Raw genomic sequence first — 139,966 nt, forward strand, 5'->3', positions numbered from 1 at the left:
AAGGCGCCTCGCAGCTCGGAATGGCTCCCGGGTGCTCCCGCTGGTTGCCCTTTGCGGAGGCCTCTTGGAGCAGCGTCGCTCTGCTGCTGGGGCGAGGCTGCGGACGTCAGTGTGCTTTAGCTGCGGCTACTCACAGCCTTTTAAACAGCGGCGGGACGGGAGGAACGCAGAGATAAATGGGCGAAATGCACCCCCGGGCCTTCTGACATTTGGTGTTTTAGGCATGCTCTGTCTTACTGAGCTAAATTAGCGTTTTCCTCTGAACTCTAGACAGCGATAGAGCGGCTCCGGCTGTGTCCCGGGGCTCCAGGGCCTCCTGTGGGCAGGGCTGGGCTGGATAACCCCGGCACAGCCTCTTCGTGTGCCTTCTATTGGTCTTAATTCTCCCTCATTCTTTCTGTAGTCCCGTAGGGCTCTTTCTGCTGTACTGCTGTGAAAAAGGCGTATTTTATGATTGGTTTTTCGCAAATATTAAAATGAATATTAAATGTGAAAAATGCGTATTTTATGATTGGCTTTTCGCAGATAGTAAGATGAATATTATATGTGTATGTGTTATGTTAGAAAGTTCTGTTGTATTATTTTTTTTAGTAGTGTGTTAAATATAGTTTTAGGTTATAACAAAATGTTAAAATAGAAACTATGCTATGTAGGGATACTTTTTTCCTAAAGAAAGGACTCGCACTGAGATAGCAGCCACAGGACACCTGAATCTTTCAGAGAAAGAGAATTTATTGCTCCATTATCAGAAGAAACTAACTTCTTCCCGCCTTGCTCAGCCAGGATGACCCCATTAGGCTTATGAGGAAGAAGCTGACGATGATCAGACAGAATCCTGTGTTTGAATGGAATTTATGCATCATGTATCAGATGTATGAATATGCAACAGGCTGTTGCTTTTAAGGGTTAATCCTCTGTTAACGTGTGTCCTTTTTCGGGCTTATGTTGCCCAGAAAAGGGTACCTGGACCCCCGTAACTCTTTGTTTCTATAGTCTCATATTGTCCTAATTCAAATTGTCCAAATTATTATTACTCTAATTGTATTATTATTTTTATAACCATTTTATTGCTATTAAAATTTTAAAATTTTAAAAATAAGTTATTGGCGTTTTTCACATTGTATGTGTTATGTTAGAAAGTTATGTTGTATTAATCTTTTTAATAGTGTGTTAAAAATAATTTTAGGTTATAACATAATGTTAAAATAGAAACTATGTATGTGGGATATTTTTGTAAAGAAAGGAATGAGGTACTTGCACCAGATAGCAGCCACAGGACACCTAAATCTTTCAGACAAAGAGAATTTATTGCTGTCTTAACAGAAGAAACAAACTTCTTCCCACCTTGCTAAGCCATGACGATGCAGTCAGGATTAAGAAGAAGCTGACACTGACCAGACAGAATCCTTTGTCTGAATGGAATTTATGCATCATGTATGAGGTGTATGAATATGCAACAGGCTCTTGCTTTTAAGGGTTAATCCTCTGTTAACATGTGTCCTTTTTTGGGCTTATTTTGCCCAGAAAGAGGTACCCAGACTGTCCATAACTCTTTGTTCTTATTGTCTCATATTGTCCTAATCCAAATTGTCCAAATTTTGATTACTCTAATTATATTGCTCATTTTATTATCATTTTATTACTATTAAACTTTTAAAATTTTAAAAACAAGTGATTAGCATTTTTCACACTGCCATCATTTTTCCTGGACTTTGGTTTAGCAAGTTACAAATACAGTGTCTACACGATTGTCCTAAGACTCGAATCTTCATTAACATTGATAAGCTAATGTGCTGGAATATAGAAGGATCTGTACTTGTGCCTTTCTAAACCACAGCATCACATTCAGACCCTTTGATATCTTAGTAGGAAAATACTATTAGAGGGGTTGGTGGTTTTTTCCAGTTTACCTGCACATTTATGGTTTTACAGGACTATAGATTAATGATGGTCTGTTGTTGGATGATGGAAATTTATTTTTGGCTTCTTCTATGTGCTAAAAATATAACCCATTACTGACAGCAGTGTTGAGTTTGTGGTTTGATCATGAAGTACAAGCTTGAGTGATTGTATGAAATCTTTTTGAGGCTGTTGGGGCCTTAAGGATCTCCACTGATATAAAATTGTAAGAATTAAAACAGGGAAAATTGTCAGCAGTTAGACTTTGCATAACTTCCTTATTAGATGCTGCAACAACACAGTATTCCAGTTATAAAAGTTTGTATTACCGGCTAATTAATCCTGAACACACAGATTAAACATAATAGTTTTCATTCAAATACAAATTCTGATTTTGAATTTTGTAAATTTTGCCATTCAAAACTAGCAAAGGCAAACACTGCTAAAATTTTTAAGAAATTTCATTCTCTAGGGAAATAGGAGAAAAGGGCCTACAATCCAGTGATCACATTAATCAATAGTGAGAGAGATCAGGGAGAATCTCCCTCACTCAGGAGAGAAAAGCTGCTGAGTACATGCTTTGAACAAGTTTTAACTCAAATTCTTGATCTCTGTCAGGTATTCCAAAGTTCATAGACTCATAGAATATCCTGACTTGGAAGGGACCCACAAGGACCGTCAAGTCCAGCTCCTGGCCCTGCACAGTGATCCAAAGGCACCTACTCCACAGCAGGTACTGTAAACCACAGCACACTTTTACTGGAGCCAGGAGATCATGCAGGGGTTAGCACTCCATGTGCACATCTGACTGGGGTTCATTTTGCACAGGCTTTTATACTTCACAGTTTTGGCATCCGCCCTTGCTTGTTTGCTTATCTAAAACCTGCAGCTTTAAGGTTTGGGGTCTTACATAACGTGTGGTTTCTTTATCCTAGGGCTACAAACACAGTACGTAGCTCCTATCTAACACATTCATTCATCACATTCACCTAACAGCTGTTATGCTTTTCTATAACTGTGCTTTATTGATTACATTCTTCTATCTATGAAAACAAACCCTATGACTTTGCATTTTTCTGACTTATTGTGACAGCCAACATGCCTCTCCTTTCTTACCCCCTGAGCCTGCTAGGGCTGGGCCTCTGCTTGCAGAAGTGGTTAGAGTCAGATGCAGCAGTTACACTTAAATATTTTGCTAATTCCTACCTATGCTAAAGTGTCACTTACGTCAGTTGAGGCCTGTGTTTCAACAGGACCACCCCAGGAGTCACACCATGGGCCTGAGCACACTGTCCAAATGGTCCTGGAACTCTGCCAGGCTGTTGCTGTGACCACTCCCTGGGGAGTCGTTCCAGTGCCCAAACACCCTCTGGGTGAGGAACCATTTCCTAATGTCCAACCTGAACCTCCCCTGGCACAGCTTCAGGCCATTCCCTCAGGTCCTGTCACTGGGCATGAAAGTGAAGAGATCAGTGCCTGCTCCTCCTCTTCCCCTCACAAGTGTGATAGATGAGTAATGACTGACTCTCAATTAATGGACAAATATCATGCATATAGGTTATAAAAAGTTTTATAGATTTATAGTTATGTTTTACCCCCTCATGTGGTTATCAAGGGACAGCTGGAGTTGGGACATCTGGGAGGGCCAGCTTGTCACTATGGTGACATCTGATCTCCAGTCAGGATTTGAGGAAGAGACCTCCACCTCTGGACAGTGAAGAAGGGGTTGATGGACAGAACTTTGGGAGGGGTTAAAGGGTTAAAAAGGGGAAACCTCCATTGTGAGGGGGCTCAGCACATGGTAGGAAAATCTATTGTTCATGTGACCTTTTTTCTCTATTCAGTCTTCTGTTGTATTTTTGATAAGGTTTAATAAACTTTCCTAACTATGAAAAGTGAGTAGCTATTTCTCATACAAGGAGGCTGCAGACTGCAATGGGGTCTCCCCTCAGTCTCCTCCTCTCCAGGCTGAACAGACCAAGTGACCTCAGCTGCTCCTCATAAGGCTTCCCCTCAAGGCTCTTCACCATCCCTGTGGCCCTCCTTGGATGCTCTCTAATAGTTTATTGTCTTTCCTGTATGGTGGCACCCAGAACTGCACATGGGACTCAGGGTGAGGTCACACCAGCTCAAAGCAGAGCAGCACAATCCCCTGCCCTCAGCCAGAGAACACTATGAGAGATGGTTTTGAAAGCTTTACTGAAATCCAGAAAAATTGTATCAGCTTGCTTCCCTTGATCAACTAGGTGGATTACCTTGTCATAAAAAGAAAATAAGTTTGCCAAGCAGAACTTTCTCCTCATAAGCCCCAGCTGGCTGTGATTGATGACTTCCTCGTCCCATTTTGTGGGGGTGGGTGTGTGTGTGAGCAGAGAGTGCTTTTAGGCCAAAACCAATGCTAATGCAGAAACACCAACAAAAAACAAGAACCACAATATTTAGGTATATATTGACCTCATGTGCCCTTCGATCTGTTACCTACCTGACCTAAATGCACCTACTACCATTATCTAAAACCATTATAGAGTTACCAGTTCCATCAGGTGTATAGTGTATACAGACATGGGTAAAATTGCATCTCATAGTGTTGATTTTCCAGGTTTTACTAAAAAACCCAAATTCAAATGGATTATGATGCTCTGTCTCCTTGACTAACTACTTATTTTTTAACTAATAATTTATGTTATTCCACAGTAGCCATCTGATTTCTTTTTTCCTGTGCTGCAGAAGAAATGCATACATTGAAAATCAAATAGGCCAGAGGGTAAGAAAATAAACGTATTCCTTAAATGTAGTGTAGGTAACATGCTCTCAGTCTTAGCCTAAAATTATCTCAGGATAATGTGTTTGGTTGGACTTTTTTTTTTTCTGAAACCTTATCCTAATCATCTCCTCTCAACTTGGTCCTTGATAAATGAATCAAACCATAATCTTATATCAGATTGTCAAGTGCTGATGTCAGTGCCATTTAACATTTCCTCTGCATTGTCACTGTCTCTTGATTTATTCTTTCTCTGCACTAAAGCAGAATCTTTCTGCAGGGTTGGTGCAAAGGTTTTATTGACCTTTTAAAGGCTTTGGCACAATTTGACCAATAATTTTAAAGCCAGAATGACCTACTGGGTAATTAATTTATTTGGGTTCAGTCTAAAGAAAATTTTCTAATAAATGTTTCCCCATTTGTACATACACAGGGCAGAAAAATGTGAATTAGGAAATGAACATAAGTACTTCAACTAGCATTTGCTTTCCCTTTTTTCCTTTTTTTTTTCAGTCCTTAGTGTAGGTTTCTTTATAGAAGGATAGAAGCTTAATCAGAATTTGCAGTCTATGTGGAGCTCTCATTAAGATAGAGAAAAGGCATTTTTGTTCCAAAGGGCCTCTCCAAGAGAGAGGGAAATTTAACGTCAGATGTTTTTGCAAAGCACAAGAACTGCTTTCCTCCCACATTACCTTTGAACAAGAAGTTTCTGATTTCTTCTGCCTCCTCCTGCAAGTGGAGGATGAATTTAGAGGGGCCAAGTATTCTAGAGTGTCAGCTCTGTCCAGTTATCTCACAAATAAAATTACTTGGCCTTGGATCAGGGTGGAAAATTTGCATCATCAAGTAGCCTTTTCAGAAATATAAATAGAGTAAAAGTCTTTCCCAGTGACACTGATACAAACCCTCTGGATGAGATATGGACATGGTGCACTGGGATCCAAACATTCCTTGGTTAAAAAATTTATGATTTGGCTGTTTTGTTTTACAAGCATGTATTCCCTTCACACTAGTTACTGTAGCACTAGCAGGGTGTCTGCATTAGCTTGGCTTGGAGCAGTAATGCAGTTTTCAGCCAAACCAAGAGCTGCCTAAGGTTGATTAAGTTCTCAGGGTAGTTTTGAAGCATACTCCCTGAATGCCTTTCAAAGAAAATTAAACTGTGCCCTGTGCTTCAAATAAGCTTAATGGGGGCATTGTTTTTGGCTTTGTTCTGTCTGAACCCACCCAGTCATGAGACCAGCTAGCTTGCACTTAAGACTTATTTACCACTGATGGGCTCTGAAACCCTAGAATGCCCCATGACATGCTGAGGAGCTCATATGCTATATAAAGAGGTCAGTGCTCTGTGCAGTGTGCTCATTTACACAGTGTTTATCATTCTTTTAAAATCAGCTTTTAAAATAACCTTACACTCATTAGTGACCAGGAAAACAAATAGACATTGATGATATATTTTAATCACTTAAGCCAAATACTGACATTTTGTTGTCATAAATTCTACTCCTGTTTAAATGAAACTTTCCCAGTCTCCCATATCTTAGCATAGTTTGTCACAAATGACATGCAGCCGATTTTCACTTAAGTTGTTTTACAGATGATTTAGATTGACACTGCTGAGAAGAGCAGCACTCCTACTTCCATCTCTCCCCTGCCTCAGCCTCACTTCCACAGCCAGAAGTGAATTCTATCAGAAAATTAATACTGTGCTCTTGGGTCTGGGGGTTTTGTTGTAGTTGAGACATGTGTTGTGTGTTTTCTGCATTAGGTTTAGTCTGAATCAGTTTTCCAAAGTTTTTTTTTTAGATGTTGTGCTGTGGGGTTTTTGTTTTGGGGTTTGTTTTTTTTTAATATTTTCAGATTATAAATCAGTTAGTGGAAACATGAAATGCAATTTACATTCTTGAAAAAGAGTTATTTTATAATGGTTCTGTGTGAAAGGAGAACTGAAGGCGAGGTTGTTGCAGTCCAGTTTAAGGTAATTCCACATTACTAACAGCATGTATTAGCAGCAAGAGATTAAGAAAAGAGTTTGCACTTAGTTCAAGACATGATTTTACTGAAAATGTAGGTCATGCTAAATTTTCCACATAATTAAACAAAATTAATAAAACTGATTAAGATATATTCCAAGTAGCTTTGAATACCATGCTGTTTTGGAACTCCCTGGAATTGCAAGAATATGAGAGACTACTTGGTGGATATTGGGAAACGAAGTTTTCTTGGCCAAAAAAAAAAAAATCTTTTTTAACAGAACAGCAATGGCAATCTTTGCACACTGTGTGTTCTTTATTAAACTAAAATTCTTACCTATTCAGGAGAAGAGCAAGTTGAAAGCATCCATAAATGAAAATGGTAGAGTAGTTAATTTTTGTGCTGAATAACAAAGTAAGTGCCATACTTATTTCTGAGATTTCAGAAGGAAAATACCAAGTGGTGCAAGTGTTGTAGAGTTTTGCCTTCACGCAGAAAAACAAGAACTGTAGAGATTGTATCTTGATTCAATATTTAAATTAAAATATTCCATTTACATTTTTTATGCATGTGATGCTGTACTAGGGCAGATGACTTTTCTATTTCATAGCAATTGACACAATTCTTAGGATCCCTTTCATGAGATAAATCAAGTAAGAAGATCATGTAAGAGGATAGTCACAAAAGGTAGAGCATGCAGCAGGTTGCAACCATCCTTCAGCCAGCCATTCTCTTGTAATGGAAAAAATAGTTGTAATTATAGTCCTTGCTGCATTATCAGGTGACATGTAATTAATGCACAGCTACTGCTGAAGGCCTTTGGATATTACAGCTGTTATTAAGAGTAACGGCCTATTCACCCTTTTGTTAAGCCAATGACTCATTTAATCTCCCTTTCCCACATACCTCAATTCTTTTACTTTGCTGTCTAAATTTTGAAGAGGATAATCTTCATTCATGTAATTTGAGTTCCAATGACCTAACAAACAACTATGACTTAAGAACAAGAAGAAAATCACTGCTTAAGGCAAGAATTTTGTTAAAACTGAAGGCCAAATTATGTTAAATTTGAAGAGCTTTGCCAGTAGAATGTTCCCCAATTCTGGAATGACTTTGCTTAAATCCTATTACATGAAACTCACTATTGCTGCTCTTCCTCAATTTCTATATGGCAGAAGAGTATTCTTTTCACTTTTAGATGTGGAAATAATGCCTATTTATATGGGTTCTGGTGAGGAAGGAGTACATTAGCAATTACAATATACGTTTATTGTATAAATGTACTAAGAAACCATAGTGACTACATTGCATGAATCAGCAAAGGCATGAGAGAATGCTGTTTGAGGAAAATGCTTTTTACTACATGCAATTGTTTTGATATTAAGATTCCTGACATATTTCAGGTGGGTGAAATTTGATAAGTATTTAGTAAATAATGTTCAATCATTGATAGCTTTTACAAGAACCGAACCACAGAGACATAAAAGATTCTGTATCTCAGTGCATCTATCTGTAAGAATACAATAAAACAGCTTTCACTAACTCTTCCCACTTACGATTAATTTACAAGAGAAATAACATTTAAATTGAAGGAAAAAAAATCTCAGTAAAAAAAAAATCACACAATAATCAAGAAGTGGGATGCTCATCAGTTAGATTAACCATTCATTTTGTCCCAAAGGCATTTGAGAGACAGAGACTAGTTCTTGGATCAATATTGAACTGCAGTAAGACATTGCTGTGCAGCCTCTTATGTCAACATTTTACTAGCTGTTGCCTGTAGTTCATGTAAATCAAAGAGCATTTTGCCTTTTTCCTCTTGCCTTGAGAGGACAAAATAATAGAACATTCATTACTATCATTTCATCTGTAGGTTGCACTTTATAAATAAGACTTCTACTGTGTGTTTTAGAATCATGTGGTGCACTTAAACATTTAGTAAGACATATATTATCTTCTTTATGTTATTTCATCAATACATTAAAGCTGGCAATGTGAATCAACACAATGTTGTTCTCTTTCAATGTGATTTATATTCCATTTTATTTCAGGGAGGTTTTTTACTGTCTCTTAACTCTGCTTGAGGTACTTTGCACATAGCCCAGGATGAGGGCAGAATAATATCCAACTGTTAAATACTATTTTCCTATTCTAGCTGCAATAATATATTTCATGGATATTGCACTAACAAGAGTTAAAGTTTTATTTCAGTGTGGACTTAAATGATCCATTTTCAGTATTTGTTGCTTTGTGCTCTTTCTGAAATTTTGCAATAGCTTCCAATTTAGGAGTCTCTTCTTTTAAAGGTGAGCAAAGCAGAAAGTATTTTACTCCAAGTTAAAAATGCACCTGGATGAGGTACATGGTGATGAGGCACTATAAAAATGCTGATGGAGATCTATCAAGTTAGATGTCACCAAACTGTACTAGAGTACATAGTTTCCAAAAAGTTGTTATCTAGAAAAGAGGACCTGTGGCAGATAACTTTTCCATATTGCTTGTAAACCCTATGCTACACAGCAGTTCTGAACATACTTACTAGATAAATTGACAGGATACTTTGCATAACTGGCAAATTCACAGGCTGTAAGTTTAAAACAAATTAATTTATTGGAATATTGTTATTTGAGTAACACTCATGGGGGGAATTTGATGCTTTCATCAGGGAGACCAGTTGCTCTCTAAATGGTGACACTGTACTCATTGTGAGGGCATCTTCAGCTGGATCAAAGGAGAGCCAGGGAACTGTTATAATCATCCTCCAGCTGACCCTAACAAATACTCCAACATGTACATAATAAATTTCTCTTTATTATCTTCACCTATGTGCAAAAATATATCTGAGGTTTGTAACTACACGCATAGACTGATCTGTGTACCCTTTCCTTCCCTGCACAGGCCAGAACAGTTTCCAGAGATTATTTAAAATTACCAATCCATGTACAGCTTGCACTTCTCCTTCACCTACAGCATAAACTGCTCAGAGGAGTTCCTTGGACTGCCTGGATTGTCAGAGCAATAAATCAGCCAGCATATCTAGATAACACCTAGCTGAAGCACAGCTGGTCTGCCTAGGGCAGTTTCCAAGGAAGTCCCCCCAAGCTCCTGTGTCAGTTCCTTCATTTTTAAGCTGGGTAGGAGTTCAGTCAGTCAGATCAGTTACTGTGCTGCAAGCCAGTCCATTGCCTCATCTTTGCAGAAACTAGTGGGGAAGTGCTCAGCCTGCTGGGGAGGACTGGCAGCGGCTCTGGGCGGGCAGGACCCAGACAGGAAAGTCAGAGCAGGTGGTCAGAGCTGGTGGCAGTAGCCACGGTCAGTCTCTTTGGCCTCCTCATGGTGTCTCATCTGCAGGTCCAGATCAAACCAGGAACCTGAGGCCCTGAGGATCTGGGGCAGGACCAGGGAGGTGCAAGGCTGATGCACACATATTGGCCACAGATTTCAGCTGAGAGACCATGGGTAAGAGCCCAAGCTCAAAGGCACGTGAGCAGAGGAGAGGCAGGAATTTTCAGTCTTCTCACAGCTGTGCTGACAAGGCTGGCACTCAGCCCAAGCCACCAGGCCCTCTGGAGAGGTGACAGTCAGAATTCTAATAGCTACATCATTCTTGTAAGTACAGAGCAAAGAGAAATTTCCCTCTTTTAATGCCATTACAATATAAACTCCACATATCCTGCCAGAGGATTTATTTTTGGCAAAGGATATCCAGAAGCCTTGCCTTGCTGACAATCAAATAAAACCATTCCAGCCTACAATTGGAATGGAAGTGGTGCAAGAGAGCAATGACACAGAGTCATTGTCATCTTACATTTACATTGTCATTTACAGTATGCAAGTAAGAATTTGTTTTTCTGTTTGTATATTGACTTGCCCCTTGAGTTTCATAAATGTTTATCAGAACCCTTTTTTGAGTACTTGTTTGAAGCCAACATAATAAAAAGTAATTTGTCATTTGTTTGCGGATGTTACCAAATTAGTGGTTACCGTGTGACATCTGTGTAACATCTGCTTAACAGATTTCCTACAGGCATAATTACCAACAGCAGTTGCAATCCTGCCACAGAATGTTTCAAGAGAAGCAAAGGAAGTACTTCTACATAAATCATCAAATGGTCTTTAAATAATTCAAATATGAGGTTCTAAAGAAAGACCTTGTAAAGCTAAAGAGTGATCCTGAACTCATGATCCCTTAGAGAGACAGCGTACAGCTCAGCAGTGCGCAACACAGAAATGGAATGATAACTTTGTGTTCTGAACCTCATAAATAAATGTGGACCATTGATACAGGATTCGTTTCAATCATTCTTCCCAAGTGTATATTTCAAAAATAGCTTTTAAATCTTTCATAGCCCTTTATTTAGCCCATGCATTACCAAATGCAAATCTTTTGAATCCTGTAAAACCCGGTCTTCAGGACAGATTGGGAAATGCATTCCCTCTGGAAAGTGTTTATTTTATGGCAAGGATAATAGGCTTTGTAGCCCAGGTAGAGTATGCTATTTATTATCCTTTTCCATAACTCAGCCCTGAAAAGATAATCTATTTATTAAGCTATTTTTTAGTAAAAATGCTATTTAGTATTCAGTTAAATAAAATTTTTTTTTAAAGGGGAGGATGCAATTCAATCTCTAAATTAAGACAAGTCCTGAAACTGAGTAGAAATAGTTTTTATTCTTAGAGATGTATAGTCAAAAAAATACATAAAATTCTTTGGTCAGTGAAAGACTTGGCTCTGTTTTTAAGTCTGTCTTCTGACTGTGTGTAATCAATTGACTGTTGTCAAGAAGATTTCTGCAGTAGCATACACATTCTGTCCTCTTTAAAAGACCTCCTTGACTGAACTGTAAACCATGAGGATCATAACCTGTAAACCTAGGATCATAAAAGGTTTCTGGAAATGTATTTGTGGTTTGGTTTTGGCTTTGGTTAGACAACCTAAGTTAGCTGTTACAAGTAAAATATCAATCACTCCAGAATAGTGTTGCTATTGTTACTCCAGAAAAGCTGCTATTCTAACCTGAAAAAAGGCTAATAAAAGTTAGCCAGGCAGGCTAACTTGGTTTTTAGTACATATTCCCTAGGAACACATTCTGTCAAGTCATAAGTCTTTTCCAATCCTGCAACATAATTCCACAATCTCCTCCCCTTTCAACTACATTTTGCCCCAATCAGTCTCATCGTGCTGGAGCTGTGGCTTCACCAAATCTGTCACGTGTGTCTCTGCACAAGGATCTCTATTCAAGGAGTTTCAGTGCCAAAGCAGTCTCATAAAAGCACATAATGATTTTTGTACCATTATAGACTTACTGCAGTAGTGACTTCTTTTGCAGGCCATAGCTTGACACCTTGAGCTCTGACAGTGCATCAAATGACCTTTAGAAGGTCATGTTTTCCTCTTCTTCTGAAGAGATTTGATCAATGATTTAGAGATTAAAATTCTACAGCTCCTTATATATTTTTGGAGATGTCTATTTTTCAAGCACTGATGAATATTGTACCTTCATTTCTAAAGTATAAATGGAAGTTCTAATTGTGGCGTGCTGATTGACATTTTGTAGTAGAAAGCAGCATTACACTGAAAGTGTTGATGTTTTAATCACAACTTAATATTGCCAAAAAATACTCATTTCAGGTAGTGATGTTACAGCCTTACACCAATTAAAACCATAAATCAATTGAAGCTAAATATATCTCTCCTTTGGAGGATAAAGCTGCTGTTTATGGATTTGATGCTTTTATCAATGGAAAACTCATCACTGGAGAGATAAAATATTGTACTTTGCCTTTGATGTAGTTCCTTCAATCTCAAGATCTGAAACCACTTAATTAGTAATGAAGATGTACAATGCTAATCTTAGTTTCACATCTTCTGTTGTTGCCATTTAGCAGTATTTCAATGTAGGCATGTCATTTAAGAGAATATTGGCTAAGTTTTCTGTCTATAGAGATTAAATTATTTATTTTGAAAAAATCTTTCATAGGTTAAAGAAAAGAGTGGTGAATCAAAAGAATAGGTAATATCAAAAAGCTATTAGGGTGATAGAGCTTAGCAAATGGACCAAAATGCACCAGTATGTTCAATATCATGGCTTAGCGCCGACCAGAAAATTTACAATTGTCCATTTACAGATTCCTTGTTGAGTCGTGTCTTTATTGAGAAGAGGACTTAATTAGACTATATATTTGATACCATTCATCAGGTTTTGCCAGAAATTAAGGAATTATGAAAAGTTTGACATTTCATATTATTATTATCAATTCAACACTTCATCAAAAACAAATAGTAGTTTCTGGTTTAGCTTTTAGTTTCAGTGTCTCTAAACACTAATCAGATCATTGTTTTGGAAAACATGGGCTTTAATGAGATCATTAAATCTTGTTTCTGGTTTTTGGGTTGGGGTTTTCTTAGGATATTTTTGTAATAAGTGTTGGAAGTTAATCTTCATGTTCTACAGTTTTGATCTAATCACCTATGTCACTACACTGAGTTTTCAGAATCGCTGCTTTCATGTGCCAGCTTCTGTGTCACTATGGCAACAGGACAAAGCATTGAATGAAAACACGCAGGTTTGTTAAAACACAGTCTTAAAATAACCTCTTGTTAAGGAGCAAAAGTTCCATGCCTGGAGGAATGTAGTTACACAAGAGACTTAAATAAGCTTATGATTGTTTTCCTTTCAATTTCTCCTCTTTTGTCTGAGGATAATTGTTTGTAATCATTCTTGTCATAAAGCAACTAAACCATGAACTTAGGCTTGCTGTGATTGGTAGAAGGCTTTGTAACTATCTCTGGGGTTGTATTTGCTCCTGTAGGACTTGGAAAGTTCACTTGTGTTGGCACAACTCTGCTGTGTCTGTGCTGCTGTTTCTCCTTTGGCCTGCACCTCTGTCTGCAAAATGGGAGGTGGTTTGACAACATCATGTGGTGTCTTGTGTCTTTTTGTATCTTAAGTGTATTATTTAACCTAGCAAATTGCTTTTTTAATGCTATTGTGGAAGTAAACTAAGAAGCAAGGTCATAGCAAATTAAAGCTAAAAAAGAAAAAAAAAAGACATGCAGATTTACCAGTGAGGTTTGGAACAGTTAGCCAGGGAATATTATGAACTCACCTTCTTTGAAATCCGGTCCGGCTGGCTGTTAAAAAGCTTTGCTTTAGAAAATAAATGTAATGTGTTAAAGAGGAGATCATGCCAAATCACCTCTTGATCCATTCTAACCTTTTAAGCTATGAATACCCATAATGAATTAATATGGTTATTCTTTGGGTAGCCTAGGAACAAAAATTTGTCTAACAAATTTGGTATTCCCTGCTTTTGTTTAAAAAGTTTAAAAGGACAGAAAACATAGCTCCTTCTCATAGATTTGTCATGGCATGCAGATTAAACATCAAATTCCCTGGAATGTCATCCATGTTCTTTTTTTTTTTTTTTCTCTTATTTAGTGGATTTTCCATACCGATAGATATGGGTATTGGCATACCATTCAATATTAAAAACATACATAGCTGTACAGATAAAGGTAAATGAATTTCACTGTAGCCATGCTTCTGCCTTGGAAGTTCTGTTGTTATTTAAAATGGAAGTTTTATCCTAGAAAACACTTCTGTCTCGTCCCTTTGGCTTTACTGTTCATTCTACAAGCAGCTTGGTTCTCTGTTCTTCTCAGCCAAAAATTTCTGTTGTGCTTGAAGCCTTTCTGGTTTATCTTCTTATCTAAAAGCACATTGGGGAAAGTGAGTGATGTTTTAAAGAACATAAAGTATAAATGGAAACTGTACTTTGTAGACTTGCTATAACCTCTTTGGGAACAGGCCTTGGGAACTACCTCTATTAAATCTACTGTTGGCATTCTCTGTTGTTACAAAATAATTAATATTCACTGTCTTGTTAGTAAATAAATATTTAAGTGGGGGGTTTCTTTGTCTTCTAGAAGACAAACTGCCAGGCTGTAATTAAATTTTTTAATGAGGTTTTGTTCTAAATATCTAGATTTCTCAGATGTACCTGCCTCAAAAGTGGGTAGAGAAACATCCCAACAAAATGAGAGATATAATGCATAACTTGTACTGTTCATAATGTAACAATGAATATGGTAAAACATCATAAACATGAGCAGCTTAGTTTTGATGAGTATTTCACACCACGGAAGGGAATGCATTTTGATTAATTTTCCTAAGCTGAGCATTCTCCAGAAATTAATTTTCTTTTCAGTCGCACAGAATCTTTTGGAGTTTTTTTATCCTTTGCCTCATACAAGTAAAATGTGTAAAAACATTGTCCAATCATTTCTGGTAAATCACAGTTTTTTCCCAACTGTTGTGCTGCTGTTTGTATTTCCTAGAAATGTCACTACAGTGTTTGACACAGATGTTGCATTTGGAGCAGTGGATGTGAACAAACAAGTTACAGCTGAGGCTGGAACTAAGTGGCATCTATGAGTCATGTAATTGCTACACTAATTAAATATAAACAAATTATTAAACCATTACACTTTTAGGACTGTATTTACAATTTATGCATAAATATTTATAGAATCTGTCAGTATTTTATTCTGAGGCATTTGGCCTTCCTAGATTTTGCATTCTGCTGTAGTTGCTGCTGCTGCAGTGATTTTTCTCAAAGGTATTTGAATCTTTTTCACTAAAAAGTGAAAAGGACATAGGTGGTACTTCTAGCACTCTGAAGCACCCACAAACAGAATCCAGGTATGGCTGTGTTACAGAAAAGCTCATTATCACCACTGGAAAACATTAATAAAAGGTTAGGTAGGAAAGCAGAGATCAATTCAACCCCTCTTTCACTCACAGAAACTCCTTGTCTGAGAAATACCCCTAAAACTCAAGAGAGTATCTTAAAATATGTGATTCCAAGTTATTATTGTCCCACACATTTATGAAGTCCTGACACTTTTAGTTCTTTTCAGCTCCTTTTTATATATTTTTTTCCTTACATAAGATAAAATGCTGCAGAGGTAAAAGGCAAAGTCTCCACATGACTAATCTGTCCATCCGCTGTTGAAATTGATTAAAATAAGTGAGATGACAGATAATATTTTCTTTCCAACCATCATGTCTTTTTCTTTACTTCCTTTTCATCAGTGTTGCTTAGTTTAAATGTATTAGTTTTGGGATTTCTTTCTGATGGCTGCAATAATACAGCAAGTCCCTCAAGGAAAGGAGAAAGTGATTCCTATTCCTTCCCTAGTGGAAACACTTTCGTTCTTCAGGCATTTCATTGTTCCAGTTTTGAAAAGCTTTGTTTTTTATAGCATCTCTGTTCTTAGCAAGGACAGTATGCACTTCTGATTTACATATTCTTTTTAATTCTAGTACTTCTCAAAAACTGATGGTGGCAGTGATGACTAAAATATTATATCTGTGATTTTTTTAAGATTTAGAATCAGTCTGTTTGCAGAAGAGTAAATTGGATAAGAACATAAAACCACAAAATTCCTTTTTCAGTTTTTCATGTGATACCTGGGATATAGGTAAAGGACAGGTAATTTTCACTTTTCAGGCATTTGAAGTAAATGACACATATATTTGTTAAAACTCTAAAATATAGCTGTATTCTGCTCTTATTCCAAAATAAGAATAATGAAGATGTCTGAGTACACTTGTAATGAAATAATATTTGTCCACTGCCCTGATGATTTTGCTTCTCTTCCTGTAAGCTTGCATGCTTCTGTTTCAACCAGAGTTTGAAACAGCATTTGAAAAGCAGCTGTCCAATGAAATTATTATTGTGATATATTGCTCCAATTCTATGGCAGGTTCAGCTCTACACCAAGCAAAGCCAATTGCTTTACATGTTTTGGATTATTTTTTTTTTTCAGAGAAAGAATGAATACAGTCAAAGTTGGCTTGAAATAGAAGTTCTTCTTGAAATACAGTTCCTCTATTTACTTTTTACTGAGGAGCCAGCTGTTACTTTCTTGTCATGGCCTAATTTTATGCATATTGTTATTATCAAACCAGCAAAGCACACTGAACCACAACCAGGAATGTTTGTAATACTTCTATTCTGATATTCAGTCATAAATCTTAAGCTTGTGTTTCCATATCATTGCTCCATGCTTAATATTTTAATGGTCTTAAAATCAGTCTTTACTCACAGATTTCACAGAATTTTCTTCATTTTCCATGAACATCGTACATGATTTGGCATTACTGAAGGGTTTTACTACAGTAAGTAAATAAATTTGGTTATATTCTAAAGAATGCTTTGTATGGAATGCTTATCATTGCAAGACTCTAATAGGCAACTTTGTTTTTTCTTTAGGCCAGCTTTTAAAATTTAGTCTAATAAAATTAGACTATTAGTTTAATTTAGTCTATTTGAAGTAAATTTGCCCTGATAACAAGCACAGTCACATCAGGATATTATTTCCCCCTAAATATATCTTTTGAAGTTTTATACCTCTCATTGCTTGCTCATAGCAGAAATTACTTGTTTTTTTCTGAAATCTGTAATTTGTAACTGAAGGCTGCATTTAGACCAAATAACATTTGGTGAAAAGGAAAATGGTTTTGCCACCAAAATGCTTTTAGTGGCAAAAACAGACACAAACTGCAAAATTCCAACAGCCCATTACCAAGGTTAGTGTGAAACCAGGAGCATGTTTGACAAACCACTAATGTGAATTCTCTCCCTAGGAGTCGTTGCATGGTGAAACAATTAACTGGCATTAGGCAAATGCTGGCTTAAAGGCCTTTGCAGAAAGTACCTTTGTTGTCAAGAAATCATTCAAACAGTAATGTTGCTTCCCTTTTCTTCTTCCTTGGTTCCAAATGGAAAAGAAAAGCTACTGCCATTGATTGCTACTGTTCTTGTGCTTGTGCTAGAGTTCACAAGATGCACAAAGGAATGGAAAGGGACAGTTTTCAAAACACTAATGAAATTGGAAGATTCATCTAATTGAAGGTGTGCATTTAAAAAAAATCTTATCTATAAATCCTCCCAACAGACAAAAATGAGTATCATCATGAAGATTCAATGGCTATATTAAAGAATATTATAACCAATATATAATAGATTCCTTGTGCTAAAAGAGGAAAATGTATACACTTCAGACTTTACTGGGCATGTAGGAAAAGGATACAGAAACAGTCAGGAGAGCCCTGGAAATCTGCCTTCCTCTTTTGAGGAACTACATTACTCATTCTGCATCAGATGGTATTTAAACATGCTGGATCAGCATACTATAGAAAATTTTGTCTTTAAAATAATTATCATTAGAAGAAATTATTTTTTCCTGCTCCTTTGGTGGACTTATAGGGTTCTATTATAATGATACTTTATTTCTACTCACAGTGGTGTTCACTGGGCTTTTGTGTTGATGAAGAAAGCAATAGAGTTGGTAAGAAGGCAATTTCCATCTATTTGCTATCAAGCTGAACTTGGGAAAGACTGGGATTCAAGGAGATAATGGATATCAACTTTATCTAAAATGAATTATCCTTCTGCATAAAATATTTAATGCCATCATTCTTTAAGATAATAACAGAGTTAGCTTTCCTTGCAGTTTAACATACAATGTTTAAGTTGAGGACATTTGATCTTATATTGTTACAAAATATTAACTTTCAAAGTCACACACTTTAAGGTATGGAAACAAAGAGTCTTACAGTTATTAAGTCTTGTTTTTAAATATATGTCACATTTTACTTACCTGTAACTGTTTAAAATACCTTAATATTTAATTTTTCATGCTAATTTCTGGTTTGTAGCACATTGTAAAGTACTTTGATAATACCTTTGTTTCGATTTCTTCTAAAATCTCATCTACTTAGATGGCACAGTAAAGAAAGCATAATGTAGCAATTCTGTGAAGTATGGCAGATGTTTTGGCAGATACAAGAGTGTGATTAACAAGGAACTAATAAATATCTTTATAACATATCAGTGTTCTTAATTGGGTGGTTTTGTAATTCCTACAGTGTGCCCCGAAATGCAAACAGCAGAATGGATATTTTTCTACTGCACTGCTTTTCTTACTGATCATGGATTTATTTGTGAATACATAGGTCAGTTTCGTTAGGAGGAAAGAGTTCTCTCTTTCTTTCCTGTTGTTACTCTGTATTCTGGTTTTATGCTGATTAATTTATTTTATTTTATACCAGACCAAACACTGTAGCCTAATAAAAAAACTAGACTAACATTTATTTTAATTTAATGGGCTTTTCATAGGTGTTTAATGAATACACTACATCTTCTAAATTAAGGAGCTGCACAGAAGAACAACACTTTGGTACCTGATGAAATGTAGTTGGAGACAGCACAACGGCTTGCACTGAGGGATCAAGTGGGTGTGGGGCATACTCCACACTTGTTTGTCCATCCTTTGAAAATATTCAGAAGCAGGGGATTCAGCAGTACCATAGTAATGCCTGATACTGCCCTTGCAAATGAGGAATGCTGCCCAGCAGTTACACAGAACTAAGAGGTTACTAAGGAAAACTGCAGAACCTTTTCCATAGATGTTTTCCTGAGAATTTAAACAAACAGGCTAAGGGTGGAGTAAATACACTTGACCACATAGGGACCTTGCCAGGAGGGATATCCCAATGTCCTTTTGTTTCTAAGTTGCTCTGAATCCTTCTTCTCAAGATGGAAGACACTGGCTCTTCTTAGTAACAATGCAAAGGCAATAGTTGTACTACACTATGAGAAGAGCCAGGGTATGGCTTTCTTAAAAATTAGAAAGATTCCTTAATAGAGACCATGATAAACTAGCTTCCAAATCTGCTGTTCAGTCTTCGCATGGTCAATTGCTCCATTACTAGAGTTTCCTTAGAAAGCAAGTGCTGGCAAAAATAGGAAGAACTTTTGTTTTTCTTCAGTACATCTGTCACTCTTGCAGCAATACATCCCACATGGGTGTGTGTGTTTGGAAGATACACATTCACACTAAAAGCTGAGTTTTGGGTCAGTGATGTATGTTCCCTAAGGATCTGTTTCTGAGATCCAATATGTCACAGACACATTTTATGAAAAATCCTTTCCTTAGGATTTTTTCTCCTGAGAAGCTGAGAGGCCTCAGGAACAAAATGTAAACAATGGTTATCTGGTGCTGTGGAATGCAACAGGTGCATCTGTGATTGGTCTCATGTGGCTGTTTCTAATTAATGGCCAATCACAGTCAGCTAGCTCGGACTCTCTGTCCGAGACACAAACCTTTGTTATGATTCATTCCTTTTTCTATTTTTAGCTAGTCTTCTGATGAAATCCTTTCTTCTATTCTTTTAGTATAGTTTTAGTATAATATATATCATAAAATAAGAAATCAAGCCTTCTGAAACACAGAGTCAACATTCTCGTCTCTTCCCTCATCCTAACACCCCTGCGAACACTGTCACACCAATATACTGACACTCTGGCTCTAGCAAAAGGCAGTGGAATAAGCAAATAGTGTATGATTTATTTGCTTTTTCTTACAAGACTTCTATTTCCTTCCTCCTACATGTTACATAAAAAAGCTACGCTTGCCAAGTGCTTTAACATGCAAAATACTATGAATTAAAAGCAGTTCTTTGTCCTTAGTAAGAAACCCTATCAATGCCACAGCAAGACCTTGTCCTGAGATGTCCATGTACATCTTTCTTGTGCATTTCTCCAAAACTTCATCCATCTGAGGGCAAAGAATACCTTTGATCCAACAAGTCGAAGTGGAAGGTGCTGCATTTGGATTCGGAAGATCCCAAGCATGGGAGAAGAACTCACTGGGAGCAGCCCTGCTGAGAAGGACTTGGGGGTGCTGGAGGATGAGAGGCTGGCCATGAGCTGTCAGTGTGCTCCCACAGCCCAGAGAGCCAAACGTGTCCTGGGCTGCATCCAGTGTGGGCAGCAGGGCCAGGGAGGGGATTCTGCCCCTCTGCTCTGCTCAGAGCCACCTGCAGGGCTGCATCAGCTCTGGGGCACCAGCACAGGGAGGACAGGGACCTGCTGGAGTTGGTACAGAGGAGGGACACTGGCATGATCAGAGGGATGGAGGAAGACAGGCTGAGGGGGTGAGGATTGTTCAGTCTGGAGAAGACTCCAGAGAGAGCTCGTAGCACCTTCCCGTACCTAAAGGGGGATTACAGAAACGAGGAAGAGTGACGGGCAGATAGCGATAGGGCAAGGGGGGATGATGCTTTTAAACTACAGAGAAGAGATTTAGATTAGATGTGAGGAAGGAATTCTTCCCTGTGAGGGCGGTAGGCACTGACACAGGCTGCCTAGAGAAGCTGTGGATGCCCCACGACTGGAAGTGCCCAAGGCCACAGAGAAGCCGCGGCTGCCCCATGCCCGGAGGTGCCCGCGGCCAGGTCGGACGTGGCTGGGAGGCCGCCGTTCCCATGGGAGCTGTCCCTGTCGCTATCCCTGGGCGGAGCCGTCCCCAGCCGCGGCCGAGGCTGCACCGGGACGCTCCCTCAGGCCCCTCCCAAGCCCCGCCCAGCGGCGGCGGCGCGGAGGGCACGCGGCCCCGTGCGTCACGGGCTGCGCGCGCGGCCATTGGCCGTGGCGGCCGCTGCCCCGCCCCCCGCGCCGGCCGCGGATGTCGCAGCCGCTTTGCGCCCTTGTCGTTCGAAACTCGGCCCAAGATGGCGGCGGCGGCGGCCGGGAGCGGGGCTGAGGCGGCGGCGGCGGCCAGGCTGGAGGGGGCGGAGGGAGAGGAGGAGACGGCGGCGGCCGCGGCGGCGGAGGATGGGGAGGGCGGGGAGGAAGACGGCGGCAGGACGGGCAAAGCGGGCAAAGCGACGGGCTCTGCGGCAGCAGGCGGCGGGGAGGCTGGCGAGAGCGAGGAGGACGAGGAGGAGGGGGAGGACGTGTTCGAGGTGGAGAAGATCCTGGACGTGAAGAACGAGGGGGTGAGTGCGCGGCTCGCTGGCACCGGGCCGCGGGGGCACGGGAAAAGGGTAATCCCGATAGGGGTGCAGCGTGAGCTGTGCTGTGCACGGCTCTGCAAGGAGGCTTTCTGTGCCCTGCTCCGGATTCTGTGCCCTCTGCCAAAGACAGATCTCTGCTAAGTTGTTGGGTTTTGTCTGCATTGTTAAACTGCTCTTGGCTCTTGACGCCGAGCTGCGGCACTGTTCTGGTGCGAAATGTTTTAGCGCAGAGATGGGCAGGGTTGGATAGAGCTGTGAGCTTAGAGGTGTTTTCAAGGTATGTTGCCAGGGACCACGGTCACAGATAAACCGGGAAAGACCTGAAATAACAGTCTTCTCCTAATTGAAATAATAAGCTGTAGTCATCTTGTATTGTTTAAAATGAAATACCAGGCCTTGATTTGTTTCTTTGAAACCCCTAGACTGGTTGAAGTTTTTTAAAAATTTTCCTAAACCTCAAATAGAAAAAATAATTAACACAGGGGTTTTCTTAAATTATTTTGTGCCTGAAAGATTTTTATTTTAACTAATTGATGCTTTTTAGTTTTAGGCTTCAGTCTATGACATTATAAAAATCTGTCAATTTCATGTAAAAGGTCAGAGTCTTGAAACCCTTAGTCTGGAGAGCCTTCAGATCAGCATTTTCTTCGATATTTGTGATGTTATTAAATTGTACCTTAGCTGAAGTATGTTGATGTCTTAAGATTATGTTGTGCTTTCAGGGTAATACAGTATTTATAGAAGTGAAGTGTTGGTCAATATCAGTTAGGCTTGAAAACAAGAGGATTCCCTTTTTTTTTTTTTTTAAATTCTTTCCACCCACCTCCAAGTGATGGAACCTGAAGTCTGTAGGTGGTCATGGTGGTGAGACATTAGAGAGTACTGGGATACATCAAGTACCATCTCTTAAAAGTGTCATTGGCACGTGGTGGTGACAGGGTGTCTCTTTTCCCTCCCCTCCAAGCAGCCCGTTCTGCAGCACATCCTGAGCTCTGCGTGCCCGAGTTTTCCAGGCTGGGTCAGCTCCAGCGAGTGGGTGCAGCCAGCACATGGGGATTGTGGCTTTGTGCCTGAGCTCCAAGCTCATCAGGTGCCCTCTCAGTTGCATCCCTGGTGATGGGATGAGGGACAGCACTCCTGGGTTGGGATTGGGCTGGGGAGTTAGACCTGTGCATAAATAAAACATTAACGTGACCTACTTAAGAGAGCAAGCAGTGAAAGTTTGGCAGTGTCGTCAGTGTATCTATAAAGCTTTTCGTTCTGCACCTCAGTTATACTCCAACAACAGGCTCTGGTGCAAATTGTGATGTTCCCCAGTGGAAGTGGGAAATTTTAACTGTGCTGTTTAATGGCAGGGTGGTATCCTTTTCCATACAAGTTGGTTCTAGCTCATCACTAGGTCTCACAGAAGCTAGTGCAGTATAAAAATGCTTGGAAGCATTCAGTTTTTTCTAAGTGATAACAGAAGAAAAAAAAAACTAATACTGAGTGAGAGTGTTGATAGGTGAGTGTAAGACTGTGCCTCTTAGGTGGGAGAATCACTCTTCTGCCTTCACTTAAGCTGAATTTTGTGAAACTATCCTAAGTTGCATTTTTCTGTCACTCTCCATGTACAGGATATAGTCATTCAGCAGCCGAATGGTTTTGCATTTGCATTAGACTTCATGTAACTTTCTCAATTACTGAAAAAAGGACTTGTAGCTTATATTAGTACCTGAATTACAAGGATGTTCCTAACTGCACCTAGCCAAAGTCCTGCATCTGAAAGGGAATAGCCCTGTGCCAGCAGGCCGGTGAGAGTCCAGCTGGCTAGGACACAGATTTGCAGGAAAGGAGCTGGGAGTCCCCACAGGCAAGTGAGGTGAACATGAGTCAGCAGTTCCTGCAGCGAAGGAGGCCAGCAGCACCCAGGAGTGTAGCCAGGAGATCGAGAGATGCTTCATTCTCTCTTCTCAGACTGCTGAGAAGCATCCTGAGTAGCATATGAAGCTCTGAGCTCCCCAGGACAGAAAGACATACATACCAGAGAGGAGGGTAATGAAAACAGGAAGCTGAGAGCTGGATTTGCTTTGCCATAAGAAGAGAATCAGGGGAGATCAGAGTAACATCTGTATCTGACAGGGGGATGTGGGGAGGACAGAATCAGATCTTTCCTGGGGGTGCACAGGGAAAGGATGTGACAGTCAGAGGACACAAGCCTGAACACAAGGACACCTGCATAGATACACTGACTGGGCAGATACCTGAGCAGCCTGATGGAGGCAGTCCTGCTTTGAGAGGGCATTTTACTTGTTAGCTCAGGAAATCCTTTGTAACCTAACACACTCTGTGACTGTAATGAGGAAGTTACTGGTTGCTTATTTTGTAAGTAACCCCAATAGAAGAAAGAGGAGAGGGGAATATGATTTTGGAAACTTAACTCCTAAATCAAGAGAGATGGGTTAAGCTAAATTCTAAGAGAAATGTTAAAACTAAGGTGTTTGAATACAGCCTGTTTATTTATTTATTTAGATGTCTGTGAAGCAAAATACAGAAGATTATAAATAGGGTTGGTCAGTTGGTTGCTGAGGTTTCGTGGCATGTTTATACACTTGGTCAAAGGTTAATTATGCTCAGGCAAAAATTTATGCATAAACATTTAACAGTAAGTGCCAATTGGCAATTCTTCCTGAAGCTTTTTTTCTCCAGGCTTGGTGAGCGCCATAAGGTCTTTCAGAGCATTATCAGTCCATGTGTGAAAGTGAGAGCTACTATTTTGCCTCTCCAAAGGTGCTTTCCTAAGTACATTTGCTATAAAAATAATTTTTTAATGGTAACGAACTTTGTAATTTAGTAGAAAAAACTAGATAGAGACTGCAAGGTGCAATTTTATCCCTCAGTGAAGTTCAATAATGTTGAAACAATTGGTCTCAGATTTTTGTATGTAATCTACCAAATTCTCTGTAACTAGCTCCACTGAGATGTACACACTCAGATTTTTGTCTAGGTTTAACCTGATTTAATTGCTGGGGTTTTTTTTCCTTATTGTTGGTATTTCAGTTTATCAAGAATAGAATTGATTACAAATATAGCATAAATTATAAATTTCAATATGGAACTTGGTGAGTGGTGGTACTTCATTAGAAGTCTTAAGGATTTATATGAAGTTATTCAGCAAAGAGAAAACCATCAGTCTTGAAATTTTTATGGAAGAAATATTAAAACTTGAAAAAAAATCGTTTCATAAGTGTCAGAAAACCCATTTTGATAAACTCACTAGGAATTTATGATATGTACATTGCAGCTGTGGTTCTGAACAAATGTTAGATACTGGAAGTATTTTGGATAAAACCGTTCCAACTACAGAAATACTGATTTGTGTATGCACAAAATTGTGTATCCACTGACATGCTCAAGAACTGACTAGCTGATGCAATACTGTGCTCTATTGTGTTAAATGCTGTGGGTTTTTCTTACAGGGGAAAACTCTCTATAAAGTGCGGTGGAAAGGATACACCTCTGATGATGATACGTGGGAACCAGAGGCTCACTTGGAAGACTGCAAAGAAGTGCTTCTTGAATTCAGAAAAAAGATTGTGGATAACAAGCCTAAATCTGTTAAAAAAGAAATACAGGTGTGTTTCAACTTCAGCATCTTACCCTGGAGACATAATCCCTATCTAGACTCTACTAATGAGAGGAGGGGAGAAGGGAAGGCATTTGAAACGTGGAATTAAAAAATCTCATCCAAAACTTTGTTGTTTCTTGTGAAACTTAATATTGTTGCTGTTCTCTGGTAGGGATTTTTTTTTGTTGTCAAGTTTGCTTGTAGACTGAATCCATCTAAACTTCAATTTCATTTCTAATGGGACTATGTAAGTAATGTATGGTCATTTTAGTTTGTTTTTGACAATATAAATAACCCCATTTCCCTACCCACATGCATATTGTCTTGTCACTGAAGCGGGGCACAGTGTTCCAGTCATCCTCCTGCTTTCTGTAGGAGATCAGTGAGTTTGAACATGGAATCATTAAGTTTGGTAAGAGAGGAATACAGAAAGATTAGATGCCAGAGGGTAGAATATAGCTTTTTTTCTCTTCTTTTTAACAGCTCAGTTAGCCTGTAAAAGCAGTATAAAGATCCTTTTTGGAAACTGGTACCCTGCTTCTGGGAAACCTGTAGGTAAATCCTACAAAATCAAATCAATTGTTTTTAATCAAAATCACTCAGAATTGTTCTGTTCTAGAATACGGTGGTTGGATGTGTAATTGGTTTACTTGAATTGTGTGTGTGTTGATTCTCATCCAAGCAGTTAGTTATGTAATTTAGGTAAGTAAGCTAGAATTGTATTAGCACATGTTGCAGTTTGGCAATGAGGAATGCTCTTGGCAGGGATCAAAAGATTAAAATGCTTAAAAATTTATTTTTCCCAAGCACGACCACTACCATTTTTGTATGCTTTGTACCAAAGTGATAGTTTATTGGGGAAGGAAAAACTTTTAATTTTTTTTCTTTACCTTTTAGAAACCACTTCTAAATGATGATATATTTGAAGCAGAGTCTGACAGCGACTTGCAAAGTGAAACAAAAGATGATGATGTTTCACCAAAGAAGAAAAAGAAGAAGTCAAAAGAGGGAGAGGATAAAAGTTCAGATGACCTGAAGAAGAAAAAATCTAAGTCTCCAAAAGCCAAGGAAAAACCCAGAACAGAATGTGAAAATTCCTCAGATACTTTGGTTTTAGATTCAAAGCCAAAAAAAAGGACTTTAGAAACTAAGGAGGATTCAAAGGACCCAAAGAAGCAAAGGAAAGAAGATACTAAAGAAATCAAGAAAAAGAAGGGAGAAGATTTAAAAATAAAATCTAAAGAAGATTCTAAAGAAAATAAAAAATCACAGAAGTATGGAGATGTTCAGTTGGACTCAGAATCAAGTCCTGTGGATGATTCCGTTTCTCAAGTGACTTATAATGAAAATTCAAACATAAATTCTGAAAATAAAGATGAGAAACAAAAGGTAATAAGTGGAGAAGAGAGATTGGAACACGAAATTGATGAAAAAGATGGCATTCCTGATAAATATCTTGATGGATCAGCAAGTAATGAAGATGATGGTATTGATACTAGGGCTAAAAGAAAGAAGAAGAAAATTCAGAAAGCAGAAGACTGTAGAGAAGAAGATGGAAAAGTAGAAATTCAGGATAGTCATTTAGAGAAGAAGAGCATGCACAAAAAGCAAACAGGTCAAGAAAAAGTACCAGGAGAGTTGGAGATAGTGTCACCTGCTCCTTCACCAGTGCAGAAGGGTGTGAAATTGAGCGCGGATGAAAGGGTGTGCAGGCCTATGGATTCCCCTGGGGAGGTAAGCACGGTTAGCGTGGGCCCTGGGGGTAATATCAGTCATCTTCAAGGTACACATACCTCAAACCATGACTGTTCATGAAGGCAAAGAGAAAAGTATAAATTGGAAAGGTACTGAGCTGCATGAGCTTAAAGAAACACCCACTGCACAATGTATAACAGAGACTGGGAAATGTCTGGATTCTGAACACTCTAAGGGGGGAAATGCTTTAGGGAAGGAGAGCACAAATGTGAAAGGATAAATGTCTCCCATTTACTGTGTCTTCTTAGAATGACATTTCCTGTTCTTGCAAGGCATGCTGTTATTTTTAGCTTTGTTTGTGCCCACCTTCAGGAGTTTCCCCATCTGACTTTTTTCTACTTGTGTAGTAAGGCAGAACAGTGTTGAGCAACACTTGCTCTCTCAGGCACTGGCCATTCCAAAAGGGATTACCTGTGGTTGCACCTACCTGAGAACTGGAATGCTGAAATCACTTCTAAAAGCCAGATCTCCCAAATAATTGTGTAACAAGCTTGTCTTTTTAGAATTCCTGCAGTGCTTATAGCAAATGTTTCGTTTCATGACATGGTTTCATATTAAATAGAAATGCTGTACCTGTTGTAAGAAATAAGCTAAGCAAATACCAGGATATTTATTGTTCCTTATTTAATAGAGTAGTGCTTTAAGAAAAGCAGTATTGTAAAGGCAAAAGAAGAAAATGATGACAAAAATAAGTATTTTTTTGTAATGTTTCTGGGAGTATAATTTCTTCCATCTGCTTCAGCCTGTTCTAATACAGTTTGCAGTTCATAAAACATTGTCTGCTCAGAGCAGCCATGTTCTGATTTAACAGGATTGCAGTCAAATCACATTGATACTTATTAGACTGTATGCCACTTCTGAGACCATAATTCCATGGTAGGAAGTTCTTCTGCAGGTTCAGCAGTGGTCCTCTGCTTGTGATTATCCTGTGTATGGAGTAGGTCACCTTAAATAAGTTATTTTGGGGATAGAGAATTATGTGTCATAATCTCAGAGTAGAGCTACACAGAAGAGTGTGTTTGCAGGATCTTAGTGTTGAAAGTTCTGGAAAACAAGGAATTACTGTGAGGCATAGGCCAGTTTCAGAAGGCTATTTAATTAGTTGAAGTGATATGGTCCTTTATTACCCAAATGGTTTACTTACAGTTGAAGGCTAAAGTGTTTGTGAGAGAAAGACAAGAATAGAAAAAAATCTTTGGAATTCTGTTCTATTTACCAGTAGTGTAAAAATCCTGTCACCTTGACCATGAATGAATGAACAGCAGGGTTTGCCTGTGGCTCTTCAGTCAGCATTCTCAGTGAGTTATCTCTGTGCTTTTCTCGTGGTTGTGCTCCAAGGAAGGTCGTGCTCTGAGGTACCAGCAAAGTATGGAAGGCATTCTGCTCCTTGCTTCTGAGCGTAGAAGGCTTAAGCAGTGTTTGCTGTAACTGGTTAGTTATTCTCTGCAGCAGCTGTGGGCTTGCATGGGTAGGTTTGGTGGAGAGTTCTGCAGGGTATTTTTTGTTCACTAAATTATTGGCCCAGACAAGATGATACCTTTCAAAGAAAATCATCACGTATATTTCAGGTACCTGTCTTTCCTTATGTAACTCTGCTTATGGAGCACCAGGCATGTCAATTTATAACACAGTATTTTCTGTTTGGGGCCAGTCTGCACGCTGACCCATTCCTTCCATTTCGTTTGCATCAAAAAAAAAAAAAAGGATATGTTCTGCATCTGATCAGCATTAGAAATCTGGAATAGAATTCTGATTTTAACTGGAATAGAATTCTGATTTTAACTGGAATAGAATTCTGATTTTAACTGGAATAGTATACTGATTTTAACTAGAATAGAGTACTGATTTTAACAGCCCCACTGTAGCACGTATCTGGTAGTCCCTTTAGTAAGTTGTGGATTTCCTCTTAAAGACTGAGCATCTGGCAGGATGAACAGCTGCCTGTGTTTGCATTAATCACATCAGTGATCAAAAGCCAAGGTTTGTGGAGGGAAGGGGGGGTGGTGAGGAAAGCAATTAAATGTCTCAGCTCTGCTAATACATAATGATACACCAAATTAATCTGGTTTAATTAAGGTTTTTGCTCTGTCACATGGTAGCATATATGTAAATTTTTGTGAGGACTTCTTTTGGGGCAGTTTGTCAGAAAGACAGTGCTACTCTCTTTGCCAGGTTAGTGTCAGAGACTGATACAAAGCCATGCCAAGGAGCCTTGTCCAACCTACTCTGCAGTGAATTTGGTGAGTGGAGAGAGAGAGGATTACAGAAGGTGAAAGGCAAACTTTGGTAGAGAAAGCTGGCTTCCATTTTGGCAAATTTGATTATATATCTACATCTACAATAAGTTTCTTCTGTGATATTAGATACTGCTAAGCTCAGACTTCTGCAGGGATGTAATGACTTTGGGTGGATTTTGCTGAGTGTCTGTTTTTCACAAGTAACTGTTGCCATAACATTCTGTCTGTGTAAATTGCAAAGCTTGGAACCTTTTCTGTCCAACTGTCATGTTTTCTCAGTTGAGGTTCAACTCAATGATATCATAATGCTTCAAATACAGTGCTACAAAATTGTTAAATACTCTGAAATAATTACATTCTGTTCAGGTTTACTATTTGGAACAAACAAAAAGTTTCTAATTTTGAATTTCCTTAAAAATGCTGGTTTTGTAATATTTGCAGCTCTTCCATAAGGCAACTTGAATGGCTGGGATGCAGTAAAATTATGAATTGAAGTTATGTTCAGGAAATAATACCTCCACTGTTAGGGAAAAAGCCTTCACAGACTTAACTCCTGACTCACCTGTTTAATTCTTAGGAATGTCTACAAGTCTGTTGCATATAGGTTTCAGTAGTATTAATTGTCAATATACTTTATTGTTGGAGTGGTGAAAGGAGTTAATTTTCCATTTTTTTTTCTCTACCACTAAAATTTGGTCTTTGCTTTCAATTTTAGGAAAAAGAAGTAAAGAAAACTGAAATTAAAGAAAAATCTCAAAAAAAGGAGCCTGAAAAAGAAAAAACCAGAAAAGAACAGAAGGTCCTAAAAAGTAAGTGCTAACTTCTTGAAACAGAGAAGGGAATGACCATTCAGGGTATTCTCTTCTTATTTCTATAAGGCAGATATTGTGTAGTTTTGCAACACACACACACACAAAGACACACACCAGAAATAAGGAATTCTGTGTTTATTTTAGGAAGCAAAAGTCTTGTGGTCTATGGCTTTGCTAATACATGCTTCATGAGAATGTTAATATATGCTTCATGTATGAAGCACAGAAGTATATAGAAGTCTCTGACATTTTTGTAGACAAGTTAATTTTGCCCTTTTTAATTTAGGATTGACAACTGTGCTTCTCTGGCATGTAATAGTAGCTTTTTTTAGAGGAATTAATCCAACTATTGGCTATTTTCAGAAGTGTTCTGACAATATTATGAGTATATACTTTTTTATACTTAGAAAAATTAGTAGAGGCTCCCATCAGACAAACATCTTGCCTCTTGCTTCAGCCACAGGGACAAGTTATGTTATCCAGCCCTGGATGATTAGGTACACAACAAAGAATGTCTAGGTTCTGTTTCTGTTCCTAATAGTATAATGGATTATTAGTGTTACTGCTCTTCATCTCAGAACAGCTCTGGATTTCTTTTTTCAGAATAAATTCCTTCACTAGAGAAGCACCTTTTTCTGAAAGTGGCATAGATGCTTACTGTGCTTAGGAAAAGTAGTAAGAAGCAGAATGAGTAATTTTTTCTGTGCAGCACTTGTCCTTTGTGTGGTAATCACAGATACTGAACCATACTTCAGAAATAGTATTTATGCACAATTCTAAGCAGCATTTATTAAAAGGAAGGTGGTACCATGTGTAAAGCAGCCAGAAATCAGACTTGCCAGGATAGGTGGAGGTGGACTAGCTCACCCTGACTTCTGTCTTATGCTAAGCTTGCTACTGTGCTCCAATACCTTACAGAAAGAGAACAGATCTTTTCTAAATTGATACTGGTCATATACTAAAATTTTGTTGTGTGATAGTCCTTAGTGGCTCAAGTAGTCACTCTTGGTAACTGTCTTAATATTCTAGGCTTTAAGGTCATCAAAAGTGCATTTGAGTTGTTTAATGTGGCTTCAGAAGAAAAAAAAATTAATATTATGAGAATAACTGCAAAAGAAAAGAATCTTTGCTAGAATGGAAATTCATAGAAGAATCAAAAGAGCAAGGTGTACAAGGAAAGGAGAAATATAAGGGATGAAGCAAAGAGATGGACTTGCATAGCTGCAGAAGGTGGATTGAGAAGGAGTGGATGTGGGTCAAATGGAGAACACTGGTAGTTAAGATTTACTCCATTCCTGCTTGCATCTCGAGTGCTCCAGTTCTTGTCTCTGCAGGGGGCTGCAATGAAGTTTTCTTTTGAAACTCACTGGTACCTTTTCAGTGTGTTTCCAGTGCTTCTGCTACCACAGTGATGGAGTGTTCACCTTCCCATAATCACTTCAGCCTTATTTATTAGCACAAATTGGCAGTTTCTTTCAAGTAAAAGCTTTTTATGTTTGTTTGTAATGTAGCCTTTGCTGCTGAGAACCATTCCATGCTGACTGCCAGGGTTTATTTGAATGAAAAGTAGCAGTAGTCATTTGTTAAGCTGCTGATCATTGAAACAAGGGGAAGCATTCATTAGCTTTAAAATTTACAATTTATTGCTTATTTTACTTTTTTTTTCCTTCCACAAAATTAAATACATGATAGATGGCAAGCAGCAAGTTCTGAGTTTGGGTATGGACATGCAGTTAGAATGGCTGACACTAGAAGAATTCCAGAAGCATCTGGATGGAGAAGATGAGAATCATGTATCAACAGAACCAATATCAAGTGGTGAGTATTTTCTGGCAAGAAGGGGTATTTCTTAGCTGACATTTCAAAGGGAAATATTCTATAACAACACTGAATTTATTTTCTAGCTCTCCTCAGAGATGCTGTTAAAAGTGGAGATTACATGACGGTGAAAATGGCGCTTTCTTCAAATGAGGAATATAATTTGGATCAAGAGGTAATTTTTGTGCAGTAGAAGTATTGGAAGACAGTAGGAGGGAAGAATACAAATTTTGATTTATTTGAAAAGCTTTCCCCTCTTATGTTGTAGCAGATTTCTATCTCACCTAAGTAAACAAAAAGCACAGGGGGTTAAAAAGGAGCAAAGACTTGGAAGTTTCAGTATTTGTTATCTATTTCTTCCAAGAAAAAATGAAGTTTGATAGAACCATCCCAGTAGCTTTCCAGCCAACTTGCCCAGCGTGCTTAACTGACTAAATGTGGAACTTTGCACGCTATTAGGAACAATAACCATCAGTACAAGTGGCTGAACTGTGTAAAACATAGTACATGGGAAACAAAACTCTGAAAAGCCCCAAAAACCTGCAAGGTGTTTGACATACTGGGACCACCTCATAATTAGTTTTCTGCCAGTTTGTTATCAGCTATGTTCTTATTTGATTTACTTCCAAGTATCTATTTTCCTGTTGAATAGGACTGTAGTTCCATTTTTGAGTTCTAAAATCTCCAGTATTGGTATTTTCACTGGTGATCTTGTGTAGCTGTGTTATGCAGCATTTTGAGAACTCAACGTTATGCTGAGTCTTCTGAGGTGTCGTAGGGAAGATGAGAAATAAACTACTGAGGCCAGTATGTATTCTGTGAGTTGTAAGGTCTGGTGGAAAATGCAGGAATGAGTGAGGAGACCGGCTGGTTAGAGTGTCTTTGTACTTACACTCTGATAAAATCAAAAGGCGGTATTGTGAGAGCAGCTGACTTGAGCCATAGTGGTTTCTCCATGGGTGTTGACAGTCTTGCTGCCTTCCCCACCCTCAAATACCCTACAGCCTTACTTCTTGGTTCATTTTGGTTTTTCTGCTTCTTGTTCTGATCCTCAGAATGTTATGGATTTTGCAGATTATAGAGCTGGGAGTGTGAGACCCGCAGACCAGAGAAGTGGGAGGTGATAGTTTGCTGATGTCTGGCAGCCATGTATGTGTGAATTTTTCTGCCAGGGAGGGAAATCCTTGTGAAACATGTTGATGCACTTGAAATTTTTGTCTTGCAGCTTTGATTTATCCTGAAGTATTTTTTTTATTGTTATTTTTCTGTAATGGAAATTATTTTTTTTCCCAGGACCCAAGTGGAATGACCCTGGTAATGCTTGCTGCTGCTGGAGGGCACGATGACCTTCTGCGGGTGCTGATCAGGAAAGGAGCTAAAGTTAATGGTAGACAGAAAAATGGAACAACTGCATTGATACATGCAGCTGAAAAGGTTGGCTTGGTTATTGGTCTGTTTGTGGTTCTGAGCTCTTTTACTTATGATTAAAGGCAGTACACAGTTTTTTACCTTTGAATGATGCCTAAAAAGTAGTTAGCAAGATACAGCAGGGTAACTAATAATAATTTCAGCAGCTGTGGTTATTGTAGTATAAATAAGTTCTGGTCACAAACCCTGCCCTGACCAGAGACTATCATAGGAGGAAAAGTGGAGCTGAAGTTCTTGTGGTAGAATTGCTTGTTATCATATCTGGCTACACGGGATCCAAACTGGAGACACTTAGAAAATCTCTGATTAAACAGGATTTGGTATTTTAAAGCAGTTGGGCAGTGAACACAGTGGCAAGCTCTTCCCAAAGTAAGACAGCTCAAGCAGTAAGAGCAAGTCAGGGTTTAATGGGTGCACTCCTCTGTTCAGGTGGGTCCCATGAACAGTAGATAGAAGGGCAGTGGGGAGCCTCATTCCTGTTTGGTGGCACATGCAAATACACTGCTTCCTCTCTGTGATGTTTATTATTGCAGGGTTTAGGAAAAAAATGTAAGAACTGTAAATAATTAGGACTATCCACTTGCCTAAGTCTGAAATGCTCTTTATTAGCCATGGGAGAGAACAGTGTTAATTGTACCATGACTCATGTTTTGAGTTCTATGGATGAATTTTAAGTAAATGTCATTTTATATTCTGAAACAAAATCAGAATATTTTTTACTTACTTGTGTTGTGGGTTTGGTTTGGTTTTTTTCCCCAGAATTTTCTAACAACGGTAGCTATTCTTCTGGAAGCTGGAGCATATGTGAACATGCAGCAGAGCAGTGGTGAGACTGCCTTAATGAAGGTAAATCCTCTGTTTGTCCTTATGTGGTTTATTAGGAATACTTTTGTCAAATTAGTAAAACATAAAAACCTATTTATAGAATTCATTTCAGGAACACATTCCAGATTTGAAATAAAAATACCCTTCATAGTTACTCTCAGCAGAGTTCTAATCCATTTCTTTAATGTACTGTAATATCGAAACAAGAAACACAGATGCCTTCAGCATGCAGTGCTAAATGTGGCTCATCATCCTCTTCTGCTGTTTGACTCAAAGAAATGCAGATGTGGTCTTCCAGCTGAGATAATCACATTGTCAGCAGGAAGAGAAAAATTCCAGAAAGAATAATCTTTCACTTGGGTGCTTCTGTGATTGGCATTTGCTGTTTTTTTGCAGGCCAGAAATAAAATAGCCAATTTACAGTCTGATTCCCAGTGCCTGTTCTGCACCATTATTCCCCCAGTCACAAAGGAAATCTTGATTTTTTAAAAAAAATTTTTGCAGTGGGAAAATTCTAATACTCTTAAAACAATCTGTGCTTTTAATATTTTTTTCTGTATGTGGATGAATTTCACCAAAGTTCCCCTTTGGATGAAGTTGCTGTATTTATGTGTAGGCTGTTTGTGTGGTTTGTTTGCCAGAGAGGTTACAGAAGCTTTCCTGCCCAGACAATGTGGTATTGTTTCTGTTCTGCACTCTGTGAGGCTTAACAAGTGGGGATTTCACATTTTCTCTGAAGGCAACAACTCACTTGTGGTTTCCTCAGCCACTTCAATCCAAAATCTCTTCATAATTTGGGTACTTCCATGAACCTCAGTCTTGACCTTCTTTAAAGTTTTTATTAGTCTTTGATGCACAGCTGTACAAACCAATTAGCAGCCTACAATGATTTATTCCATGTGTTTGTTTTACAATGCAGATACAAAGAATAGGATCTTCATTTCCAGTAACTTACTGGGACAAAGCTAGCCCTCTGTGGATAACATATCAATGTGTTTATCAAGTCTCTCAAGTAACTCTTATTTAACCTTAGGAGTTTGATCATATTTTTTCTAAAAGGAGAGAAAAAAGATCTTTGCACTCAATTCCTTTCTGTCAGGTGGTGTGAGATTTTTCTTGGTTTTTTGGTTTGAGGAAGGCAGGTGGATTGTACTGTTTATGGAAGATGATGGATTGAAGGCACAGATCCCAGTTCAGAGCAGAGAGAAGTTCAGAAGCTGTCTTCTGAAAGGTCTTACAGTGATAAAAGTGTTTTATCTCTTGTGCCTTTTCCTAATTTATCTGAGTGAAGTGTTTGAAAACAAGCGATCAAGAGCATGTGTTTGCTTTCTTCAAAGTGAAACCTTTTTTTAGATTTTCCTGTGCTTTTGTTAAGTTTATGGTTGATGTGCCCTGAAAATCTTGCTGTAAGTAACAGTGCACAGCCTTGAACATTTATGCAGAGGATGATAACAGTGGCTTTCTGACATAGCTACATACCAGTCTGAGACAAATTCTGTGAATTAATTGCATACCCAAAGTACCATTTTAAACTGAGATGCATAGAAAAACAGGCACTTGAAATGTTACCTCAGTAATTTCTGAATAGTTCTACAGAAACATATTTACTGAGGTAAACAATTGTAAGAAAATTTACAGTTACTGAACTTCAGCCAATCAGTTATCTTCACAGAACTTCTGGGATTTGCTTTCTTTATTTTTTTTCTAATGATGTCTTCTTGGTAATCCTGACTGTTGCTGCTTCTGCCTGGATAAAGATAAAATATTTATGGAGCGTGTTCCTGAGTTTCAAGCCGTGTTACTATTCACAGAGCAAATAATTAAAGTTCTAAATTGTAACTAATTTTGGATTTTAATTCACTTCTGCAGTTCTGCTTGCTGTCATGTATACTCTGTTCTGAGGGGTTTGTAATTGTTTTCTGTCCTTCCATCTTCTCCCTTCCCACCCAGGCTTGTAAAAGAGGGAATTCTGATATAGTGCGGCTCATGATTGAAAGCGGAGCCGACTGCAACATCTTGTCCAAGCACCAGAACAGCGCCATGCATTTTGCTAAACAGTGCAACAACGTACTGGTGTATGAGCAGCTCAGGAGCCACTTGGAAACGTGAGTAAAATGTACTTGGAAGTTTGTTCTGCTGAAGTTTGCCATGCTAGGCATGTCATCATTCTGGTTTAAGTCAAGGAAAATGTCAGGAAAGAAAACAGATCTGATTTGGGCAGCAAGCTAACTAATAAATCATGTGAAAGCAAAATTATGTGAGCTAGCAGAATTGGCATACACTTGCTCAAACACTGAGTACGGAGAGGAGGAAAAGGTAATTGCTAGAAGAGAAAGATTGCTTAAGCTATAGCAACCATGACAACTTAGAAGTGTATAAGCACTGGACCATTGAATGTAAGCTCTTAGTAGGGCATGCCAAATAAAATACCTTGCTAGAAAGCATAGGGGAAAATCAAACAAAAGAACACCAAGCTGAAACACCATGAAAAGTCTGTGCAGGTGTTGTGTTGCTGTGGTGTTGTTTGAGCCTTTAAACATCAGCTATGAGCTGAAAGTGCCAGGGATAAAGCTTTCATGCCAATAGATGATGGAAGTCATCATCAATATCATGCAGCAAAATGACTGAAGAGCAGTGCAGTGTATGTGACATGTAAAGTGTTGGTGTCATATGGACTGAGCTACACTGAGACAAACATACAGAGAAGGACCAAGCTCTCCAAATACCCATTTAATACCCATTTGGAGGAATACTGTAGTTAATGTATATGGGCAGAAAATTAAACCCAGCCATCTCTAAATTTGGGGAAGACTTAGGGAGGGTCTTGTGGCTTCTACAGCAGGTGAGATTTTGCCATGAATGCATAGTTAGTGCTGGAAGAACACTGTCTCAGTGCAAGATTTTTTTCTTGTTTCATGATGATGTAGTCCTCGTGATTCACCTATATGTAATCTAAGGCAATCTATCAAGTAGTTTGTAATCCAAACTTACTCTCTTCCAGTGTATAGAAAGCCCTGGCTGTTTTTTGCTTCATATCTCTTGTGTTTCCCATCAGCTGACTTTTTAAGTCTGTCTTTACAGAAACTACCTTGTAATGGTCAGTGTGTATCAATCAAAAAACACCTGAAGTGACAGGGTTGAGGGGATGGAGTCAGGTTGTTTTTAGTGGTTCCTAGTGACTGGACAAGGGGCAGTGGACACAAACTGGAACACAGGAGGCTACCTCTAAGCATCAGGAAATTTTTCCTTTTGAGGGTGATGCAGCACTGGCACAGGCTGCTCAGAGAGGTTGTCAGGTCCTTGGAAACTTTCTAAAGATATCTGAACATTGTGAGGTTTCTGTCAGCCCACTTGTCAAGCCTGTCAAGGTCTCTTGTGGATATCAGAGGCTTATCAGCCACTCCTCCCAGTTTTGTCTCATCTGCCAAAGTGCTGAGGGTTTGCTGCACCATCCACAGGGTCATTAATTAATCTGTTGAACAGGACCAGACCCACTATTGATCTCAGAGTGCACCAGCAGTGATTGGTTTCCAGCTAGATTTTCTGCTACTGATTTTTGCTGAAGTAACGTGTTTGGATCCAGTTCCATACCAAGAGGAAAGTATTGTGATGCCACCGTTTTTAGTGCCCTGGAAAGCTTGTCTGAGATGCTGTAGATCACCAAAGCAAACTTCTGTCCTGAGCAGAGGAACACTATAAGGAATGTTTTTCTCTTGTAGAATGCTAAAAGAAAAAGTGCTAAAAGCATAAAAGGTAATAATTATTTTTCAGAAATTAGAAACCTGTTAAAGTGAGCAGGGGCAGCTAAAGTGGGTGAATGGAGTATGCTGATTCTGGCCTAGGGAAGCAAATCATGACTTGTTGTTAGTTAAGGTTTTGAAGGGAACAGCAAGCATGCAGGATAAGTAAGTGATCTGGTATGTGCTGTTCAGTGTAGTGAGACTTTGTCATTCATTCACTTTTTGATACCTTTCCAGTTTGTTTCCCATTTGACATCTGCCACCCTCAGTTTTGGCTAATCTAAATAATGAGTTTTGGAAGATCTTGACCATGTAATTTTGCCAGTCAAGTGGCAGTTGAAATTAAATATTGATGATTGCAAAGTCATGTCTGGGGGTACTACTGTGCTGATGTGAACTGTACAGGGAGTAACACAGCTCTTGCTAATTCGGGAAGCTTTTAGACTCACTGAAAATACCAGTTCAGTGCTTTTTGTCAGTCAGAGGATGACATTATAGTAGTAGTGAAGCTGAAAATAAAATTATTAAATGGTCAAAATGTGAAATCAGGAAACAACAACAAAAAATAACCCAAAGCCATGAGACAGGTTCTGCAGGCCATCCTACTAAATGATCTAGTGATAGGTTTGAAGTGGAAGAATATTTTTGCACAGCAAAACTGAATCATGGATCTCGTTGCAGAATGCTGTGGTCACAAATACATGGGATTTTAGCAGGGATTAAGCAGATCTAAGGAGATGAGATTTGGCTGCAGTTTCTAGTTTTGGATGGCTCTTAATCAGATTGCTAGAAAATAGGACAGTGTACCAAAAAAACCTACTGTTTAATTTCTCATATTTAATATGGCTTTGTCAAGCATCTGGGAAACAGGCTGCATGGGCTTTGGGGCTTGCTTAGGCATGGCAGTTCTTGTGGTTTCCTTCCAGTGAAACATTGAAGTTTTAGATTTTGCAGATGATAGTCCCAGTTAACAGGGTGGGGAAGTGTGTTCTGAATAATAACTGGAAAAGCCATAAAGCTGCCAGAGGCAGGACCTCTGCTGTGCTAAAGCACGTAAAACCCATTTCTGACCAAAGAGCTTTCTGAAGAGGATTACTGAGTGATCTGCCGCAAAGGTGCTAGACACCACTTAGTAATGTGGTCTCTCTTTGAAAGCTGGGCTGCCACTCCACCTGGTTCCCTAACTCCCCAAAAAAACAAACAAAACCCCCACTTTGCCTGCCTTTTAGTGGTAGAATGGCTACCTTTGCACTGTTTTATTCACAGAGTTTAACTAAGAACTGCATTTTTCTAGTAGTATTGCCAGTAAAATTCTACAGGGATGTGCTTCTTTATTTTTACTTGCAGGCAGATTGGTAATTCAATCAGGCTGGGAAAGTGGGGATGTCTATTTAACCACCAAGTATATATTAATGTTTCTGGGATATTTTTCTGTGTATAAAGCCTTCAAATATGTGGCTAGTAAAATCCTTTTTTTTAATCTACTGCAGTGCATTTGTATTAACATTTTAGTTTTTTGGAACCGGTAGTTGAATTTCACAAACAGATTGCTGATAAAATACTTTATTAACAGTACTGGGACCTGTGGTTCATCTATCTATAAATGCTAGTGAGGAGGGCATTCACTCCTGAAAATCAGGAATCTAAAAAGGTGATCTGAAATGCTTTTTTTTGCATGTGTGTGTGTCATGTCTCACCAAGCCTATATCTGGTAAAATAATTCACTGTGTGAAGCACAGGCCTCACTTGTTTGGTCTTTCAGGCTCTCAAAAGTAGCAGAAGATACCATCAGGAATTATTTTGAAACTCGCCTTGCTTTGCTGGAGCCAGTGTTCCCAATTGCGTGTCATCGTCTCTGCGAAGGGCCAGACTTTTCTTTGGATTTTAACTATAAACCTCCACAGAATGTGCCAGAAGGTAGGGAGGTGTTTGTTGTTGTGGCGAGGGTTTTGTTTGTTTAAAAAAGGTAGAACAATATGTTTAAAGCATGTCTTAAATTATCTCCTATGCAAAATTATTTTTGTATGATTTTGCAGGACATCACATTAAGAACACTCTGATTATGGAACATAGGGAGAGCAATTATATTTTGATGTATTATGGGTAGGGTTTGTCTGTATTTTTTTTAAGGCTTTTTAATTGCCACATACAGAGTGTCAACTTCTTTCTGTTTATGGGTTACATTAGCTCAGTGACAGGCATTATAGGAAAGGAGTGGTTTACCTTTACCTTAGAATTAATGATTCAGGAAAATTTAGGCTTACTAGATTATCTAGAGGAGGTCTTGTAGTGAATCCTTTTGTTTCATGGACAGTAGCTCATGTGCTGAAGGCTTGGAATGTAGTCCCAGCAGTGCCCTGAGACAAATGCAGTCTAGAAATACTAGGAAAAGGAAGCAGCTGCAGTCAACTTTGTCTTCCCCACAAACCTTTTGAAAAAGACAGGAATGAAATTCCCAATCTATTTGGGAATATTTAATTATTTTTCCAGGAATTCAGATGCTATTTTCTGCTGCTTGGCTTACCTAAGTCATTTTTGATGAGTATATCAGGGAAATAGCTACTGATACTGATTTTTCTTAAAGTGGTAAATCAGTGTGACTATTAGAATCCACTTAAACTGAGATTGAAAGTGGGTATGTCTGCTCAGTTTTCTGGTTGTTCAGAGTTGTTGGATAAGTCTTCCAGTTCTTAATACAGATATCCTGTCTTTTAGAATTAAGAAACTTAATGTAAGTTTGTGTATTAAAACGAAACATTTGTGGGTAGCTTAAGTTGCTGCTTATTGAATTCCAGTGCGGTTCATAAGGATCTGTAACATCTGGGCTCAGTTGTCTTTTCTCTTGACTAGACCCAAACCACACTAATTTCTATAACTGTCTTTGAGTAAACCTGAAACCACAGAAGTGCACTCTGCTGAGGATTGCTGTTTCCATTTTGCATTTCTTTCTGATAGCCACATAAAATTAATTCTGTTGTGAAAAGTCCTTAACTCGGTGACCAAGCCAATTGTTTTCTGGATCCACTGGTTTGGGAAATGGGAGTTTTGCATGTTGGTTTGTTAATATATATATACACCATATGATGGTTTTTACTTACATGTATTTGCACCTGTCTTCAAAGGTCTAGTGTACACAGTTCTAGATAATGGATCTGATTTTAAGTTCATGTAACTGAATTGTCTTCCCTTTCAGGATCTGGAATTCTTCTCTTTGTTTTCCATGCAAATTTCTTTGGTAAAGACATTGTTGCTCGGCTCTGCGGACCATGCAGTGTACAAGCTGTGGTTTTAAACGACAAATTCCAGCTCCCTGTATTTTTGGTAAATCTTTTCATACAGCTGATTGACTGTAAAACTACTTCGTAGTGTCTTTATAGAGCAGCCTGGGAAATCTCAGTGCCGTAATTTGAATTTACAGTATTGTGATGAAGCATACTTTTTATCAGCATGATGTTTTTCTAAAATGAAAATTCATTTTCTTTGTATATGGAGAGAACTATAATGTTTGCTTGTACTAGGTTCCATAAAAATGTATAACTTAAAAGTTAGGGACATAGTGCTGGATAAACTGATTCTAGGTGGCCCTGCTTGAGCACGGGGTTGGATTAGATGCCCTGGAGAGATCTTCTCCAGCCTTCTGTGATTCTGGGACTGAGGCTTCTTCTCTAATTGACCAAGCCTCTCATGTTTTTGACCCAAGAAAGTTCTTAAATAATTTTTAACAACTTACCTCAAAGTTCTAATAATTATTTTCTAGTTTGTTTTTTTTAAATCTATTAAATGCATCACTCTGCACAATTTTGAAGTCTTCTTGTTTTCTCAGTTGTTGCATCAAAGGTTCATATACAATGTTCTTTCAAAAAAAGCATAGTCAAAATGTTGAATTGCTAGTCCTCTTACACAGCTCTTTCAGCCATAACCTACCATTAACTTTGTCCATTGTCTTTTTCCTTGTAGGACAGTCACTTTATTTATTCCTTCAGCCCTACTGCGGGCCTTAACAAGCTTTTCATACGGTTGGCAGAAGCTCCTACTGCTAAGGTACAAAATGTTCTCAAAATTAAATGTGCATGCTTATTTGTTGTACTCTTCTATTGTCCAAGTGCTTCTACCTGTATGTTGCAAATGTAAAACCTAAAGATTTTCCTCTGTCTCCTCATCCCAGTTTCCATCAGTTACAGTTACATCCTGTGGCATAGCCAGAACTTGGAAACATTGCCATGTGTTAGTTCTGTTATAATTAAACATTTTTATGTTTTGGTGAGAATAATTCATACACTAGGATAAACTAGTGTTCCAGCTAAACATCTTCTCCATCTATATTGTGAATTTGATGACTGAAAGATACATGGAGTGGCCACCTTTTTTTTTTTTTGCATACAGATGTTTTTACTTGTGTGTTGGAAGTACTTACTGGGGTATGCACTCTGCTTTTAAATAGTCTGTTGCATTTTACAGGTGGTTTGGGCAATATTCCTTAGTACATGTTGCAAGATGAATTCTGTTCTGGTAGCATTTATTTTATCCTAGAAAGATGTAGCAGTATATTTTACAGATCCTTAGATTTAAAAGTTGCACTGAAGTTATAGTCTTAAATGTTTTATTGTACTTTTATTTTTTTTTTTTTTGTGGAAAAAGGTGTATTCAGATGGAAGTATATGTTTGTCTAGTTCAGATTTGGGGCTAACTTGTTCAAACACCACCTGATGCTGCAGTATTCTACTGGAGTCCTCCAACAAGCCATCCATATCTCAGTAGGGCTACTGTAAACTGATTTATTAAGGACTTTATAATTCCTCTTTTTTCCTTTCTTAGTCAGCAGCAATTGTGTGCCTTTCCTTGTGGCACATAGGAGCATTTAACACAGTAATCACCTGTGGCCAGCGTTGATATGGAAACCTTTGTTTTCTTTTACAGGTGAAGCTGCTCATAGGAGCTTACAGAGTGCAGCTGCAGTGACCTCTGAGCATGCCGTGAGTGGACTGACACTTGTTTGGATATACTTCTGATTCCTCTGTTCAGAGACTGACAAAGCAGTTTGGAACTTTTTGGCACCACACTGAAGACTCAGTTCCCAGCTCGCCGCTCGTTGGCAGTCGCAGGAAGTGTCTGTTGGAGAGCAGTTGAATACGCTGCACTGGTGGGACAGGGTTGTCAGCTTTTTTTACTTTGTACAGATGTAGATGTAAGTATTTGTGCCAATACATACAACTCTGTTTTTCTTTAACTTGTGGAGTCCAGACTGCATATTTCAGCTTTTCCACAATGTGGAATGGTGCATATAAGAACTATTTAAGGTAATTACATGAAATGTCTTTTTTAAAGATCTTCATTTGTAAACTAAAATTTTCTACTTGCTCTAACATTTCTATGTGAAATGCAGAACTGTCATATTATTGGAGCCATGGGAAGAAATTACACTTTAAAATGACTGCATTAGGTTTAACTTTTAAGTTACTGAGGGCTGTGTTCTGTTTTAAAACTGCTTCTGTTCCTGTCTCTCAATGGGACTAAAGTTATGCTTAGAGTGATTCTCTTTGAACTAACAGAGTTCAGTCTGCAGGTGTGAACAAAGACATCTGAACAGGCTCCATTCGCAGAAGGGTCTCAGTCAGGTTCCCAGTTAAATCTCTGCTTTAACCTGCTTTGGTATTAGAGAAGCATCTGGTAGTTTTACAGACATCTTAACTTTTGAGGTCTTAGGTGACATCTAAGAACAAATACAAGCTGAAAATAGCAAACCAGAAAACTTGTAGCTACCTTCAGTGTCCAGGCAGTGCTTTTTGTAGACAAGAAGATACATAGAGAATTTCAGATGTTCTCAGCCTGACAGATGACAGAACACGTGTTGTCCTTTACTTCAGAAATTCAGTTCCTCAGTGCGAAAAGCTGCTATCTTTTTATCTTATTATTATATTATTATTTTATTTAAATGACCCGTTTTATCAGATGACAGCAGTTTTGTAATGATCCTGTGCTGTAAAATATAAATGTAATACTTCTGCATGGAGTATAGAATATCTTTCCTTGTAAATTAACCAACTTCTTGAAAGGTAGGAAAAAGCAAACCAGATCGTGCCTTTGCTGTTCTAGTTGTCGTGTGTAGTTTACATGCCACTGTGTGCCTATATTATTAGCAAGACTTGTGCATAAATTCTTGATAATTTTGACTGCTCACCATCCAAATGGTGCAGCTGTATGAAGTATCGTTTTAAGAACTGTGATTTTTTAATATAAATTTCAGTTAACCAGTTTTTAATTTTTGGTTCTTAAAGTTTTACATCTTTCATACTTAAGAGATGCCAAATGAGTAACGAAGGACACAATTTTTGTGGAATGTCACATTAAGCTATAAAAAACTAGAACAGCAGCATGACATAGAAATACTCGTTTCTGTTTTGATTTAGAATAGTTGCTTATGTTTTTGCACAGTATTGATGAAATCTTAACAAATTTGGGTTTTGAACAGACTTTATACCTCCACCTCTCTGAAATATGTTAGATACCTCACTTTGCTAAGTGTGAACACCTGAGATGCATGAAAAGCACTGGCTGAGAATCAGGTATGTCACTGCCAACACTTGGGACTTTGTGTAGCTGAAATTGTAGTCCCTGTGCATAAGCCTGGATGATGCATAAGGAAAGGGGACACTTGTGTTTCCTTATGCTGGAGTGCCAGGTTTCATCTGCACGGCTGCCCCTCGCAGTCACTCCTGCAGGACGTGTGGCAGCACAGTATGTGTGGCACAAGCTCTGTACAGTGCCTGCCAGTGGGAAAATGCTGGAGCTGCTCCAGGCGGGGATAAAAGGTGTTTTGATCAAATGTCCAAATGATAGAGATGCTATTTAGAAACTGTTGTACAGTCTAACCTAAAAATGTCTAGTAATGCTCCAAGAGTTGATAGAGCAAGTAGGTTGTCAGAGGCTGTTGATTTGGGGAGTTGTTTTGTTTTTTATCTTGAGGCACTTGGGAGAGAGGGAGGAGTTCTACAGAACATGGGAATAAAATCTGGGTTTCATGATGCTTTTATTAGGGATGAATATTTTGCAGCCATCTTTCTCTTTTAGTTGGCAGTATAAATTCAGAATCCCTATTGAAGATGCATAAGAAGTGGATGAAAAGCTGTTTGAAGCTGGATTTTGTCGGTTTTTATTGTATGGGTTTTGCCCAATTGCTGAAAAAGGTTTTGGTGGACAAAGGATGAAGAGAAAGTAGCTACAATAAAAAACAATTATTTAGGCACTGTGGAGAAATACCTGTGAAGTACTTGCTCAGTTTCTTCTTGCTGCCACCAGCAAGGGCTGCAGCTGCAGTTCCCATGAACTGCAGAGGTAGCAGATGGTTCTGAAGGCTCAGGGTTTTTACCTTCACTGTTCCAGCACCAGTAGTGCTGTTCTGGCTTCTTTCACCGGTGCTGAAGGTTGGTGGGTGATGCAGCTGACCGTGTCACAGGCCTTCTGTGCTTTCTGCACCCATTTGCAAAAACAAAATGGGTTTTCATCAGTCTGAATTTAAGAAAGATGTGTACTTTTCACCTCCTGAACATGGCTAAAATGTTTGAGTGAGGGACAAAGACAAGTTTGGAAAAAAACACCCGAAAAAGACACCGCACACTAGAAATTTGAGCAGAACTGAGGTAGCAGGAAAAATTAAGCTTTAAAAGGCTTTCTCAAAGCTCAGATACCTCAAGTATAGCAGACAGCAGGAAGGAACAGACAGAGGATGGTTCTTTCTGACTTCAGGTCTCCTGTTTTTCCACAGCAAACCAGTCATGCATGGTAACTAGAAATGAATCTTTTTCCAGAATGTCTGTAATAGTTCCTGCATGATCTGAAGTGTAAGGAACTCCTCTGATCAGTTAGTTACTGGTCACACTGCTGCAGTTACAGTAGAGGGGTCAGACCTTCCCATTGTCTCCCTCTGTTGCTGTGCCTCTTGCTCTTAAGGGAAGGCACAGCTCTGCTGCTCAGAAACCCAAACCATGCAAATGGGAACTGAAGACATTGTTACACACCCAGGGAGATGAGGGCCTGTTCCAAAACTGGATTCACTGCAACTGTGTGGGCATGGGCCACCAGAGCTTGAGGGGACAGGGTTACCCATGTGGTGACATCTCAATCTGTAGTGCAGACTCCCACTTCCTGATGAGAAGTCTTGCACCCTGTAGCTGTTACTTGTATGGACTTTCCCTAGCCAAGAACAGTTTGATGAATTTGGGAAGAAAGCCCTGTTAGAGCAGCTGCATGTCCTACACTGAATAAGCCTTCCAGTGGGGGAGAGGGGAAGGTGCTGTCCCAGCCCCTCCCACCTGTAAAGATTGTGCTGACAGTTTTTCTCAAAAAGGCTTTACAAGATTGCTTGAGACCTGTATGCTTGCACAGGAGATATAAAACTTTGGGTGTTCCCTCACCTTTATAGATCCGTCAGCTCTGCTGTGTCAATATCAAAGTAGTTCTTTCAGTGAATAGCATGGTTAAGATCCCTAAAACCACAAGTGAACCTCCAGACCAAGTCCTCTGCATCCACCCTTCCTGAAACCAAAGGATTACCAGGAAGCCCCCAATGGTTCCACAGTGCAGGGAGTCCAGGTAAGTACAGCCACACGGTACTGCCTTGTACTGCTTTTATTAGTAGCATGGTGCACCACTGCCATGCACTGAAACAGTGGAACAAAGCTGCCACCATACTGTGCACCACTGCCATGAGCCTGGCTCCATCTTCTCTACGTGCTTCTCTTACGCAGCCAGATTAACAGGATCTCTTAACCACCCCTACCTCCTGCTCTCCAGCTGGAAGAACCCCTGCTGCCTGCCCCTGTGGCTCCTGTGCTCCACAGCCTTCTGACTGCCCAATGGCTTCCATCTTCTTGTCTTCAAGAGCCCAGAACTGGGCACAGTGTTTCAGCTGCAGTCTCAGAAGTGCTGAACTGAGAGATTGCTCTTCTGGCCCCTGCTCAGCCATGATCTTCTAATGGAGCCCAGCATGGGGGTGGACACCTTCATCTTCAGTTGTCCCTCGGGACCCACATCAGCCTCTGCAAAGCTTCTTCACCACCAAGATCTACAACTGCATCAGCTTACTTCAGTTCCCACTGCAGGATTTAACTGTGAGGTTCCAGTCAAATCTTCAATTCATGTCCACTGCATTGCTGATTTCGGGAAATAAAAAAATAAACATCCTGTTACTAATTTGAAACAGTTCTACAACAGCTATAGAAATTTTAAAAAAACCCTCATGGTATGTTACAGGCCAGTGTTCAAATCACATCACGTAAAATTAATTTTTCATTCTTCATGTTTTTTCTTTTTTTTATTGAGCTACATTAAGACAGCTGGCATTTGTAGCATAACTCCTTACTCAACAGCACAGACAACTTACTGCAGCTGTAATCTCCCCTGTGATTAGCATTTCCTTCCAGTTCTTTTCAGCTGTCACTGCCTCATACCATTTTTCTCTAGGTAATTAATACTTTCATATTCTTCTAAACTACTGCAATATAAACACAATCCACACTACTGCTTTTTCTTTAAACCCTACCACTTTCCTATTTTTTGTCATATATTGTAGGGCTCAAAAATATTTTCTTACTTTTTAAAAGGCTTTTTTAAAGTGCAACAGCAATCAGTTAAACCAAGGAGCAGTCATTTAATATATCATTTACTCTTATTGTTCTTGTAGAACATACAAACTTTAATCCTTTTAGTTTAGTTACACCCATTTCCCTTAACACTATTGTTTCTAAAAAGGAAATCTGCCTGGAGTGCAGTCTAGATGAAAAGGGCATCAGTACCTCAGTTACACATCAAAGCAGGCCAACATCAGCTCTGCTATGAAATGCTGAACTGGCATCACCTTCTGTGCCAGAGGCTGAAGACAGTAACATCACAAAAGCTGTAACTTGTCTCCTCATGTAGGAAGAGGACTTGGAGCTCACAAGCAGATGTATTCACATTCTTATGTCTTTTTCAAGCTGAGGTATTGGTGGAGGACACCACCTCCAAGCTGTGTGTGTTCTTTTTTGTCATTTCAAACAGCCCTTTTCCCTCAGGTCTCAAAGGTCTGGCCTGTCTGCAAGCAGAGAGAAAACAGCTTAACTGAGAATGATCAGTTTGTCCTTCTCCTACCTTCAGCCAGGTGTGATGGATTTAGTTACTATTTTATTAGATAACAGCATTATTTGTTTGTCCAAGAGCACTGAGAGATACAAGGAAAAAAAAAACATTCATGCATTAAGCACAAAAATAGTACTAACAAACTGAAAACTGAGTACAAAGTGTACCATTATGAGTTTTAACAAGTGACAACACGATTATATTCTCACCCTGATGGTCCTTGTCCAAGGTGCAGAGCAGCATTTTGCACATCATCACAATGTAACAACCTCAGTTCTGAGGGTGGGCAGCCACCAGCGGCTTCCATTGAAACCTAATGCATTCAATGGAGACAAACATTTCCAGGAAGTAAGTACAATTCAGGCTGAGGCGTTACAAGAGACACTTCAATGACAACTTCATTGACAGTGTGCTTTTGTCATCAAAGTAGAGCACTTAAGACTCAAATGGCAAATAACAGAGCAACACAACAGCAAATGTTTTCATCTTATTGCAGGGGTTCCATACTATTGTCTCCTTATCACAAACATTTTATACCTTCTTGGTGTTTCTCGTGGGCAGCTCCTCAGAGCACTGACTCTTTCTTCTTCACAAAGCAGCCAACTGACCCCAATTCCCTCCTCAACCAGCCACCCCACTCTTTTATAGCACTCTTCTCAATGCTTACACCTGTGGCATATTAAATTCAGGCCTGTTCCTAGTCTTTGATAAGTGGCCCAGCTGCAACTCCTTGGGGGTAAGATTACTTTCTACACTATCTTTATTTTCTTATATTCTATCCCCCTACAGCAAATACAGTTGGATAAAGAGCTGAGCAATGCCAGCAGTTTTTCAGACAGCCCTGCCCCCACCGAGGCAGCTGGAGCTCCCTCTGTTCAGGAAGCCCAGGAGCAGGCAGCCTGGCACAATACTTAAATTCATTGGGCCATTATACTTGGTCAGCCAGGTTCACACTGCAATCTGAAGCCTCCATACATGTGAGGAATGGGGGAAGAGGAAGAAAGGTTCTTATCACTTCATTGAGACAAGGAGTTGTTATTTAGCCAGTAAAAGGAACACTTGTATCTCCAAGGAACCTTGACCACCCTTTTTTTCCTTCACAGGAAGGAAACTGTAAGCTGACAGAAAAATTCTGAGATGCCTGGGAAACCTGCCAAACACTGAGGTTCCCAAATGGCTCTTGTGCACAGCAGCACTCTCATATGTAGTGACAAACAAGACTGAATTCCAATGGCTGCATGGTCAAGACAAAATGTCCTCTGGATAAAAAAAAAAACCAAAAACTTTGAATCAAACTCTGAAAAAATATGCAGCCATTTTCTGTTTTATTTCTACTTTTCTGACAAAGAGGTTTAGCTGCTTGTCTTTTTTAGATTTTGTGAGTAAATGCTTGTAGGTTGCTTATTTCAGTAGTCTGGTTTATATTGCCAGTTGTTGTGTGATAATTCTTCTACTGTGATTTTACTACAACTAGAAAACAATGTAAAGTAAAGGGCAAAAGCAGAACCACAAAAAGGTGTGCAACAACTTTCCCATCTTGTCAGTGCCCTTCCCAGAACAGGTTCCAGCTTAGAGAACACAAACTGGACAAGTCACACGCGCTGAGCTTGCTAGGGTGCTCCCATGAGTGCTGAAGGAGCTGGCTGCTGGTCTTGCAAGGCCACCCTGCATTGCTGACAAAGTGTGGCAACTGGGAGAGGTGTGCAAGGATCAGAGGAAAGCAAAAGTCACTCTAGTCTTCAAGAATGGCAGGAAAGAGAATTCAGGGAACTACAGGCCCTCGGAAGGTGATGGAACAACTACTCCAAAAAAACATTTGCAGACCAAGAAGGTAAGTTGGAGCAGTCAGCATGGATTTACAACAAGGTCATTTGCAAATTCTTCAGGATCCCAACTGGAGCGCCTCTCTGGTGACGTGACCAGTTCAGTGGACACGGGGAGAGCAGTGGGTATTATCTGCCTTGGCTTAGGAAATCTTTTGCCATAGTATCTCCAACTAGCATTTTGATCCTGTCATGATACTGCCAGACTACTGATAGGCTCAGTGGACCATGAGGTGGACTAAAAACTGGCTGAAGAGATGGGCTTAGAAGGCTGTTGGTGACATGAAGTCCTCTTGGACATGAGTGAATAGCAGAGTATCCCTGCACTGAGGCCAGTCCTTTTCAGGATGTTCATTTCTGCCCTGGTTGATGGGACAACATGTCCTCAGAAGTCTGCAGGTGACAAAGCTGAGAGGAGGTTCTGCTAAGGCCATAGTGTCATGCCACCATCCAGTTATCCCTTGAGAGGCTAGAGAAATGGGCTTACAGGATCTCATGGAATTCAACAGAAGGAAATGCCAATGCCAAATCCTGCTCCTGGGGAGAAATAATCCCAGACACCACGACAGGCTGGAGGCCAGCTGGCTGGAGTGCCCCTTTGCAGGTAAGGACATGGTGGCCCTGGTGAACACCAGGTCCAAGAACCACCCTGAGCAAAGAGTGCAACCTGGCCACAGAGGCATCCAAATGGCATCCTGCTTTACAAAGAAAGTTGCCAGCATATGGAGAGAGATGATCAGCTGGTCTGAACCCCTTCCATGGTCAGAGACACCTATTACATGTGATTACAAAACAGATAAATTGTTCTGGTCCTTTATATTCCCAGTTCTCTTATTTACTGTTAACACAACTACAGAGACAGCTCTGAGTCCTTTTGCCAAGCCAAACAAACACAGAAGAATTAACACAAGTTTCTCTTGCTTTACCACTAGAACTTGCAGAATCTTGGTCAAATCCCACTAGTGTTTAAATTTACTTTTACTTCATAAAAATAACTGGTATTTTGGAATTTTGGAGCTACCAGAACTATTGAACTTAGCCACACAGAACTCCCTTTAAAACCTTGCTATCTGTCAGCATCATTGAAATGCTGTCCAAAGTCAGGGCAGATGGCACTACACACCTGTGTGCACACAAATCAAACTGTGCCCCATGCTCCCAGAGTGCATGGACACCACCTTCCAGACCAGAGCCCTCTGATTAATGCCAAAGACTGTTCAGAATCAGTAACTACTGTGTTGGTTGTACAAACAATCAGGAGTCTGAGCGCAATGTATCAGTAACATCCAGCAGCTCAGACATGGTGTCATATTAATGTGGCACTGTGGGGTTTGGATGGCTGGCCAGAGCTTGAGCTGACTCCTAGAGGCTGTGTGCATAGGCTTGAAGTCCTTTAAAAACATAACACATGGCAGGAATTATGCCAGGAATTAGGCCAGGAATTACATTATCTGAAATCAAGTATTACTTGAAGTGTAGAAGAACAACTACATCAAATCACAAATCTGAACAAAAAGTGGGGGACTGATTTCAGTAACTGCTGGATAAAGCCATATACCTTAATACGTACCTTGTACTAAAACCTAGTTTAGGATTCTCTTTTGTCTGCATAAGATACCAGAAGGATTCTGCACAAGCCAGTCTTCATCTGCATTTTTAAGATTTTAATAGTAACCTAAAAAAATAAAGAGACAGTAAATAACTGACATTTCAAGCAAAAGGGAAAACGCAGTAGCTTCTCTTTTCAGAAACCCATAATATATGGAGTAATAAACCATAATAAAACTTCCCATTACCAGAAAAAAATCAATTTATTCTCTACCCGTTCTTACCACTTAGTTGTTTCTCCACAGATTTTATTTAAATTTTTACTACCTCAGCAGTTCAACAGCTGTTCCTAGATTTTCATATTTCTGCTTGGAGTAGATTAACTGCAGTTCTTATCCAAAGAGCCCCAAGTCATTTCCCTTTGGAGGTTTTCTAAAACATATGTATTTCATGTGACACTAGACAGTCTAGACATTCTAAGCCTGCCAAGGCGCATGGCGAAAGTGGCATTTCATCCTTCTAATATTAGTGCCACTAAAATGATTAGGATCCCTGCACACAACACTGAGTCATTAGTGACACTTGAGAACTAACAGCTCTCACTGCAGTCTCCTCTTTCTGCAGCATGTTGTTGTACAGACATTATTAACGGGGGGCAAAGTTATCTATCAAAATGATGTACCTGAACTGAGCTGGAGTAAAAAACCATTTCACAACAGAACTGCATACAAGTATCATTCTTAAAATACAGTTTAATACTGCAAACATTAGAAATTGATGCAAAAGTTTAGGACTTCTGTAATTTTACAACTTCTGCAATCGATTGGTTTGTATTTGCAGTAAATGGTATCCACCTTGCACAGTGTCTTCTCAGACTACGCATGCAAATCAACTATCCAAAATGTCTAAAATTCAACAGCTCCATGCCCCAAGCCATTCAGGCTTCGAAACAGCTCTCACCTGTAGACACATTCCCTCCTCCCAGAATTAAAATCACCTCTTCTCCCTAAGTGTCTCAGACTTAAAGTAAGATGTGAGCAGTGCAATGTTTGACAGGCTTAGCATAATCCCTTACTCAGGCACAGAAACATGTTTGCAGAGCCTGAGAGCCCCAAGGAAATGTGTACAGAGAAGACTGCCTGGAAAGGTCCTCATCACAACAGCACAAAGGGTGAAGAACTCCCCATACTCCCAAGTAAAAACTTGTTAAATTGATTTTCCAACATCTTGAGGTCCTGTTTTGATGATCATAAAAGTTAGCACACTCTGCAAAGCATTTATTACAGACAGAATTCCTTTGGAAAGCCACACACAGGTTACACCTTCCAGGCTAGCTTCACTTTAGGAACAGTCCCAAAAACCAATTCAAGAAGTGACATATGTGCAAATTACAACATACAACCACAAATGTTTACAATAAAGTTAACATTTACCTTATCAGACACAGCTGAAAACAGGCTGAGATGTGCAGCTCAGAATAAATACCATTTTAAAGTTGGCATGATTAATGTCTGAGCCCTATTAAATCAATTCTCCCATTTGGTTCCTTTTTATCTCCCCTCTCACACCATGGTGAAACTTGCTATCTATCAGATTTACAAAGTTATCTATTCTGTACCAGACATTCAGCAAGATAGACACTTTCTTCCTAAAGCACAAATGAAAGAGCACAGCCCACTAACCCTTCCTAACTGTGTTGATTCTACAATCATTTAGCAAGTCAAATGCAGTAATAGCTGTAGTGATGAACTGCCAGTCATAGGGAGTTGGCTGGAACTGTCATCTGGAGAAGTGTTAGTGCCCTGAGACATCACCTCCACATGGTGCAATTAATGTAGCTATTGATAGGTATGTACCCATCTAACAGGACGGCTAAAATAACAAACTGCACAGTTTTCAGTCTGTATTTTATTATTAAAAAACCCCAATAATTACTTTCTCCCTTTCCTCCCCACCCCCCATCAAGAAAGCTAAAGCATCAAGGCCTAACACAGCCTCTCCAGTTTCTGTAACTGACAGTGAATACTACTTTCTCTTTCTTGGCCACCCAGATTTACTGAAGAGAAAGCAGTGTGCCATATTCTTGGCAACTAGTAGATATTAGTGACAAAGCTGTAGCCAAATAATTATCACCCATTTTTGATTACAGGCTCTAAAACCCAGTAAGACAGCTAGGAAGTGTTAAATTGTCTATAGTTTCTACTAGGAATGTGCCTCTGCACAATTTATTCACAATTCTCCCTCTTCTAAGATCATTCCAACCTCTCTACCCTATATAAACTCTGTTTATGATTAGTAGTATTTACTTTGCTAGAGCTGAATGCATCCAAGCAGCCAGTGATGAAAAATGTGATTTCTAAGAGTGAGCTGGAACACAAGCGAAAGTTGTTTTCAAAGAGACTGAATTTTCATCCATATGATAAAGTTCTTCTTTAAATTAAAGCTCAAAGTGGGTGTGGTGGGTATGGTAAGCAAAATGAATCTGACCTAGTCTAAAAGGCTTACACATGATAAACATGCCTGTTCTGGAGAGGAGAGAGGCATCACACATACAAACGGACTGATATTGTGCATATATTGTGCAGTTACAAAGGAAAATTGAAAACCAACTCCTAAGTGCCGCTATCTCAAGTAATGCGGGATATCTGCAGCACAGACCGGCTGTGTGGGACAAGCTCCAGGCTGCCGGCGCCAACTCGGAGCAGGAACAGCTGTGAAACTCCAACACTGAAGGACACTGCACATGTACCTTGCACACAGATGCACGGCAGCTTCACCAGACTGACTGACAGAACAGGTTTTGTGGTTTCCATTCCAGGTTTTTTTTTGTTTCCATTTTTTTGAGTTAATAGGCTTTTTGATGGCTACTTTAAGTAAGAGTAATAAAACTCCCCTAAGTTTCCCCTTTATTTTAGGTCTACTTTAAAAATTACCTAGCAACACACAACAGCAGCACAGGTAAATTTTGACTTCCACTGAAGTGACCATATGGCATTTTGCACCAGCAGGCACAGGTATGACTTTGAGAGTAGCAGAACCACTATCCAGCACAAAGAAAGAAGAACTCCAAAGCCGAGGTGTTCTCAGGAAAACACACAATCCCTTGTGGCCACTTATTTGGGGTTTCCAAAGGGAACCCAAGGTGATCCGCAGAGCTGTGTTCATGTTTGCATTTGTTCAGGCTTACCTATCAAAAGGTAACAGATAACAATGTTGGCTGCTGACATACTAACAGAAGATACAGTGCTAGACATTCTTAAATGGTCAGGCAATCTTATCCTCCCCATTCTTCTCTTAGTTTTAACTTTAGTCTGGCCAAACCTGCTCATCTTAATTATGACTAGTCCCTGCTGAGGACAATAAAACCATTAGAGACGAAAAGCAATTGTTACCTGGCATCACTGCATAGCTGCCAGGGATTATAGGAGACAAACTGCAACATATTTTTTCCAAATCTTGTATTTGTCAAATTCTCTTAATAAGTGCATATTAAGTACTTGCAGAGAAGTAGAAGCAAGCAAGCATTTAAGGGGAAAAAAATTCCAAATTAAAACTCAAAGGAAGAATTAAGTTCCTAGAAACAAAAGGGAAATACTACTTGAGCTAAGCCAACAAGGCATTCAATTTCCTTTGCAGGATCGTTAAAAATATTTTACATCCATTTCACAACTTTAAAGTTACAAGGAGCAGGGTACCTGAAGTTAGCATCTTACACAGAATGAGGAATGTGAATGCAGTAATATTCCTCCTCTGGGATCAGATTTCAAAAAAGAACAAATGGTGGCAGTTACTAGTGGCCAGGCAATGAACACATGCCAGTGACAATCTGCGATCAAGGGACATTAGTTTCTGTTTTGCTTGGATTGCAGATCTTCACCATATAGAAATTAGATGATTTCTTCAGTATTTAGGGAATGATGAGCATGTCTGAAAGCATTTAAAAAGAAGACACAAAAGTTTTCATCTGTACAGCTTCAGCAAGGTCTGAATTCAAAGATCCTAAAATTTGTAAGCACTTCATAAAATCAATAAAATTGCTCAGTTGCAAGTCATTACATTCCTAGGTGCAAGACACAATAGCATCAAGTGGGTTTTATATATATATATATACACACATTATATTTTTTGCAAAATGTTATGCATTGTGAGACAGTAGTCCAAGTCATTAAGACAATCCTGTGTGAAACAGCAACTAAATCCTGTATTTTTAAATACAGCCCCCTCCCCTCTATGACACTCCCATTTCAAGTTGAGGAACCTGCACCACCAGAATAGCTGGCTCATCACTGATTTTCATAATTACCCATTTTACAAATGTTGTCATTGAAGCAGCAAAAATATCTTTCAATATTTAGATTTTTACTTTCAATGATTGTGTTCATGCTGAGCATCTTGGAAAAATGTCCAAGTAATGGTGTTATTTTCTCCATTCAGAATTCATATGACAGGTTACAGAGATGTGAAGTTCTGAGCATTTTGTGATACTTTATCATGAACAGCTAAGAAGTCCAAAACTGCTGAAGGAACAAGAGAATAACCTTTAACCCTCATCATCTCTTTCACCTAGAAATAATGATGCATAGACATGACTTCACAAAGAAAACTTAAGAAAGCTGACAGATGAAAAGCATCTGATAATGCTGCACTGGAAGCTAGAGTTAAAATTTCACAAGATAGTTCTGCCAGGTTCTGGAAACTCTGAGGTCACCTATCACAGACATAGATTTAGAAAAGTCTGCTGTAAACAAGATATCATTAAACCAGCACAGCCAGCACAGAGTTAAGTAGGATCTCAGTACAGGTCTATTGCTTTAACAGAAGTCAGGATACCATTGTGCTACACACAATGCAAACAAATATAAACTTATGCAAGGAGTTAAGAGAACCACTAAGATTTTAGGGATGTTTAATTAGGCATACTTCTATTAAGACTAATTTTTTATTTCAAAAATATTTAAAATTGTTTTAAAGTAGCAAAAATGTGCATATGCAAAGCCTAAGAGACAATTTTCTCATATCTTAGTTTTAAGACTACAGAAAACCAGCATAAGCTTTGTATTATAGAATAATTCTGATATATAGTAGTGATGACCTCACTAGTTTGAGGATGTTTTCTATCTTCCAAAACCTAAGAGGGAATCTAGTTTCACATAAAACTTCTTACACTGTGCATAGTCCAATTTTCTCTAATTAAAAAAAAAAAAAACCAACAACAGTATTCCTAAGGAATTGTGAAATTCACTAATGCATAGCTTCTGCGTTTGCAATTCTGCTTTACAGAACTTCACACAATGCTCCCCATTCCTCCTGTAAGGCTCCTTACCTGTCATTTTTGCAGCAGGTGCCAAGTTAGGCCAGTGTCCTAACCTCCTCTTCCAAAATAATGACAGCAGAACTGTTTATCTTTGTGGGGCTAAAATCTCTGAAGCTGTAAGACTGTGCTGGGGGAAGGGCAGGGCAAGATGTGGTCACACAGTCTTTATTAACATCAACTCATTCACTCCAAGAGCTTTCATCTTTGACATGCTTCATTTGAAAATGTAAAATTTAACAATACTACCCAATACATTCAACTACATTGAAATGAAACCTAGTAAGGAAGGATTCAAATACCTAAGCATGTAATAGGGTTTAACTGTTAATTAATTTGCATAAAGTTTAATGAATTCAAAGTTTTGCTTAGATGACAGAATCATGAACTTGTTAATGTCAGAAGGGATCTCTAGAGATCATCTGGTCCAACTCCTCGGCTCAGGCAGGGCCACCTAGAGCCAATGTCCAGGACCACATCCAGATGGCTTGTGGCATCTCCAAGAATGGAGACTCCACAACCTCTCTGGGCAGCCTGTGCCAGTGCTTGGTCACCCCTCACAGTAAAAATGTTTCCGGATGCTCAGAAGTAATCCCCTGTGTTTCTGTGTGTACCCATTTCTTCTGGTCCCATCAAAAGATTTGTGATTCTTTATGCAATTAAGTAATTTCCCTCCTGTACTAACTCTATTGGGTGACAACTTCCATCACAGATTACTCTATAAGAAATGCAGAATATCAACTTCTGGCTTCCACCATAATAAAATCATAATTGGTAGAAAACAGAAAAACCTTACATTAGATTTGAAATACAGGAAATGGAATCTGTATTTCAAGACAAAGACAACAAACAGCATTAATAAACTGCAGGGTATCCTGCAAATGTTCTACCCCATATTGGTATACTGACATAGACTTACCTGTTCCTGAAAAAACTCCCAAAGCAATGTTGAATAAAGAAGCCATTTCTCTATTTGCTACTCTCTGTCTGGCAAGCTGAGACTCAAACTTGGCTCTTTGTCCTTTCCTTGCACAACTGGACATATTCCTGATGCTGCACTACCAGGATTTATTTCAGCTTTATAGTACCATAGAATGCTGTAAATTCTATGTACAGCATTCCTTACTTTAGTAGAAGTCACTACTACCTGCAAGATAAAAGCTATTCTTCCTACCCAAAGTGAAATAGCTTTCTAAGTTAATATCAAACATTTTTAAAAGCTTTAAGCTCAGCCATCATACATACAGCAAACTGAACACCTACTAACTTGCGGCAGAGGACTGAAAAGCACTATATTAGAAATAATTTCAAGTCTGAATAACAGATGAGGTATCTTAGTGAGTGTTAGGAATACTATTAACCATTCCACCATATACCCCCCATAAAGTCGCTCCAGTTGGCTACCATTTTCTCTGAGAGCAAAGTAAAGGCCTCAGTGATGACACTCCTCTGCACAAGACTAGGCCAAGACCACAGTGTGAGAAGTGAGGAACTCCCTTTTGATATCATCTTATATACAAAGGCAGTAACTTGGCATCATATTCAAAACTAAATATTTTTAATCAAAGAGACTGATTGCTGGTACTGTTTTTCATCATAGCTCATTCAGATTTCAAGATGTAAGCTTGCACTATAATTCTCACATTAAAAATACTAATTTACAAACAAGCTATCAAAATTATCTTGGTTGGCAAGTTTGTAAGTATCAACACATTAATGAGAAAATGGTTACACACACAGACAAAAACATAAAAGCTGTTACTTCAGTTATCTGTGACTTTTGATGTACACAAGTAAAAAACATCCATTCTAATACACTATAAACATTACTTGCAACATCTTGAAAAAGAAACTCCGCTTAAGCAAGCAGCAGCTTCTCCAAAAAAGTCTGCATTTCATACTGAAGTTCTGCATCCTGATGCATTCGTTTCTTTGAAAGATTAACAGAACATGTACTTGTTATCAGATTCTTTTGCACTACATTTTACAGACCACCTTCAAAGCAGTTTGCTCTCCTATTCTGCTCAATCTTGTTCTGGTCTTCTCATAACTTACTTTCATCTTATTTAACAACTTTTACACTTACTTTCATTCTGGACTCCACAAAATCTTGCATCTGATCAGCACCTGACTGATGAGTATGCCCTGACAGGGTATATTTATGCATAAAGTCTGAAGGACTCTAGTTTACATCAAGTGTGAAAACTAAAATAAATGCAGATGTCCTAACAGTTTAAAGATGAGCCTCAGAAAACGGAGGTAGAACAAAATCCAAGTACCTTTATTACAAACTTAGGGAATTAGAACCATCCAAGAGATTAATTTTCCGTAACACACCTGGAATTATTAAAGGAATTTGTCTCATTGACAGTACAAGTGTAACTAGTTTGTATTTTCTCTATTTTCTTAAGCCTCTACTCAAACTTGCTCAGATCAATACCTCATTGAGAACACAACTTTCATTAATGAAAAGTAATATTTGGAAGTGCACTGTAATGACTGAACAGGTACAAACTAAGCTGACTGCAGCTGATAGGAGCACATGCTGATTTAAGCACCCCATGACGGCACCACTCTCAATCCACAACTGCAGTGGCTGTCACTACCTGAGAGAATTTGCTAAGCAGAAAAATGACTTTGAAAAGCATCTGAGAGGCCATAAGTAAACTTCATTAACTCAGGCACATGAAGCAACTGCTGAAACAACCAAAGGCACTACTATATTCCAAGTTCTGGGAAGGCTGTGACAATCATGCAGCTGTACATATACCAACTCAGCAAACTTACCTAAGATGCTGACTCTTCAGCTATTCAAATTTATCACTGTGGCAAGATAACTAGGTTCCTCATAAATTTAAATCCTGATAATCCTATTCTTGGTTTGTCACAATCAAGGCAAAGATGACATTTTCCTGCTGTAAGAGCAGGACTAGATTTGGCAGCACCTGTTTCTAAGCAGAAGCTTTCTGAACTTAAGGCAGAAGTCCTCTACTGGAAGCACTGGTATTTAAGTTACACATATTTGAACTTCAGTCCTTTCCCAGGAAATTTTGTCCTGTATATTTAGCCTTTTCCTGCATGTCATTAATTTCACCTCTATTCCTTTAAGGTTGTGTAGTCAAAAAGTGAAGATATGAGAAAATACACCTAACTCCCCAATAACATTACTCTTCTTACCTTAATAAAACACAGGCTTTCACAATTACTTTTTCCATTAAAGCATGTATTTTATTTGAATGTTTACACTGAATTAGTTTTATTTATAGCAGAACTCTGAAACAACACTTAAGAATTTTAGATGAAGTTTATAAGAGTTGTACTTGGGGTCTTTAATTCTATGGTAGTTACTAAATTATTAAAAGCTGCAAAGTGAAAGTTGAGATAAAGCCACGTTTTCCTGCTCTTCCACAATAGTATCTCCCCCATCCATAAATCCAAGAAGAGCACTTATCTAATTATACTTTTCTGTATTAGTATTTGCACACATCTTTGAGTTCAGGAAGAGTAACTATCTATTAAGTTCTCGTGTACTCTCTGTCACTTCATTATTGCATAATTACACAAAAGAGAAACAATGAAATGAAATTAATCCAGAACAAAATTTTTTGCCCCCCTTAGAAAGAGACATAAATCCTTTTTAAAGGCACAATGGGTTAAGAAAACATACATGATATATACTAACAAAACGCATATGAAGAGGTATGTAACAACTTGTCAAATCATAGTCAGAACTGGTTTTTACTGTGCATCTGACATCTTTCCCTTGCTTTAAACCATTTCCATCGAGTTTAGTGTTAGAACCCCCAAATAAAATTTCATACAGCTCATATCTTCCACATTACCAGGAAAACATAAAGCCTTTTAAACAAAAGAAAACCTAGAGTACAGAAAAGAAAACAAAATCCTAAAAGGAATGGATTAGGATAACCAGAGCAGGCCCGTGACAAGCATCAAATATCAATAATTTGGCCCAATTCTACAGTCAGTATGTCACCTTACATCCTCACATCACTTCTAAAGCTTGGCAGAAGTTTGCGCAATTTTTCAATATAATTGTAGTGTAAGGTTAGAGTTAAGACACCATGTCCTCAGTGTCAAACCAGTAAATGATTTAGAGCTCAAGTAAGACCTCTAGTGAAATTGCCTTCCCACATTCTTTAAAGACACATCATTTGGCTTCCTTCACACTGGACAGTTTTAAATATACAAGACAGTTTAAAAAAAAAATAGATTTTTAAGCAATCATATAGAAAAGATTCTACAATATCAGTTTTCCCACACAAGACCTCAAAACCAAGCAACCTACAATAATCAATCCTTTACTCTCCTCCATATATCTAGATGTAAACTTTCAAACCTGTGAGTATTTTGTTATTATCACAGCAATAAAGCAGAAATGCAAATTCAGCATCAAGGTTCTGAGCACTGAGTTTTAAGACATTGTTATGCTCAAGATATATCAGCTTTTATCCAACCACGCTTAAAGTCACAACAACATATCACCAGTAACTACCAACACTTGAATTACCCCATTTCTGATATTTATACTACATGCCATAATCTCCAGTAAAGTAAATGTGCCTAAACGAACCAATTCTGATTTTTACAATGTAGCAATGAACTTACAACTGGATGAAATATGATAAATTATATTTCTTTTTAAATCTTTGTAACAAATGGACCCAATGTAAAGAGTAAAAAAATGCACGCCCAGGAACACAACCCAACTGAAAACAAGAGTATGATTTCTCCACAAATCTGTGCTTCCTCCACCCCCAGTGCACTCCCAGAGGACTGGCTAATTCAGTATTTTAAAATTATGAAACTCAAATTATTTTTCCTTATGTTTAATACAATTTCAGGAGTTAAGAGCACTTTTCAGAGCAAACATTGAGACATTTGCATTTAATTTACTGTCTTGTAAACACAGTTAGGATTAAAATCAGACAGAAATTAAAAGTTTTGTTTGCAACCTTGAATAATGATCCTTAAGTGTGCTGTAAGAAGGGAAAAGTCTAGAACAGTCATGCAGAAAGTATACCAAGTGATTTTATTCTCCTGAGTCAGCTGTCATTTTAGAAACAATAAGAAGCATCCAGAACTTCCATTTACTTTCCTAATAACCACTTTTTCATTACTTGTTGCTTTTTCCCCACATAAAGCAGAAAAAGTGTATTGTGCTCAGAACATCCAGAGTAAACACAAGACAGAAAACAAGCTTATCAATGAAAAACCCTCCTAAACAAGTTACATAATACTAAACAAATGCTCTCGTACCCCCCACCTATAGACAGTTGTATTAATCAGTGTGAATAATACATGAAACTACACAAGTGTGATGCAAGAAAAATGTCAAACATGCATTAAGTGGTATTACAAAAACGACACAAAGTATAACATGGCAATAATAAACTGACACATAACCTAAAATAATGTTAGAAGTAAAGCCATCCCTGCTGCCAAGTTGACAATTTTCACCTTTAAACCAGCAATTCAATAGATGACAATTCTTCCATACATTTTCTTTTAAAACTCTTGAACATTCAGTTTTTGAATTGCAGTAATTGCACTGCTCACACACTAAGGCAAAAACTTTATTTGTATGATTCGGCACAGCTCTGGTTCCGAAAATGCCAGATGTGGAACTGGAACTGGTATAATGCTAAGTTCTAGAAACACAATGTTCCACACTGAAACAAAACTGAAGCTTAACGACTGTTTCATTATTACAGGTGTGTCTTCTGGGAAAAGCTTTTTATTAGAAGTTGATTAAAACTGCAGCTCCAGCTTACCTTGCACATGCTCTCTCCCTTAAAAGCAGAACATGATATATGGAACAACACAAGCCTATCATGTCAAAGAATGAAGAATGTTAGCATTTTAAAAGACTGTTTTCCCCATCTTTGTAATGGCAGTTTTTATATTTTCTTCCAAGAAAAATACATGTGAATAGTCTTGCTTCTTTTTAAAGCAACTGTGTATATCACCTCTCCTCGAGAAATCACGAAGAATACTATTTTCCATTTTTTTACTGGCTTGCAAGTAACCTTCTTGGTAACTGCAGAAAGTGAACAGACAGATCAAGCTCACATAAAATTTGGCTCAACATTTTAGTGGATTTTTTTTTTTTTCACTGCTTGAAATACTCGCCCTCTTGGCCCAACTATCACCAAGAATGTAAATCATAACCATGTTATTCACATATCTAAAGCCCTCAACACACTTCTTACCCATTTGTTCTAGGCCATGTACTTCTTCCAAACTCACTTAATGAGAATATTTATTGAACTGTATTCTCTGTCTGCAGCACAAATTACCCTATGTATGCACAGGTAAGAAGAGTCTTGCTCTAGTGCCCCTTCTTGCTCTTCTTTCCTTCCACACTGAAATAAGCAGAATCAATAATTCTCACAGTCTCCCTTACCTGCCTTTACCTGTGTCTCCTGCCTGGGGACACAGAGGGAGCAGGACCAAGCAGGGCAAAAGGCTATTCATATCTGCAGCAAGGCATGTACTGGATTATTGTAAATATGTACACAAATATTTCAAATTTCCATAAGCAAACAAATATTTAAAACATTTGTAAGCAGCCTGGAAGACCAATTCAGCTAGCAGTTGAAAGACTGCATTCTACAGTACTGCAATAGCTGGTTTATGGAGTGTTTTTTCATGCAATTTTACACTATATAAAAATATTGAAAACTTAGTAACAATAAATAAATTTTGTAGAATAAATCCTTTTATAACAAATAATGAACAGTAATGGAATTATTTTTTTTAAAAAAAGCAACACTTTAAAATGACCAGAACATCAAGAGCTAACAGATGCAAAAAATTACAGTAAACCCTTTTGTTTCTTACATATTTTTAGATTTATTTTCTCTTCTACCTTGCTTAAGTATACATATTTATTTCAAGTGGGAAAACACATTTTGCTTGGGATTGGGCTGTACACTGAGGTATTTAGGGTTTGGGGATTCTTTGGGAGAGGTGTTTTGTTGGGGATTTTTTTCTTTCTTTCCTTCTTTATCTTTAACTGATAATAAAATTTGTTTCCCTGTCACACACAGAAAAAATTGATTAAAGTGAATTAAGGCAAAAAATTAATGAAAATACCTTAATCTCCTCCCATTACTACTAATAGATATGTACTATTTCATTTTCCTTTACCATGGTCTTCTGTTTGGTGCTTCTCTGTCTATGATGCACTCAGGTTTAAGACTGGATTCTCACTAGTTTGAGAGGCTAACAACCTTAAAATCAGCTGTTACATACTTACATGGTGTGTGTACGCTGTGTACGGTTGCTGTATTCAGCCACAAAATGAAGTCCTACACATCAACTTCATAAAAGCAACACAAAGAGATATATCCAACTGCAGTGATCCCACCATACAACCCAAGAATGTCAAAATATTTTTAAAACATTAATTTGTTTCAGTTTTTCTGCTATTCTTTGGCCATCTGCACAAAACTAAATTCAGTTCCAAAATCCAAGACATGAATGTAACTGGTATTTCCACCTCTTCTATTAAAAATTAGTTGCATTGTGGTTTTCATGTAGAACAAGACTTAAAGTTATTTCTGTGAATCTGTTGTAGATATAAAATTAAACCACACTCTTCTCACTTTTATTATGTTACTTTATTCCCTCTCTCCCATTTTTTTGTTCAATTTACATACAGGACCCTCCACACTTATTCCTGTTCAAGGATCTACGCAGTTTTTACTTAAAGTCAAGAACAGCATCTTTATTCTCACTGCAATTCTTTCAAGTCAAGCACTTAATGTCCCACATACAGTCAGCATGTAAATTCAATCAAATTATACAGCTATGCTTTACTCTACAGAAATTGAGACATAAAAGCACACTAGTAACTCTAGGAACAGTGGAAGCTCTAGACAAATCATTTACCCAAATGGAAAAACCTTATCCACATGTGTATGCAGTAACACACTCCAGTTCCTTTTGAATTTCATACCTCTTATTATGAGCATTTTATTCTCCACCCAAGGGACCACATACAAATCATTTCAGTTTTTACCCACATTTACAAAGTTGCTTTTTTTCTTTCAATGTGATTTGTGTGTACAATAATCTTTACATTAGAGCAGAGGGGTTTTTAAATAGTTTTACCTGTAAGTATGTTGTGCTTATCTCTGAATGGTTTTCTGAATAGCTCCTTCAATTAGGAGAAAAGGGCTGCTGTTCCAAACAGAAGAAACTTCTCACACTGCTTTTAAGAGTCAGGCTGAGGTCATTAATAAGGATGCCTTCCAAATTTCAATTATATGAACTTTCAGAATATCTTAAGGAAGTTCAAGATGGAAAAGACCTATTAAAATCTATCCCACTTTAAATTAACACAATGAGGGTTTGTTTCCATGCATTTAAAATCATAAAAAAATAAGTTTTCATTAAAATTTCATGTTCAGTTTATTTATTCTACAAGTAATATTTTAGACAATTTTATAACTAGCTTCAGTATTTCATGGATTACCATGAAAGCACACCTGAAATGCCTACAGCTACAATTTTAAAATACTTTATGGGAAAGCACATGAAACCATCAACTAAACACACTAGACTGGTGAGATGGCTAAAACTACTTTACAGTATTTCTGGAAAGGTAACAAAAGGTAACGTAAAACAATCAAATGGGAAAAATTTTATCTGACATTCAATGTTCAAAGGTTTTAGTCAATTATCTTATTATTACTAAGTTCTTACATTTCAGTACATGAATTTTTAAGAAAGCAAATGCCTTCAGGTTACTACTGTTCAACATTTGCCACCAAACCAGCACTGAATATCCAATAATCTAAAGCATTGGATTTGCATTTCTCATAGGTCACACTCACTCCCTCCTTACCACTGATGAATCAGGAAAGTTTGGTCCAATATTCCCTCACGCTAGGAGTGAGCTAACAGCCCATGGAAAGCACCAAACTCCAAGATGGGCATCTTATTAACAGCACAGTGTCATATTAATAATTTGAGGGCTCCTGAGAAGACAATTAGATTGCATTGGAAGTATGTGCTCTCTGAAGTCCCCCACTCCTGGCCACAAGCACAAGCTAAGAAAAGATGCTGCATGCAGTCTCTAAAATGACCCATGGATATGCAACATTTCAAGTCTCAGGAATGGGATTTAGAACCCCATTCACATCTGTGGTCCAACATTAACTGACTCTAGTGGCTACCCTGTATTCTGTGCCAATTCAGTGGTTCAATAATGCTGTAGTTTCACTTAGGAAGGGAAAAATCATGATCCAACTTCTTCTAAAAAATAGATAAATAAGGAAGTCCCAAAAAATTTGTTTCTGCAACAAACTAAAGTAAAATGAACTTCATGCCACCAGAGCACACCGGATAATTGCTGAACATCTCACCTCCAATCATTTTTTCTCCCTTCAAAAAGGCCTACAGGGTTTTGGTTTTCATTTGAGAATCTGCCTTTAGATTGGTTATTTCAGCATTTTTGAGCTAAGTTATCTCAAGGGAGATTGCAACTGTTTAGCAAGACATAGTTCATAAATGTCACTGTGTTTGCAGTACCTTACAAAGTATTTGTAATGACAAATTATTCTAGATCTGAAATCAAGAGAGGAAAAGAGAGAAATGAATTTGGTGAATATGGCGGCATACTTTATATCAGAATGCTCCTCAATAAAGGCATACTACAAAATCCTACTGGCTTATGTTCAAAATTTAATTATTTCATTCATACTGTCTTCTTGCGATCTATTTTAAATTTTATTCTAGTAAGAATCTCCCACTTATATCTTTATTTACAACTGCATAAAAAACCCATGGACAACAAATAAAAGAACTGCATGTCAGGAATTTTCTTTCCAGGTAATCCACAGTAGTTTGTGATTTTCTTAGGAAATTAATACAGTAAAGTATATTAGGATCATCACAAAGTTTCCCAAGATATCAATGTGCTTTATCTAATGAGCACATTGGTCAGAACAGTGTCTAACTTACATGGAATAGTAAAGCTTTGTTATCTTTAAGTACCAAAATTGTATCTCACTGAAAAATTTGGTAGTTTAGGAATATGAAACTTCAGGAATAATGTAAAAGCTCAGTAAGTACATTATAAAAGTAAGTGCACTGTAGTTGGCAGATTCACATACATTCCAAGCCTACTTGTTTTAGCATACCATATAGCAGAGTGTCAGGACTTCACTGTACTTTCCAGTCAAACAATGCAAAGGCAGTTAAAAACTTGAGTACCTGTGTACACAGAAAAAATGATAAACTGCTCCACCAGACGAGGATCAAGAAAAATTAATCACTTTAGAAGAAGGGTAGAACCTTCACACAAAAATACTGGTTGGCCACATCTACACATTTTAAAGAAACGATTTGTGACCATTCATTTTTCAATAAAATTATGTGTTTATTTTATAGCTAGGATCAGTTTCTACCACATTTGGCAAAATGAGAAGCATTGCCTTTAGAGTTAAGCCAAGCAGCCTAAAGAAAACTTTTAAGAGCTTAACATAGCAGCATGTCATCAGCTACAAAAGGCATTCTTCATTAACTCCTTAAAATCTGCCCAAAAATATATTTCAGTATTGATTTGTTAGGACTTGGTTCACAGACATTTAAAAATAGATTAAATTATTTTCTGCAGTAAGGACAGCTGACAAATCCACTGCTACCATGCAGCAGAGCCATCCAAGTCAGAGGTTTACAGGAGGGGCAGGTCACAACTGTGGAATGACAATCACTAATGTTAAATAAAATCTAAAATAACTTGCAAATACATGCATCTCTACTTGCTACCAAAACCACAGTGCAACAAACACGCACTTAAAATAGCATGAAGCGGGCACAGAAAGTATTAACAACTTCTGAAGATTCAGTGTACTTAATGTTCTTCTGAAACATACTCAGATATTATGAGGAGGAGGGTTTACATAGCTAAACAAATATACAGGAGCTAGCTAAAAGCCTGAGTAACACAGCCTTTTCCTTTGAAGAAAATGAATCAACCTTTTGAATGCAGTTTAATTTGTACTTAAAACATGTTCCCTGTACAGCTTTACAGTTGAGAACTACCAATTCACCAATACTTCCTTAATACTCTAAAAAAGGTCACGTACAAGGGCAGGAAATATTAGAAAAAAGTCATCTCATATTTAGACACCTTACTAGATACCAATGTAAACTGCATTTTCAACTGCATAAAGGACTCTAGAGCAGAGAGCTTAACTAGTTGCCATATGCAAGCCCTAGTTTATAGCAGTGAAAAAACAATAATTTTCCCAAATCTTGATGTTTAGGACCTTTTAGTGTGTAAAGGAAAACCATTTGCAGTTTGGTTGAGGTTTACTTCAAGAATGAGTGCTATAATGTGATACATATACCAAGGAGAAAGAGTATTCCAGAATAAAGGTAACTCAGTATTGCATTACAAAGTGTGGCATGTGTTAAGTCAAGCAAAAAATGGCAACATTAAAGACAACATAAAGGAAAATGCTCTGCAGGTACAGATGTCACAAGTGAGGACCTACATACTTAGTTACACTACAGTAACTCCTGAACTGTATGAAAACAGTATCTTAAGCCATATACATGGGCAATTTAAGTAACAGTGTATTTCCAAAATGTCAGCAATATTGCAATTTTCTGGTTAACCATGTGCTCAAAATTCAATCCACCAAGTCAATCACTGTCACATTAACAAGTAACACACAAGCCCTCTCTGCTGCTTGCATCTCATGCTGAGGTATGTATATACCATCTGGATGTTATTAGGGCACCAGGTTATTTCAAATCCGTTTTTAACCAATACAGATAATTCACAATTCATGCAGATAAAATTTAGTTATGTCTACCTCTGAAAATGTACGTGAACTGATAAAAAAAGATCACTACTATTTTACAACTATTTTGCCCAGGAAAAAGAGTAATAGTAACCAACCAATATCCCTACTTAATTGCCATTACAGGAATAGAACCAATAGGTCTTTTCCATCATCTTCCAACACTGACGAAACAAAATCATAATAAGCTTCCTAATAGCTTTACTACCAGTTTTATCTTAAAACTTAAGCAGCAAACCTACCCTGAGTTATGCGGCAAATGGGATTTTCCAAATTCCTTGTTCTGTAAAACCTTTCTGAAGAATAGTCATGTGCAATCCTTCCAAATGCGTATTACTCAGCCATAAGTGAACACTTATTTTCACTGGAAAACATGTATTTGCTTCCTAATTAAACAGTTACTCACTGATAACAGACATGTTTGTATTCAAACCAACCACTAGGGAAAATGTATACTTATTAATAATGATGTGCAAACACAGAGGAAAGCTTTTGACCACCGTGCAGAAATGTCGCCTTCCTTGCAATGGGAGATACTTTAACCATCAGCAGAACACACACATGTCACAACCAATTTTCTCCTCTATAAATATGGTTTAGGTAAATTCACTCGTACTGTTATGAATAAAGCATACACAGAGATTCCTTTCCAAATTTGGTTTTTTCCCTCCCCAAGTTAAATTTTCTAATAATTTGTCTGACAGATAATCTGTTGATAAGCCTACTGTGACTAAGTTTGCAATGGTGGATTGAGATGCAAGGACACACCATCGTTGAGAACACTTTGTATAAAATTTTATGCTCTTTGAAAGTCAAAACAAAAGCAGTTGTGTTTTAAGTTTTCCATAGTATGTACTGCACCATGCAGTTCAGCTAAACACTATTAAGAATGGAACTTTCTTGACACATAGTAGAAACTACATAAAAATTAAAATGATGCCACTTATAATAAAGCATAAAATTATTCTTACTCAGTATTAGTAACAACATTCCCAAAATCCTTTCCAGTGATTTTTGTTTTATTGTAATCAGATAACCGCACGTTTTACAGCATAGTCACACATTGCATTTTGCTAGAGTCACAAACACATTGCCTTACATAATGACCCGCATAGTTTCTGCTCTATACTACAAAGCCTATGACTGAATACAAAAAAAGTTTTACAAAAGAAACTGTTTTAAAGACTACAATAACAATAGAACCGTTTCCAGATAACAGCTAAAATTATAAAGGCATATCACTGTATAATTTCACTGGAATTTCTAAAACAGTAAGGAATGAATTATGGTTTAGTATCTGCGACGCTTGTTAGGTCCTTCAAAGTTGCCCCCTGGGTTTCCTCTACCAAAGCCACCAGGTCCACCACTCACGGCACCTACACCACTCATTGGCGGCTGAGGAGTTTCAGAGCCCGTTCTACTAACCAGAGGTGAACCCATTTGGGATGGGCCTCCTTGAGGGAATCTCTCATTATGCTAGCACAAGTCCATTTGGAACATTTCAAATGTGAGTTACAACAAAAATCACAAGTGATGTTGTCATGGAGTTCAGCAGATAGTCCAGCAGAATCAGGATCACACATAGAAGGAAGAAAGGAGCAATTCAATTAGTTATTATGGAAAAAGAGCTGGAAATTAAAGAGTGCTAATGTTATGCTCCAACTTTGTAAAGTAAATTTAAAATTAAAAAACAATACTTAAGACCGACTCTGGTGCTGAATGTAACTTCATCCTTACACATCCTTACACAGAACCCACATCTGAAGCAATACATATTCTCTATGTAACAGAGGAGACAGGAAACAGCTTTATACCTGAGCCCTACTGTGCCTTACATAGCAACTACAAAGCTTCTCCCTTAAATAAATTAGACAGAGAAACATTGTCACACTAGGAGGGGAGGAAATCAGCTTTTGTATTTCTAGACACTGCATTTATTCTTTTAACAGCCTTAAGACTTCTATACCCACATACATATGGATATTTCAAGTCCATGCTATCTGGAGTTAGCCTTTTGCATGGCACTTGAGAGATCTTTAGTTAAGGCTTTTAAAATTCTGAAATTCTGTCCAAACAAAACTACATTAGTGACAAAATGCATAATTTTGGACTATTCCTAGCTTATAAAAAAACTCTTATGTAACTATGGTTCATTCTGAAATATCAGTGTGGGATAAAAATCCAACTAATATTCCATATTTACTTTCCTTAGCTCTATGATTAGTATTACTAAGGGTATATATCCTTACATAGATTTATTTGCTTAATTTCTAAGTTAAAAAAAAAAAAAATCCATCTGAGCAAATACAGTTCAGTATGTAAGTGTTTAAAAATAGAACCCCACATGGAGAATTTTAAACTCAACATAAACCGTTAAAAGCATAGGTACATGGTACAATCAGATGTGGAAATAATTCATCATTCCCCAGTTAAGGACAGTTATGCTTTCAGAATAAATTCCTTCTGAACAGAGATTACATCAACTCCCCAGGTGTTCAGAGTTCAATAAGGACATTAAGACCAGCACTTTATTTATATGCCTGAATCAGAAAAGAATTCCTCTGAAAGCCTAACTCCAGTGACAGTAGTAGAGCTCGAGCTCTGGAATCTGCTAATTTATAGATATATATATGCATACATAACTAAAACCCCAGCATTTTATCTACATAGATAAAAGTACATGCAACCCAGATCATGGTTGTATATATGTGCATTATTTCAAGTGTAACACTGTGTATGAGAATGGTTACTTCACAGAGCTGCATAAAGACATACTACTGAGCTAAAGCACCTTTAAATCTGTAGCATTGGGTAAAAAGGGTTTTAAAATTATCTTAATGCATGCCAGCTTGTTAGCAATAGATATGAAATTCAACAAGTAAGTTATTACATATCCCTGATCCCTTTTACCATTCAACTTTTGGACAAAAAGTCAAGTCCTCCTTCCAATAAGGACCCCTCTTCCCAGCCAACCAGAAAACTGCTGTAATTAACTACCTACATTAGTAAGTGGGGGAAGCTACTTTTAAAATGTTATGTTCAAAGACAATCCAGGTTTCAAAAGACTGCAGTGAAACAAAAGGGAGAATGCTACAACTTTCCCTTCAAGGCTTCAGAAAAATATCCAATCAAATTGGATAAATGAAATGAAATTTGTAATTTATAAAGCATATTATTTGTTTCCCTCAGTGGCAAATAACTGTTTTAGTAGATAGCCCTAAAAGGATCTTTAAGTGTCTTTCTAACAACAGCAATAATACAATAAGGCTATGCCTTTCTGTAGGGGCCTGACCTCCCAAGTTAAAAATTTTCAAAGACCAAAATGAAGAAAACACTAAAATCTAATTTATCCTTCAGAAGCATGCATAACAAAATGAAAGGAAAAAGAATTTTTTTAAAACATGCATTTTGAAGTGTCAGTTTATTTCCTACATTTCCATACCTGGAATGACTTTTTGTAGAAAAACAACAGTTTAAGTTAGGTACTGTGATTTGTAATACCACGTTCTTTTCCATACACCTCTTTTTCAGTGTCTATATAATCACAGGAGACGGTTCTCAAGGTGACCAGTAACACAGTGGTCTCCAGCAAAAGCATTTCCAAATTCAGTATTTTGTGAATAGCATGCTCTCCATTTTGTGAGTAATGGCACAACTGATAAAATGAGCTGGCTCATATGATGTGAAATAAGACCCTCTCCTTTTTATCTGATAAAGACCAGACCCACAATGTATTTTGTGCAAAATCAAAATCTCATTTTCTTCTATGGAACAAAGGATTTTGTTCTAACTTCCTTATACAGATTGCTCAATCACAGACAGATACTGTTGAGAAGGTATATTTAAAAAAACACAGCTACAAAATGCTTCTGTGTTCCAACAAAATTGTAACAGACTAACTGAATACTATGTATTCCATTATATCACACCACCACCAATCTAGTATCAGAACAGTACTGAAAAATATGTAAAAATCAGATTTCAAATTATATAGTTGTTTCTCTACATAAGACATTACAGCTAGGAAAAGTGACTGGCTATGAGAATAAAGCAAGAATGGCTAGTGCTTTAACTGCATCCAATGGCCTATCTGCTCTTGATTATAAATCCCAGACACATAGAAGACATTCCCTATTACCAGAGGCAACTGGGCAATATTATTTTTCCTGTATTGATATAAGAATTATCAACAGCTGTTGGCTACCAATTTTCTAAGTGGCACAATTACTGTCAATCTCATGCGTTTAACAGTGTTAGAAAAGAAATACAAAGAACACTAAAGTCTCTTAAAAAAATTAAACAGTTTACACAAAGATATCTTCACACTTTGCACCTTCCAACATTTAACTGTTCATCAAAAATACCAACAGGCTAATTCACAGAATTTAGTTTTACTAAAGAAAAGAACAGCAAAAGTCTAAACTTAGAGATTTTTGTTCCCTAAAGGAAGTAGGATTTTTCACAGTGATATAAAAAAAATTTCTCTTTCCGGTTGTAAATTATTTGTATAAAAAGTTTTTATCAATTACTTTTAACAGATCCAAAACGTGGAACAAATTCTTACTCAGCGTGAAAATACCTTTGGTAAGAAAAATGGGCCATGAGACATGAGAGCTATTCAAAGGAATTAAATTTGTGATACATTACCACTGTTCCATTATCTGGCATCATTGGTGTTCCCATATTTGCAGCTCCTTCTGGTCCCATGGAAGGACCAGGACCCATTGCAGGGCCAGGTAAAGTTCCTCTGTTGTTCATATTCATACCCATCATTGGAGGAGGGCCTTGGTTACCAGCAGGTGCTGGGCTAAACGCATCTATGCAAAACAATCTATACTTAGAGCTGTCCTATCTTAATTTTACAAAAACAAACAAACAATTTACAATATTTATAAAGTCAAATGTACAAGACTTCAAATACTTGGGAAAAAAAATATTCTTTGAGACTGTACATTTATCTCAATCATCTGCTTTTAAACACATTTTAAATAATCTCTATTATTCTGCATTACATAATTTGCCTCATGTATTTGAAGATCCCAACCTTTACAGCTAAATATAGCTGTACAGTTTCTGTGCAGGAATCAAAATGTTCATATTGCATGTACATGGAGTATCCACACCACAAATTTGCAAAAATCTCAAGTGATTTTACAGATATTGGCAGCTATAAGGCAACTTGGCTCTTTAGGGATCTTAACAGATGAAATGTACATTTGCAAGAAGTCTTCCACCAGTAGTATGTTAAATGATATAGTGTACAGTGGGTTAGACTAAAGGTCTAACAGCAATAACAGAGATGGTACTCAACTTCACAATAAATTTGCAATATAGAATAAATAACATCTTGCATTTAGTTGTAATTTCTTACGGTATAAGTACCAGAAAACTAAGTAGTTTTGTTAGAACTTGAAAAGACAGAACAATCTCCTCCCAAAGTCCGAATCAAAGAGGTAGAAGGAAATCTTGAAAACATATTCTGAGGAGATCATTTAGCTGTAATATTACACTAAGAAGTATCACTCGGCCAGTAGTTACTAACCTACTGAACACATAGGTAAAAATGCCTTAATTGTATTTTCATGTGTTGCTATAAGAAAGCACTCTACCTACCTAACATCTTACTATTATGAAATATCAACTTCAAGGCTGGTGTTGATGCATTCCTCCCATTCCCCACAAAAATCCATCCTCTTCAGCCCAAAGTATGCGTCCAAAATTTGGTAATGGAAGAAAGCATACCTTTGGCATTTAGTGTACACTTTAAGTGTCCATTTTCATAATATAAAGAAATCTGACATGTTGCTAGACTAATAAGCCTGTTGCTTATATCTTAAAAATAAACCCTCTCACTTCTCACCACAGCTGAACTTTTTTAATAATGCATCTATAAATACCCATCATTCAAAGGAGGCCACTTCACACAGATACAGTACTGTGACTGTCTGAAGGCATGCACAATTACTTCTCAATTATTTGCCTTGAGAACACCATGTCACAGCAGCCAGTGGAACCATGGCATTCAAGATATTGCTGCTAAAATTGAAGACCTGGGTTTGATCATATATATGTTAGGCCAATCACAAACTCCTTAGCAAAAACAATGCATGCTACACAGCAGCACATGAGAAGTGCTAAACAAGTTTACTACAAGTGACAGAAATCCTGTAATTTTAAAAAGTAGAAGTCTTTGAGCTTAGTAATTAAATAACTTGTAGACTCCTCCCTATAACATTGAGTCAAAGCAAAGGTACACTCATGTTGGATGCTTCTTACCTATCCATACACATGATCAGTTCATGTAGCAGGTAGAACACTGGGCTACAATTCAAGAAAATTACAGGAGCATATGCTCTAAAATGGTTTTTTACTGTCACCCATTGAGTTAGATACAGAAGGAAAAGAAGTCTAGACTGCCAATATAAGGAGAAACCTTTATTCTCAGAGGCACTCTGCAGGACTATCATGATGGTAGCAGCACTCAGTGCATGCAGTAGTGCCATTAATAAATGCTTAATTACCTGCTATTGGTTTGCTTATCAGCCTAATTAACCTGAGCCAGGTGGCCACTCACAGGTACTGTCACTTATCTGTCAACTGCCACAAAGTTCTCATGCTCCATATCAAACATATGTACCCAGGGTGGCAGATAGCAACTCATACTATCAAACCTCTAGAATTCTGGTTCTGTTTCAGGCAGAGTCAGATCTGAAAGGAGCAAAACTACAGAGTGTAATGCAAGGAGAGAGTGGGGCCCTGCATACTTTCAGCAAGAGGCCACTACAAAAGACTAGCTGTAACTCAAAGGTCCTCCTAAATCCTCCTATCTCCAAAGCAAACCCTAAGAGCTAATCACTTAATTGTCCTTTGTTTTTGGTGGGACACTGATGTGAGGAATTCATTTACAGGACCGTGCTCAGCAACAGATGGAAAGCAGTTATTAGTGTTCATGCCACAATGCAGATACTAAAAAAAAGCCCTTTTCTGCAAACTGAAGGGCTGAAAAAGTCCACTCTAAATGTCTGAAATGCACCCAACAAAAAAGTCCACCTATGCAGAGATGGTTCCCCAAAAAAGTCCCTTTTTTACATATTTAAGTTCATAATCTGCACTTAGCACTACAGATCCAATTAAATGCTTTGATGAGGTATACATATTCTCTAAGAAACTGTCACAGAAAGTTGTAAAAATGAGCAGTTCTACACAAATCAGCACTTATTGAATCTGTCATAGAGGTACTCTGCTTTCTAAGAAAATTATCAATCAGGTACTTCAGTTATTAGAGATATTCCAGCTCAGTCCGTCCCACATTATAAAGCATCGCAAATGGCACAGGTAAAGCTAAGTTAAAAATAAAATTACAATTCCAATAGAAATATTAAGAAAGGTTGCTACTGTCAACAACTAAAGTTCTACTATTTAAAGGTCTACTGTAAGGTTTTGGAGTCAATTATTTTGGTTGTACTAATGGAGTTAATTGCTGGGAAAAACCCAAAATCTCTATGATGAGTGAACTTAAAATCCAGCCTCTGCAGAAATAAATGCTACACTTATTTCCTATGTATATTTTAAAGTAGCAGATCGGTGTTACTATAACTTTTTTTGGGATTATACAATTTATTTCTAAAAGTATTAAGTTTAAAATCAAGTTGTAACACAAAACTTAGAAAGCAAGACCAATAATCACTGTTAAGAACTACAGTAAATACACACTTTAAATCTGCACATAGAAAGTGTATTTTGTGGATCTGGACAACTGGCATAGTATCAATATTTAAAGAGTCTTCTAACTGAAGAAAATGAAGTTTTCAAGTATGATGCAAGCATATGCAAAAGTACAACTATTAAAAAAGACATTAAGTCTCAATTTCTACTTCAGTTTAATATTTGTAGATAACTTCACAATGTCCTTCTTCAGAATTATTTGTAAATAATTTTCATCATCTCTGAAAGCACAAGCCTCTTTCTATTTTTCAGCTATAAATGTGTCTCAATAAATGCAAGGAAATAATGAATAATGGATTTCAAAATTTGAAGCAGATTTCTTACTCTAAAAATTCACATTACTCAAAATGTCAACTGAAATTACTGAGTTTGGTACGCACTTCCAACTTTAAAATATATGGGAAAATAGTTTTATTACTTTTCTTTTAATTACCACCTAATTTAATTTAAACTACCCTTAGGACACTTCCAATAGATGAACAGTTCACACAGTTTAGTTAGATTTGGTGGTTTTGAAGAAATATTTTAAGTTTCAGTCTTGTTTAAAAGCAGATATTCTGGGTAAGTAAGATTCCCAAGTGTTTCAGTCTGCATACATGGAGCAAGCACTAATTATTATACTTTTCTATTACACAATACTAGCTTTTAGTAGTACATTACACAGTAATAGATTTTAGCAGTGACAGTATTTTAAGCTGCAAGAGCTAACAGAATATTTGCAAATAACAGACTCAGAGGAAATTGGTAGAACACCAAGCATGTTATTCATTTACCACACCAAGTACATCAAGAGGAACTTGCAAATTTTAACCTCTACATCATTTCACTACATGCAATAAAGTCATAATTTCTTTGAATAGATAGTCCCTCCAAAACAATGCCAAATATTTTTTTAACATAAGACTCCTTTTTTGTATCAGATAACTCCCAGAGCATCACTTGTCCCTGATTTTTGTTCTTCTTAACTTGCACATCATTTTTTTGCCATGTATAGTCAAAGCAGTAAAAGAAAGATACACCAGGGGTGGTGGGGGGAAAGCTGCTTGAAAGCAATATATATGCTGGGGTTTTTTTATTTCCTGATATTGCTTACTCCTTTTTTACCAGTTGTCAGTAATTAATAGTGCTTGAGTAATATGTACAGTCCCAAAGAAAAAAAAATTTACATTACAGAAGCCTTTTTCCTTCAGATCCCTACCTCCCATGTTTATTGCTCCACGAGGACCCATATCACCCATTCTCATTTCCTGTTCTCTCTGAAAGTAAACATAGTTTTCATGGTCAACCTATCATTCTTAGAACTTAAAACATTCCCATTTACTCCATGAAAATAAAAATGTTAAAGTTTAAAAGTTTCCATTGATCAAAAACAGTGCAAGGAAAGACAACAATTACAAAAACCATTACAATAATGGTTTTTATAACATCAAAGGGATAAATAAGTTCAAGGGAACAATGCTGTACATTTTTGCATAATAAAGATTAAACACCCCAAGTTTCATTTATCAGATGCAGCAGTCTAAAGCTCCCAAATAGCTATGTGATCAACCACAAATGAATCCATCTTTACGGAGTGTTTTTAATTAATAAATATTTCTGTTTTACCTGTAAACAAACAGGTCTTATTACAATACTCGCCCAAAGGTTCAATAATACTCAAACTGATTTAATGACTCAAAAATACTTGTGTTGACTGAAAACCAAGTTGAGATGCATTACATTATGGTATATAAATTCAACCTACCAATTCATCATTGTTGAAATAGTTTTGACTTAACTTGCTGGTAGTGTATTTTTTTAATGAATTATACTTTGCTATTGATGTTAGTTCAGATACTGACCATCCTTTTAAAACCAGCATAAAACTGTAGTGTCACCAGAAACTGCAATATGCATTTACGCTAAACAGACAAACAACACATTAAATTGATCAAGATTCAATTGATGGTCAGTCACCCAACAGCAAAAGTTTTCTGACATTACTAAACATGAACCCCTGCTGTGAAACAATACTCAAAGATAGTACCTGAGTGGCAAAAAAATCATCATCTATGGGAAAACAAAATACTCTAGCAGAGACAATTCCAAGGGATTTTAGAATTACTGTTTACATCAAAAAGAACAAATTCACAGTTCAAAACCAAAACCAAATGAAATTTATAAAAAAAATTTCTCCTTAATTTTCTACAGGAATATTAACAAGTAATCTTCTCTTGAATAAACACACACATGCTGAGAATAAGAAAATTCAAAAAAATTTACCTCATTCTAAAAAACCATTCCACTTATGATTTAAGAGCCTAAGACCAGATACACTTTGAAAAGAAATCTGCATACTAGGCAACTAAATCTGTCTATAAGTGACTTTTACATGGAAATACTAATACATCAAAACACATTCATTGTATTTGTACAGGTTCACAAAGTCTGGTTTGGTCAATCATATTTGGGATGCCAAACATGAGTCTTCTATCTTCAGCCACTTGAAGCAGCAGACACCACTATGTGACAGAACAGAACCAACAGCTTTATAAATATCCTGCTATAGAAAAATACCATGGGATATATGATAAAGAGCTCTCAAGTCAACAACTTTGTTTGTAGTAACTCATATTAACCTGGAAAAAGTACTTAACATAAGAAGAGTATACACTCTTTTCAAAAGAATATGGCTTAATGTGGAGTGGAAAAATGAGGTCTAGTAACTAAAAGACACAGGCAGGTTTTAAAGTCCAGCTAAAAAAGGCCATTGATGGAACACTAAGGAGGATCTCTTCTTCTGACCCTAGAACCCACGTTAAAAATTTATCAGAGAACATGCAGCTAACTCTGACAGACCTCTCACAGTAACATCAATTGACATTTTAAGTAAAACCAGCAGCCCCATCGGGATAAGCATATCCATAAACTGACATGAGTTCGTCACAAATCAGCATACAACCATGTTGATTATCAGTCTGCTTGTAAAACTCAGTGTTGACATCCAGAATCAGAAGGGAAAGTGGTGTATCATCCCTGGCCCAAGAGCACAGGGAAACACCGTGGCTATCAGTTACACCAGTCACACTGTGTGCACATGTGTATGCCTATATGCTTGTGTGAAAACCTGACACATCATTAACAGTTGTGACAAACTTTCACTGCAAAGCAAAGCATCAGACTTTACAGTAGGCACAAACCTTACTTAATTCATCTCAGGTTAAACTGCAAGTTGGTTGGTATTTGTTTTTTTAATGTGACAAGTGCCACAATGCAAGGCTAAGTACAATACTGGCTTGATAAAGATGTTAAGTACAGATTTGTAAAGCTGCACTAGTTACTAGAACTTGTTTTCTTTGTTAAAGACAGAAGCATACGCAAGCTCTGATGTATACTTTCTTTAAAAAATACACTAGTCTTCCTCCTAGCAATTCACCATTTTTTCCCTGTCTTGAAATGCTACCAGTCTTTGGTTAACAGAAGTACAGCAAAGATAGGTAGAACCTACTTTTGTTTAGTCTAGTTTAACATTTGTAAGAAAAACCATGAAGTAATTATTTGCCATTTTTCAAGCTTTAACTTCAGTGTTGAATTAATACAGTATAAACAACATTTCAAGTATAAATTCAAGACCCTGATAATAAATAAATGTGCCTTAAGGTCTCTGCTGCCTATTACGTTATTAACACGACTTCAAGATTAAGATGCTGCTGCTTATAATTATTCCTACTGTTGCACATACAAAACATATCATGTTCCCTTGACTTTTCAGCATGGGAAAAATTCTCCCAAACTTGTAACACAGAATGAGCAACTTTACACTTCCTGTCAGAGAAAATACTCAATTTCAAATGTTAGCAAGCAGTATATATCATTTATGTCATGAGATGCTTGATGTATTCAAAAATTCTATCTGGAGGAGTCCTGGATGGTAACAAAAATTCAGTCCTGTCACACACAAATCAGATCATAGACAGCTCTTTACAATGTGAGCATAAACATGTTACTACAGGTAAGTTAAGTCAACTAGTCCATGGGTTTTGCCCAAAATATAACAGAAAGGAATACCAACAGGCAGTTTGACACAATAGCTGAACCACTGCTGGTTGGTAATTCCAGCCCATCTGAGAGGTTCATTTTCAGATACTCAAGCCTTTTGAAGAGCTTAACAATGATAGTGTTACATTCTCAAACTTCTTTTCCTCACTAAATTACTTCCTATTCTTCTATTCAGTAGAAGCCTGCTTCAGACTCTTCCCCCAAAGCCACCGACAACAGGGAGTTAAAACTGAGCAGCCCGAGAACAGGGCTAAATCCTTAAGAGAGAAATATGTGGGGTGATTAAGAACCTCTGAAGTCACCCATACCTGGGAAATCGATCTTAACAGGAAGAGAATAAGAAAAATGGATGACATGCTGTTACAGGGAGAAAAGAAGACAAAGAATGTGCAGGAAAGCAAAAGTTAAACTTTGTGAAAATCAGAAAAAACCATTATCAAAAAGACTAAGTCAGCAAACAAAAAAAGTCCTATTGTAAAAGCACTGTTTACACAACTCAAACTTTTCCAAATTATTTGTTGCCAAGATATTTTTCAAATACTTCAGAACTCACTAATGCAGACAACCTTCAAAAAGGTCCAATTCATCTGATTAATACTTTAGAAAAACTGCTATGATGGCAACTATAGGATTATACTTACTAATTACTTTAGACAGAAGCATTAAAAATACTATTTCTCACAATGCCAACTAATGTTAACATCAAATGTAAAAAGTAGATCTACAACAAAATATTGAATACACTCAGTTTTCAAAATATGTATTTAACATTTAATATAGTATGGATTCTCCCCTTTTTACCAAGTACTTGAAACCAGCTTTCCAAAGTATTTGAGGTGTATCATGTGCTATGTTCTTACACCTCTTACCACACTGATACAGAGAACAGTCAAGATGATTCTTCTGAGTTTGTTAAATATATTACACTATTTTTAAATGATCTACAAAACCATGAAACTAAATCTTTTGAAAAACACCTAAGAATTGATACAGGTCACACTGCAAGTACAAATACAAATAGTCATAAACCTGACTTTTTTAACTGACAAACCAGTGCTACTTTTCATCCTTAAAAATAGGCCTTGCAATTGCAGCAACCCAGCAAAAATTAATCTTGTCTCCAAGTGATGCAATATTCATGGTAACAAAACTGTCAAAAATTATGGTATGAACAAAATATGGCAAGAAAAATTTTAGAACAGCAAAAAAGCACGACATCTCAGAAACGTTATGATGGCAGACCATACAAACATGCAACTATTTACTTACCTTTCATAGTACAATAACCACAATAATGCTAAGACATGGCATCCAAAAAATGCCTTAGTAAGAAAAGAACACTTTCCCCATAAACTTGACAATTAACAGTTTAATTAGCACTTTATCTAGGTTGTGCATGTAGAACAAAATGTAATTAACAGTGCTGCTGATTCTCACTTTTTTCATTAACATGAAAAGTTAATTTTATTCTCCAGCAGACTATATATTTGTCAAAACAGGTACGACATTTCTGTGTCTCTTACTAGAATTCATTACTCCCTTCTAGTCTGGTTTATTTCATTAAGTTCATTCTGGAAAAGAAAAATTCTTTTCAAAGACCTCTTAATGAGGCATAAACCTTACTTAAATTGTAACTTACTGAAGGACACCTATATTTTAATGGCATAAATCATAAAAGTTATTAAAGCTGCTAGTTCCTAATCAAAACTACAATCTGGGGTATACTTTTGATTTTGCATTATGTGTCTTTTCCTCAGAATAGTCCACTATTTCATTCCAATGACAAGTGCACTGAAGTTAAGTGGCAGCAGGAAGGTAAAGTAATAAAATGTTCCTCTTCCATCTTCTTGTCATCCTTCCCTCTTCAGTTTGTTCCTCAATTAAGATCTCTATGTAAGATCCAAAAGTTACAATATCCCCACAGAGTTCATACACAATACCAGTAAGTAATTTTACATGACAAATATTGATCTTTCAAAATCCAAGATTTTTATGTGTTCTTGAGCACTGAAATCTAAATTTAGAGCTGATCCCTACTCTGAGATGGGCATCATACCAGATGATTCCAAAAATGCCTTCCAGCCTAAACTACTCCAACCTCTAGGAACTGAGTGATAGTGCTCACCCAAGAGTCTAAAAAGATATAAACTCTTACTTCACACAAATCTACAAATACATCAAACTAGATAACAACTATGGTAAATGTAGCTACAAAACATATAGCATGCATAAAAACTAGAGAGTCCTGTTTTTTAAATAGGAATCCTAATGAAAAGAATTTTCATTATGATTAATACCTGTCACCAGGACCCAATGTTTGAAAAAACATACTAAGAAGGCCAGAGGAGATAAAGGCAATTTACTGCTTTCTGACTCGAGTCATGAATAAAGCTGATGGAGATGACTCATTAAGTTCCAACACCAAAAACCCTCAACATTAAAGAAGTATCACACAGGTAAAATCAGGAATACACCTTGCATGAAATACAATCACACAGACATATTCCAGTAAATGCTACAAATTGGAAAAACACTCCTAATGGTATTAAATCTACAACTACAAAAGAAATTATTACTAGTTTAGCATATTTCTTAAGTATTCCCGTCCTTTCAGTAAGATTGGAAAGGAAGTATCAATTTTATTTGAAGAGGGGAATTTCTTTCAAAACTAACAGCAAAAGTATAGGGATGTATTTGTGAAAAACCTCTATGCACTACATCTTTGTTCTCTTCTTTTAGTTCTGAGAACAAAAAGTCTTCAACTCCTATGGGATCTCATTTTCCTTCTGCATCAGCTGCTAAGGATAGTCCTCGACAGCTAAAGCCCACAGAGAAAAAACACCCAATTAAACAAATACAATTAAAACTCCTCAAAAGTATTTAGAATTGTAAATTGAAGTTATTATTTAAAAATACTTTTACAGTAAACTGTTAAACAGCTGTGAACCTCCCAGAATGTTTTGATTTTCTGAACTACAGTTAGCCTCCTTTCAATTTGCACATGATGTTTAAGTCAGGTCTAAACTGACAGTATTGGAAAAGAAAGCAGTTTAATTACACTAACATGACTCTCAATACAAAGACCTTTAGGGGATACATCACTAACCAGCAACATTTAATAGTCCTAAAGATTAAAGAAAAGGTTAATTCTAAAGGTGAAAGACAATACTATTTAATGTACAGCAAAGTAACTGCTTTGTTTTACACAAGAACATACTTTCAGAATGTATTAAAGCTCAAAATTCAAATTACAATCCAACTTGTTGACAAGAAAGAAAATAGTCTAAAAGAAGCCAAGATATACCATGGAACCTATTCTGTTGATTATAGAACTTGGTTCCATATTGCAATTTATATATCTTCTGCTTCATTATTTTGTCTTGTAGTTACTTGCTCCTTCACTGAATTTTAATATTGCATTTAAGCCACTGCTTTAATATAATTTGTGAGCTTTTCTACCACCTCTCATTTTCATTTGTTAAAATACAGTACAACATTGTATATACAAGATCTACAAAACAGACAAAAACTTTACTTCATTTTCTCATAACTTGAGATAAAAGTTACTGGTCATCTAGAAAAAAAAAGGTACACAGAGGGCAAAATCAGGCCCTAAACAAACTGCATATATATACAGTAGCTAGGACCAAAATCAGAGTATCTTAATTCCATGCCTCAAATCATCACTACATCATCTGTTCAGGTAAAGAAAAATCCTACCATATCCCTTCACTGTATATGAAGCACTCTCTGAGGATGTAAATGCAAAGGATACTTTTTCCAAATGTCTTTGTTGTTGATGATTTGAGAGAAAACAAGCACAGAGGTATTCTGGCAAATTTTCCCCTTGATTTAACAACTAAGACTCACAAGAGAGGTAAAAATCTGCTTCTCAAATATTTTAAGCTAAAATTCAGAAATAATTTTCACAAGACAAAGGTGCTTAGAGAAGATAACCACCTTCAACAGATTTGGAAATCCTTTGAAAAATGAGGTCCCATTATATCAATTCCCTTAATAGCAACTTTTTCAATTCTGCCACTTAATCTGGTTCTGCCGGAGTTAGGAGGCACCTTAGATTCATGGAACCAAAATATTAAAAAAATTCTCCCATTTCTGTTAGTTTCTTTTTCTCCAGTAATAGTAGAAAAATTCAAAATACAAATTAAATAGAGATCAACAGCTGAACATAATACAAATATTTTTCAAAGGCACTTTACTGTTTACTTACCCACAAAAGCACTTTCTAGAAGAAATATACAGCATATCACCAAGTTCATGACTGAGACATGTAACAATTACACTACATTCACAATATATTCACATCCTCAGAGGCATATCAGAGAATTTAATCTTAGAATTATTCTGGTTTTATATGAGCTGAAGAAATGTCAAAAGAGTGGATAAGTATCAAAACAGACAACCTGGCAGGCTGCAAATGATTTCAGATGCATGCCACTATTTACCATGGTAGGGGTGGACTTGAAGGACTGCTTAACTGGTAACAAAGACTGGGCTAACTCTACCCTCATGCAGAAATGCACTAAAATACTAAATTGAAAATCAGGAGTTACAGAACAATGCTGCATTATAGATTTCCCAAATTGTTATGTTTTCTTTGCACAAATCCCAAATCTATACAAATATTTTAAAGAGTGAACACTGGATGGAGTCAAAAAAAGTGTTTTCCCCAAATGCAAGATTCAATGGTAAGTAGTAGAATGCAGTGAAAGTCATCAATGTTTACTTACAAGAGAAATTAATCAGCCAAGAATACCCTTAATCATGGAATGTTTATGTGAAAATCTACTTCTTAGTTGAAGTGCCAACTATAAGACTGCACAATCAACTTAAGGGCACCACTAGTTATAGCCACAGTGCACTCAATATAGCTCTTTGCCAGACTTCTCTAATATCAATTTTTCCCTCACCAAGTAGATATTATATATGCCAAATAAAATATAACATACAAGCCAATCCAATTGTAGTTGTTAACTCATAATCCATTTGAGTTACCAAGTAAATAGAAGATGCAAGTATTTGTTAAAAGGAAGCTGAAAGCCAAAGTCTTTCAATCCTACAAAGAGGTCCTGTAGGAAACTTCTAGCACCCATACAATGTCTTTTGTAGATGCTATGGATGTTGCTTACAACCAGAACAGTTCAATATTTAAGATTTCCCCAATTAACTTATGGCCTGTCCACACATACAGCACACTAAAACATAAGAAAATAAAAACAGAGAAGCATCAGTGAAACTTTCTGCAGGAAGCCAACTCCACAGTTATTTTACACAACTTGTTGGCCATTTCCTGTAAAATTGGTGCAACATGAAGCAGGAATGAGGAAGATGCTTGTCATTTGCACAAAGTTCTGTCTGATGAAAATAATACGTTATACCAGACAATTCTAGTATTTCCATCAAATGTGTAAAACACTGGTCATCTGAATAAATTTAAACAGATTGAGAAACATTGCTTTCTAGCTAAATACCCTAACCCAAGCTCACACACTCTTAAGCTACACTGTCTGGTTTCATCAAAAATATACAGCAAAAACTACTATTTTATTTACATACAATAGACCCAAAGGTCAGAATTATGATAGAGACTCAATGGGGACCACCCAATCAACAGGGACAAACATGAACAGCTGGTTCTTACCTAAACTCAGAAGTTCCCCTATAGTTAAAACAAATGTTTAATGATTCAGAAATGGTGGGGGAAGCAAACAGGAAGACTCCATAAGTAAATAACATTTTAAAAGTATTATAAAATGCAGAAGCATGTAGGAAGATAAACAAAGCCTAATTTCAACATTATATTGTCTTATTCTTAAAACAGACAGCTACTAGCTATCCTGTCACAAGCAGATAACCCAAACTGCATTTGAGACCTGTAGCAAGAGCTTCATGTCATATACAGAACAAAACTAATGCAAGCACTCTTTCATCCTACACAATTCTGGGCCTAAACTAATGAGCCATCAGCCACTGTAGGAAATCAGAACGGTGACAAATGTTTTAGTAGGGCCCATTGTGACAGGACATGGGGTGATAACCTTAAACTAAGAGTGCGTATTCCAACTAGGTGAAAGGAACTTAATTTTTTTTCACAATGAGAGCAAACAAATACTGGAACAAGTTGCCCAGACAGGTGGTGGATGCCCCATCCCTGGAAACATTAAGGACTGGATGGGGCTCTGAGCAACCTGAAGTAGCTTAAGATGCCCCTGCCCATTGCAGAAGGCAATGAACTAGAGGCCCTTAATGGCCTCTTCCAAACCAAACCATGCTGTGATTTTAAGATTATGTTCAGGCAGAAACATCTTTGAATAGCAAATCTCAAATATATTTAATTGACTCTTTAGGCTTCTGTTTCTACTGAACTCCCCATCTGAACAAAATCAGCTACAAAATAGTTCTACTGAAACTCATCTTCTTACCAAAACCTACTATTGATTAAAAGTGCTAATTAATTGGAAAGTAATACCCAATCTTTGCACAATTAAAATGTACTTGATGGAAGTCAGAAGTATCAGATTTAAACTCTCCATTTTCCTCATGGATGATTTAATAACCCAAAACAAGCACTACCTCCAGTAATAAGAAAAAATAATTTGACAAGGAGGCTTGTGAAATATTCGTGAGAAAAATAATAACTATTTTAATTTTAAAAACAACATCCTGGTTCCAATAGACAGGTAATAGCACTAAGTAAATTTATATTTATTTCTATCAGTTTACTGCATTACCACTGTTAATATTTTCTGCTCTGTAAGAGCTACTGAAGTAAAATGCTAGAGGCTAATCAAAAGGTCACATTTAAGAAAAAAACCTATTTGGAAGGCACTGGCTTGAGAGACAGAAACCAGGTCACTAAACAGGCTTCCTCCACACTATGCAACAGACCCATTAACAGGTTTCCTTGCATGCAAAAATACTATTTCTACAGAAATCACACTTATTGCTTCTTGGGCATTTTATTCTTTCTTTAAACCCAAATCCCTTGAGCAAAGACAAACTGTTCTAAGCAGAGGAATGCATTTTGTTTGCAAGTCTCAGTGCCACCAAGCAAGATCTCAAGATTTAGAGAGGTGGATGAGTCCAAAATAGGTACCAAGCAGACAACTGAAACTGAAAGTTAGTTTCTTCTTAGTCTGGGTAAATACGTGTACAAACTCCAAGTCAAACTTAACTCCAGTAGCTGAGGAAGAAAAAATGAAAATTATTAAGGCAAACATTAATTTCAGCTTCTTCAAATATAAATGGCATTTATCAAACACATCAATAATTTTTTTAAGTTACTTATTTTCTAAGTACTCTTGCTTGGCAGAATATGAAAAACTGAAGAACTCTAACTTGAATAAGATGATTTCATTTATCATTCATTTCATTTATCATTTATTTCAAATTGTGAGCAGCAACAATTTTCAGAAATAATAGTAAAATATAGAATATAGGCATATAAAATCTGCTTTTGATTAGATTTTTTCATTTTTATCCATCAAACAGAAAAAGTCAAGTATGCAAATGGAGTATTCTATAAACAAGTACAGATGCATTTGAGGTCTTTCCATCAATAATTGAATAAAAATGGCATCTGCTACAGCTGAGGCCTCATGAAACACTGAGACTGATGATGACTAATGTAATTTTGCCATTACATAAGCAGCATCTGGACAGTGTTATTTTAGCATCCCAATCATCAGTCTTACTAAGAGAAATTAAGGTTATAAACAAAAACAGATAATCTAAAGAATATGGACAGAAAATTCTCTACCAATTACTGTAGAAAATACTTACAACCAAAAGAACTTATTCCACAAACACCTTCACTTAATACATATAAGCACATAATACATTACAAAAAGATACCTGAAGATCTGCATTGATTTCCATGCAATGTCTTTTCATACTAAAAGCAGATATGACAGCTGAAGTTTTTTTTTACCTGACAATGCAATTAAAGGCTCAAAATAATTTATTTAGTTGCTGAAAATAATACAAATTGAATATTTTAAGGCTTGCTAAGGAAGTATTATTCTTGCCCAAAGCAACTCATTTAGTATCTGAAACATCACGGAACAGAAGAAATGCACGATTTAAGAATCTGTCTACTGATGTACATCACTCATGAAAAAATAATTTAGTGCTACTGCCAAAACTAAGACTGCCCACAAAGCCACAAACTATGTATTTATAGAATGCCTGGTTAAAGGCCTATCCTGTGTTGATTTATGCATAGGAAGAAACTTGATCACTGAAATAAAACCACTGCCAAGAAAAGCAGTATTTTGTTAGGCTGGTGTTGTTTTAGTTCTGCATTTAATGATTTGTCTTTTTCCAAGCTAGTTTTACCTTAAAAAGCCTTTAAGGTGTCATACATGAACTATGTATATGCTGGACTGCAGTAAGGATGCAATTCATCTCACCCAATCCCACTCTACAGAAGAGCTTTTATAAAGCAGCAAGAAACTGAGATTTTATTCATATGAACTCACACAACTTCACCACCATTAGCTTCATTCAGTATACGAGGCTGTCAGGATAAAATAACCAACATTAATTGTTAGAAAACTTATCACATTTGAAAAGATTCTTAGAAATGTTTCATTATTTTATTATTGGGCATCTGCCTTAGTTTAGTTTTGAGTTAGGTAAGAAAAAATTCGCCACTCAGTGAAAATTCTAACTGCTTACATTACTGGAGCTTTTGAGCACAACACTATGAAAAGATAGGATCAAAACACAACTCTATTCTCCTAAACAGGCAGGAAGTGAAAAATCTAGTCCTCAATTACTGAAGTTCAAGGAAATCTGACAGTCTTGTTTAAAACATGCCTAATGCTTAACTTGCAAGTGAACCTAGAAGTGAGGGATAAGACATGCCTCCATAGGGCTCCAAACAGTAAGAAATGGAAAACTATATTTATAAACTGCTCCAAAAGACCAAACTCTTAGAACAAAAACTATGTTGTGATAGCATTCCTGAAGCTATAAACATCACTGCTGTTTTGCAATGTGCCTTTTTACTTCCTTGCTCTCATCTGTCTTACAGTTTTTGATCCAAGTCCACTACAATCCCTGCTGTTGAAGCATCTCCACTGCTTTTGCAGCTGACACGTTATGCTGATAATTACTCACCATACTTGAGAGCAATGCTTCTGCAAGAAAAACCAAAGGAAAGCAAAACAACATCTAGTAATAATTCCTGAAAAGAGTATGAGATTCAAAAGAAAACTATTTAATAAACGAAAAGGTCTTACATGAAAAAACCAGCAAGCATTCAGAAATTGAAACTGAAGAAATCTCAGGAAACAGTCCCTTACACATTCAAAAAGGGGTTTTCCTTGGAGGGAAGTAGGCAAGGATGTCCAAAAATCTCAGTTCCCTCTTTAAACTACCAGTAAGAAGAGAGGTAAGTTTAAGGCTGTATTACAGCTATTGCTTCACTAAGTACAATACCCACCCAACACTATTTCACAGTGTTACTACAGAAGTAAATCCATCCACATAAAACCAGGACTACAACTCCTACATATTTTTGGTCTCTGTTTTAGACACATAGAAACTATTTTAATACACTAAATCCAAAACACTAAGTTGGTGACACAAATAAAAGCAGGTCTTGGAACAGGAATTATTTTGTAGAATGCCTCTGATTGAGATTCAACAATGTAAACCAATGCAAGCCATCCATAACTGGATAATAACCATTGCATATTTGAGTAATTAATGTATTACTGGCACTCAGAAGTATCTTCTATTTAAAAAATATTTGTGCTGTTGCAAAATAAATCACCATCATCAAGTTCCTCTTTCAGCCAGAAGAATGTATGCAAAATAAAAATTAGCAAAATACTACTGGAAAATTAGTTTCCCAATTAAGCTACTGTGAAATCAGAATGCATATAAATTGTTGAGCTATAACAGCACATTTCAACTAACTGACTTGTAGAAAGGAAGGGAAAACCCCTAACCAATATGAAAGTATTTATTCATAATTTATCTAGTAGAGAGCACACAAATAGAATAATAAATTGTTTAGGCATCATCAGGCTGCCCATTATATTAACAATCAATGCAATCAAATTTCTAATGTTCATCATCACCAGCAACAAGAATGCTCCAGGAAAATAAATCCTCTCACAGATAATATTTTTATCATCTGTAATAAAATCAAATAACTTCTACCTGCATTAAACTTGATTACAAGATGTTTCTCAAAAGTAGTTATAATTTTAATAAATCCAAGTTTAATGAGTTAGGGAAAAGACACAGATAGAAACTTTCAATAGGAAAGCCTAATACTGCAGCCTTACATGAGAGGGTCCAATTCTGGTTGCCATTGCACTTACCATTTATCTTCCTGTTTTAGACTGACCAGTAAAAAGTGATAGGATGTAAGTGAAGGAAGCTTACTTTTCAAAGCTTTTAAGAAACAAAAACAATGATTAGAAACAATTATTATTGTCCTGTTAAATACATTTTTGGCAGAAGACTTTACTATGTTGTAGGTATAATGCCAGAAAAGTTTATCAAGACTTGATATGGTAAAAATTATCCAACAGTACTATCCAACAGTATCAAAAAATGCAATTCTCACCAAAAGTCAACTTTTAATCTCTGAAAATAGAGAATAACTTTCCCAGTACATGTACAGTAGTAATCTGAGAGTAGAAGTAAGTGCAAGATGGAATCTGTTCACAGTAAACAAGTATTTGTAAGAACAAATAAAAACGAATTAGTTGTATAAGAAATTCTAAGCTGAAATCAGATTTCATGAGTCAGTTTGCAATCTCCAGAAAAAGCTTACAGTTTTTCTCTGCTGCAAAATGCAAAGGCTTTTTCAACTCTCATTCACACTATACAACTAGTTATCTAAATACCTCTTAAAACAAGCATCTAAAAAATGCGTAGTCACAACTGCTGCCCTGATTAAAAACTGTTGCTAAAGAAAGTAAACACATCACTCGCTATTTTGTTTCAATTTTCCTGCTTTAAAGAGCGTGAGAAGTAAAACCTAAGACATAACCAGAACACTAAAGAATAATCTTAAAAATACATTTTTTCATTATGTATCATTGTATATGCCACTTAAATTTCATATGATGATTAAAAAACAACACCTGTACTCTACAGTCCTTTATATCTAATTTAAAAAGCTTCTTGTAGGGCTGTTACTGCAAAACTACATGTATATATTCTTGCAGTGTATTCACTAGGTCCAGATGAACACACCATTTCAGTAATGCATGAGAGTGGCAAAGCTACACTCTTCCAAAGCACTCTTCTACCTTTCACCTCAAAAAAAATTTACATATAAAAGCCATAAAAATTATGCATAATGACTGAAGTGATTTCCATTTGAACCACTCTTCTCCGCCTTTTATCCTACATTTTTGCCAAGCCCAGCACACCAACTTTAACAGTTTCTATTCGTGTAGGGTTTGGAATTTAAAAATTTAGACAAGCAACAAGGATGGACAAACTGAGGTAAGCAATTTAAGCACAGAGATTAAATATTCCTATCTCAAGACAGATGTAAGAATAAACCAGTAAAGGCTGTGGTGGCCAACATGATCTAGTTTTCCCTGCTCCAAGCTGCAGAACACAGGCCACAGCTTCCTAACAGCAATGGAACCTGAGGGAGCTACTGCATTCCCAGAGCTGTGGGCTGGCTCTCCAGTTTGCTATTACGGCAGCTCCCTACAGCAAGAATCACGGGTCACACAGGAGCCAGGAGGTTTTGACAAGTAGCTTACAGGGTCACAAAGTCAGGCAACCCCAAAAGATGCTACATTAGGATATTAGAGTGATGTGAAATTTCACATTTGGCACTACAGAAGTCATCAGTAAGTGCTATTTCTAAATTACATGAGACGACTGTAACATGCTATTTCCCCAATTACGGTTGATAATATCTGGAAAACACTAAAGGACAGTATGAGTTCTGAATCCTTGGTCTTCATTTCCTTGAAGAAAAGATGTGCTGAAAGCAGTTTTCTTTTACAGTGAGAACATATGGAAATAAATTACCATCTGCTTTGGATGCGAGTCCCTCAAAACACAGTGAGCAAAACCAAATCACACCTGTTAATAAAATCAAAGGAACTATTTTGCTTCCTCCCCATCTTTACCAAAAAACTAAGGGACAGACAAGGGGAAAAATGTCCTGTTGACAAGACGAAATAATTTATTTTCTAACACCTCTCAGGATGTCTCAACATACATAATAAATTCTTCACAACCCTACAGAAAATTTCATGGTATAGAATGTAAATCAGGTTTTTCTTTCACAGGAAGTAGCTGAGAAACCAGTTCATTTCTCATTGATGTATGAAGTTGCACCTGTGAAGGGGAGCAAAATCGCCTCCTGCAAACTACAGTTGTTTTAATAACGTAAAAGAGCATTGTGTGAATTGCTTTTTCATTATTTCCTCACTAGGAATAGCTCTTATAGTAAAAGGCATCCTACTCAAGAGAAACTAAAGCATTTGCAACACAGTTTGCATTCACTGAACTGACGTGGTTGGTAGAAAAAAAGTCATACCCTTTAACCAAAAAAATTTAGAATCTGACTCCTCTGATAGCACTATTTTGTTAGTCCTGCAGGATGAGTCTTCAGAGGCAGAGCATACCTAAACTACTAATATAAATAACGTACAGATTATAGTGAGGACAAATTTTCCCTCACCATTATAATCTTTAAGTCTGCTTTAGTAATGATTTGGATGTGCTCCTCATCTAGTTTTACACAGGTTCAAAAGGGAGAGTGATTTTAGGCTCCATATGAAATTAATATTGCCCTTTTTGTTTCTGAAAACTTTCTTAGTAAGTTAAGCATAAACCAAAACCAGTAATTCAAACAAGCTTAGCAGCATTAACTGGTTTAAAATTTAAACCTTCAGGTAGAGCAGGGCACATCAGGATGGGTGATTCCTATCACCACCCACTCAGAAAAACTATTTTACTGAAACATTTCAATTCCCAAGTAAAAAAAATTAGTATCTGAGCACCTTCACTTGATGGAAGTGTTACATCACTAGCTTGTTGGAAAAATGCAAGAGATGTCATCATACAAAAGAGTAACTACACTACTGAATATGCAGCCATTTGCTCAGGGAACAGTGAAATACTGAATTGAAAACAGCCAACAAGAAGATGTCAGTTCAATAACTAGTGTAAAAATAATGCAATGAAAAAATTCTTTTGCAATTTGGACTTTCACCATAGAACTGTACTTACATTGTCCATGAAATTTGGCTTAAATCCTCCCTCCTGCTGTCGTCGTAATTCCTCCTGTTCCCTCTGGCGAAGCATCTCCTCTTCCCGACGTCTGTGCTCTTCTTCATGTCTAGGGTATTTTTCAAAGTTATGTCAGCTTAGTCTCTTGGCCTGTTTAGGTTTGCACTCAGCCTCAGAGGTAAGATCAAGCATATTAAAAAAACTGGCCATTATTTATTTTTTTGCACAGTGCAAGGCACTAATCTACTCAACTTGATGAGTATGAGTACTTTTGAAGTTTTGGTTTGCGGTTGTTTTTTGTTGTTGTTTTTTTTTTTACTGGAATACAAGTAATTTCAATACCAATACATTCTATACCTACTCTTCCAGTAAACAAGTTAAAATATTCCAGTTTTAAAGAAGCCAGTATGGATTAAAACATTTCAACAGTGCCAAAAGACACAATTTTTAATTCTGAGATGTGTTTATGCTGTTTTATCTTATCTTATTGACACTTACTGATGTGTTTGTGCTGTTTTATCTTTTTATCTTATTGACATTTATTGTGATATTTAACAAAAAGTATAAATCAATATGAAGAGACTATGCCTATTTTCTTAAACTTTAGAAGAGGCATTAAAACAATTATTTGCATGAATCAAATCCTAAAAGAAAAACTATTTTCAACAACTAGAATATCAAGTGAAAAAACTTCCAAAAATCCCCTATCAGACTATAAGATTGCAATGCTATGATTCTACATGCAGATCAGCTGCCCATAAAATTTAGAAGTATGTTCCTATCTATTACAGCAATGCTCTGGTCATGTTAAAAGAAATATGAAACAAAAAAATAGGCTGACATTTCAATGCTATTTAGACATCTCAGAAATTTACAACAAAATTAGCAGAGTTCAAATAAGTGAAAAAAATCAAGCAACACTCGAAAATAATCTTTTATATTGCATTATATTATCAGAAACATGACATATGCTTTTGAGAAGCCAGTTTAGCTAACATATCTAAATTCATGCAGGCCTACAGTGGCTGCATGCAACACCTGTGCACAGTAGAAGACAAAATACCTCAGCTGTATCTGCTTGCGTTTTTGAAGTTCTTGGTTTCGAAGCTCTTCCAAGCGCCTCAATTCTTCCTGACGACGCATGAGATCTAACGGGATTAAAAGTGCATTTAAATATAAAAGCTGTCAATCATTCATGTGGCAACACAAAATTTGTTATTACCGTCAGATTACAGTTCTAACATTCAATGTTTTAAACCAAATTTTCAATGCATTTAACTCATCTCTTTCCATAAAGCTAAGTCTCGTACTTGAAAAAACCACCGGATCTGTAGCTTACAAACATAGAAAAGTACAAAATGGGCAAAGACCCCAGAGCAGGTTATGGAAACAGAAGTTTTAAGTTCTCAAAGAAAAAGGAAAAAAAACTCTCTTAATCCCTTAAATCACATCCTGGTTTTACATATAGGACAGGGCATCAATTTTCTCACAAGGTTTTATACTGCTAAAGTCCCACTGCCAAGAAAACCACTACAATATTTATGGACTTTTATGCTCTCCACTACCTACTGCAGACCCCTGCATGGCACACATCAGAGCAAGGGAAGTGATACGAATTTCAGGTGCATGAAGGAAGGCTGAACCTCCACGAAGCTCTATCATTGCTCTGCTTACTGCAACTTACAAATGACTAGTAGTTTAACCCCACAAAAAAGGCACAGCCATAGCCTCCTATGAAGAACTTCAAATGTCCTTAAAAAGCAGGGCATAACTCACAGTAATTACTTTTGCTGACCAGTCACATTCTTGATTTCTGCCTGGAAATCTCTGCTTTCTTCAATGAATTTTACCATTTGTTAGAAAGCAGGTTTTTTTTATTTTTTGACTACATAGGATATTTGCCACATGATACTATTTATAGAAACCACAAGGAACATTTTCCAATACTGTCCATTACATGGCTTTCATGCTTTAGTTCAACTGGTCTGCACTCTTTCTCTACACATTCTTCACTGTACTAATTAAAATATCTTCTTAGTTATGCAAATAGGTTTCCTCAAACTTGTACACAACACTGTCCACTATGGGAAAATATGCTTCCTTTTTAGTTCTTTGTTCTTCCAAATTTATACAGCATTCCCTATTTCTTGTGCACACAGGACCAAGATTTTCTACTTTCTCTCTACTACTATCATTTACTGTCCTCTGTTCTTGAGGTGCAGCACTCTACTTTTCTCATTGTTCTCCTAATTTTTCTCCACAGCATAGTTTATTGCTTTTCCTGAAATTGTTAGTATGTTGAAAGTTCAACATAGCAAATTATGATTCAGTATCATTTGACAACTGCTGAATCTTGGCAGAAAGCCTTACTAAGCCAGATGAAAACACAGATATAGAGGTTCCAACTCTGCACAAGAGCCATTCATATTAAAGGACCTGTAATGATGGTAATTCTTTATTGACAGGCCCTTTCTCTGAGCAGAAAAAAATCTGCACTAAAGGAGCTGTGGGAAAAAAAGAAAACAGAGAGCATTATCATTAGCCTCTGCATTTTCTTGTGCTTATAAAAGGACAAGGGCTTTGTTTTATCTTCAAGTTTCTAACATAGCAGACAGCAGAAGGTGAAGGTGTTCTCTCACCTCAGAAGTTAATCCTACAAACTGGAATATCAACTCCACAAAGACTTTTAGCAATTTTAACTACTGATTTTTCTAAAGATGGAAAATAAATGCCAAGTTTCCATGTAACTGATACAAAAATTAAGCTTCTGGTTAAATTCAGTCACGTTTTCCAGTATTTTCATAATCTATTTAACCATTATTACGAGAGAATATTTACAAATGTTTGATGCATACCACCAGTACATAGATCAGAAATACCATGCAATTTACTTACACATGGAAACATGTATTCTGCTTTACAAATTACTTCTGACTCAGTCTGTCAAAATATGACACTTCAAAGTGAAAAATTACACGTATCAGAAGAATTAAATCTACCTTCAGAATTAATACCACACCACAAAAACCTGAGTACTCAAACCAACGCGTTCTAGAGCTCCAGTCCTACTAGCTCTCATGGAGCAGTTTGAACAAACCTTCACCTGCTAGAGTATATGGACCAGTAAGCTCATCCTTCCTGTCTTCCTTTCAACTCCTACACAACTAAAGCATGACATTTTCTATTTTATTTCATATTTCATAATGACTTCAATACATCCTTAAATTTGACTACATGCACCAGGGATACAAAACTATTAATTCTAGGTTCTGGTGCCTTAAAAACTTCATTGCATCTTTCTACACAATCTTGTGATGTGTGGATGCCGTGGGACAGAGAGAGAGAAACAGCAAATATTTCTCACAGCAGCTTTTGAGAACTTTCAGGGAGTTGCAAGGATGTGATAACTTGTTAAGTATAAACAATCTGCAGGTGGTGTTTTTCTGCTTCATCTTTCTGTTCTTCTCAAGGACGGAGTATGAGAAAGGTGCTATTGTTAACTAGCCAACCAAACAGAACGTATCATATCACTCTATAAAAACTGCACGCCTCTCTTGAATAAAGCCTTCTTTTGCTCTTTCCACAATACTGCCTGCCGCCTGCTCCTGTGCCATTCTCAGCACAAGAGTGACAGTGATGCAATCACAGCATTGCAATCCTGTCATGCAATTAATATCAGCAATATTCTTGGCATGGCATGAACTTAGACCCACTGTTCAGAGCTACAAGAGGAAGGTATCTCCAAAAATAAATACAAGTGAAAAAACCACCTTATTTTCATGCATACTGAAGCTGAAGAATTGAGAAGGTTAAAACACAGGGAATTCTTACTGATCTCTAGAACTCTGAAAATTAAGTGTCAGCAGATAACCAAGAAGAAACCCAACTATCTAACAAAATTCTGAGTTATGTGGTACAAAAGAGGTACTCTGCTAACCAAACTAAGAGGGGGAAAAGCTCTCCTCCTACACTAAAAGAGACGTATTTCCTCACTGCAATAGTAGCACCACATGCTTTCATATTTTAGTGGCTCTCCAATGGAAGGAATAATTCTCTCTTTTTTATACAAAACTGGCATTTCACAAATATTCAAAAAGCAGAATACCTTTTCCTTTATGTTGTCCTTAAAAGAAACCCTAATATCCAAAAACACAAAGATGTTTCCCCATGTTTTACCATTTCTTCTATCTTAATGAAGAGGCCACCATAATCTTATCTCAGCTTAAGACATAATTAAGACATGAATTTAAGACAAAGTAATCTCTAATCTTGCCCTCAAATCCAAGCAACAGGTGAATAAACTCAAAGGAAATTAAAGAGCATGAGTTCTGGAACTGGATTATTAGCACTGTTAAATATTAACTATTAGATAAGTCAACAGTAGATTTATCCAACCTGTAATTTAAGCACTGAACCATCTTTAAAAATCTCAGTCATGCATACACACAAAACTTACAATGTGTGTCCAGCTGCCAAGGAGGGCTGCACTGTGTATTGTCAGCAGCAATCTTGGATCATATTAACATGCACATTCCTCACCTCTAATACACACCTGTGCTTACAAGGAAACACAATGCTTCAACAGTTTTTCTTGGAAAATAAACCAAGAAACAGTTGCCATTTCAGGTGCCGCAGCAACTATCTGGCATTTCAAAACAGTTTTCTATGTTATTACACTCTGTGTAAGACCTTATGCTTTTCATGTTATTATATAGGTAAGCTTTTATGTTGTTATCTTCTGCATAAGACCTTCTGCTCTGTACAAGACCTTATAAAAACAGCATGGCTCCACACTGGGAGCACATGTGCCTGTTCAGGAAAAACAGGCTAAGTAAATTTTTACTAAAGATAAATTTAGGAAGTGAAGAAAACAGACAATCACTTCTTTATAAAATTCTTAATTAATTTCTGCAAATCATCAAGGAATATGTGCACAGAGAATTATTCCTTCCTTTTTCTCAGTTAAATGCATTTAATTAAATGGTGACCAGCAAAAGGTCCAAGTATACAGCTCAATATGCTACACAAAAAAAACCATCTGTGACAAAACAACTTCCATAGCGGTAAATGATCTGGTTTTACCTTGCCTCATCAGCATTAGCTGATGCTCATGTCTAGCTGCTTCCATTTCTGCCTCAAGTTTCTCTTTGGCTTCTCTAATGTTCCTGTCAACCTGTTCCCGCTGCTGCTTTTCCATCTCATCAAGAGCCTTCCACCGTGAAGCATACTCAAACTCAAATGTTCCAGGCTGAGCAAAGCGTGGAGGCTGTTCTCTTTCCCTAATAAAAATTTTGCAGTAAAAAGGTACAGAAGGACACGTTTAGATCAACAGCTGTAACAGCCACGGAATGTATACACAACACAACCACTTCAAGTGTAGATCTCACTTTTTATCAACCTGTCAGATGACTACATTCTAAACTAAAGCTTAAATCATAAGTAAAAAGACACTTTTCCAAAAATTGCCCAAATAAAGATTCAATTATTTAAGATGAAAATTTGTATTGACATCAATACAAAACACTAAGCTGCAACACCAGATTAACAGTGTTCAGCCTTCTAAATCAAGCAGTCAATCCACTAAACTAGTTATTTAGATAAATATCAATGCTTACTAGACAGCCCAGAATAATAGCTGGAATCTGCAGCCATTAAAATGAGCCCACATTTCCCATTCTAACACTAATATTGTACCTAACAGTGACAAATTTTTAAGAAGTGGTATTCTACAGTCTCAAAATCAACATTTTAGATTCAAGCAACATGAATGGCAAATTACAATATTAAAAATTAGTATTTTCAGATAGGGGGACTTCAATCTCATGATTGAGAATCACTTTCTCATGTCATTCTCAAAGTTTTACCTCAACTGTGGAAGCTGCAAAGATTTACACACCAGGGAGGCTGCAAACAGTTCAGGGGCTATGCAGAGAACATAGGGATCTGTGGGTATCCAGAATCTCTGTAGGATTAGACCACACCTCTAATCCATAAAAGACTGGCAACAAGCTCCTACTGACTGCAGTGTAGGTCAAGAATCTCTCTACTACATTAAATGCACACGATGTTAAACTAACAGGTCAAGTCTGAATTTTACCACGATTAGGAAATTTGGGAAGGTCCTGTTTAATCCTTTGACCCAAAACAGCACAACACACAAAAGCACTACTCCCTGCTACACAAACTCAAAAGTAAAAATCAGTGTATATTTACAAAGGTAACTACGTATATAAACAATCTTTTACAAAAAAACCACCAACTTACTTGTGGTACTGTTGTGTTTTTTGCATTAGCTTCTCAGGGAGTCCATCCTCATCATCAAATTGCTCCATTGGTTCTACAACAACAGGTCGAGGAGTTCTGGAAAACATTATCAATTTAATAACTGAATCATTAAAGAAGCAGTTATAAGTTATTTTAGCATTTTGAAGAAACACTCCAGGAAACTAACATGTAATTCCTGTGTCTTGTCTTAAATCTCAGAACTCCAATGAATCCCAATCTTAACAATTACCCTCAGAAAAGAATTGTTTTTATTCCCAAATTCAGCTACTCTGCCTAGAAACCACAACTTACTTGACACAGTTCTGATTGCTTTTTTAAAATACCAAAACCATCTACCAATAATTACAAAATATTTAGGAAGGAACTACCTTTCTGTTTTTATCAGTGAGGCACCACAGAGGCCATGATTGTACTGGGAAAGCAACAAACCCAAAACAGAGCAGCACAACCTATTCATATTTCTACTGACTTCTACAACTTAGTTCTGCAAGTTACTCTAGAACTGAAAACAGCTTGATAATTTAGTATCAATATTACAGCGATAATTAGAAAAACATTTCCACTTAAGTTATTTAAAATCCATTATTTTAACAACCACACACTCACAAATTAGAATCCTGACTGAAAAGCTGAAAACAGCTTCCTTGATATTTTGGCAAGCATGAGCCAAAGAGAGCAGTGTAAAAACTCTGAATTGTGTAAAAAGCTCTTTGCATCAGTCCTTGGAGCAGAGCTTACAAATCACAGAGCACTAGAGAGACATAATTTTCAAAACATCAGCACTCATTTATTGTGTTCCATGTCTTTATTTCACTTTGCAGATCTTCCCCTACTGCCCCAGTCCCTAACCAGGAAAAAAAAAAATCAAACAAAACCAATGACCTCCAATATATTTAACTCTGTGCATCAAGTTCACATTAAAAAGATGAAGCCCAGAATGAAAGACCACAACTGATGCCATCTGCACGGCAATTGCTGACAGCTCTGCTGTTTAAATGCAACTGAACTGTGGTGCTAACATGTTATGATGTAAAACAATAATGTTAAAACACTAAGGTTTTGAATGTCTAGTTTTGATACATTTAAACAGGAACTGAAAATGTTGTGATTAGGCAAAGAGTTTTCAATTTAAAAAGGTACAACTTTAGACTCTGAAGCAAAACATCAAAGTACATTAGCAGCATTTTAGATTCATGCTAATTATCTTTGCAACTGTGCCTTAGGGAACGTGTCACCTGAGCAAGGAAATGATCAAGTGCTTTTTATTCACTCAGGACACAGCTAGGTGGTCATTTCAATCCAACTGATCTATCCAACTGGCAAAACAAGAATACTCTCCCCTCATATCCCAGCTTCTTTTTCCCTGCCACATCTCTCACGCCAGGAATAGCACCAAAGTAACACTGAACTACATTACTTCCCTTGTTTGGCTCACCACACTTCCATCCAGTTACTCATGCCAAGAGGACCCAGGGAACAAGGACAAATTGCTGGCTGCTCTCGGTAACAGTAAAGATGTATTCAGATTAAATTTACTATGTAACCATCAAGTCAGTTCAGCAGCACACAAGATCTGGGAGTCCCAGAGCCCTTACTCACCTGCCAACTCCTCCTGGCAACATTTTCTCCTGCCTAATTCTCTGCTGGACCTGACATCAGCAAGCACCTTCCCGTGCTTGAGCAGACTGCAATGGACCCCCATACAAATGAATGCTTTTCTGTTGTTTTAGCAAGCACAAGTGGCTTATGGAATTGTCAAGAAGTTCAAGAATAGCACAGCCAGGGCAGGAAAAGAACTCCAAACCCAATTAATGGCAGCAAGTTTTCATGCTGTGAAACCACAGCCTTATTTTCCCAATGAGAATCACAGAAATAAAAAGAAATCATAAATATGTATCATTTCACACCGTTTTTAAGAAAGCATTTGAAAATGTCACTTGTGAATGTGTAAAGTGCAGCAATTAACAACTCTCTGGCAAGTACAGAAATAGGAGCTGCAGGAGAAGTGCTGCTATTGCAAGCTTGCTTGTCCTTGAAATAGATTATTTTCCAAATATCACTAGTACATATATCAACCTCTCCAGAATCTCAGTCTTCATTTTAAAACAGAGAGAAAATCCTGGCCTTACAAGCCACAGATGATTTTTGAGGTATAAACACTTTCTTTAGTCTACAGAAATATCAGCAATGTCGTGCACTGATTTGTTAAGAAATAAAGGAATATTATTTTGTCACTGTTACTGGGATCAGGAAGACTGCAACCAATGAAAAGAAAGTCTCAACAGAAAATGCCTTATTATATAGAGAAGGAAAAGTAATATTACATATGAGCAAGAAAAAAAACGAGAATTTTGCTCTCAGACTCTCATATGGTAATAAGAAATCTTATAAACAGTAAGCAGAGAAAGATGGTTTTCTTTAAAAAACAAAACAAGAGTATTTGTGGTATTCATGCAAAACACTTTTCTAACCTCATGGCTTTGAGAGAATTTGAAAACCAAGTAAGAACTAGGGAATACCATGAATGCAACTTTTGCTCCCATCGGGAAGATATACTCACAACTTCAAACAAAAACCTGGGAACTTACGTTGTAAGCAAGAATGCCCCATCACTGCACCTCTCTAGAGCTTTCCGTGCCGGAGGTTTTGCTGCAAACTCCACAAAACCTTTCCCTGTAGCTCTGCCGCGATCATCGACTACAACAACCGCTCTTTCCACCGGCCCGAACTGCGAGAATGCTTGTTCCAGCAGCTCATTGGAAACCACAGGCGACAGATTCTTCACAGTCAAGGCAGCTCCATGGGTAGCAAATCGAATTCGAAGCGGTCTGCTCTTCAAAATAGTACCATCAAGTTCTGCCTTTGCTATTTCAGCCAAGGTCCTGGATTCCTTTATAGAGATAGAAAATATTTTATATCTTTTCTTTTCAAAGACGGCAAGTATCACTTTTGTGTGCCCCCCCCAAAAAGCAGCAAAGATGTTTTCCTTCACTTGAGCATATTGGCAACAAGATCATTCAACTTGCTTCCTCCAGCCAAAACATCAAGCCAACAACAAAAAAACCAACAAACAAATCAACAAAGTCTCTGTCCTCCCACTGAAAAAAATGCATTCATTACCCCTTATGGTTTATTCTAAAAACAACACAGATGCAAATTTTTTCTTGCCTATTAGAGGATTTAAGAGATTCTCATTATGATGCTACTGCTCTATAAAGGTTTTGAGTAGAGTTGGAAAGTTGATACTTTTCACGTTTACCTACTCAAATGTTTATATTCTAAATCTCTGGCTCCCCACAGCAGGAAAAGGTATTCAAACATCACAGGATCTAAGGTATTTTGGGTTGGGGTTTTGTTTTGTTTTTAAATAAGTGAAAATATCGCGCTTGCCCTCAATGTTCAATGTCCAATTCAAATTTCATCAACAAATGGTGAAATTACCTTCTTTGCTCTTCTATTCATTCCTCTCACATTAACGGGCTTTCTGCACCCACATCCGTGAGACTGTGTAAATCAACAACTACCTTTTTTCTCACTTCAAAAATCTTCATCAGGTTGGATACATGCAATCCCTGACATTTATAAATTCTTTATATATTTCTTTACAGTTCAACAGGCTAGGCAAGCTGTTAAAACATATATATATATATTCCCTAAACTTAATGGAAAATGGAAGGTCACATAAAAACTCTATCTAATTTCTATTACACACAAAAACGAGTAACGAGATGTAAGCATATCTCACTTCCTCCATAAAACTGCTATTTCAGGCCGGGGAATTCTCAGGGTAAAAGATGCATGGCAGAATGCCACAAGTATTTTAAGATGACAACCAAAAAGTAAAAAAACTCTAACCAGTAAAATACATGGAAAAATCATGATTAGACACCTAAAGCACGCCAAAGCTATTCCCAGAATGATACAAATCTGTGCATTTTAAACAGAGCAATCGTGAAAACTAATCTCGCATACTAAATTACCATTTAAATACAATATCATAAACTTTTCGAATGATTCCGTTTTTTGCATGCTTAACTCGAACATGTTTAATCAAATACTGTATTACCCCTAAAAATCTAGTCTTATCCGGGCACAAGTAATTCAAACAACCCGCGGTCCGCAACCTTCTCAATTACGTGATTTTATGTTCCGTGTTCACGACGTGCGAGCACCTGTATTTCGAAACAATCCTGTCCATTCTCTAAAATTAACTGTATTAAGTGCCATGGGGTGAGGCGGGGACCGAAACGCCAGGGGCTGGGAAGACTCCTCTGAATGCAAGGGTCTGGCTTGCATGTGTAGAGGCGCACGGGGAGGGGAAAGAAGGAAGAAGAGGCAGGGGGACCTGCGCTAGCAGCGAGGAGGAAGAGAGGCAGATGCTGCCTTTTTTTACACCCGCCGAAATGGAGGGGAAGGGGGTGGGGGGCGAGGGACCGAAGCCTCTCGCTTTCTGCGACAGCCCCAGGGGGCCGCTCGGATCCTCACCAGGCGGATGAAGCCGAAGCCGCGGTCCCGATTGATGAAGACCTCGCTGGGCTCCCCGTAGCGCTCGAAAAGGCGCTTGAAATCCTCCTCGGTGATATCAGTAGGCAGATTCCCCACGAACAGCCGGCAACGCTGCGTGTAGCTCTTCTCGCCAGGTTTGAGAAAGCTCTTGATGTCAATGGTGAACCCAACCTCCCGCTCCTCATCTCCGCCGCCTTCTTTGCTCGGCGCCAGAGCCATGGCCGCCGCCGCCTCACTCTCCGCTTCTAGGCCGCGCAATCCTTTCAGGTTGCCGCCGCCGCCGCCCCCCACCATGCCCAGCGGCACCGCCGGGGAGCTGTTTTCGATCCGCACTTGCTTCAAGTTCCTATTCGCGGCCATGTCCGCTCCTTCCTCGCGGCTTCTCCCTCGGGGGACGCGGAACCCTGCTCGGCAGCCGCCGCCTCCGACCCTCAGCCAATTCAAAATGGCGCCGCCGCCAGCCCCGGCGAGTTGTGCCGTCCCCGCGGGAAGCCCCGCCCCGGCCCCGCTCCCCCTCACGGCCGCGCCGCCGCCGTCGCGCCCCCTCCGCTCCCGCGCGTGGCCGAAGCTGCCCCGGGCCCACGGAGACCCGTCTGTCCCCCTCTAGAGACAGATGTGATTCCGCGGCTGCGCTGCCGCGTTGTGTTAGAGCAGCGGTCTCCTCAGCGCGTCCCCAGGCAGAGGAGCCCCTCGCTGGGGTCTCTCCCGAGGGAAAGGCAGCCGGGCGTGATGCCCTGGGGTGTTTGGTCCCTGCGGGACAGGGAGGCAGGCGTGACACTAGAGACGCTGAGGCGGCGGCGGCGGGAACAGCTGAGGGAATCACAAAAACCACAGAATCAATCAGGTTGGAAAACACCTCTTGAGGTCATCGAATCCAACCTGCGGCTGAATGTCGCCATGTCAACAAGACCACGGCACTGAGTGCCACGTCCAGTCTTTCCTTAAACACCTCCAGGGAAAGCAATTCCACCACCACGCTGGGCAGCCCATTCCAATGTCTAATTACCCTTTCTGTGAAGAGATGATGTCCAACCCAAACCTGCCCTGAGGCAGCTCGAGGCTATGTCCTCCTGTCCTATGACCTGCTGCCTGGGAGAAGAGGCCAACCCCCACCTGGCTGCACCCTCCTGTCAGGCAGTTGCAGAGAGTGATGAGGTTTCCCACGAGATTCCTTTTCTCCAGGTTAAACACTCCCAGCTCCCTCAGCCACACCTCACAGGACTTGTTCTGCAAACCTTTCTCCAGCTCCGTTGCCCTTCTCTGGACTAGTTCCAGCTTCTCAGTGTCATTCCTGAATTAAGAGGCCCAACACTTGACACAGCACTCGTGGTGCGGCCTCAGCAGTGCTGGGTACAGGGGCACGGTCACTGCCCTGCTCCTGCCGGCCACACCTGGCTGACTCAGGCCAGGAAGGGCTGTCCGGGCACTGCTGTGCCACATGGGAGGACCTGCAGACTGACAGGGCAAAAAAAGCATTCACCGAAGCAGATGTGTGAGACAAATCTGAGTGAAGAGAGGCCTTCACTCAGATTTGTTACACTCCTTCCAGGACAACTTCTTACAGAGCAACAGCTTTCATTATAAAGGGGGCAACTTTCTTCTGAGAGGTGTGAAGTCAAACGTTTCCTCCCTCGGGCATGCCTTCTTCCAGCAAAGACTGCGGATGTTCCCCATCCCCAACCGCAGCACCAGACTGTGGTTTGCTCTCCTGCCAGATTTGTAGCTGCTTGGCTTGGTTCATGTGTTTCAACCAGTAGTACAACTAGTGCATGGTTTCTCAGATTTGTTTCATTAATAGAACTCTAACACTGAAAAAGTCCAAACCATGTTATGAGGTCAGTCGTTACTTCAGCTACTGTGTGGCATACACTGTTGTTTGGAACAAGCAATATCAAGCATGATGTTCAAGAACAAATTACAACAGGCATGAATGTGGTGCTTGGGGGTTACTTTGTCTACTGTGGAATATTTGAAGTTCCTCTGTCTAGTTGTACCACTTGAGGTACAACAAAGATCTGTCCCTTTCTTCCTATCTCTGAGCTTGTTCAAGGACCTTGAGAAGACGCAAGTTCCCAGCTTTATCAGTCCACCTCTTTCTGAAGCAGACTTGTGGGTGTAGTGCATCAAGCTAAATGCAGATTTTAACCTCTGAAATTCAGAAAATACAGATGATAGGAGAAGGATGTCTACTCATAGGAAAGGCAGGAAGTCAGGCAGTGTAGGAACATGATGGAGGCATTAGAGTAGCAGTATGGGAGCCCTAAAGCCTAATCATCTTGACTGTCCAAAGAACAATGCTTTGAAATATATTTAGGATTCAATAACAAGTGTTAAGACACAAGTGTTTAAAAAAGGAACCAACTTACACCAAACCAATAACTTTGTAAATAAAGCATGAAAAGGGGTGAAATATATGTTAGAAATTAGGTGACTATACACTGTAGACGGAAAAAAGGAGATGCCAGGTAGTCTGGCTGTTTTTATCAATGCGGTATAATAAAACTGTCGTGGTTTTCAAACAGAGATTTCCAAATCAGGTTAGTAGTAAAAGCTGCAACCATTTAAATTGCAACCACAATTTCCTGTGTACTATAAAAATGTCAATAGGAAGAGAAAGGAGTGTTTACAAATTCCATACTATTCTTACTTTTCCTTAACTATTGCAATACCTCAATAAAAAAATTATTTCCACCTTCCAGAAACAAGGAAATATATCTGAAAAAATATATATACTTAATGTGCTCATGGATCTATACACTATTTTAATTAGTCAGATTCACAGTATAACCATAATGCTTGCACTTATTTTAGCTTTTTTGAGAAGGAGCTATTTGCACATGCCCTGTGGTCAAGCATTTAAAGTTAACACACAGAAAGAATCTTATATCTGCTGTGTTCAGTCACTTCCTCACCTTCATTAACACATCATTTCACAATAATTTAATTATTCACCAGAAGAGCCCCAGAGAGTTTATCTCCCCAAATGCCCAGAGTCTTGGTGGCTTGGTGACATATACACCTTGGCACTGACACCAGTTAACCAAAAATTATTTTCAAAGGAGAAAAAGGGTCCCTTAAAGTTCTTGTCTCAATGTTTTCCTTTAGCTATAAACATCCACTGAAATCTTTATGGCTTACTAAATCAAATTCATATCATTGAAAGCGATATCCTAGGCTGTTCCAGCCTCTCTCCATTAGTCTGTTATTGTTATATTTAACGTTTTTAATGTAGCTGAACTACATGAAAGTGATTCCAGAAGCATGGGGGAGAAACATTTATAATCACATGATAATTTACATTCATTGTCATTCTTGAGGGGTTTTATGGAAGCCTGAATTTACTCAACTTGGCGTTCAAAAGGCTACAACAAAGAGCCCTGATTTTGACTAACATAATTTAGTTTGACTTGGAATTTATTTTAAGACCTTAAAACAGTTATGACTTCTTCACTTCATGGAAGGAAATTAAATCTTGACATTTCAATGAAAATAATTTCACAAAGTTTCAGCCCATTTCATTGCACTTCCTTTCTTTCCATTCCATTTAATTTTTTTCGCCTAATTTCAGAATTATTTTTTCCAATTTAATTTCATGTCATTATATTTCCTTCCCTGTCTTTTCATTTCCCTTCATTCCTTGATATCTCATTTAATTTGTTTTCATGAAATGAAAATCCTTCTTTTCATGAAAGGAAATGAAATCTCAAGATTTCAATGACAGACCTTTCTGTGAAGTTTCGGCTCATTCCTGTAATTCCAATTCCATTTAATTGTTTTCACTTCATTTAGGAATTTTGGGATTTTGCAATTTCATTTCATTTCATTTCATTTCATTTCATTTCATTTCTGTCTTTACATGTACTGCCAGACTCTCTTTTCTTAGTCATGTATTGTTTTGGATTATCATCTCACATATGGCTTTGTATTTAAATTTACTAGCATATATACAATATTCTGCATATGCATGAGTATCTATAGTACAATCACTATTGCCCTATTGAGAAGAACATTCAGTAGCAAAAAAAAAAAAAAAAAAAAAAAGAAAAAAGAAAAAAAGAAAGAAAGGGGGTGAAAATCAGCAGTATTTTTCATTTTGTCTGCTACAGAGACAGGTTATGTCATATTGTCATATTAGACTGTCAGAAGGAACTGTCCTAGCCTTTAATTTTCTGTATCATAGCATTACTTTCCTACCAAATATCAGCATCCTGCTGAATACAAGGAATGCATCAGACCTCTGAAAGGAAGCTCGAGAGCTTTTTATGCTGCGAACTTGAAAATGCTACACACCTTGATCTGCAAATGAAGATCTGACACTACACGTAGTTACCTTTGCACAACTTCAATGTGATTGCTCAGGTGCCAGCACTCCAGTGATGACAGCTGTGATAGGGCTGAAACTGACTTCTCAAAAGGCAACTGTAGCTTATTGCTCAATACATCTCTGGACTTCCAGGTTTATTTCATTTTACTTCCTAAAATCTGCGCTGAGTCACAGGATCAGTATATGCAATTCAAGCTGCAGTGGCAGGCCATGACAGAATGTATCAGGGAGCACTAGAACTGAGAGGCAAATTAGGGCATGGAACAGGATGCTCTGTTTGAGAGGAGAAAGGAAACAAGGGAAAACACAGCATTCTGCACTGAAAAAGCAGGGAATGAGACAGGCAGATAGGCTGACAGCCTGAGCTGGGATCCTGCTCAGAATTGCAAGGCCATGGAACTGAAGCAAACCTCTGTGCATGACCTGACACAGGTGGGACCTTCATCTCTTGCCATTAGAGACAGCGTTTGCCTTCAGTATTGCTCATGGCAATGTCTGGGCTAATTAACTTGAGGCAGGTTTTGGTCTCCACTATCCAGCTTTTCTTACCAAGTCCAGCTGGCTAGGAATATTAAAAGCTGTCATAGCTGTGCCGGCAGGCCTGATGGGTTAAACATAAGGGGGTGGAGGAGGAGAGGCTTAATGCGATCCGAAAGAGCATCTTTGTGAGTGCCGGGGGATGGCCTCATGGCGCCGCTAATGGAGCACGAGGAGAGGTTACGGGATCACGTCCTTGCAGTGCCATCTGGTGACAAATACTGGAATTATCGCTTTAATGGAATAATTCAAGTGGAAATAGACATGACAAACCTACAATAATACCATCTCTCTGCTCCCAGATGGACAGCACGAGCTGGATTTTCTATTTTTAAACTTGGTGGGAAGGCTGCCTTTCTCTGTTTTCTTTTCTTAACACTAGCAGAATTCAGCAACGTTCTTTTATTGTTTTTACATGATTGAAATGTACATGAATTGCATTTATAAAATCTGTACGACCTAATCTAATATGGTTAATAGTCACCTAAATTCATGCCATATCAATAGCTATTTTAATGTGAGTGAAGACCTGTATTTTGGAATTATCCATGTTTGAATAGTCAGTATTACTCTTTGAAACAGCATTGGTCTCAAGGACTGAAAATACATCAAAATATATGTGTCTGTGAAGACACTTGTCAGATGGACATATAGGCTACACAAACATTACCTGAGTTTTCCAAAGCTACTTTCTCCACTAATATAATCAGTGCATACAATGCACTCCTTTTTTAATATTTTTCAGCATATTTTCTTTACCTTTTCTGTAGATGAATGACAGTAAAGTACTAAGGCAAGCAGGAACTTGGGGATTTAAGGAAGCATTTCCCAAATATATTCAGCTCTTGATTTATATCTAAACAATCATTTGTTATCCTGTCAGCACATCAGGCAATAGAGCTTCACTTGGGGATCCAGTAGAATATGGTAGATGGCCAGTGGTTGGGGGTTTTGTTCTCTTTTACTCCAAATCATCTCTTTTACAATCTGTAGCAAAATGTATCTCTTGCATTTGATTATTTGTATCCTCTGCAATTAAGCTAATGTATTCTGGAAATTTTCTTACATGATTCTTATTTGTTCACTAGTTTTTTCTTTTGGTTTTCCTTTCAAATTGGGGCATAAGACTATTCCTCTGTGAACTGACTTTTTTCACACTGTCACTGGGACTGAAAATATTCTGTAATCTGAACAGTGACTGTGATCTGAAAAGGTATAAGACATTTCTCTGTGGTCTTTACTTTTGCTCTCCACTTCCAGGATTGAATTTTGTATTTGTCAAGGGAAGAAATTTAAACTGAATTAGGAATTTGTGAATTCAATTTTCACGAGTTTATCTAATACTTTTACCTAAACCTTATTGATTTCACTCATATCTGTCAATCACTCTTACAGCTAGAGAAGAAATAGTATTTATAATCTTTGAGCATGTTTTACAGGTCAAAATATTTTACTATCCTGAAAACTCAAAAACTTGAAAAATTCACCTAACAAAAAATTAGGAAATAATGAAAAAATAAATCAGAATATTGTTTTGACACTTTTTTGAGTAGTTAACTTTGCTTTTTTTTTAAGGTGGAATGTGGCTTGTCTGTAGTGTAGCACATATAAATTCAGGAACTGCCATATTAGAGAAACCTCAAGGCCTGTCTTATTAATCATACTATTTTTGACAGGTAGTCAATGCCAAATGTTTAAGGGAAAAGTGTTGATCTGTCTAGGAAGTAAATATAGGAAGCAGATATACAGTTTTACTGTTAAAAAAATATCAACTAAAAATAATGCAAGATCTATAATCTCTAAATTGATAAATTAAAATTGATACCAGAAAATTAAGTCTAATTTCATGTTATGTAACAATGCATTTAGCTGTTTTTAACTTGCTAATTGTTGCTATTCAGTATTTGTAAGTTCAGGTGCATGTGCAAAATTATACCACACATAGATCAGCACTACTTACACTGCTCTGCAGAGTCTCTGCTCCATTCTTTCACCTGACATTTCTGATTGTCCCTGTCTTGTTTCTTATGGCAGGGGGTTTTTTTGACACATTACTCTGCTGCTTATTCAGCCACATGTAAATGGGATGGGGAAACTAATCCAGCTGAAAGAATAAAGGGAGAGGGAGAAGAGTAGCAAGTGAAAAGTTGTTTAAGCAAGCATCGGTGGTTAATAAATGTGGTATTACCATTCCAGTCTCATCTCAAACAGCACCTGATGGAGGCTTCCTGTTACCTGTTAGGAAAGAAGCACCCCTTAAAGTACTAGCACCTTCCACTTCTGGAATTTGGAGGTATCCACCTGCATGAATATGACAAAGTGTCTGTCCCTGTAAAAACCTCACCTAAGGCATTTGAGAAGATCCTGCTACAGCCTGAAGTTTTTCTATCCCTATGCCAGGCATCTTTCAGGTAAGTGTTACCAGCTACCGAGTACACTGTTCATTAAAGTGGACTTGAGCTGAAATTGTAGGCTGGAGTAAATGAGACCTGAGCATGTATTTCTTGCTCCCAGCTCATCTTTGGATTAAGGTAAAGTTACCTTGTCAAGGAAATAGCTCAGCTACCAACCAGGTGGTTGATGAATGTAACACACTGAATCATGATAGTAAAATTAACAAAAATCTTTGAGCAAAAATTTTGAATATAGACTCACTTTTTTGCCCAAAGTTGTAGTCCAAAGTTGTGTAATATACTCCATTAATCTTTTTTCAGACCAGAAAAAAGAAGGCCACAGCTCCCCAGTTAATCTCTTGAGCAAGATCTAATCCCAAAGTAAAGGCAAGATCAGTTTAGCTCATTCAGCAAACAAATACAGTAAACTGCTGTACAGGCCTGAAGGTCAGGCAGCCTTGCAGTAATATTGTGATCTCAGAGAAAACCTCTTGCACTTCAAAACAGCTCTCCTGCAGCCAGCCAGCTTCTATTCCTGTTGGAATCCTGTTTAAACCCAGTAGCAGGGAACTGCTCCCTTGGGTGCTCCCCAACACCAGTGACTGATTAGTTACAAGCTGGAATAAGTTGCTCCCACAGGTCCTGGTGGTGCTTCTCACACTGTGACAGCTCCTGCAAGTTATTGGTTAAATCTGTAGCACAGAAAAATTGCCTTGTTGCCCAGCAATAAAGAAATCTGTTAGAAGTTGTACTCTCCCATAGAGAAATTAAGGACAAACGTACATCTTATCAGCTTCTAGATGAGACACATATATGAGATCCTTTTTGGTTTGGGTTGTAGTGGCCTGTTTTTTGTTTTTAGGGTTTTTTTTTTTCCTGGTATATTTTCCCCTAATATTAAGGACTGTAAAAGGAATTTAAGAAGGATTTCTCTTTGAATATCAGGCCAAAGGCAGATTCTTGATGTGAACACATTTAACACATCATTTGTGATGCAGTGCAATGTATTTAAGTCAGTATTTTCTAAAGCAGGTGATAAAAGCTAGAGGCTAAAATCAGTAGAAACCTTAAGTACTTACTACCTTCAAAAATAAGGCCATTTTTTATACAGGCGTCTATGAGATATACAGCCTACAAAGTCTTGATCTTCATAACATTTCTGCACTGGGGAAAATGTTTACTTACTTCACATGGGTAATGTAATGTAATATGAATTAAATTTTAAGCACTGTGAATTCTCAAATGAAGGAAACTCTTCAAGTATAAATTCCCAGGATTATTTGTGTATTATCACACAGAATCCCAGTTATCCTATGGCAGAAATGTAAGCAGGATGAATCCCCAAAGCAAGTGATATTCATTAGATGTTCCAATTCTGAGAAAAATTGGGACACTGTGGTCATTTTTTTTTAAATAAGGCAAAGGACCAAATGTATTGCTTGTAGGGACAGGACTAGAAAGTCCAACCCAACCTTAAAGCAGATACCCACACAAACACTCTGCAAATCTGTTCACATGATCACCTGGTGCTCACAGAGGCATCCTGCATGCAACCTACTTTGCCATGTACAGTGTACAAAGCAGACCACGAGCAAACCCAGCAGCCTACAGTGTTTGCACAGTGGGACCCACGTGCCTGAGCCTAGCTAGGCTGGGGATGAATGCCTCTGTTAGTTTATATGGGAAATGGCATGACATTTGAAAAAACTATGGTGATACAGAAGCACCTGAAACTCAGGGTCCTGGGATGTCCTAAGTCCTGTGTCCAGTTCCTCTGGACATAATCAAACCTGGAACTGTAAGGTCACAAAACCTCACTAATTCAGCTTTTTGCAGATTAACTTACTTGGTGGATACTCAGTGGAGAACTGCAACCAGAACACTTGAGATACTTTTTCTCAAACTAGGCCAATCATGACACATTATGCTGAGCGTGATGAATGCAGAACAGGGTGAGAAGAGCATCCTCAGACATGTGCACACACTTTCTAAGACATGTCAGGTTTCACTGAAGTCCTAAAATAGAGAGGCCAGTTTGGGGAAGAGAGAATAGACTGGCCAGGGTCCAAGTGTGAAGGGATCTCTGAGCTATCTCTGAGCCTGTGTACAGAAAATAGGCCTGGTGAGAGAAGTTTGCTTATAATATCTCAATAAACTGATTACTTTTGTCTGAGCTCTCTGTGTCAAAAAATGTATTCTTTCTCAGTATTTCTCATGTCTCAAAAAAAAAAATTAAGAAATAATAATCACCTCCTCATCTTTATTTTTACTTTTGCTTTCTTACTTAACCAAGTGGGATCTTTCCATGATTTGCTCCTGAACTAGGTCACCTAAACTTGTCTGGTGGCCACACTTACACAAGGTACTACCATGCATTGCAGTGGAATGTAAATGGTTTTGCACTGGAAAGAATTTGAGCACAGGTAAAATTTGCCATACAGACAGCTGCAAGACTGAGTATCAAAAGTGAGACCTGGAGTGCTGTTCATCAATTTTGAGGTATCAAGGTATATTGTTTCAGGGACTAAACTGATTAGCTTTTTTGGTTTGGTAACCAGTTGACTGACTAGAGAACAGATTCCCTGTTTTCAATTAAGAACAGAAAAAGAACAACAAAGGTTATGTTTAAATTAAGATAAGGTAATACAAAGGTAATACTTCTGCTATAGTAGGAGAAAAGACCTAATATTAGGGACACACAATTAAGCATCTGGGGAGTACAACCATCACTTTACTACACTGAAGAATAGCAACCTTTCCAAACTTCATTGTCATATGGGTGATGTAAGGAAGCTACAGATATAGGTGAATAATACGAACAAAAAGGAAAATAACTGGAGAATGGTGACATCCAGCCTACCCATCAGACAAATAAGGCTAAATCTGTGGTAATCACATATCCTCTGAACAGAGAGAGACTCAGCTCTCCCAGGATTTTCCTGAGAAGCTGTGAGAAAGCTCAGAGAAAGAATTAAAACAATTATTATCTCAATCTCTACACTTGGCAGACAATCTCTGTTTGTCAAAGATGTTTACCAGAAGGAGTTGTCCCTTCTTATCCAATAGGTGAGAGAAGATTGCTAAAGGTCAATCAGGTCTTAGGTCCACCATTTTTTCTATAAGAACTGTGAATTTCTAATAATAAAATGCTTTTTCATGCCTTCTGATGATAGAGTCTCTGTATCACCTTTGTCTTTCCCCAGTACCTCTTCAGTGGTACAAATCTAGAACACAGATGATAGAAAACCAAATGCAACATAATCTATGAGGAACTAGGATGTGCCAACCTGCATGGCAAGCGCACTGGTAAGATGAAAGTGTTCATTCAACAGCAGGGCAATATCACCATCACTGCTTCATGCTTCTGCTGTTTGTGAGAGATGCCTGAGACAGAGTGCTTGGATGATGGGGAGATGGCTGGTCAAAATACACTGAGGGCTGAAGCTATTATCTCTGGCAGGGGTTGTACACTAGTACTCTCCACATCATTCACTTCAGTGTATGTTCTCATGAAAGATAGAAGGATGAACAGGGTTAAAAGGAAAAAATGCTTCCATCAGCACAAAAAATTGGCTGTATTTGAGTGAGCAGCAGATTGAGTTGTGAGAAGGAGCTGGGTTACACAAACAGAAAGAGATCTAGCTGCACTTGCAGTAAATGGCCAGGCTGAAGTGGAAATTCCTTTCCTGTGTGAAAAACACACACTTTTTATTATGTATATGGAAATTCCCTCATTTACTCTACATCCCTATAGCCTCACATATCATTGCATCTCTCTTATCCTAATCTCGAATCTTTTAGCAAATATGTTGCCATAGGTTGCCTTTTAAAATGCTTATTTAGCACCAATAGTCAAACTCCTTGCTTAATTACTTAATTTTCCAGTATAACTAGAGGATCAGCAGAGGCAGTACATCAAGTCACCTGTGAGGAACCTAATGAATAATTGATCCCTTCCACAATGCCAGCATGTCCTGCTCTTCCTGAGAGTGCAGGCTGATTTGTTTTGATCTGCCATTTCCCAGGTGCTGTTTTTCCCAATGAACTGAGCCCACCCCCCTGACACAGGGGCAGGCCCAGCCCACCCAAGGGCTACAAAACTGTCAAAATAGAGGCTGGGGGCAACAGCGGCTTCATTGCCTCTGAGAACTGTGGGAATTTGGAGCTTATTGTTAAGGAGTGCTGGTGCACTGTGGCCTTGCCCTCTGTAGAGGGCGCGTCCTTGCCTCTGGGAGCACTGGGAAATGGTCAATGATGGAGCACAGCCCTGTGTATGGAAAAATGCAGTGCTGGAGATCCCAGTGGTTTTCAACAGTGCATGAGTCTGAACGATCCACCTCATTTCCATATGACGAAAAAAGTTAGGAGTCTGAGGCTACACAATCAACACAATCAGTTTTAACTTGTTGGCAAAGTAATAGATTTACACCATCCTGTAACTGATTTGTACTCAAGAAGAGAGCATTTAAATGCTCAGAAGTATATTATCTTTTTGATATATGTACAGTAGAGAGGTTCAGTCTACACTGACCGATCTGTTCACACCTGCAAACGTCAGGGCTGAGAACGGTCTCCCAAGACAGAATCCCTTCTGCCAACAGGACTAAGCATCACTGACCAAGATTCCCCCAGGTGTATTTACTCTTACAGACACTTCTCCAATGGGCAATACATTTGAAAGACAATAATGTAATTTTATTAGTTCTTTTTCAATTTATTCTTTCTTCTGGGTCACATTCACCACATCTTCAATTAGAGGTGATGTAGTCGTCCCTGCCCATCCTTGTTGCCTTGCGATACCTGGTATCTCGGTAGCTGTATGTTGCTCTGAAAAATTGGTGGTGGACATGGCACGTAATTCTGGCTAGGAACTGATACTGTTTAGTAAGATAGCAGTTGTCAGAATGTAGGCTGACAAATGTTGGGTTTAATTTAAAACTTTATTGCCAGATTTCACACTTTTTACTTAGCAAAAACTGTTTCTTGCCAAGTGAACTTTCAGAAGACCATACTGTGCAAAATGGGTGAAAAATACACATAAATCTGTGAATGTAGACTGCTGTCCATCCAGACAGTGTGAATGTTTAACCTAGAGAAGAGTTGCCTGTGAGAAGCACCGTATTTACTGTTACAAAACATTCTTTGTGTATTTCAGAATCACTCCAGGGAAACCTATCCCAGCACCCTCAGATGCAAATCATTTTGAGAGCATGATAAAAGTTTTGGTTAATCAAGAATTAAAAATATATTTTCCATATTCTTGTATGAATCTGCTACTTCTTCCAGCATATGTTTGAGGATCAGAGGGATAAATAGAACAGAGAGGAAAACAGCACATTGTAGAATTGTGGGAAAAGCTTATATTATACAAAGAAGTGCAGTAAGGTCATCAAAGACAACTCTTATTCTTTCTCTAAACTTGTGGAAAGCAACAGAAACTTGCTCTCTGAGGTAGCTTTAATGAATGGGTGAATGGCACAGAGAGATCAAGGTTGAATGAAGTCTTAGTGAAAAAATGCCTTCAAAAGTTACAGAGGACTTCTTAATATCCAAATTTATTTGATGTAGAATGAGAGGAATTACAGTAAAAAGTGGTTTGGAGATCATCACTTCACAGCCAGATAGTTGTGCTGCACAGTGAAATAATGATGAAGGAAGAACCTTCTTCAGCCTGATTTTCCTTGGAGACTGGAGCTGCTGCTTTTGTAGGAGTGTATGTCCTGCCTCTGCATTTGTCCCAGTTTGGCAGGTTCAAAGATCCGTATGGAACTGGTCACAAAACTATCTATCTACCTAGGAAAACACCCTGGTACATGTACCTAGTATCCCAAATACCAGGAGTTTTAGACAATGTATTTTTTAAAGTTACATATTTCTTCATAGTTACATCATTGCAAATCTATTTCTACTCACCTTCCAGATACTGACTGGAAGTAACTGTAAAGTAAAAAGTAACTGTGGTCACTTACCTGATTGTTAAGTGGCAAAATATTTCATTTTCATTTACTCAGCTGAAGCTGGGGCATGTCTTTTAATATTGTGATTATTTCACTAGAATACACTGTTTTTAACTGTAGTTGAATATGCAATCTAATTGATTCAATCTCCTACTGTTGTATAGCTGTTTTCAGAACAATTAAGCTTTTATAAAAATTCCTGGTATTTTTTATTTTAGTTAATTTGTTTGACTTGAAAAGTTGGGCAGACTAGTTCTAATTCCAGATGATGGGGAAAAAACCCTAATGTTGTGCAGAACTGTCACATTGTTTAAAATTGCTTCAACACAAATATTCAAGTTATATAGCCACAATAATGTGATAGCCAAATGCCTTGTAGTACCTAGATCCACTAGTTCAGAAGGATCTATTCTTATCTTATCTTCTACCCTTAAAAGTCCTGGGAAAAATAATGAAAGGGATGTTTTACCTAAACAGAGCTGAAATCAAGTAAAACTATATGTAATTATAACAAGTGCAATAAGCATGCTGGTCATTCATTGGAATATTTTCCTTGACCAGGAGAAGCCTCAGACCTGGTTCCAAATTTGTGCATGGTGGATCACTTTCAGTTCAGATTTAATATAGATCAAGCATGAACAAAGCACTGCATTTCCACCACACTTCCCTAGCACTTGATACAGCCCCTTTTATAATGGCTATAATTTTTCATACTGTCTGTAGGAGGCCAAAGTATGCTTGATTCAGCAAGAAGTCAAAAGTAGCTTGATAATACCTGATCCAATATCAAATCCTCTAGGACACAGTCCACCTTCACATTTTTAACACACACTTGAAGTTTCGGAGTAGGTTTGTGTGAGCTCAGGACTTTGCATCATCTGTATTGTGATCCAATACTGTGGTCCTCCTCAAAGTGGAGAATCACACCAAGAATGACAAGGGTGTGTTAATGTCAAAGATGGATCACCTCCTGTCTAGGGAGACTGGAGAGAAGAGAGCAAGGCTGTCTGAAGATAACTAAAGATTAATTACCTTGATAAAAATTACACCCCTGAGAGGAACCTGACATGCTAATATCAGATTGCCTCTATGCAGTGAGCAGCTGGAGCATGTGCAGAAATGCATTGGTCAAGGTGACCAATTAACAAGTTTTGTGCAACCTTTTCTTTGCTGTCACTTGTACAAAAGCCTGCAAACACTCCAAAGAGAGGTGCTAACTTCAGGAAGCCTAGTACCTCCTCCTGTGCAGAATGTCTTTAAAGGTCAGAAGTTGGGTCTGGGCTCTCTGCATCCATTGACAAACAAGCAGAGGATGCTTGTCTTCAGAAATCACCTGATGGATTTAATTTGCATGGTTTGGTTTGGTTTGGTTTTAATTAAAGCACCTGAGTAACAATTCCAGCTGCACTGTATAAAGACTGAGAAAGATTAAAGAAACAGAATATTTCTGAGTTTGTGCACTATGAAATTTACTTAAATAGGGACAGTTTCAAGTAAATTTTCCTTCTCATAATAAAACGGGGTACATGAAAAGTTCATTATGTAATCTTAGGGTGCAAGAGAAAGTTTCTGGTATGTGGTAACTGATTGTTACTTGCATTATAGCTCCTTAAAGACTGTTAGTTTTCTAATGGAAATATAAATTAGTATCTTCTATCTATATTTATTTTTCTAAATGTATGATTTGTTTTTTGGTAATAGTAATTAGGAGTAAGTTCATTAGGAACTATCAGGTGTCACGTTTGAAAATCAGTTGATTATTCAATGTCTATCTTAGAATCTCATTTTTAGTCTAACAACATGAGTGAAAATCTACCTGATCTGCATAAAACATTTCAGAGTTTTTCTGGAATATTGAGAGGTAACTTTATCTAGGGTAGGTATAAAGTATAGATACTAAATCCTAGGGACTGCTGTACACCTCCTGCAAAAATGTTCTTAAAAAAACCCTCAGACTTGTATTTAAAACTTAAAAAGCAAATGTCCAGTCATGTGGCTCTGAAGGAAATACTGCAATCATAAATTAGGTGTGACTGACTGAGGGTGTGTAATCTATATGCCTAAAGAAGAAATGTGAGCAGAAACAACCACTTAGTGAAAGAACTATGTGAACAAAAGAATTCACAGATGACTTCTTCCAGACTAAGGCACATGAACAGCTTGGCTGCAGAGGAGCACTATCTATGCATATCTCTTCCTGCTTCTGCTCAGAAAGGAAATGGGGATTCCTGTAGTCACTTCTTCGTTCCTGAGCGGAGTCATCCCCTGAGGCACATCTGGGAGTAGATAACAGAGGGTGCTCAGGCACGTGTGTGAATCCTGGGCGTGACCTGTTGGGGCCAGCAGTCAGACTTCAATGATCCTTGTGTGTCCCTTCCAATGCAGGACATTCAATGGTTCTATGTCACTGTTCTTGCCAGGATAGTGGAGAAGGCAGCTCCTGCCACCACTGCTCTAGCAGAGAACCCACAGCAAAGCTGGAATCCCCTGTCATGATATACCTGAGTCCATAGACTGCTTTGAGGGCTAGGACATGATGCTGCACAAATTCATGGATGGTGCACTGGGATTAATCAAACAGGTCTTCTAAACTGACAACTTACTGACCCCACTATAGCATTGGAAGAATTAGGGAATCCTCTGAGTCTTTGCAGGATAAAAATTTATAGGATGATGAGAATATCTCTAAAATAAACAGAACCCCTGAAAGTTCATGCTTAGTATAAGAAGTCATGAATCTTCAGTCTTCACCTGATATTTAGAAGATGAACAACCCCTTTTCTCACTTCTCCACTTAAACTGTGTCTAAAGACATTTAAATCCTATCACATTACTCAAATGATCATAAAATTGGAGTAAGAGATTGTATTATTTTTCAGGGAACTAGAATGGTGTAAAACCGGTTGTTATATTACATATATAATGTGAGAAACTTAAAAAAAATTAAAAAGGTTTATTAAACCTTAACAAAAATGCAACCAAGGACTACATAAAGAAAAAGCTGCAGTGCTGGGAACTGCCCCCCCCCGTGCATACCACACAGCCAGTTCGCCTGCAAGACGGATGCTCAGTCCTTTATACCCCTGGGGGTTGCATCAGCCAGCCCTGGCCCCTCACTCAGCTCTTCTTTGCCGTTTATTGGTGGAAACCATTTTCTTGTAACTTGATTGGAGATCAGATGTTGCCATCACACCCCCCAAAGCACCAAGCTTGTCCATTCCCAACTGCCCCATGCAAGGGATACACGTGCACACCTTCTTTTTTACCTGTCCTAGACAACCCTGGCTGTCTGATGGCAACAATACAGGGGGGGAAAGGGAACTATGGGGAGAACAGAGGACATCTAAACTACAATAACATAACTGTACATCACTAAAGCTTTTCTTAATATTCACACAATAGTTATCTCTTAATTGCTAGAGCCAATCATCTCATTATCCATCTATAACAGATAATTAAATAAACAAAGACTTATAAGACTTACCTTTGCTATGAGCTGCAGATGGTAGAGGAACATTTCATGCTGAAGATCTCTGGACAAAGAATAAAGGAATTATGGGTGTTATCACTGTGGGAACCTATCACAGACCAGCAAACCAAAAGTTGTGAATAATTGTGGTCATGCAGACAAGAGGTTAAGAGCCACTATTTGATAATAATATAAATTAATAATTAGGCTTGTTATTTGTTGGGAAAATAACACAGACTGTCCAGTCTGTGAAAAATTTTTGATGCAGCAGGAGAAAGTGCCTTGAAGGAATCTTCTACATGATATTTTTAACCAACTGAGGAACTGGTTGAAAAATGTGAAGGTAGGGGGACACCTAGGAAGGAGGGAATAGCAAATAGGAATTCCAGATTTTTGGGAAGTTAAAGCAGTCAGAAACTGGGGGCAAGATACCAGGTCCACAATAATGTATGTACACAAATGTGTACTGTTTTCATTGTGTAGGAGAGACAGTAAATGCACAAAGAGACCAACCTGGTTAAACCATGAGTTCTTAAACAACAAGGAAACGCAGCTAAAGTGCAAAATAGGTCAAATTACTAAGGAAGAAATAAAAATATACAGCATAAATATAAAGGTACAAAAATCAGAGGCCAATATCCACAAAAATATTTAAATACATTAGCAACATGATGCTAAGAAAATAACTAGCCCACTGACCAATACACAAGGAAGTTAATAACAGACCTGATAGTTTAATGCCTTTTTTTGCATCAGCTTTTACCATCAAGGTCAGTTGCAATCAGATGGTAGCACAAAACCTATAGCTAAAGGATTAAGTATTCAGCCAAGAATAAGCACGAGCAGACTAGAAATACACTGAATTGTGAATTCTTAAACTGTCTGAACCTAAGAAACCTCTCTCTAGTATATGGGTGAAGTAGTTAGTACCTAGCTTTGACAAATTCTAAAAAGTATCAAGAGATTAGAAAAGGGAAAACATTTAAAATGGGGAAAGATAAATCACAAAATGATAAACCAATCAGTTTTTTCCTGTAAAATGCTGGAACAAATGACTTGTAAGAATCAGAAGGAACAAAAGTTATAGACAGCATAAAACAAATCATAGCAAGCTAGTTTAATTGTTCTCTGCAACAGATTAATTGATTTTACAGATGAAGAACTGTAAAATCAATTAATCAATTCGTATACTGACTTAAGTAATGGGTTTGATATTCCTGTATGTGAGAGCCCAATAAAGAACCTGGAGAAAGATGCCCTGGATGAAGCTACTGTAATGCAAAACTGTACTAAGAGAGTTTTTATTGACTGTTTGGACAGTGTATTGACTGGAGTCCTGCAAGGTCAGGGCTCAGTATTCTTTCCTATTTCAAAAGGTATCTGAGTAGTTAAATAGAAACTTCAGCTTTGCAGAAAAATGGGAGAGATTTTAGCTGTATTTAGTCAGAATTAGTACTCAAAAAATTAAATCAGAGAAATCATCTGAAGGGGGAAAAAAAGGATAAAACTCAACAGGGAAAAGATGCTACCTTCAGGCAAAAATAATCAGATATAGGATGGAGAACAATAAAGTGCTCAGGTGACTGTTCTGCAAAGAAGGATGTGGGACTCCAGGTGTATTGCCAACATACAGTGGTGTTACAAACACCCCAGCAATAGTAGAGTGGATGCACAGTAGTACATTCTACTTGACACAGGAAATAGACACATACATATGGCTCTGACACATATATATGCTCATCTAATACAATGTCATGTTCAGTTTAAGGCTCTGGACAAGGTCATGTATCAACTAGCAAGAGTCCAGAGAAGCCCAAAAGAATGACGAGAGTTGTAGAAAGTAAGGACTGAAAGAAATTAGAAACATAGTCTATTAATATTTGTTCTGAAAAAGCAATGAATATTCAAACTGGACGTTAGAAAAAACTTTTGAATGTTGCAGGTGTTGAAGAGTTGGAATAAAACTCATGAGGATGTAGAAGTTGTTTAAAACCAACCTAACTAAAGTTTTAAAGAGTAGTTTGGGGATGATAATGATAGAATTCATTTTGCATCGAGCCAAAGCAATGGGAGACCCTGAGAGATCTCTTTCAGTCCTAATATTCCATGTCTTCTTCACAACCTAATTAGTTCTATGAGATTTCAGCTTAGTGAATGGTATAAATGTTCAAATCGTGAGCCAAAATTATCAAAAAATTTAGCAAAGATTTATTAATTTGTCTTAAGGCTTCGATCATTATCTTGTCTTGTGTCCAGAAACTAGTTGAATCTAAATAGACAGCTGCTCCCAGCCGGGATGGTCAAAGACATGCTTTTGGATTTCACAATATTTTATACTATACATTAATAGCATGAATTATCCCTACCATATATTACAGTGAAGAAGAGGATGGGATCACTCTCTGTCCTAATTACTCCACCTTTCCAAATGCTTCCATAATATCCTTTTTTGTTGTTGTTTTGGGGTTTCTTTTTGGGTTTTGTGGGTTTTTTGTTTTGTTTCGGTTTGATTTTTTGTAACATGAGAGCCCTGTTGTTTTTAGCTGTAACTATTCAGTCATAATACTTATTTTCAGTACCCTTCTGCATTTAAGGATTAGAACATCCTGGTGAGGTCTTAAACTAAGTCCTACAAAGGGTAGTGCCAGAGTGCCTTTCTACAGACAGAAGATTATTGTATTGGTAACTAGCTTGAGCTAGCTAGCTTAATACCATGCAGGAATGGAGCACAGATTGCTTTCTCAAACAGATGAATGAATCATTTCACTAAACCATTCATGGCAGGAGGGTAAGAGGCTGATGTGTCATTTTGATGTCATTTCCTCAAAAAGCAGCTGGAACTATTCATATGTGAACTGAACCACTGTAACTTATTGTCTGTTCAGGGAATTCTTCTTTGTGGGCCTTATTACTTTAACAATTTATAGTTCATTGCATAGAATAAAGATTATTTTAGACCTTTTGCACCTACAGATACAGCACAGTAGTTGAAATGGAATTAATTATTCATTCTCTGATCAGTATCTGGAAAGTGCCAGAACATTTGTCTGATGTTCTAAACAGGGCTGGTATGGCATGCTGTCACATGCTGACCCCTTCTGATCACTCCGTGTGCACAGACTGCTGCAGAGTAATTAGCTGTTCCCAAAGGTGCCAGACACTTCTTTTATACTTCTTGCTGATGCCATTCTCCTTGACTTTATAATTTATATTTGCAGAAGATACTACACTACCTCTGTAATGACTGTCATTTTTACTACTCATAGTAGTAAGTTTGCCAGGAATAAATGTTTTGGTACTTTACACTATCTTTGATACACTCTAAACTGTAATTTTAAGCAAATAAAGATGGAGTAGGTTGTTCACTTAAGCAAGTCCTTTTTCTCAATATAATAACATCATAGCCAGCACAATCACACTTTTGATTTCATGTTGCATCTCTTTGTTTCCACAGGATTCACAGGTTTCTGTCTGTGCCATACACAACAGATGAGCCACTTCTAGTTGTGTATCTTGATAATCTCACCTGCCATCACTGATAAAAATGTGAGAAGTCCACTACTACTCTGCTGGTCATTACTTTTTATCTCTTTATTGTCAAGTCTTTTAAAACATTTGTTTCTCTAATGGGACACTTGCCATTCCAGGTATCCCTTATTTTCAGTTACAAAGAAGGGTAGAACCATGTTGAACTCCTCCCAAGCTTCCCACTCAGTCTCAAATTCCCACTCCTGCTGGGAACTTGCCGGGGTGTACTCTTTCTGTAGTGTGGTGGGTAAAAGAGCCCATCTGGATGCATGTGTCACTCGACAAAGGAGCTGTCTCCAGGACTGCAAATTAAAATTTGTAAATGTTATCTCTGACGACATAAGTTGCTTTCCATACCCATGCTGGTGACACTTTTACAGTTCTCAGAACATCTTATCCATGTAAACATGGATTTCTTCTACACAGGTAAGAGTTAAAATATGAAAGTGTTCAATATCATCCTAAGATATTTCAAAATATTGCTTTCCTTGTCTCTAGAGGAGGATGACAAGTTATATGCAAATATGTACTATGATATTAAATAATAATTTCAGATTATAAAAATGTAATGACAACTGAAAATTTTGGTCCATTGAGATCAACTCACTTCTCTGCTGTTTAACGTTTCATTTGAATGTAACTGTTCTGGCCCAGTGTTAGGTAATGGAGCTGCTCCAATGACTAAAATTCCCTTTAGCAAATCATACTATATAGTCAAAATGTCTAAAACCAACTTTTCATTATGGAATTAAGCTTTTAAGTGGCATTCACAGAATCACAAAATAGGTAAGGTTGAACGGGGACGGCAGTAGGTCACCTGATGCAAACTCTGTGCTGAAGCAGGGTCATCCTAGAGCACACAGCACAGGATTGTTCTTGAATATCTGCAGTGAGGGAGACTCCACAACTACTCTGGGCAATCTGTTCCAGGGCTTGGCCACCTGCACAGTAAAAAAGTTCTTCCCCATATTCAAGAGGAAATATTGCCACAAGTCCACAGTAGTATTTCTACTTTGTTTGGTTTAAAACTCTTTATTCTGTTCCCTCTAAAACCATGCTCAGCTACAAAGTACATAGTGGAGCTGAGAGGTGCTGTTGCTCACTTGTGCCACTGAGAAATCCAAGTAACACAGAGGTGTTAGGGCTCACGTCCTGTTGTGTCCTCCAGTCAGATTGCCCTGGGAGTTCCCTTCTGGGCCAACAGCTCTGCAGCTAATCACATCAAGTCCTGACAAGTGGACAAGTTAGAAGCTGATCCTCGAGCTTTGTCTCTGTTTTTGCAGGAGATCCAACCCATACATTTAATGAGCCCTGTAATTCTTTGCTGCTCTTTGCATTTAAGTTGTAATCATGCTCCTGGCTTTTGTTCTTGAGCACTTACTGGTATTCTTGAGATCTGCTTTCTGCTCCGGTATTGTTTCCCTGACACCCCATCAGTGGCACTTGTTTTTGACCAATTCATGCCAGTCCTCTGCGTGCACTAGAACTTTCTTTGGTTCTTTTTAGCTTTGTTAGTGGACATACATTCACTGACTACTTAATGTGCTAAACCCTTTGACAGTTCTGTCTTCCTGCCTTCAGTGTCTTTACTTACAGCGAAAACCTGTGGGTTTTGCTGTGGCCTGTTTGCATGCTCGACTGCTTGTTAAGAAATAGTAGGTGGAAATACTTTCAGCTATTAATATATACATATGATTTTAAGTGTTTTAATTTCAAAATTCTGCTTTCAGTGTCCATTGACTTTGGCTAGACTCATCTTGGAATAAAGCTTGTCAACAGCTAGTAAGGAAAAGACATTGAGTATGTTTGGGAAAGAAGGTTAATCTCAAGAGTATTATTAACTTTGCATATAAAAATAATACTGTCCAAGCACTTAAATTTTATGTTTCTTTCTCTATAATGCAAAATACACTGGATTAACAAAATTGCATTCTGCATTGAAAAATCCTGTGCTATGCAGAAAATTTCATAGTGATCTTTTCTAAAAGGTTAGCTAATTCCCTTTTTCCTCTGGAGTATTTTTGTAAATTATGAACATGGTTGAATATTTCACAATTACTCATTATCAATTAGTAATTCCTTCATTTTATAGCAAAGAAGACTAATCATGGTTCCCTGGGCCACTGCTAAACATAGAAGAAAATTGCTACCTCAGCTGGTATATAAGTGGGAATATTCAGTACATCAGCTTCTAAGTGACAATTGGAAAGTGAAAACACTAAAACAGGAAAATGCTGTAGTTTCTCTCTATTTTTTTTATATGAATCACATTGAGTCTGAAATTTAAAAGTGATAAATGTCTGAGAAACACCTGCTTTGGAGTTTTTAGAACTGAGGGAATTGGGAGGGGTAGGAATTCTGTGAAGCTTCTGAACCCATCTCTGAATCAGTGAAAGAAAGAAAATTAAACCACTTTGAAATTCCATTCCATACACTAAGAAATGTTTATTACAAAAGTGCACATCTTACAATAAACAAGTAAAGGTTTTGATATTAATTTCATTTGTGTTATACCAATTCCTGTTTACCTCTCTGCTTCTAGCTCTAGTAAAATAGTTTCATTTTAATTCTGAAAGCATCACATTGGATTTATACATTTAGTGTGATTCAGATGATATTCACAGCAGTGACAGACTTGATACAGAACTGCATTGAATTCTTAATGCACCCAGTAATCCACACAAAAATGTCTGAATCAGGTTATTTTGTCTAGCAAATATAGACATTGACAACAATGTAATTATTCATTTTAAATATCTATCTGAACTTGCATCTAGGCAACTGTAGAGTAAATTAAGCCCTTTGCTGTTTATTGTTGGGGCAAAATTAGAATTAAGAAATGCAACTCAGTTCAGGAGAAATAACTGGTCAACAGTTATTAACTGATATTTATAAATAAACCACAAGTTTTTTCCTGCTATCTTTCTCTTAGAATTTAGTCAAGCTTGAAAAGCTCTCCAAAATTAGCAATTGCCACAAAGAACAAAACCAGCAACACAAAGCTGCTTAGAAGAAAATACAATACCTTTTACAGTCGATTTCCCAACAACTTGGGGTGTTGATTTGTTTCCTCCAGAAGAAAAACTGGCAACAGAGTCAGTTATTTCTTGACACAGTCCCACTTATTTCCAAAGAAATAACAGATATATATTCTGAGGAATATACAAAAAATTAATTTTTCTTTTTCAAGAAAGTGATAGTAAGTCTTCTTTAGCAGTTGTACATTCTGAATTTTTCTACTGTTCCTTGATGTGCATTCTACTTGGGATAATTACATCTAAATAAACAGTAACATGATACTCATCAGCCTTCCTCTGAAGAACTGATTAGACCTAATGTATTTTAAGTGTCACAGGACATTTTTCCATTTGTCTTCTTAATTCTTAATTCTAGCTAAACTGCCTGGGCCCTATTATTGAAAAAAAAGGATATCCAGGTTGGCTTTACTGACAGAAAGCCAGGAAAAGCTGTTGTCTCTCCTCTGATGATTGATTCCAGAATAGACCTTTGGGTGCCTAAACAACATTGAATGAAAGACTTTCTCAGAATTATTTCCCATGTGAGTTATAGTACAGCTTTTAGGAAAAAAAAAATTAAACATTTGTAGTGATGAAGAATCCATATCAAGGCTTGATAAGTAGTTCCAGTGCAGCCTGTGTATTTTGTTGTTGTTGTTGTTGTTCTATCTGACCTCCACATTTCTTTCAGTTGTTCTATCCTCCTCCACATAAGCAAGGAGTAAGGTGCTCTGGTTCTACCAAACATAAGTTTCCCATGGGAGAAATGTTAAGTAAAGTTAGGATTCATACAAAGCTAAAATCACCTGAGCTTCTCACTACAATGATGTCTCTCACTACAGATTGGCTTCATGACATCCAAAAGTTGGGTGTTAACAATTACTAAACTAACTAATGTAAACAGTCAATGGTCACTTCAGTACTAGTCCACAACTTTGGCAAATTCAGCTGTAATATAATTTCCCTACAACCTCTTAATATGTTATTCTTTATACATTTAAGGATTATTATGGCCCTCTTGCCTACAAGACTGTGCTGAAGAATCATATTTCACTGTGACCCAGTTAGCACTGGCCAGAACAGAGCACCTGGACTCTAAAGATGGTAAAATTTCTTCCCAGCTGATGAGTTTTCATGTAGAAATATTCAAATATCTATTTGTTCCTTGCACTCTCTTACTAAATGATTGTATCATTTTATGAGTGACATGTGCTTACAGAATAGCAGCATTAACAAAGGGGCTTACAGTCAAAACCAAGGAAGACCCCCAAATGCATTTTCTAAATGTCTTACTGAATCACATGTGCTGCTTCTGTATACAGAGGAAAGTGACTTCTCATCTCTCATATGTGGGTCCTGACAAAAGTTAAAGCAAGAGTTTCTGTAAATTATGCCATCATAAATTTTGCTGCTATTATCAGTAACCCATCAGGTATATAGCAAGAGAATTCTGAAACTCATTTCTTTCCCATTCCCAGATTGTATGAAACACATGATTACATTAATTTCTGCTCTCTGATTCCCTAGTCATGTCCTGATGAATAGCTCTTCATAATGGGGATTTTCCACTAATTATCTCCAGCCATTTTACATTGTGTGTTCTGAAGAGTGTCTTTGTAGAGCAGTTTCCAGCCTAGGATCTTTCCTCATAGGTGTGTTCATAGTTTTACTTGCTCCAGTAATTAGATGTCATACTCAATTTTTTCAATCAGTAAAATGTATCTGTTGCCACTTTTCCACTACATTAAAGACCTCTACACTGAAGGGAGTTAAAATCTGTGGCATTTGACATTGTTATAAAGGGATTTCTCAGGAACTTATTTTAAGTTCAGATGAAACTTTCTCTTGTAGGTTATGTGGTTTTAAGCTTCCTCTTTTATGTGCTACATCAAAGTTCTACCTCCTCCTGAGACTGAGGGGAGATTGGCACTTCTCACAGTGCCAATCTCTTCTCTCTGGTGACCAGTGGTGGAGATGAAGGGAACAGCATGAAGCTCTGTCAGGGGAGGTTTAAGTTGGGCATTATGAAAAGGTTCTTCACCCACAGGATGGTTGGGCAGTGGAACAGGCTTCCCAGGGAAGTGGTCACAGCACCAAGCCCGACACAGTTCAAGAATTGTTTGAACAATGTTCCTGGGCACATGGTGTGATCCTTAGGGTTGTCCTGCACAGTTAGTGCAGTAAGTGTACAAAATTTGGCAGAAAATAAACCCCCTTGCGTTCCAACTAGTCCTTAGACATCAGAGAGGCTTGGTGTGGCTAATTATTTCTGAATTATGACCAATTAGAGTGTGGTTTTAATATGTAAATAAGGGGACAAAGAAGGTCTCTGGTTATCTTTAGTCAAACTGAGTTTGCAGAATTTTTGTTTGATTGAAGGTATGAACAAAATTTACAGTTGAAACATAGGCAGCACAGAAGTGTGGTACCTCAGTGTGCTCCTCCACAGGGCTGAGGCAGCACTGGTGGCCCTCTGACCTTCACCAGGTCTGTATTCCCATCCTTGTCTCCTCAGAGGAACAGATCTAAACCAAGGCTTGTTGTGCACAGTGAAGGAGGCTGAGGGCTGGCACAGAGATGTAGTTTCTTCAGCACTTTGCTGAGACAACACTGGGCTCTGGGGCCTCTGCTTCAGCCCAGGCAACATTCAGTTGCTAAGCCTTGCTCAAGCCCAGGCACAAGATGAGGAAGTGGTCTAGCTTGTGGTTTTGCTCAATCAGCCTCACCAATTCTCCACTGTCTCACAGCATCTCTCTATTTTGACATAAACAGCCAGTCAGTCCATTTCCCACAATGGCCATGAGTTGGACTCAACGATTCTTGTGGGTCCCGTCCAACTCAAGATATTCTATGATTCTATTCTATGATTCTATGATTCCTTGTCTAGTAATTAATTGGTATCTAATTGAGCAGAAAAACAAGCCACTTACCCCAGTGGGTAAACTGTTCTCCAGCAGAACAGTGACTTTGGGCTGGGGAAGTTGTTTTGAAAATATGATCAAGGTTAGGCATCTTGAAATCTCAAATCTTTAAAATGTGACAAAATATTAACCAAAAGCCATAGGGCAGAATAAAAACCCACAAAAATGTCCCGTTTGTTCAAAAGAAACCTTGAAACGAGTGTATTTAACAACTATGATCCACGGCAATATATGCAACCTGTTGTTTCCTACCTCTCCATCTCCTGATTTCTATTCATTGACCTATATTTGAAAAAGTGATAAGATGGAGGCTGAGAGAATATTTGGGAGGTATCACTGTACTGCTGTCTTCTGCTGTTCTCAGGATGTCCACTGGCCATTGTGAGAGAGGGGATCTTGGGCAAAACAAACGCTTGGTTTGACTGCTTTTATGTTTTTATGTTCCTGTAAGTTTGAAAATTCTCTGTATGCACAAGTTAGCTTGTGATTCATAAATTCTTGATTACATACCAACTGATATGCTCCAGTCTGAGGTCCAAACTCTGACATTATTCCTGAATAGCTTGCTACAATGCCAAGAACTGAGAGTAGGGAAGTGGTGCTGGAATACATAAATGTGAGAAGATATGCTCAAAGGGACTTAATGATTACTGAGATAAGGAAAGAATGGGAGCTGGAACAACACTTCAAAGCAATAGGGGACTAGGATATAAGCCTCAAATATGCCAGGATGTGCATCTTCAAACTGGAAGTTAAGGCGTGAGAAATTGGAAGAATCAGACATAGGCTGCAGGGCAGGTAGTGGTGCAGAAGAAAAGGGAATGTGTGGTCCTTTTGAACACAGCTCAGGGGCCAGGATTTCTGAGTTAGCTGGTAAAGAGACAACCTAACATTTAAGCTTGTCTCTCCCAAATGATTGAGCTAAACAGAATTCAGGAATTATATTTTTCTCCTGCTTTCATTTGCTATTGGCTTATGTCACCAGAATTTGTTCTATAAACTTGTGAGTTTTGAACTTTTTGGATGAGCCCCAGGGATATAAATTTGCTTTAACAAGACAGAATTTCTGATGGTTGTTTTTCTGGGTTAGTTAACTCTTAAAAGTAATTTGGGAAGTTTTAAGAATACAGACATTAAAACATAGAAAAAATAGAGAGCACTCGAACTCAGGTTACTTGTGAAAACTTAATTCAAACTCCTGGAAGATACAATCTTTTATCTGTGAGAGATCACATTCTGTTTGAACCAGAATGTTCCATTCCTTACTTATTTCAGTACACAAGATATCTAGTGTTCAGACTAGGGAGAAGACATGGAGTAGCCTGCTGATTGTATGACTCTTTGTATTCACCTTTTCTAGTACAAAAGCTACACAGTCCAGTGACTGAGGCACCTGGTTTCATGAAGAAAAAGTGTGTTCTCTGGACAGAAGAATATCTCCTGAACAAGTGGATTATCTCATTGTCTTGTTTCAATGGATCCTGTGTAAGGCTGAATCTCATTTAATTCAGTTTTGGGACAGGCAATGAGAAATAGGTATTTTTCACTTTCTGGGCATCTAGCCTCATGCTGTGAAGACTCCTCAACTGCAAACAAAGTTGATGTCAGAGGTGATTGCCAAATAAAGTGTAGAAATAAATGCTATATCCCTGACAAATGTAGCCATCCAAACCAGGCAGCCAAATAACACATATTTGTGACACTAACTGTATGCTCTCTCATGTGTATAATGTGGGGATAAATGCATTAATGTTTGTGAAGCTGTCATGTGCTAGTGATAAATGTCAAAGGAACTGTGGAATCTTAAAATATTCTGAGTTGGAAAGGGTGCATGAGGATCATAAAGTTCAAGTCCTGACTGCCCACAGGACAAGTTAAAAGTTAAATCATATATCTGAGAGTTTTGTTCAAACCCTACTTGAACACCTACAGGCTTGGAGCACTTCCCTGGAGAGATTGACCACACTCTCAGTGAAGAACTTTTTAATATCCTATCTGAATTTACATCAATACAGCTTGAAGGTGGGATCACAGGGTGGGGATTTTTGAGTCTGAATCCCCATAGCCTGACAAAGAGGGACAAGGAGCTGCCTGTTGAGCTGAACATAGGCAGTGGGACTCAAGGATTGGAGACAGCAGTTCCAGAGAGCAGAGACTATGGAAGGCAGTTCTTAAAAGCCATGTCACAAGTTCATTGTGAATTTTACATTTGGCCTTTTAGAACTGAAGTTGAATGGGGATGTAGGGAATGCTGCACGTCCTAACCTGTAGGCAGTAGACTTTGCAAAGTTTCTATTCCTTCAATTGCTTTTTCGTGTATAACGCACTTAGTTATGACGAGCAAGAATGGTTTTTGGTTTTGAACTAAATGAAGAAAAGTCTGTGAACAAAATTATGCTTTTAGAGTAAGAGCAAGAGATTGAAGGGAAGGTACCTTAAGAGACACTAGAAAACTAAAAAGAAATTATGGACCTGTGAAAGATCACAAAAATAAAGAGACCACAACAGATTCAGCTCTGGGGGTGATGGTGCACTACTGAGGGGTCTGAAACGGAGAACAGAGCACTGTTAGTGTTTATGTGAAAAAGGGGCTGCACCATGATGACAGATGTTTAAAGAGCAAAAAGTTTGGGTTTTGGGTCACAAGTCAAAGTCCAAGTCTGTAGTCTTTTTAAAGGAAGAAATGCTCAGGTCAGTCAGGAGTCTTATGAGAGTGCCATCACAAAATCTTCTCTTTGTGGGAAGTAGGCTGGAGTCTTCCCACTTGCAAGGCTCTGTGCAGGACATATTCTGAGCCTTGTGGCAAGCAAGGGACTCTGCTCTTTAGAATATTCACCCATCCACCTTACAGTTTAACAAAGCCATTGTGGAAAGGTGCTCTAGTAAATTCCCTGACTGTGTTTTGCCCTAACTAATTTTTCCAAATGGCCTTTTAGAATATAAAAGAGCAGTGCATTAATCCAACCTGACAGTCCTGTTGATTATGGCGCAGTCCTCATCCAACAGGAAAGGACAAGTTGCCTAAAAAAGCAAAAGCAACTTTGTTCATTGCTCAGACACTAAATGAAACTGAAGAAAAATGGCTTTGCTTTGAAAATGAAAATGTTCACAAAAATTACTATTTTTTCATTTTTTTCCTATAAAATAGAAAATGTCAAAATATTACTTAACTATTATCACAGTGATTTGTAGTAAGAGAATCTTATTATGATTCTGAATAATTTGATTTTAAAATGAAATTTATTACAAGAAATATATTAAAGAATGGTTTAAAAACAGACCAAATTTAAGCATTATGAAATAAAATTCACTTGACAATATTATATTTTTCAATTTTGTTTTTTTTCTCTCAGACAGCTGTAAACAATGCCAATAACCAATTAAAAACTACATTGTGGATCTTACTGAGATAAAACAGAAGCCAGGTCATCAGCCAAAAACTACTGATTCCATTATATATATGTAGCATCACTTCAATTTCTGCAGGATAGTAGTGCTGTTTCAAAAAAGGAAAATACATTTTTTCCCTGTTCTTTCCACTGCACCCCCTTGTCAAGCACTATCATTCATCTGATTGCACATGCAGAAAGATCAACGTGTTGGTCCAACTGAAAATTGGCCAATTTCTAGCTGCAAGAATGCTCATGTCACCATAGAAAGGTGACATAAATTTATAGCTAGTCACTGAGAAGAAGGCAGGACTGCTACTTTTGGCAGCAGCTTTATCATGCAGCAACTTGCCTGTGGTGAAACCGTGGAGCCTGATCTTATTCAAGTTATTCGGTAAGAGAAATATCAGGATAAAAAAAAAAGGAATATCAGCAGCCATATTTAATGGAAAGAAACAAAGGTGAAGGTACACAGAAGCTCTTTCATTCAGTGCTATTCTTGCACATCCCACAGGAAGAGATCTTCAACCTCTTAAGTAGAAATATCCTATTTAGGAAACTAGAAAAGGTTTAACTTGCAAATCCAGTATTTAATTAGTACTTGTGATCAAATAGTTTTTGAGATCCACAAGTGAAAAATCTAGAAAGAAATAGGATTTAGAAAGAATAGGGAATTTTCTTTCTATATAAGAATACATACACAGATGCTGCTCCAAAGATAGGTTATGGTAAGATGAGAAGCTAGGTTCATGCAACAACTCCCTCCTGCTGAAACGGAGTCATTCTCTCCTCCTTCAGGCTGCACACTCTTCTCTGCGGTCTTTGTGGAGGCTTTGGTACCTGGTTGACACATAAGTCACTTCAGGTGGCAAAAAGCTATTCACCTTTTTTTTTTTTTACTTAATTGATTTAGTAGGTTGGAGAACAAATGTTATTAATGGTGGCAGCGCCCCAAAAATAGCTGAATGTCATAGCTGACAGTTTTTCTCAGCAAAATGTCGCTAAACCAACATGAAATCATGCTATTTTAGACTTGGACTTACAGTTTGAGGACAGGACAGTATAGAAAAACTGGTTGTAGAAAATGATCCTGAAAGTTGGTGTTGTGTAAATTGTATGGAAAGAAGACAAAAGCAGGTCTATATCTAAACCCCTTTATTCAAAAGGCAAATTTTGGTAAACTATGACCTAGTTAATCAAGTCAACTGAATGGAGGAGCTCAGAAGTTTGAAATTAAAATTATTTGCCCTCTCTTAAAGGGGCAGGTGCTAAGACAGTTCATAAAAAGGATCATTAAGTAGAGTGCTTCTGGGGAAAGAGGGACTGAGTAGCAGAAGAGTTTTGCCACCCATGAGGATCCCAGAGATAAGGTCATATTTTCCAGAGCAGAATGAAGGAAATGGCAGCAGGTAGTATCAAGCAGAAGAGTACCAAAATAAAAAGTATCTTCTAGTAGGTTTCTTTGGGACTTATTCTTGGGATGGATCTTATTGTTTGGCAAAGAAGAGAAAATAAATTTACTGCAGTGGCTGGTTTCACAAAACTAGGCAGCATCATCAACAGAGCTGCAGTGAGATGTCATATGGAAAAACAATGAATGACCTTGATGATTGAACTAATGGAAACAAAACAAACTGCTATAATACAAAATGCAAGGTCATGCACTTGGATACAATAATTATGCTGTTAATGGAGAACCTTCCCAGTAACTGAGTGGTAGAAAAGAACATAGGTACCAGTAGGTGGCTATTTAATGCACTTATACAAAAAGGCAATTACACACCCAAGACTGTAATATTCCATGGAGATATGGAAATATTGATCTACTGTACAATGCAGTAATTTAGCCTAAAATGGATTATTATGAGAATTTGAACTCACATTCAGACAGATGAGTTCAGACTGGGATGGATAGTAATAAAGCCTAGCAGAATGACCAGTGGACTGAAGATCTGTTGAGCAAGCGGAGACTAAAAAATCTGTATTTAGTCTAGCAAAAGGAAGGCTCAGAGGGAATATGATGGCTGTCTATAAATATATCAGGACTAAATACCAGGGAGGGAGAAGAGCTGTTTAAGCCAAAGGATGAATATTGGCACAAAAACAAATGGATTCTTGAATAAATTTAGTCTGAAAATTAGAAGGAAGTTTCTAACCACCAAAACAATGAAGTTCTGGAACAGATTTGCAACAGAAGTAGGGGGTAAACATATCAGGCTACCATTAAGAGGGGGCTTGAAAAGTTTCTGCAAGGGATTATATGACACAGTTTCCTCTAATAGCAAGATAGTGGACTCAGTGACCTAAGCAGTCTCTTACAGTTTTAAGATCCTACCTTGTGTTTTGTAATACCATTTCTCCATTAAGACAAGAGATGAATCCAACTAAAATACTCAAATGTTTAAAAATTAATAAAAATTACTTTGCAAGTAAAGATTATGTTGATTACTGTAAACTCTCTTAAAATTATTTCAGAAGAACAACTGGTAGGTATTACAATCTTATTCTTTCAGTATGGGAATGTCTTCTGTGGGGAAGTTGCCAAGACTAGAACATAAGTTGTTATTTACTCTTCCAAAATTTAAATACGGGATGTGGCATAAAGGTCATTTGAAGGCATATTATACTATGCAATAAATGATAAACTTACAGAATAGGATATATTGCCTCCTTGTTTAACTGTTGGAAAACCACTTTTGGTAAATTAAACTGCAAATAAAACAGTAGAATGCAATCTGTTTATAGCTACATAGCGATTTATTTATAAATATTACAAAATGTATACGTAGTTCAACAGCCATAATGAAAACCACAGGTAACGTCCTGTATAAAGCATTTTTTTGTAGTTTTAAAAAATTCTAAGGGTTCTGTTATGTAGAGTACAAACACACAGATATGGTTTCATGGAGTCATAGATTGATTTGGATTGGGAGGGGACTCTGAAGATCATCTGGTTCCAACCCCTGTAGCATGGGCAGGGACACCTTCCACTAGACCAGGTTGCTCAAAGCTCCATTGAACCTGGCCGGAGATGGGGCATCCACAGCTTCTCTGGGCAACCTGCTCCAGAGCTTCAGAACCCTCACAGTGAAGAGTTTTTTCCTAAGTATGTTCTCATTAAGAGCTTTAGTCTACAAAGAATAGCTGCTATGGCTGATGAAACTCAAAAATCAGAACACCAATAGAGGAAGTAAAACCAAAATGATGAAGCTGTTACTGATTATAGGTGTTTTAAGATTGTGCTTTATTTTGTTTTGATTTTGTATTTTTAATTTCTTTTCCCTCCACTACTATTTCTTGAAGTTGTATTGAGCAAACACTGGTAGACCAGAATTCCATTATAACATGACTATGAGAACACATGTTCCATCAACCTATACAGGTTGTTCACATCTTTCTGCTTTGTGTGGCCAAGAGGGTCTGAGGACAAGTAGATAAAGAAGTGAGATTAAGGACAGAAAAGAAAGAGAAATACTGGAAGAAATGGTAGAGGGAAAAAGAAAAATTGTTCTAAGAAGTGGCTTTAAACTATGTTCATCCTGTAACTACAATACAATATGCATCACTTGAAGGTTGTCTTGGTAAGTCCTTTTAAGATTTCTGCTCAAACATAAACCTTCCAAAATATATCAGATTACTCCTTCTCAGTTCAAAGTTGACTGCTTTTTGAGAAAATAGTCCTCCATGACAGGAGAAGGATGTCATTCTTCTTATAAGTTGATAAACAAACTGTTGGCTCAACTTTGTTGAGTTTATCTACTCCCGGTCAGTACATTCGAGATTTTCTAGTAAGGTTACTGACATCAGGCCTGTCCATGAAAGAAGTGGTGTGAAGCTTATAAATACATATGCTTCAGTTCTCTGATGTTCATGAAGAGATTTTGCTGAAAGAGTTTGAAATAACGCTAACTCTTTCAAACCATAAAAAGAATTACTCTCTATGAATTGTTCTTAAAAGTTATCTGAATTATACATGTTTCTATAGAAGAAGAGGAATTTACATCATTGCCTGAACTTTTCACCCTTTTTCCTGATGTCAGTTGAAAAAATAAAGGAAAAGTCATGGCGTATTTAATTATTTTGGCTGTATTTCAACATATGAATTTATAACTAAGGTAACATGTCTATAGGGGGACAACAGTTCTCTGGAGTTATAAACTTTAATATATAAAAACATTTCACATAGTTTCAAAAGTGCAAGCAAAACCATTAAATTTTGTTTAGGCTGTATAATCTAAAACATTAATGAAAACGTTCTATTGCTATGTAATAGTCCTAGATAACACTGTTGGGTAATGTCTCTTGCTATGGCAGTGGTAAGATGCAAAGTATTCTCCAGTTACTTTTAGTACTATAGAATACTAAGAATGATAGGTTCCTTTTAATGTGTTCTTAATTAGAAAAACACTTGTTTTCTACCATCCATTCCTAGTGCTTAAGCCCTCTTGAATTTCTTTCTGAACTCCATGAGAACTTAAATGCTTATGGATAAACACTGTTGTAGAACAAAAGACATCTTCCTGAGACATATGACTAGGAACGTTGGCAAATATGTAATAGGGAGGTCAACTTTAAACAGCGTTGAATTTTACCAACCTAGAAGATATTCCAGGCTAATGATGAAGATGGTCCGGAGCCAGCTGACTTGAAGCGAATGGGATTCAATGTCAAAATTTCAACACCTTTCTGGTTACATAATTAGTTTGGTAGTGTGATACTGCGGATCAAATATATATATTAATTTATGGGGCAACTTTGAGACCTTCAAAATGGAAGATGATGCATGCAGACATGGCAGTTTCCTCCCTGGCAGTGGTTGTATTAGAGCTGTTTTGCCATCAGCTCACATACTTTTTTGCAGGCATGAGCAAGCTGCTGCCAGCCCTGAGGGAACTCTGTCCCTCCACATCAAGTAGCCCTTCCAAGCTTCATCTGATGAGCAGTGTGTTTTGAACAAAAAGCCCCAAAACCCAAAAACCCCAAACCCCTATTAATTCCACCCAACAACATAGAGTAACAGTGCCGGTTAAACTTTTGAGTTGAGTTGTTGACTGGAGCCTGTGTCTCTGGGTGGCACCATTGGGAAGACACTAGATGTATTGCTGTGACAATGGATGATAGAAAATTTCTCGTCTCTCCCACACATGAAAATTATTAACCAAACACATCAAAGGTTTGTTGAGAGAGAGGCGACATCCCTTCAATGACTCCTGCGCCGCCCGTGAGGAAGGCTGTCCCTCAGGCTGATCCCGCGGGGGGCTCCAGCTCCCGACTGAAAATGGCGCCAGCCGCTGAAACCCAGCGCCTTGTGCACACAAGAACCTCTCTCCCCGGGGGACGCTGCTCCGCGTGGTTGACACGGATTGATCCCGGATAGAGGATCAGGCCGGGTATCGCGCTCTCTCTCTCCCTCTTCTGGACAGAGGAGGATGGGTGAATGGAGCAGAGCGGGACCAGCGCGCCAGACGGGCGGCTGCGCTCTCCCGGTCCTCGAAGGAGCGGGCGCTGGTGCCATGGCCAGCGCGGGGAAGGAGCCACGCAAGGGAAGCGCGCATCCTCCATTTTGGCGAAGGGCGGGCGGAGAGTTGGCTCCCGGCGCCTGGCCGCAGCACTCGTCCCCACCCCGCGGCACTGCCGCGGGCACCCGGCTCTTTTTCCCGCGGGGAAGCCGGACGGAGGCCGTTCAAATGGACGCCCCGCTGCGCCTCACGTTGGTTCGAATTGGTACCAAGCTCCCCGCAGCGGCTTCCGACAAAATGGAGGACGCCACCACCACTGCCACCACCAGCACCACCACCACTACCATCTCCTCCAGGAGCCATGTCGGCAGCTGATATGGCGCCCTCCCCCGCGGCGGGCGGGGGCAGCAAGGCGTCCTCGGCTGAGGAGGCGCTGCTTGGCGGGGCAGGTTGCGGAGACGCGGGTCAGGCGCCCTCCTTAGGAGACGTGAACTCTCCCTTTTCCCTCTGGGTATGCTTCCATTACCCATGCTCTGCCCACCATGGAAATGGCCCCAGGTTCAAAACCCTAGTGAGGGGAAGGAAGGAGCAGAGTGGGACCCTTCGGATAAGCACTGCCAGCCCCTTGGCTCGGCGGCAGGGGACCAAGCGGGAGAGGCGAGCCCGCGCCCCACGGTCGGAGCGGTGGCGCCCGCAGGGACCGAGCGCAGGGCCGGGACGGCCAGCGCGCCCTGCTCGCGGCCGGCGGGGCGCAGCCGGCTCGGCGGCACCGAGAACTTCTGCAAGTTGTCGCTGTCGAAGAGCGGCGC

At 38.0% G+C, this 139,966-nt stretch overlaps 2 protein-coding genes across 4 annotated transcripts; one reads left to right on the top strand and one right to left on the bottom strand.

Moving 5' to 3' along the window:
* Nucleotides 1-20,919: 20,919 nt before the first annotated feature.
* On the top strand, nucleotides 20,920-42,953 carry MPHOSPH8 (M-phase phosphoprotein 8). Its single transcript, XM_054271803.1, has 13 exons — nucleotides 20,920-21,486; nucleotides 24,963-25,118; nucleotides 26,009-26,845; nucleotides 29,819-29,912; nucleotides 31,608-31,733; nucleotides 31,820-31,908; nucleotides 33,027-33,167; nucleotides 33,921-34,007; nucleotides 35,937-36,091; nucleotides 39,489-39,643; nucleotides 40,920-41,047; nucleotides 41,684-41,767; nucleotides 42,644-42,953. The coding sequence occupies exons 1-13, from the start codon at nucleotides 20,920-20,922 to the stop codon at nucleotides 42,683-42,685; spliced, it is 2,661 nt and encodes an 886-aa protein (XP_054127778.1). The 3' UTR covers nucleotides 42,686-42,953.
* A 2,422-nt stretch (nucleotides 42,954-45,375) lies between these two features.
* Nucleotides 45,376-104,624, bottom strand: PSPC1 (paraspeckle component 1). 3 transcript variants are annotated; one of them, XR_008482863.1, is made up of 9 exons: nucleotides 104,143-104,624; nucleotides 102,246-102,547; nucleotides 99,637-99,732; nucleotides 98,455-98,651; nucleotides 94,436-94,520; nucleotides 93,373-93,481; nucleotides 51,233-51,337; nucleotides 48,049-48,152; nucleotides 45,376-47,791 (listed from the first exon to the last, which is right to left on the bottom strand). XR_008482863.1 is itself a non-coding variant. In XM_054272152.1 (9 exons), the coding sequence occupies exons 1-9, from the start codon at nucleotides 104,521-104,523 to the stop codon at nucleotides 69,652-69,654; spliced, it is 1,584 nt and encodes a 527-aa protein (XP_054128127.1). In that variant the 5' UTR covers nucleotides 104,524-104,624; the 3' UTR covers nucleotides 69,619-69,651. The 3 variants fall into 3 exon arrangements, 1 of the variants encoding a protein (XP_054128127.1); XR_008482862.1 differs by having other exon boundaries at nucleotides 45,377-47,795; XM_054272152.1 differs by lacking the exons at nucleotides 45,376-47,791; nucleotides 48,049-48,152; nucleotides 51,233-51,337 and adding exons at nucleotides 69,619-69,837; nucleotides 73,009-73,178; nucleotides 77,285-77,342.
* Nucleotides 104,625-139,966: the final 35,342 nt, after the last annotated feature.

The sequence above is a fragment of the Melozone crissalis genome, unplaced genomic scaffold (genome assembly GCF_028551555.1).
Source record: "Melozone crissalis strain CALT ecotype California unplaced genomic scaffold, PUWL_Pcris_2 ptg000013l_1, whole genome shotgun sequence".
In the NCBI taxonomy this organism is placed as follows: Eukaryota; Metazoa; Chordata; class Aves; order Passeriformes; family Passerellidae; genus Melozone; species Melozone crissalis.

Bases quoted from the DNA above. Each gene is read 5' to 3' on its own strand.
- PSPC1 (XM_054272152.1), bottom strand. From the start codon at position 104,523: ATGGCCGCGAATAGGAACTTGAAGCAAGTGCGGATCGAAAACAGCTCC. The intron at 94,521-98,454 runs GTAAAACCAGAT...TAATCCCGTTAG, and splicing joins GCTAATGCTGATGAGGCAAG to ATCTCATGCGTCGTCAGGAA. The intron at 77,343-93,372 runs GTAAGTACAGTT...GTTTACTTTCAG, and splicing joins AGCCAAATTTCATGGACAAT to AGAGAACAGGAAATGAGAAT.
- MPHOSPH8 (XM_054271803.1), top strand. From the start codon at position 20,920: ATGCCCGGAGGTGCCCGCGGCCAGGTCGGACGTGGCTGGGAGGCCGCC. The intron at 21,487-24,962 runs GTGAGTGCGCGG...TTTTTCTTACAG, and splicing joins TGGACGTGAAGAACGAGGGG to GGGAAAACTCTCTATAAAGT. The intron at 36,092-39,488 runs GTGAGTAAAATG...TTGGTCTTTCAG, and splicing joins CTCAGGAGCCACTTGGAAAC to GCTCTCAAAAGTAGCAGAAG.